Here is a 107,236-nt window from a genome sequence, read left to right as displayed (position 1 = left end):
CTTTCAGCATGGGGAGTTCCTGGTATGAGAACTCTATCCATCAACACAGTCTGTGCTTTAGTTGTGGGGAATTGCCTGAGACACAAAGAGGTAAAATTACTTGTTCAGGCTCACAGAGCTAGGAAATTTCAGGGCTGGGATCTGAACCTAGGACTTCCTGATTTCAAACCCAGTACTGTATTCACTATGCCAGGCTGACTGTATGAAGACCAATAAACAAATTATTGAGCACTGCTGTGTTGCAAGGCACTATGCAAGGCACTGGGGATACAAAGAAGAAAATGAATGAGCCCTGCTCAAGGATTTGGATCTATCAGGTGCAAAATAAGGCCCTCACTATTAAAAAAAAACTACTGTCACAACTCTTTATCTTTCTGGAACTACAAAGCCAAGAGAGAACGGGTGGGATTGTGGGGAGAGATAGGTTGTTAATATTTATAAAGCACTTTGTATTTTCTCAGAGTTTGTATTTTTATAGAAAATGTGACTATGAACTTTTATGTAAACATTAAGCTATAAGTATACATAATATTAAAGTATTTTGTCACTAAAGCTGCCTTTGTCATAAATAAGACTTTCTAAATACATGAGACTTGCTTCATGTTGAAGAATAAATATTCCTCATTGTAAAAAAGGTTTTTTTTTTTTTTAATCAGACAATTTTTACTTAAGAAAGAATGCTTAGAAATAGATTGCCTGGCAAGGAAAACACACTTATCTTTCAGCTAGGAAAAAGCAAATGTAGCACAAATTCCCAATGAGCCATTTGAGAACTTCTCTGAAACTAAAATTGCAGGCAAATTAGAGCCTCTGCATCTCACTAAGGTGAAGAGACGTGACTGAAGACACTTTTGACAGAAACAAAATGTGGAAAGTTTTATCTATTTCTTTTCAGTAGGCACTTAGTTGAAGTAACCTCTTTCTGTTTGTCCCAACAGAACACTTATTTTCAACATTGAATGAGGCAAGGTTCCTTTGTCATTAGCTGGAATTAAATACTTTGGGGCTTCATTGCCTTTGTCTAAAGAAGGTATGTCAAGGACTAGAAAGCTTCTGTAGGGACTGAAGATACCTGTTCTCTCCTGGATTCTGAGAAAGGTGTTTATTTTGGAGGGTGATGAGGAGGGGTAAAAGATGTTTTGTAATTTTTTTTTTTAATTCAATTTTCAGTTCTGAATTCTTTCCTTCCCTTCCCCCATCCATATCTATTGAGAAGGCAAGACAAATAAAACCCATTACAAATATATATTATAATGCAAAGCAAATTTCCTTATTTGCTATGTCTAAAAGAAAGAAAGAAAAGAAAAAGAAGAAAATTTGCTTCAATCTATATTCTTGAGTCCATGAGCTATCTGGAGATGGGTAGCATGTTTTATCATTAACCCTTTGCAATTGTAGTGGATCATTGTATTGATCAGTTATCATCTCCTTCACAGTTGATTATCTTTTTTTTTATCATAAAAGTATTTTATTATTTTCCAGTTACATGTAAAGATAGTTTTAAACATTTGTTTTTATAAGATTTTTAATTCCAAATTTTTCTCCCTCCCTCCCCTCCCCCCTCCCCAAGACAGAAAGCAATCTGATCTAGGTTATATATGTACAATCACATTAAACATATTTCTGTATTAATCATGTTGTGAAAGAAGAAACAGAACAAAAGGGAAAATCCTCAAAAAAGTAAAAACAAAAACAAAAGTAGAAACAGAATGGTTCAATCTTCATTCAGAATCCACAGTTCTTTTTTCTGGATGTGGAGAACATTTTCCATCATGAGTTCTTTGGAATTGTCTTGGATAATTACACTGCTGAGAAGAGCTAAGTCTATCACAGCTGATCATCACACAATGTTGCTGTTCCTATGTACAAATGTTCTCCTGGTTCTGCTCATTTCAGTCCATGTAAGTCTTTCCAGGTTTTTCTGAAATCTGCCTGCTCATTATTATTTTTTAAATTTTTTGTCGAGGCAATTGGGGTTAAGTGAGTTGCCCAGGGTCACACAGCTAGTAAGTGTTAAGTGTCTGAGGCCGGATTTGAACTCAGGTCCTCCTGACTCCAGGGCCAGTGCTCTATCCACTGTGCCACCCAGCTGTCCCCTGCTCATTATTTCTTACAGCACAATAGTATTTCATTACATTCATACACCACATTTATTTAAGATTTTTGTATCGATATTCATTAGGGAAATTGGTCTATGATTTTCTTTCTCTGTTTTGGCTCTGCCTGGTTTAGGTGTCAATACCATATTTGTGTCATAAATGGAATTTGATAGAACTCCACCTATTTTTCCAAATAATTTGTATAATAGTGGAATTAATTGTTCTTTAAATGTTTGGTAGAATTCACTTGTAAACCCATCTGGCCCTGGAGTTTTTTTTCTTGGGGAGTTCATTGATGGCTTGTTCAGTTTCTTTTCCTAAAATGGGCTTATTTAGGAATTTCATTTCCTCTTCTGTTAATCTGGGCAGTTTACATTTTTTAAATATTCATCCATTTCATTTAGATTTGTGTTAAGATAATGGCATTTGGTAGTCACCTAGGGATCAGACTTGATTGACTTAGTAGTGTTTGAATTGGGTGTGAAAGAGGAACTACTAAGTACCCACTTAAAGGTGATTAGATCTTGAATTTAAATTTAGCCAACCCGGAGAAGGAGTGTTCTCAGAGGCTATGGACTGCTACATCGACAGGAGACCACTCTCAGCCAATCAACTTGAAGAACCTCCCATTTCTGGGAGGAGGACAGAGGAAGTAGGAAGTGGACTCTGGCAGAGGGGATCTGCCTCTTTTGGTTTGAGACTTCTGCATGGTGGTAGAATTTTATGTGGGCTGTTAGGAAAGGAAAGGTTTCTGTCTCTGGCTATACCAAATAGATCCAAGCTTTAATAAATCCTTAGAAGCCTAAATTCTTGGTGAATTTATCAGTGATTTTAGCCCAGTTTTCCCCCAAAACTGAGGGAACAGATTAGAACCCACATTTAGATTTTTAAACAACACAGTTTGTCAAATTTATTGGGCATACAGTTGAGTAAAATAGCTCTTAATTATTGCTTTAATTTCCACTTCATTGGTGGTGAATTCACCCCTTTTATTTTTGATCCTGGTAATTTGGTTTTTTTTTTCCCCCAAATTAACCAAAGGTTTATCTATTTTATTGATTTTTTTTTTCATAAACCAGCTTAGTTTTTTATGATTCATTCTATAGTTTTCTTACTTTACAATTATTATAATCTCTCTGTTGCATTTCAGGATTTCTAATTTGTATTAAATTGGGGATTTTTAATTTGTTCTTTTTATAGCTTTTTTACTTGCATGCCCAATTCCATTGATCTCATCTTTCTCTATTTTATTCATGTAAGCATTTAGAGATATAAAATTTCCCCTAAGAACTGCTTTGGCCACATCCCATAAGTTTTGGTATGTTGTCTTATTATTGTCATTCTCTTGGATGAATTTATTGATTGTTTCTATGATTTGTTGTTTGACCCACTCATTCTTTAGGATGAGATTATTTAGTTTCCAATAAATTTCTAGTCTGTCTTTCCATGGTTCTTTATTACATGTAATTTTCATTGCATCATAATCTGAGAAGGATGCATTTACTTTTTCTGCCTTTCTACATTTGACTGTGAGGTTTTTGTGCTCTAATACATGGTCAGTTTTTGAACATGTGCCATGTACTGTTGAAAAAAGGTATATTTCCTTTCTATCTCCGTTCAATTTTCTCCAGAGGTCTATCATATCTAACTTTTCTAAAATTCTATTCACCTCTTTAACTTCTTTCTTATTTATTTTGTGATTAGATTTATCTAGTTCTGAGAGGAGAAGGTTAAGATCCCCCACTAGTATAGTTTTGCTGTCTATTTCCTCTTATAACTTCTCTAAGAATTTGGATGCTATACCACTTCATGAATATCTATTTAGTATTGATATTGCTTCATTATTTATGATAGCTTTTAGCAATATGTAGTTTCCTTACTTATTTCTTTTAATTAGATCTATTTTTGCTTTTGCTTTGTCTGGAATATGGATGGCTACCCCTGCTTTTTTGACTTCTGCTGAAGCATAATATATTATGCTCCAACCTTTTGCCTTTACTCTATGTGTATCTTTCTACTTCAAATGTGTTTCTTGTAAACAACATATTGTAGGATTCTTGTTTTTAATCCACTCTATTTGATTCTTTTTTCATAATTTTTTTTGTGTAACTTTCATTTCTCTCATTTCTTTCCCCATTTTTTCTTCTATGTCTCTCATTTGATTTTTAAAATCCTTTTTGAACTCTTCCAAGAAGGCTTTTTGGTCTTGAGACATTCATCTTCCACCTTGAGGCTTCACATGTAGGCATTTTGGCATTTTGAGAGTATTTTCCTCATCTGAATTTGTGTTTTGGTCTTTTCTGTTTCTTACTCATATTGTGGCTTTTTTTTTTTTTTTGCTTTTAAAGTTGAGGTCTGCTCCTGGGGCATAGAAGCCACTGTTGCAAGCTTCTTGTGCTGGGGGATAGGGGCTGGGTCTCTGGCTTTCTGCTTTAAGGCCTCTGTGGCTTGTAGATTCCTCACAGCTCTAAACCTGCTCCCTGTGCTGGGATGGCTTGGCCAAGGTGCACCTGCCCTGTGGGTGGTTTTCTAATTGGCAGTTTGCTCTCTCAGCCAGTGCTGGCATGTCTTACAACTGGCCTGCTGCACCACCAGCCTGCTGAGAGCCTCAGTTGCTGAGCTGTGGCCAGGAGCCTCCTGCTGACTTGCCCAGACCCCCTCCACACTGTGCTGTGATCCCCTTTTGCCCAAGTGAGACTGATCTTTCCTGAAGTCTTCTAAATTATCTCAAATTGGAAGATTGTGTCTTGCTGTTTTTTTTGTAGGTTCTGTTGTTTCAGAATCCATTCAGAGGCTTGATTTAATGTTGTTTTTGAGGGAAACTTGGGAGAGCTCAGGCAACTTCCTGGCTTCTCTCTGCCATCTTCTGCCCTTCCTTTTCTCCCCCCCCCCAGATGATAATCTTTTTTGGGGGTGGGGGCAGGGCAATGAGGGTTAAGTGACTTGCCCAGGGTCACACAGCTAGTAAGTGTCAAGTATCTGAGGCTGGATTTGAACCCAGGTCCTCCTGAATCCAGGACTGGTGCTTTATCTACTGTACCACCTAGCTGCCCCCCACAAATGATAATCTTTACAATATTGCTGTTACTGTAAAAATTGTTCTCCTGGTTCTGCTTACTTCACTTTGTATCAGTTCCTATAAGTTTTCCCAGTTTTCTGAAACTATATCATATATATATATGTGTGTGTGTGTGTATTTTTTTTTTAAACAGACAATCCTGGCTTCAGAGTCTGTAGACCTCTCTGTCTCCTTAAGCAGCCCTGGGCTGGAAAAATAACTCACTGGTATTTTTATTTTTTATTTTTATTTTTGGTGGGACAATGAGGGTTAAGTGACTTCCCAGGTTCACACAACTAGTAAGTGTCAAGTGTTTGAGGCTGGATTTGCACTCAGGTCCTCTTGAATCCAGGGCTAGTACTTTATCCAATGCACCACCTAGCTGCCCCTTGAAACTAGTGTTTTTTTTTGTTGTTGTTGTTTTGGAGTTTTTTTGTGGGGCAATGAGGGTTAAATGACTAGCCCAGGGTCACACAGCTAGTAAGTGTCAAGTGTCTGAGACCAGATCTGAACTCAGGTCCTCCTTAATCCAGGACCGGTGCTTTATCCACTGTGCCACCAAATGCCCCAATCACTGGTATTTTTAAAAATTTATTTTTAGCAGGCATAGGGGATGCAGTAGATAAAGCACCGGCCCTGGATTTAGGAGGACCTGAATTCAGATCAGGCCTCAGACACTTGACACTTACTAGTTGTGTGACTCTGGGCAAGTCACTTAACCCTCATTGCCCTGCCCCCCCCCCCTCCAAATTAAATAAAATTTATTTTTGGATCAGAATTCAGTCTGGTCCTTTTCTAGATTGTTGTGGAGGAGGTATGCTGGGTGAACTAATAAAAATACTTCCTTTTACTCTGCCATCTCGACTCCACCCTGTTTTGTAATCTTTTAATGACAAGTTTTTGTTTTTGTTCTATGGCCTTGCTATCTTTGGTGAAGAATCTATATTAGAGTATAAACTACAAACTGATGTTAGCTGCTTTGGGGGAAATTTCCACAGCAATCATTAATTCCTCATAAATGAGAGTAATCTTCCAAGGTAGCTTGATTTGAAATTATTCAGAACAGGGAGGTCATAACTGAAAAACAAGTTTCAAAGGCCAGTAGAGATCCTCAAAAGCATCTTAACGCCTGTGTATAAGATTGGTCAGATTACTCTCTCTGGGGTTACTATTTTTTAAATTATCCAAAGAGAGGATAGCATAGTCAATCAGTCAATAAATATTAAGAACTTACTATATGCTTGGCACTATTCTAGAGTGATGGGCATCCAGATAGGGTAAAAGATAGTTCCTTCCCTCAAGGAGCTTATGATAAAATGGGGGATGACAATGCTGACTGGGGCTTAAGATGCCAAATGGGGATGGTGGAGAAGCTAAATCCAAAATGAGTACAGTCAGAGAAGTTAAAGAAATCTAACCTGAGTACAGCTGGATGGGAAATGAGATGTCAGTTTTCTCTCCTGTCTCCCCTCAAACAGAGGGGCAGAAGGTGCTGATGAGGCATGGGTACCAAGGCTGATTTGTATCTGTCAAGATGATGAGGTTTCCCAGTGAGTTTACTGGGGGCATGGTAGAGAAGTCAAAGAAATCCAAAATAAGTGCAGCCAGGTATGAAATGAGGAGAGGTTTACACAGTCCAGATATGTTTCCATAATAATTATGAATTCTTATGGGAAAGGTATTGGTAAGTAAGAGCTCACATGAGACCTTTTCTCATTCACAAAACCCGGACTATAATATTAAATGAAATGACATGGATTTTCATTCTGGTAAAAAAACCCTCTCTTGACTTTTCTGAATGAAAATGAATATTCTCAGGAGCATTATCATTAGGTATCAGTCTCTTAAATTGAATAGATCTGCACAGGAGAAAAACAAAACCCCCACAGGGATTATATGAATAGTTGCTATCTGAAGGTGGCTAAAATTCTAGCTATACCTGTCTAAAAATCTAATGAGTGATACCATATAAATTGAAGCTTTAGCAAGAATTTAGACTTTTAAGGCATTTATTAAGGATTATAAGAATTTCATGGGGAGAGAGAAGAGGCCAAGGTGCCTACATCTATCTATCTCCTGGAGTCAGCATTTCTTGTTCCACCTCCTCAGAGGTCCTGGCGAAAAAGAAAGATCGGAGAGAAGAGCGAGCATTTGCTACATCCCAAACACACACACACACTCCACACACACACACACACACACACACACACACAAACACACACACCACACCCACCCGCCACATGGGCTTGCCCTCAGAAGCCTTTTCCTCATGGTGGAGCTTTCCTACAGTATCTCTTCCAGTAGGGGGCATCACTAATTCTCAAATATTTATCTCTTTACCGTCTGAGAGGAGATAAGAAACTTGGAATCAATACATTTAACCAGTTTCCCCTCAGAGATTGTCTGAAGTTTTCTGTTACTCATTCTTTGCTGGGATTAAATGGAGTAGCTAAATGTTCTTGAGTTTACCAGGTATAGCAAAGGGAAGCTGGATAGTCATATGCACTAAAATGAGTATCTGTGGAGCACATTTCATGAAAACTGAAGGTGTCGTGGCTAGACCTTTTACCATATGACTAGCCCTGTGTTACATACTGTGAAAAGAACAGATAAGCAGAAGATACAGAGGGGCTGATCTTGTTTGGGAAGTGATATTAAACAATTAGAGACAATTGTAGAATTAGAGAAACAATTAAAACAATTAGAGAATACCAGAGAGGGGAAGAGCATGGTTGGGTATTGGAATAGTCAGGGAAGTCTGTTTGAAGATGGGTTTTGAGTTGATCTCTAAAGGATCATGATAGTCTGTGATACCAGGTTCTTAAAGTCTGCACAAGTGCCAGCAGGTAACATGAAATTAGAAAAGTTTCCAGTATGGGCCCAATGATGGCATCTCTTTTGGACCAGGAGGAGGTACTGGGAAAGACTGTAGTGAATGATAGTCACTCTACACGTAATTAGTTATTGGCACATGGACACCTCTTTGTGCTGTTATCTCAGAATAAATCCCACGGACACTTAGGAACAAGTAATTTTCCACAGGGAGAATTTATGTCATGATTAAGACCCTTCCCCTCCCCTATCTCTCCTTTGAGTATTATACATCTTTCATAATTGGTGCTTAATTTGTCAGAGAAAGAATTAATTAACAAGAATCCAGTGTACTGAGTACTAAGTTAAAAAACCACTTCCTTGAATATTTTTGGGCTCACTTGGGAATCAAAAACCTCCCTTCTAATTGAAAGATGCTTAACTAAACCATAAGCCCTGGCTGTTGGCCAGGAAGGATGAATTAAATGTGTGGCAATACTTTCTCCTCCTCAGTGCTCTAAATTTGACCATCCCCAAATTACTGGAGGCTTCTGGGATAGAAGCCGAACTTCCCTTCAGCTCCTTTCAGAAGGGGAAACTGAGGCACAGAGCAGCGAGGAACTGGAAAACTCGGTAGTCCAGGGCTAAGGTCAGAGTGTTATTTCGGGACTCCGGGGTAAATCTCCAACCCAGGAGTCCTGATTCTCAGCTCAAGCTTGGGCGTGAGCTCTGGGTTCTCTCCCAAATCTTATCACCCAGGAACCATGGACCCTGCCCTTCCCATTTCAGTTCGTCGTTTTGACAGCTGAGGCCCAGAGGGATGGAACCAGTAGTGCTCCACCCCCTCACATCACATAGCCAATGATGGCTCGAGGCCTGCTGCTAGACAGCCAACCAGAGAGCGTTACGCCACTTTCCCCGTCCCCGCCCTCTCTTGCCTCTTCCTCTCTCAGCCCTCCCCAACCCCCACTTTGGCTCGACCGAGCTTGACGGAGCGGAAAGTCCCTTAGTACCGAGCTGGACCAGCAGCCATTGGCGGAGAGGATGTCACGAGGAGGACCAATCCTGGCGCGCGCTGGAACGTCGTTCGGGTCACGATTGGTTCTCATGCCACTTCCCCCCCACCCACTACCACTCCCTCCCTTCCTTCTCTCTGGCTTGGAGGCGGGGCAGGCGGGGGCGGGTCCAGGTATCAGGTTCGGTTGCGTGGGGCCGCGCGTCTCCCCGAGGTAAATAGTCGGTGGTGGCGGCGACGACTTTTGGCCTGGGGAGTCGGGGGCCGCCGGATTGTGAACCGGGGTTCAGCCTGGTCAGACCTGTCGCCTTCAGGTGAGCGAATGACAAGCGGCGCCGGCGCCTCCGGGTCGGGGTTGGGGAGGCAGGACTCCTCGGGCGCCTTCCCCATAACTCCTCCGACGCTCCCGGCACTGCCGCCTGCTTCGTCTGTGCTCCCCGTCCCGGCCCGTTATTTGGGCCTTGCTGGCCTCGCAGACGTCACTCGCCGGTACTTTCCAGGCCCCCGCCCCCAGCGAGGCCTGCCGGCCCCGACGTTCCCTGAGGAGGGACCCCAAACCCTGAATAACGGCCGCTGCTGGTCTTGTGCCCTGGGGCAGCCTCTTCCACCCCTGGAGCTTTGACTGGGAGTGGGATGAGGAGGGTGGGGAGACATGGGGGAAATGCCATAAATCTTAAACTCCTCCCCCTTAGGGGAGGGGGCGGTAAACTGAGGCTCCGGGCTGCTTGGTAGTCTTCCAGGGAACCAATGTCTACCTTTGGGACCCAGAGACATATAGATGGGCTCAAAGTAATGCTTAACGCTCTTCCTCTGGTGGCATAATGGGAGGTAGGGTTGGTAGGATTTAGAGCTGGAAGAGACAGCGGGTCATCTGACCAAGGATTCCAAAACTTGGGGTTCACGAGCCCTCAAGAGGTCTGAGGATAGATTTCAGGGCAGCTGTGAACTTGAATGGGGTTCACTAACTTCTAATTGAAATTTAGCATTTCCTTCAATTATGAAAGTAGACAACCAATATTTTGATAAGGGGTCTATAAGGTTCACCAGACTGCCAAAGAGGGGCCTTGACAAAAAAGGTTAAGGACTCTTTTTGGTCAGGATCACTTTACAAATGAGGTAGCTGAGGCCCAGGAAAGTAAAGGAATACCCACCCTACTGCTGTCTCTTGTTGATTTATTCTCCTTTCTGTTTCAGTTTCTCCATCCTCAGGGTGAGGATGCTGTTACACAACCACTTGGAGTTCTTTAGTTGAAAAATTCTCTGTGGACAGAAGGTATTTCTCTTTTCCTTTAATAGTAAATGTTCTGGTGGTTAATGTATATGGATCCAAGTCAATCAGTACAATTTGATATATACCTACTATATATTCTAGGCACTGGGGAATCAAACACTGCCTCACAAAGTGAGGCAGTCTCATCTCTCAAGGGGGACATTCTACTAGGGGGATTCAGCTTGTGTACAGATAAGTAGATATAGGATATATGTAAAATGCTGGGGTGGGGGGAGGGGAAATACATCTTGAAGGTGGTGACACTGAAAGGAGTCAGTCAATAAGCATTTATAAAATGCTTACTATGTGTCAGGCAATGTGTTAAGACAGTCCCTTCCCTCTAAGGGTAGACTTAAAAAAAAAATATATATATATATCCTAATGTGTAAAGACAGTACATAAAAGGAAGCTGAAAAAGAGCCAGTGGTTCAAAGGATGGTACCTGGCTTGGAAGCATGTTAGAGTCCAGATTGTAACCTGGGGAGAAATGAATGAAAGGAGCTAGCAGGCTCAGAGAGGCAGAGGAGAGAGAGCATTTCAGGTATGGGGGATAGCATATATTAAGGCACAGAGTCAGAAGATGGAGTCTAGGCCTGTTTTGCTAGAATGTAGAGTGAATAAAAGGGAATGATGCTATTACCTTGGGAAAACAGACCGGAGCCAGATTGTAAAGGGCTTTAAATGACAGAGGAGTTTGTATTTTATCCTAAAAGTAGTGGGGAGTCACAGAATCTTCTTGATTAGAAGAGTGACATGGCCAGACCTGACCTTTAGGAATATTAAAGTGGCAGTGATGTGGAGGATGTTCAATTTGCATTCCAGAGACTGCTGCTCATGAATGTTTGATATACAATGACATGTTCTGTGTACTTGTGTACAACTGTTGCTTTTGCATTTTTAAGACGGTTGTTCTTATCCTAGTTCCCTTTCCCCCAAGTTCAGCTAAAAATAACTCATTACCTTGCTTTTTGACTGAAAAGTCTATATATGACATAATAAGATTGTCAATTTTCTAGGCTGTGGTTTACAGGGGAAAAAATGAGAAGTCCTTAATGTGTTTCAGGGGCTGAGAGATGGAATTTGCTCAAGTGTTACTTTTCTGCACCCCCTCACACCCTAGGTAGAAGTAATGGCTCTGAGTATTAGCCTGCTGTTCTTCAGTGTATAGTGGGTGGATTTGCACTAGTACATTATCAGGAGAAAATGGTCTTAGAGAACTTATTGAAACCCCAAACACTTATGCTCTGTTGCAAAATCCTGGAAAATTCCTGCATATAACACATTCCCTTTTGTGATACTTCTTACAAAATTTGACAAGGTGGAAGACTCAGGCTTTCTTTCATCTTTTTTTAAAAAATTTTTTTAATTTTTTAGGCAATTGGGTTTAAGTGACTTGCCCAGGGTCACACAGCTAGTAAGTATTAAGTGTCTAAGGCCGGATTTGAACTCATGTCCTCCTGAATCCAGGGCCAGTGCTCTATCCACTGCGCCACCTAGCTGCCCTCATCTTTTTTTAAAAATAAGTTTTTATTGATATCTTCTGTTTACATTATCATAGTTGTCTCAGTTGCCACAAGGCCGTTTCATATAACAAAGAGTAGTATTTTTTTTAGAGGAAAAAAATCAGCACAGCTATTAAATACATTCAAAACATTTATGTCATGCTTTCTTTTAAAAAATTATGATGTCGGGGGCAGCTAGGTGGCGAAGTGGATAGAGCACCGGCCCTGGATTCAGGAGAACCTGAGTTCAAATCTGGCCTCAGACACTTCACACTTACTAGCTGTATGACCCTGGGCAAGTCACTTAACCCTCATTGCCCTGCCAAAAAAAAAAATTAAATAAAAAAAATTATGATGTCAGTGATTTTGTATGTCAAGACTGGACTTAAATTTGATGACAGGAAAGATGAGAGTGAAGAAGGGAGAATGAAGTTATTATCCTACTCATCACTTGATTAATGTTACTATTTTTTCCTACTTATACTATATTCTGAGTCAAGTTTGGGTTTTTGATATTGTTACACAATCTGCGCTGTAAAAGGATTAAATGAAATGATCCAGAAAAATCAGTTTGACATAAATGTCAAAATTATATTTATTCCCTGTAGTAGATGACAAAGCAACATTGCTTCTTCTTTACACAGTAATAAAATATGTAACATTAGTAGAACAATGATTAGTGATGATTTTACTCTTTTTTTTTCACATTTTATTCCTATCAAATATAACTGATTTTGATGTACAAAACCACTGAAATAATTAGGCAGTATACTTGAATGTGTGGTATTGATTCAGAAGTTCCCTTTAATGATGTAGCTCAAAATCAATTCCATGCCCTTCCATCCTTTGTGACTCTCATCCATGTTCTTTTAAAAGTTCACTACAGGGGAACTGCAAACATGCCTGCGCCTTTTCCCGACATTATAAGAATACCAGTGGATCATTTGTTCTAGAGACATGACCAGCCCGTCTTCTCTTTCTGTAATACAATTCCTTGATGATATCCTTTACTCATATTCATCTTCAGAGTTCCTCCTTGGTTATACATTACATCCTACTCATGTCCATCACAGGCTTTTTCATTGTTCTCTATGTAATCCTCATCTACAGTTCTTGGGAGGCAGTGGTGTTCCAAGTTTGCAAGCATAATTACATGCTTTTTAGGATACTATAGAAATATTGAGAAATAAAATTTCTCTGGTCTAAACCCTTTCCAAATTTCTCTGTTTGGAGGTGGGTCAGATGGATGGACAATAAACTTTCTTAGTGTGGCAGTCAAATAATTGAATACGGAATATCTTTTGTCAGATCATTGCTCCCACTCACCTGAAGTGTTTGACCCACCTAAGAACAGTATACTCTTTGTCCATCCCTGAAGGGATTGATTGATGCTTTGAACCCATGTTTCTCCTTTGAGAAAAGATTAATTCTAATAAACAAAGTATTTAATAACCACCTATGATTTTCCAGGCCACAGTGCTAAGCACCAGTGAAACAAAGAAAGGGAGAAACAGTTCCTGCTCTCAAGAGCTCATAGTCTAACATGAAAACAACTATGTACAAACAGATTAATATGAAGTAATAATTGGAAATAATCAACAGAGTAGGACAACCAGCATTAAGCAGGATTGAAAAAAGCTTCTTGCAGAAGGTGGGACTTTAGCTGAGACCGAAAGAAACCAGAAAAGCTAGGAGGCAGAAATGAGGAGGGAATGAGTTCCAAGCAGGGGGGGACAGCCACTGAAAATGCCAAGAGTTGGAGTGTTTAGTGTGAGAAATAGGAAGGAGATCAGTGTTGAAGAATCAGAGAGAGAAAGGGGGGAGGAAAGAGAAAGAAAGAAAAGGAGGGGGAGAGGGAGGGAGCAGGGGGTAGTGGTGGGGATTGGGGGTGGTGAGGAATAAAGGTCAAGAAGATTGGAAAGGTAAGAGAGAGCCAAATTATGAGGGCCTTTAAAAAACAAACAGAAAATTTTATATTTGATACTTAAGGTAATAAGGAACCACTGGAGTTGATTGAATAAGTGTTTTACATAGTCCATTTGTGCTTTAGGAAAATCTCTTTGATAGCTGAATGGAGGCTAGACAGGAGTGGGGAGAGACTTGAGGTAGAGAGACTAATCAACAGACTACTGAAAGTAGTCTAGGCTTGAAGTGATGAAGGTTTGCCACCAGGGTTGTGGTATTTTCAGAGGAGAGAATGGGACATACACAAGAGAGATGTTGCAAAGGTAGAATCAATAGTCTTTGACAAAAGATTGGATATGGGAGCTGAAAAAGAATGAGGAGTTGGGGATGACACCTAGGTTGTGAGTCTGAGTGACTTTGAGGATGATGGTACCTTCAATAGTAATAGGGAAGTTAGAAAGAGGGGGGAGGATTTTTTTTTTGTTTGTTTTTTTTTAGTGAGGCAATTGGGGTTAGGTGACTTGCCCAGGGTCACACAGCTAGTAAGTGTTAAGTGTCTGAGGCTGGATTTGAACTCAGGTACTCCTGACTCCAGGGCCAGTGCTCTATCCACTGCGCCACCTAGCTGCCCCAAGGGGGAAGTTTTAGGGGAAAGAGTTGGACATGTAAAATTTAAGATATCTATTGGATATCCCAGGAGGTGGGAGGATAGAAGTGAAGAGAGAGGGTAGGGATGAATAAATAGATCTAAGAATCATATATATATATATATATATATATATATGTGTGTGTGTGTGTGTATATATATATATATATATATAATATGTGTGTGTATGCATGTATATATGTATATCTATATATACATATGTGTGTATATATGCATAAATGTATATAAATATATGTTTCTATAGAGAGACAGAGAGAGAATATAATTGAATTCCTGGGAGCTGAAGTATGAAAGAAGAGGGCCCAAGACAGAGCCTTGGGGGACAGCCACAGTTAGGGGCATGACCTGGATGAAGATCCTGCAAAGGAGACTGAAGAGTGGGTAGTCAGATAGAAGAAGCACTGGGAGAGGGTAGTGTGAGAAAAATCCATAGAGAAGAGAGTGTCAAGAACAGGGTAATAAACAGTGTCAGAGGCTGCAGAGAAGTCAAGAAGGATGAGAATTGAGAAAAGGCAATTGAGATTTGGCCTTTAAGAGTTAGGTGGTGACTTTGAAGAGAGAAGTTTCAGTTGAATGATGAGGTCAACAACTGGACTGTAGAAAGTTTAAAAAAAGTGAGAAAAAAGGAAATGGAAGCACTGAAGGGAGAAGGTCCATTTGTTTACTCTAGGAGTGAGGGGAATGATCAACTAAGCAGCTGAATAGTAATTTTATTATCCATCTGATTTGAAATGCTAACACAAAACTATTTTTACATATGATCTTGTTCAAGATTGCTATAAATGTTGCCTTAAGTCATCTTGGGTGAGAGAGTCCTGTCAGAAGGCAGTGGGGAGCTCTGCCAATTTGTATCTCTCTCTCTCTTTCTCTTTGTCTCTGTCTGCCATAAATGACTTGGATATTAGATTAATGAAAAATTAAGATATTTCTGGTAGATTTGTCTAAAACACAACATAGAGTATTAATAATTTTTTTTTCAACACAAATCTTATTACACTGTAGAGACATACCTATTTAATGTTTGTATTGGAAAGTCAGGCTTTTGCTATTATACGAAGCTTGGGGTCAGTAAAAGTTTGCAATCTCCTTGAAAGCAATCCAGTCAATTCTGTGCTTTTCAACTCTGGCACAGCTCATTGGCTATCTGTACTTTTTTTTGTATTTATATATACTACTGGACAAGGTCTATAGGGTGCCCATTTAGTAGATGCATGTTGAAGTCAAGGCAATGGGCAGTCTTTATCCATTTGGCCTTTTCTGTAGATGGTCAGACCAAACTCCTTTGGGTGAGTACAGATTTCTTCTTGGAGACCTTTCCCTGTCTTGATAGTTGATGTAATTAACACAATCCCATCTTTATCTGAGGACCTCATCTTCCTCAGGGAATCTTTGACCTAGACTCTTGCACTTGATCTCCTCCGTCACAGTGAGGAATACTTTTGGTGAGCATTCATTTCCTTGTTTTATACCTCACCTGAAGTTTATTTTCAGAAGGTCATTGAACTGGGTTATTTCTGTCATTTTCCAGAGAATCTCTTGCATTCCAAGGAATGATTTTGTCATATAGATAGGAGGTACCTTTTAAAAAGCCCTGCAAGGCACTGTTTTGTTCTTCTGAATCAAATGTTTTTTCATAGTCAATAAATAAGTAAAATGGAATCTCTTTATCTTTCAGTCATTTGTGAGATAGCAAAGGTGTGACTTTTACTTGTAAGGTAAAAATTGGTCGTGAATAATATTCCAAGAATTTTTATGAATTTGGAAAAAATTAAGTCCCATTAACATAACTTATTTGAATACTATATAATAAAACATTTTTTTTATCATCCACCAAAGTATTTTAGAGAGGAACCAATATTTACTTTCAGTCATAGCATTAGAGATAAGATACCTTTTAGTGGTAGTGTCTAGTACTTAACCTTTCTCTGTCTGGAACCAAGTCTAATTTCTAATATTTTTTAAATTTTTGTTGGGGAAGAGTAGAGATCTGGGAATAGAAAGGGCTTGGCTGTATATTTGTCAGGGTATTTACATGTAGAGTTTAGATGGATAATGCTAGTCACACTGCTATTTTTTTTGGTGAGGCAATGGGCGTTAAGTGACTTGCCCAGGGTCACACAGCTAGTAAGTTGAGTGTCTGAGGCTGAATTTGAACTCAGGTATTCCTGACTCCAGGGCCGGTGCTCTATCCACTGTGCCTCCTAGCTTCCCCCACATTGCTATTCTTAAAGAATCATGAAATTGGCAATAGTTTATACCCTTTTTAGGAAGAAAAGTGGGAGAGAAAGTTTAAGGACAAAGGAAACCACTTAGGATATAGTAAAATAAAATTGATTTAAAGGATCATATTATAGGTACATTTTGCTTTTTGCAATGTAGATCTTCCTGTAAAATTACATGTAAACCACATTCCATTTCACTTGTGTTGAGAGAGCTTGCTATGTATACAAAACTTTTTTTTGTTTTATTTTGTAAAAAAACAAGAATTCCCTAATTTAATTTTTTTAGTAACTATAGATTTTTCACATATTAGGGTTACTTATAACATTTCCATTTTGATATTTCTGCATGTGCTTGTGTGAGTATATAAGTTGGGGTGAAATTTTAAACTGCATGAGGATTTTCTCCCTAATAATGAAATGTAAAAACCTTTCCCTTGATTAGTCAAATTTTATAGCCTGCTTAAGAATATAGAAGTTTCTCCCTTTAGAGAAAGTGGTTCTTTCTTAAAGTGGTGGTTGGTTGTTCTGTAGTATCGAGAAGAATTTGAAAGATTTCATTAGCCTCCTTTTCTTTTTGGTAATTATAATCAGGAATACTAATTTAGTAAGTATGTATTGATTCTGAAATCTGATAAGCAGTGGATAATATCTCCAGTGTTTTTAAGAACTAGTATACCTCAGCACAAAGTTCTTGAATTTCAAAACTGGCTTTGTTTCCTCAATGAGATTTTTATGAATAGTATGTGCTGCTATCCTGAAAATCTAAATGACATTTTATCTTTTAGATAAGGTAGATATTGACACTTTAATAATATGTACATATAGAGGTTCAGCTAATTGCTGCCTTTAATTTTGCTGTCTGATATAGTTTAGAACTTGCTGAAGTTTTCATTGGTATTTAGTATATAAAATATTTTTCGGCTCTATTGTATTCCTCAAGCCATTAGGAGGTAAGTTAAATATTTATGTCTTCTGAACTTACATATTATTATTCATCAACATATAGTAAATCCCTATTTAGTTAGGATCTACAGGCAAACTCAAATAACCAGTGTTTTCATAGGTCTTTTTCAGTGCTTCAGTTTAAGTTGGTAAATATTTATTAAGATCCTTGTTGCTGGGAATACAAAAGCAAAAATGTCTCTTGTTACAGGAAGCTTACGTTCTTTTGGGATGAATACATCATGTTCACAGATGAACAAATATAAGGTAATTTGAGGAGCTAAGAGACAAATAACTGGGGTGATCTTGGAAGGCTTTGTATAGGAGGTGGCACCTCAGTTCAGCTTTGAATGAAAGTAAAAATTCTGTTTTTGAGGCAGGTTGGAGTTGGGTAGGCACAGCCCATATGAAGCCATGGAATTTAGAGACAGAGTGCCAAGTACAAGGAAGAACTAATAGTGGTCCAGTTTGCCTGGCGCATTAACATACATACAGGGGAATAATAGCAAATGTTTGAAGAACTTGATTGGAACTAGGTTTTAGAGGGTGTCATTTGCGAAGTGGAAGATTTTTTTGTTTTTTTATCCTAGAGGAAATAAGGAGCCACTGAGGATTTTTTTTTTTAACAGAATAGTGACATGGTTAGACCTTGCCTTAGAGAGATTATTTTGGTTACTTTGTGAAGGATTGATTAGAAAGGAAGACTCTAGGAGCATGGAGATCACTTAAGAGACAAGAGGTGATGAGAACCTTGACTAGTGTGAATGGAGAAAAGGGAAGGATACAAAAGACAATGACATAACCTCTATAAGACTTGTTAATTGATTGGATAGGATAGGAAGAGCAAAGGGTGACTTGGAGTTTGTAAATCAGGGTGATGACTAGAAGAATGATGGTGCTCATTGAAAATAAATTGGAGGGCAGCCAGGTGGCGCAGTGGATAGAGCACTGGCCCTGGATTCAGGAGGATCTGAGTTCAAATTCTGCCTCAGACACTTAACACTTACTAGCTGTGTGACCTTGGGCAAGTCACTTAACCCCAATTGCCTCACCCAAAAAAAAAAATTGGAAGAAGAGAGTCTCTGGGGATAGGAAAGGTGTTGCATTTTAGATTCTGACAGTACATCTAGGTGTTTTGTCAACTGTCAGCTGTACATGTGGGTTTCTGGAATTTAGGAGAGAGATTAGGGCTAGATATATAGATTTATAAGTCATGTGCATCTTGATGATTATTGAACCCATGGAAATTGATAAGATTACCGAGAGAGAGAGAGAGAGAGAGAGAGAGAGAGAGAGAGAGAGAGAGAGAGAAGAAGAAGAAGAAGAAGAAGAAGAAGAAGAAGAAGAAAAGAGAAGAGAGAGAAGAGAGGAGAGAATTTTGTTTCTACATCAAAGCCTTGAGGGGATACCTACACTTGTCCCCAGGAAATGGATAAGGAATCAAAAAAAGAGGTGGAAAAATACCAGTCAGACAAGTAGTTGGAAAATCAAGAGAGAGAGTAGTGTCTTTGAAGTCATGGAAGAAAGAGAGTATTTAGGAAGGGAGTAGTTAACTATCAAAAGCTGTAGATTGTGGATTGCTAAGTAGGAGTGAGTATTTAGTTAAGATCATGGACTTTATGGGAGCGAACTGAGGCAGGATACTTGTGTGGCTTCCTCCTACAGAGCTCATCAGTGTTGGAGTAGGAGAGTAGAAGGCTGTGGGGGTGATCTATTTTTGAGGATTGGCAGGGCCTGAATGGTCCTAGAACAAGGGAACGAGTAATTCGAGTAGAAGATAGTCACTCTTATCAAGATAGTGAAGGGTGGAAAGTGAGAATTGAGAAGGGCTAATAGATTGGGAAAGCAGGAAGAGGGGATGGAGAAATTAGAGGTCATGTTGAGGATAGTCATTTAGGAGGAATAAGGCAGAGGAGGAGTTAGAAGAACAAGAAGTTATTATCAGAGAGGGATATTTCAGAGTTCAGGATCATGAAGGGAGTACAGTTATAGGTAATAGATTATTCCTATATGAGTGGACATCAGGAAGCATTGCTAAGGCTAGTGGAGATGATGGAATTCCCCCTAAGCTATTTAAAATCCTAAAGATGATGCCGTTAAAGTGCTGCACTCAATATGCCAGCAAATTTGGAAAACTCATCAGTGGCCACTGGATTGGAAAAGATCAGTTTACATTCCAGTCCTAAAGAAGAGCAATGCCAAAGAATGTTCAAATTATTGAATAATCATAGTGATTTCACATGCCAGTAAGACTATGTTTAAGATTCTGCAAGCTAGGCTTCAGCAATATATGAACAGAGAATTACAAGAGCAAGCTGGTTTTTGAAGAGGCAAAGGAACTGGAAACCAAATTGCCAACATTCATTGGATTATGGCAAAAGCAAGGGAGTTCCAGGAAAATATCTACTTAGCCTTCATTAACTCCACTAAAGTCTTTTGCTGTGTGGATCACAACAAAATGTGGCAAGTGCTCAAAGAGAAGGGAGTACCAGATCATCTTACTTGTCTCCTGAGGAAGCTGTATGTGAGCCAAGAAGCAACTAGAATTCAACATGGAACAACTGATTGGTTTAAGATTGAGAAAGGAATATGACAAGGCTGTGTGTTGTCACATTATTTATTTAACTTATATGCAGAGTACATCATGTGAAATGCCAGGCTGGATGAATCAAAAGCCAGAATTAAGGTTGCTGGGAGAATCTCAGTTATGCAGATGCTAACACTTCGATGGCAGAAAGTGAAAAGGAATTAAGCCTCTTGATGAGGGTGAAAGAGGAGACTATAAAAACTAGCTTAAAGCGTTCTCTCTCTCTCTCTCTCTCTCTCTCTCTCTCTCTCTCTCTCTCTCTCATATACCAAGATCTTGACAACTGGTCCCATCACTTCCTAGCAAATACAGGGAGAAGAAATGGAAGCACTGTCAGATTTTATATTTCTGACCTCAAAGATTGCTGCAGGTGGCAACGCAGCCATGAAATGAAAAGATGCTTGCTTCTTAGAAGGAAAGCTATGGCAAATCTGGACAGCATACTAAAGCCTTTCTGACAAAGTCTATCCAGTTAAAGCTATGGTTTTTCTAGTGGCAATGTATGGCTGTGAGAGTTCAACCATATAGAAAAGCTGAGTGCCACAGAATCAACAATTTCAAATTGTGGTGCTGGAGAAGACTTTTGAAAGTCCCTTGGACAGTAAGGAAATCAGATCAGTGAATACTTAAAGAAATTGATTCAGGCTATTTACTGGAAGGTCAAATACTGAAGGTGAAGCTTAAATATACTTTAACGACTAATGAGAAGACAGGACTTATTGGAAAAGATCCTGATGTTGGAACAGATTTAAGGCAAAAGGTTAGCAGAGGATGAAGTGGATAGATGATGTCATGGAAAAAATGAACATAAACTTGGATAGATTTCAAGAGATAGTGGAGGATATAAAGACCTGGCATACTATGGTTCATGGGGGTCACAAAGAGTTGGACATGATTGAACAACGATAATGAGTGCCTGAGGTAAAAGGAAGATATAGGTCTTAAGAGTTAATGAGGGGGGCAGCTAGATGGCGCAGTGGTTAAAGCACCGGCCCTGGATTCAGGAGTACCTGAGTTCAAATCCGGCCTCAGACACTTGACACTTACTAGCTGTGTGACTCTGGGCAAGTCACTTAACCCCCATTGCCTAAAAAAAAAAAAAAAGAAAAAAAGAAGAGTTAATGAGGTTGTTGAATTAGAAGGTCAGGGTGTTGAGGAAATACCCACATGTAAATCAAAGTCCACAAGTTTAAAGTTAGGAGTCAGGGTACTGAAGAAGAATGTGACCTGGTCGAGAAAGAAGGGAAAGTGACATGTAGATCAGTAGAGTATAGAAACAAAGATCTGTACTTGTTGAAAAATAGATGGATGGAATGAGCTGTGGAGGGGGAAAAGTTGAGAAGTAAATACAGCAGAAGGAGAGCCTGAAAATGGCAGTGAGGAGAAAGGAGTATGCTTTATCCAGAGGTATACTCTGAACCATCAAAGATTAGTTCTTTTCAGTGTAGTTAATATTTTAAGTATTAACTCCTTAGTTAATTTGAGTATGATATATGATTACTCTCAATTTGAGAGGCAGCTGTGATGTAGTGGGTAGACACCTGGCCTTGGATACAGGAAGATCACCTGGGTTTGAGCTCCATCTCTGTTACATATATATATATATATATATACACACACACATACATATATATGTAACATATGTAATAGAGATGGAATATATATATGCTATGTATTATATATACTATATCTGTACTATATAGATGGAGTATGACACACATGGAGTATATATACACACATAACACATAGCACATGCATGCATGCATACATACATGCATACATGTGTGCTATGTGACCCTGAAGTGTCACTTCACCTCTCATTGCTCTAGGAAACTTTAAAGACTATAAATTGCAGAGAAGGTACAGATCTGCATTGCTAGAGGGAGTTTCCCCATTTTGGAGTTCCACATACCTGTGAAATCACAAGTTCAGTCTCTATTCCTCATTCTCAGTATACATATTATAATACTCAGTAAGAGCTTTCCAATTTCTAGTGCTAGAGAAATAGAAATTTACTGTATTTCAGTAATGAGATTGTTAGGGTATATTTACAAATTCAGATAAAATAATGCATGATTAGTTTTGGGATGTCTTAAGGAAAAAATCACCTACAGTAGCCAGATAAATCAGGTCTTTGGGGATTAGATTAGTTTATTTTTTGTACAGACTTATGATTTCATTGGTGAGGAAACTCCTTCTACTAAAGCATATATCCAATTGATTTGAAACTTAGTTAAGGGCATATTATTATTATCAGTTGTCTCAGTATTAAATTTGGCTATCTGGTTAGCTTTAAACAAAGACAATTGTTATATGCATATGACAACTTGGACTGTGTATCTTCAGTATCAAGACCATGGTAGGCATTCAGTAAATAATTTCTTTCCAATTTAAACCTGACCTTTAATGCAATTTTTATTAGCTTTGCTTTGAATAATTCTGAAGTGTTAGTGGCAACTATCACTTCAACTCTTGAAATAGTTTACAAAGCTTTTTGGGTTGCTGATATTCTGTTTGTTTCCATGATATTTTGTGCAAGGAAGGCATGAAATTAATATGTTGTTTATAACATGTAATCAACATATTACTCTATCATACTGTAGTTACAAAATTATAAGTAGTGCTTTGCCAAAGTTAGTGGATTTTGGAATTCTTAGAGTTATCATTTCCCCCAACCCCCTTTTCCTATGTTCAGTAAAAGACAGGTCTTATAAGTTACCAAACCTAAATTTTACTTATGAATATTTGGAAGAGACCTTAGCCTTTCTTGATAATGCTTTAAATATGGATGTGTGTGTATATACAGATGTTATTAGAGCAGATGTTGGTAAAATATGTGTGTCACATTTTACCAACATCTGCTCTAATATGAACTCATTCCCACTAATATAATACTATCACATTGTGTTATATATTACTTATAATATAATATATTATATATTCCCACTTATATTATCCTAATTGGAAATACATTTTCTTACTCAGTACCTGGAGACTATTCATCTTGTGTAGATCAGTTCCATTTTCTCTAGATTAGAGATTTTTCAAATAATTTTTTCTCCCTCAACATACCAAAACTAAAGTTTATTTAAGAAATTCCAAGCAAAGAATATAGTTATACGGGGGCAACTAGGTGGTGCAGTGGATAGAGCACCGGCCCTGGGGTCAGGAGTACCTGAGTTCAAATCTCAGTGCCTCAGACACTTGATACTTAGTAGCTGTGTGACCCTGGGCAAGTCACTTAACCCCCATTGCCTCACTAAAAAAAAAGAAAAAGAAAAAAAAAGAATATAGTTATACAACTAATTTTTAATACAGTTTCCTAATGACACAGTGAGGCATTTAGATGGTTCAGTGGATATAGCGCTGGGCCAGAGAGGCAGGAAAACCTGAGTTCAAATGAATTTAGCCACTTACTACATGTGTGACCCAGGCAAGTCATTTAACCTCTCTGCCTTAATCTGCTGAGACAGGAAGTGACAAACCACTCTAGTATCATTGCCAAGAAAACCCCATGGACAACATTGGTGTGCTATGGTCCATAGGGTCACGAAGAGTCAGACATGACTGGATGACTGAATAACAACAATGACACAATAGTAAATTCAATAACTGAAGGTTTTAATTTGACTAAATGTCACTAATGTATTAATGGTCGCAAATGGTTTCAAATTGTGACTTGACATGTTTAAGATAACTGTGAATTATGAGAATTGTTAATGTATAAAGAATTGCTATTGCTAAGTAAGGTTCCTGGTATTTAAAAATAGTGAAAATAATGTTGTATTTTTTCCCAATTAAGTTTGAATTTGATTTGTATGATTTCTTTTAGAAATACTACCAGAAATGCTATAATACTGTATTTAAATCCATTTCAATATGTGTATGTGTATACATGCACACTTAAAAATGATTAACATCTCACTCATCAAGATGAAATCTTAGTTCTGTAGCATGGAGCTAGAACCATGGTGCTGGAGGTAAAAAGGGAGAGAAAAGATCCTCCAAGCATATTCCTTGAACTAAAAAATGCCCATACGTTTTTAATTCATGGAAATCCTCCTCAGGCCTTCTTTCAGAGCCTTTATATTTTTGTTTTTCATACAAGGCTTAAAAGCTTTGTTATACAGCTTCTTATCTCTGTACAGCTCAAAAGTTGCAAATTAAAGAGAGGGCTGCCTCCTAGAGGCAGGCAGGAAAAGGTAACAGTCACATGTCAAAAGGGAAGATAGAAAAACTATAAAAAGCAGAATCCCATGCTAAAATAAAATTAAGCTGCAGCTATTCGACCTATGGGCAACATATCCTCATGGACCCCGAGTTGGTTACTATATTATAGCACAGTATCACAGTTCATTAAAAAAGATGATCCTCCCCCCCAGTCATCATCAAAAAGTTTAAATTAACATACCTTCCACTCTATTGAATATGGATTGGACTATATAATACATTTGTGAGAGTTTCAGCTTCCTTGATCTGGAGGAATGAATTGTAGAAATACCTTATTACTGAACAGTCTTTTTTAAATGGAGTATTTTATGCATAGATTTGTTTGACCTTTTTAATTTGATTGACCTCAAAAAATTGATTATTGTTTTTCATAAGCAAGACCTATTCAAGAATTGAATAGATCTGCAAATATGAGTGTACTATAAATTATGCAGAAAAAAGAAATGGGTATTTGCATTGCAAGTAGAAGTAAAACAAATACAGCTAGGTGGTACAAAGAGTAGAAAACAGGGCTCAGAGTCAAGAAGACCTGAATTCAAATGTGGCCTCAGATATTTTCTAGCTATGTGACCTTAGGCATGGCACTTACTCATCTGTAAAATGAGGATAATAATAACACCTCCCTCTCAGGGTTGTCATAAGGATCAAATGAGATGATTTATTTGTAGAGTTTAGCACAATGCCTGGCACAGTATAGGTATTATGGATTTTTGGTTTGTTTGTTTGTTGTTGTTGTTGTTTTGGGAGGCGGGGCAATGAGGGTTAAGTGACTTGCCCAGGGTCACACAGCTAGTAAGTTTCAAGTGTCTGAGGTCATATTTGAAGTCAGGTACTCCTGAATCCAGGGCCACCTAGCTGCCCCCCGAGGTACTATATTAATACTATGTACCTAGTTAATAGTAGGTTAGCTATTACTACTACTACTACTACTACTACCACCATCATCAGCTGCTACTGAACAGCTACTTTATTAGAATATACATAGGCACCATTTTTCTCATCAGAGCATATGAATTTTGATCTATCAAAAATATTCTAGATATTAAGTCCCTAATAAAATAGTAATAAGGCTATATATTTTTATAATTCCTAGTAGGCATTTTAATATGAATTAGTTCCGTAGTTGTTAGAAGTTGGAAAAAAAGTTTATGTATAAAATGTTTTAAGATTAGAGAAACGATACCAATGATTCAGAGGTGAAATGTTCCATTGACCAAAATATGACCTACCAAGAAAATTAGTTGTGGTTAGTTTGCGATATGTAAAGTAATACCCATGTGATCTCTAGTAAATCATAATCACCTTTCAGTGTTTCAGTTTCTTCTAAGGTAAAAGTGGGGAGAAAGTGGGACAGGAATTAAGTTGAATGGGTTTACTATCCTTTTCAGATCAGATTCTATGATTTTTTGAAAATGAATTCCCTGGTGCAAGATGAATGTGTGTGCCCCTTCTCTCTCCCTCCACGTATACATGCATATATAAATTCCAAAAGTTTGAACCAGTGTATATAGTATTAGTAGCCATCACTTAATTACATATAGAAAGCTTCAAGAGCATGTTAGACTTTTTTTTGATGTATGAACCTTTTATAGGTTTCATGTTAAAATAAATCCATTAATTATTATTATTATTTATTTTTTTTTTAGTGAGGCACTTGGGGTTAAGTGACTTGCCAGGGTCACACAGCTAGTGTTAAGTGTTAAGTGTCTGAGGCCAAATTTGAACTCAGGTACTCCTGACTCCAGGGCTGGTGCCCTATCCACTGTGCCACCTAGCTGCCCCAAATCCATTTATTCTTAAGTCTTATCAAAGTCAAATGTTTTCTTGTTTTAAAATGTAGAGAATCTGATGATTGTTAATAAAAAAGTTTAAAAATTTCTGTGTAAATTTTAAGATTTCAGATTTTTTTTCCTCATCTTCTAATTCTACAAATTGAATTTGTTTGTAAATGCTATCATATTAGCTTTTAACCTACTTGATGTTGCAATAAGGTATACCACTTTATTTCCTGACTCAGTTATTTAAAATCACAAAATTATACTTGTGTATAAAATACATGTGAATAAGTGCCTTTGCATTGTGATATGTACATGTATTTATAATTCACATATGTATAAATCCTTTTGTTCCTGGATATATTTGAAATAGTCCTAGCATAGCATAAAGTGTACACATGTTCATAATCATAATAAAAGTGATATATCTTTTATCTTAGTTTATGTCAAAAAAAGTTTAAAATTTCTTTTTGCTTGTCCTCTAGGGTTTTTGATTTGAGATATTTTTTAGAAAATGGACATCAATTTGCTAAAACCCAACCTTGAGACTGCCAGTGAAGGTGTTTTTATTTTTGGTGGGAGGGAGGGGAACATTTAACTGCAAATATGCTAGTGATTCCTTTTTCTTGAATTAATCTTTCAAACTTAGAATCACAATGAATTCAGGCTTATGGAGCCAAGAAAAAGTTACTTCACCCTATTTGGAAGAACGGATTTTTTATTTGCTTCTTCAAGAATGCAGTGTTTCAGACAAACAAACACAAAAGATTCTTAAAGTGCCAAAGGGGAGTATAGGACAATATATTCAAGATCGTTCTTTGGGGCATGCGAGAATTCCTCTTTCTAAAGGCAAGAAAAATCATATTGGATTAAAAATTTTGGAGCAGCCACATGCAGTCCTATTTGTGGATGAGAAGGATGTAGTAGAAATAAATGAAAAATTCACAGAATTGCTTTTGGCAATTACCAATTGTGAGGAAAGATACAGTCTCTTTAAAAACAGAAGCCGGCTAAGTAAAGGCCTCCAAATAGATGTGGGATGCCCTGTCAAAGTACAACTGAGATCTGGGGAAGAAAAATTTCCTGGAGTTGTACGCTTCAGAGGACCCTTGTTAACGGAGAGGACAGTGTCGGGAATATTCTTTGGAGTAGAGTTGCTGGTAAGTGTGACAAGTAATTTTGAAATGGGTAGCATGTTTTTTGTTGTTGTTTGTTTGGGCTTTTTGGTGGGGGAAAGGTGTTGAAAGGGAAAAATGTATAGTTAAAAATAAAATAAGATTTTTCACAAGACTAATGTGTTTTAATCATCACTCTTTAGGTTTGTACGTTTTCCCTTCAGGGATATATTGGGCTCTTTTAGGGCCTGATTGTTAGGACCAAAAAAAAGTAATGCTATCTATATTGGACATTACAGAATGATTCAATTTTAAGCTACAATAGAAAATGCAGTTAAACATAAATACAGGGGGCAGCTAGGTGGCATAGTGGATAAAGCATGGGCCCTGGATTCAGAAGGACTTGAGTTCAAATTCGGCCCCAGACACTTGATACTTACTAGCTCTGTGACCCTGGGCAAGTCACTTAACCCTCATTGCCCCACAAAAAAACAAACAAAACAAACAAAAACAAAACAAAAACCCCAAAACATAAATATAATAGTTAAAATTTTGTCTCTGAAATTTCTAATACATGTGCCCATTTAAAAAATGAATCCTAATAAAACTATACCAGAATTGCAAACTAATTGCAAACTGTATAAATTCCTAAATGTATTAAGATGCATCACTGATGTGTTTCTCAGACACTATTCTCTCTTGTTATATATGAATCATATAGACATTATATAAATCAGGAAGACCAGCGTTCAAATGTGACCTCAAACACTTAATAGTTGTGTGACTGAGCCTGGGCTAATCACTTAACAAGTTTGCCCTGGTATCCTGACTTGTAAAATAGAGATAATAATAGTACCCACCTCTCAGGGTTACATCAAATGAATAATATTTGAAAAGAACCCAATGCTTTACATATAGTAAGTGCTATATAAATGCTAATTGTTATTGTTGTTGTTGTTGTTATTATTATTACACATGAGCTGGTGTACAGGCATAATCTGGATAAAATTCTTTTCTGTAAACTGTAGTAGCTTGGGGCAGCTAGGTGGCACAGTGGATAGAGCACCGGCCCTGGAGTCAGGAGTACCTGAGTTCAAATCTGGCCTCAGACACTTAACACTTACTAGCTGTGTGACCCTGGGCAAGTCACTTAATCCCAATTGCCTCACTAAAAAACTAAAACTAAAACTAAAACAAAACTGTAGTAATTTGACAGTTGTCCCATCTGTGACTATCAGGGAACATGATCTTTAAATCATTTCTTCTAGGAAGGCAGAGAAGTAGCATGATATAGTAGAAAGAGCATGGAATTGACTCAGAAAGGCTAGATTTAAATTCTAATTCCTCTTCTCATGACTTGAATGGGCCTGGGCAAACTACTTAATGTCCTTGATCCTTGGATTCTTCCTCTGTAAAATAAATTTAGTAATACCAACCCTTCTCATGTGTTAGTTATGAAGATTAAAGGAGATAATATGCATGAAAAAACCACCTTAAAAACTGTGATTATATTACATACATGTAAGTTGTTGATTATTTTGTTGTAGTAGATTAGTTGTTGGTAGTTAAAACATGCTAGATAATTATGCAAATATTTATTACATTTGTTTACAAGGATATTGTATCTTACAAAGTTAAATGTCAGCTATACTTTTCAATTGCATGAGCTTTGCATTTTTACGATTTTGTGAATGGAATCATTTATATTTACCTGTTAATTATTTTTAAATTATTAGGAAATTTTTTTTTCAGAGTTCTTTTGATACTATCAAAAATATGAAATAATTCATCCATTTGTACATAAATGCATTGAATTGTATAACCATTACTGTATTTTCTCTCTATCTACAGACAGGCTTTTTACTTTCAGTCAGGTAACTCTGTCTTAGCTTTAGACAACTGCTGCATATTTTTACTTCTTGCATTTGGACTTTTCTAAAATTATCTCTCATATTACCTGTAGTAATTTTTTCTCTCTTTAAATGTAGGAAGAAGGTCGTGGTCAAGGTTTCACTGATGGAATTTACCAAGGGAAACAGCTTTTCCGGTGTGATGAAGATTGTGGTGTCTTTGTGGCTTTGGACAAATTAGAGCTTATAGAAGATGATGACAATGCATTGGAAAGTGATTATGCAGGCCCACCTGACATGATGCAGGTTGACCTTCCTCCTTTGGAAATAAATTCCAGAGTTTCTTTGAAGGTTGGAGAAGGTATAGAATCTGGAACAGTTATATTCTGTGATGTCTTACCAGGAAAAGAGAATTTAGGATACTTTGTTGGAGTTGACATGGTAAGAAACTCTAAGGTTTAATTTTGGGAGAGGTTGATTGTATATTAGTTGAATGGCCCATCTGCTTATTAAATCGACAAGAAAACTACCTATTCAGTGTTTACGGTGGAACGTCTGTGGGGTGTTTTCTGAGTGCATCTGACTAAAGGTGTTTTCTAAGTGTACCTGACTTTGGGGGATTTGAATATTGAAAGAAGTCAGGAATGTAGATTACATAATGAGTCCATTCTACCTAGTTGTGACATTGATTAATACCTCTAATTTCATTTTTTCCAAATAGATTTGTGCCTATTTCATCAAACTATATTGTTTCACTTTTGGGCCAAGAATGTAAACCTCTGTTTGTTGTGTTATTGAGGCATTTCTCTACTTTTTTGGTTAAGATTTGGCTTTATTTACCGTTATCTGTAATATAATACACTCCCAGAGTCAATTGATCACAGAACCAGAAAGAACTATGCTGTAGGTATTATGGGATTATATATAAGATAAACATCCTCCCCAGGAGGAACTTATTCCCTGTTTGGGGAAGGAAAGCTGAAATATTTGAAATGATAGAATTGTTTCAAAGTATTATACCCCCATAATTCCAAATAAGACATATGATTACTTTGATAGGCTTGTGATCTCATCAGTCCTTCCAGTAGTGCAGATCTTAACACATTTGTGCTCTCTCATATTTTTAACTTATTTATGTTGTGCTATTATTTGTTATGTATTGAATATTAAAATTCAAATTTTATGTTTAAATTTACATTTTAAATATTTAAAAGTAATGAAAAGATGTTAAGAGTTCATTAGAATAGGAAGAATTATAATCAGAAAGTTATTTCTGGAGGAGGGAAAAAAATCTAATTTTGGAAACAAGTTTTATCCAGATTACTGCTAATGTTATATGTTAAAGGAGAACATGGTTATTCAGAAATATGCTATTATAATATGAAAAAAGTATTTAGTTACCTTGCCTATGGGTTTACAATAACAGTTCTTGTATTGTATTTTCCAAAGTGGGCTGATAGTCTTATAAACGCATTTTATATTTCAACAATTTTCCTCTTAAAGCGCAAAAGATGAAATTATTTAAAGAAAATTTTCTGTGATAACATAAAACTGAAAATTTGAAATTCTGTATTCAGCATTTTTTTAAAAATAGGAAGTTTGGGGGGCAGCTAGATGGTGCAGTGGATAGAGCACCGGCCCTGGATTCAGGAGTACCTGGGTTCAAATCCGGCCTCAGACACTTAACACTTACTAGCTGTGTGACCTTGGGCAAGTCACTTAACCCCAATTGCCTCAAAAAAAAAAAAGAAAAAAAATAGGAAGTTTTTAATATGTTTCTATTTTCTATTTCTAGGATAATCCTATTGGAAATTGGGATGGAAGATTCAATGGAATACAACTTTGTAGTTTTGCAAGTGTCGAAAGTACACTTCTGTTGCATATCAATGATATCATCCCAGGTATGCCTTATATATTTACAAGACAGCCTGTATATTGAAACCCATAACCTCATGTAGCTTTACAATAAGCACATACTTCAGCTTTTATTTTTTATTACAAGACTATAATTGCACAGAAAGTTTTTCTGTTAACATAAAAAATGGCAAATAATACTTTTACTTTTTAGAAGTACCAGGTGGAATGTATAGCTTTATCATTCATCTTTCCTTATGTTATAATTATATCATGTTTAATTATCCATATTTCTATAAGGATTTTAAGCTTATACTTTTTGTAAATCAGAAACAGCCCAACTTATGGCGCATGCTGTCTCTCTCTCTCTCTCTCTTCCACACACACATTCACTCATGGTTGGTGGGAGGAGAAGGGGTGGGGATAGTGGAATGAAGGAAGGAATTTCTATACCAAGTTCTTTTACCCTGGTTCAGATCCTCTTAGGGCCAGCTGTGAAGTATTCTGGGCATATCAAATGCCTAATTATAAAAATATTAACTAAGTCTAAATCTTGCTATTGGTATAGTCTAGAATGTTATCTTTAATGTTAACATAAAACCAGAGGTTGAGAGTATTTGTTGATGTATATCCTCTGGTTCATGAATAAAAATAGTTGAGGTCTAAAAGATGACAAACCCTGCAAACAGGGATTTGGAGTTTTAGCAAATGAGAGCCCTTGGATGTACTTGGCATGGAAAGATTTGAAGGTTACACAGATTACTTAGTTAGCTACACTTCTTCATCATTTTAATGCCCATTTTCTGACCATATTATGTGTGACCCTAGGCAGGTCAAAAGACAAGTCTCAGTGCCCCTGCTAACTCTTTTAAATTATAAGTTGCAGAGAATATGCTGATGTGCATTTGCAGAGAGTTTATCTGTGACTTCCCTATACCAGTGAAGTTTCAGGATCAGTCCCTATCCCTATTTCTAAGAAGCTGTTCCTATAGTGATATTTTGTTTCTAGTTCTCCTGTGATTAATAAATAGCACCATTTGGATAGACAAGCTGAAGCAATTTTTATTCCAGTGGCCCTAATGCTATTTTTGGCAAGGCTAAAACTTTTAAATTGCTTCTCCATTTCTTCTCTATGCCTCAGTTTTCTCATTCATGTGCTGGAGGAACTGAATTAGGTAATTATTAAGTTTTTTCGGCTGTAACTTTATGACACATTCTGTGATTAACCCTTAATGTTTGGTCATTCCTCTTCTGTTGGATTGACAAGTAATATTTAATGAGGCTAAATATGGGCAAGATCTTAAAAAAGACTGCAGTATTTTTCACTGTGTTTTTTTAAGTTACAAAGGGACATGTATTAAAATTAATAGGAGGTGAGACAAAAGGTTGCTGTATCCTATTTTTGCTTTATAGGCTGAGATACTTTTCTATACTTGAATTCTTCAGAATCATTTTTTACTCTAATAATTAGAATCTTGGGTATTTTCTTCCCTGTACTTTTGCAACAAGAATTTTGTATTAGACCAAAATGCTGTTATGCATTTTATGTTTTCACTAATGATTTTTGTGTTTAAAAGTTATGTAACTGGGGCAGCTAGGTGGCACAGTGGATAAAGTACTGGCCTTGGATTCAGGAGGACCTGAGTTCAAATCCAACCTCAGACACTTGACACTAGCTGTGTGACCCTGGGCAAGTCACTTAACTCTCATTGCCCTAAAAAAAAAAAAGTTATGTAACCTAGAAATGTCAAATGTAGATCTTCTATTTTGATATGGCATTTATTTAGTATTTTCTAATAGATAATCATTTGTTAAATCCCATTTAGAAATTCTAGTAGGATGCTTTATGGTTTCTTCAGAACAAGTGTGCAAAATATAAAAATGATAAGTAGTGTTTGTGGATATCTTTAATTTCACAATGATTATATTCATGCTGTTTTGGCCTACCATTATATCAATAGAAAGGTGAATAGAAAAATCCCCTTTGCAAAGTACAGACTTTGAGTTGCTTTTATGGTAGTGATGATGGACTGTTTCTGATCCATCCACTCTCATCTATCCTGTCTCTCTTGTGATCATTGGCATGCATTTCTGTGATACCTGGCTATAAGTCTGTAGCCATGGAATAGGGCAAAACCATATGAGTCAAATCCATGACCAACCATCATTAGTATAATGATTATTTTAGGTGGTATAAATGAGATCTGTTCATAAATAAACAGGGACATTTTCATTGGTTGTCCTATTATCACCTAATTAGAAAGATACAGTGATATTAATTATAAATAGCATTTATAGTGTTCTAAGTTTTGCAAAAACACTTTTCTATAGTCTCTCATTTGATTTTGATCCCCCAAGAATCTGGTATAGTAACTGCTATTGTTTTTCTGATTTTATATATGGGAAAACTGAGACTGACCTAAGGTCACACAGGTATTTTCTAATGGACTCCGGAAGATGGAGGACCTTCCTATTTTATCCTTTCTATGGCTAGTTACTTTTTTGTCTATCCACACATAGACATTAGAAACTTATAAGAAATAGGCCTTTAAAAAACAATAGGGTTTGCCAAAGACAAAAGAATAGCACACACAATTATGACCATATAAAGACAACATTGAGAAGTAAAATATTATGGGAAAAACAATGGCAGTGTTAATAATGTACTGTCATAGACATATTATATTCCTCCTTTCTGTTAATTGCTAAACGAATTTATTGATATTTCTTAATAGTTATTGATAAAACTCCTCTGTAAGGGGGCTCGTTGGAAACTGTCTTTTTTTCCGCAAGTCACTGAGCATGTTAAGCTCTGTGCCAGGTTTTGTGCTAAGCACTGGGGATTTACTGAAGCCAAAAGACAGTTCCTGTTCTCAAGGAGTTCATGCTCTAAGGAGGGGAGACAACATCTAAGCAATTATGAGAAAACAAGAAATATATAAGGACAAATTGTAAGTAATTAAGAGAAGGAAGGGACTAGCATTAAGGGGGGTTGGGAAAAGCTGCCTGTAGAAGCTTGGATTTTATACAAGACTTGAAGGAAGCCAGGGGAGGCCTCTAAGAGGAGCATGACAGTTGGCCATGCTGGTTCTGCTAGTAGCTTCAAGGAAGCACCTGGCTTCCCAAACAGATGCAGCCCAAGGAGCTGTCATGTTAAAACAAAACATAACTACATTAAGAAAAATAAAATGATGAAAGCTGAACAATAATTCATCATTAATGCAAAAGTTTTTTTTATGAGAGCCTGTAAGTACAAACTGTAAATACAAATTTTTCTTAAGTTCTAGTAGCTCTGCTATTTGATCTTATTAATAAACAGTCAATAAACACTTACTATGTGCCAGAGATACAAATAGAAAAAAAGAAGGGTAGTCCTTCCCCTAATCTAATGGTGGAGGGGCAGCTAGGTGGCATAGTGGATAAAGCACTGGCCCTGGATTCAGGAGGACCTGAGTTCAAATCCGGCCTCAGACACTTGACACTTACTAGCTGTGTGACCCTGGGCAAGTCACTTAACCCTCCTTGCCCCACCAAAAAAAAAAGAAAAAAAAGATAACCTAATGATGGAAGACAACACACAAAAGGAAGCTGAAAGGAGTTGGGTGATATACCAGGAGTAGGATACCAAGGCTTATGAGATCTTACGAGATGATGAAGTTATTCCAACAATGAACTTCATGGGGCTTGTTGGAGAAGTAAGTTAGAGAAGTCCCAAAGTAATATAACCAAGTGAGAAATGAGATACATGAATTGAACTCTTCTTCTTAACTGGAGGTTTGGAGTTCAAAACCCCAAGCACCAATTAGAGAGGCAGAGAATAGTGATGAGGTACGATGAGATCTTGCAGTTTGTTGAGGTTATTCCAGTAATGAGACATTAAGCCCATCTCAACCAGAATGTAGTATTTCTAGTTAAATATACACATATACTTTTATTAAAGTTTTTAATAGTAAGCGATAAATTGAATTAATAAGGCAGAATGAGTTAGGGAAAGTGTGTCAGCTTTGAAGTTAAAAGGACCTGGCTTCACATTCCAGTTCTGTTACTACCCATGTGACCTCAGTCAGATCACTCCCTCAGTTTCATTATCTCTAAAATGAAGGCTGGACTACATGAGCTTTCTAAAATTCTTTCCAGTTATAAATCTTTCATCCAATATTATTCTTTAAGAATACATGGTTAATTGTGAGCTTTCTGAACCAATTCAGAAAACATGTCCAAGGGCTTACAGCACACTTTTTTTTCCCACTTTATCTTATGGAAATAATTTTCTGACTGGATTTTTTTCTTTTATTGCTAAGAGAGGGAAAAGCTGATTTTATGAAATTTAACCCACCTTGTTTAAATTTCTTTGATTTTTTAAATTTAAAAATGAATACATATTGAGAGAATGAATACATATTGAGAGAATTAGGAACCTTAGGAATTTGCCCATTTTTAATATATTTTTTAAGGAAGAAAAAGACACCCAAAGTTTAGCTCATGTATAATTGATAGTGTTTTTCTCCAAGAATACTCCAAGTATAGAAGAAAAATTTGAATTCTTTTTTATTCTGCATCATCTGTGTTTCTCTCAGTATAGTTTTCCATATTCCAACTTGGTTTGAAATGTAAATCATCCAAGATTTCTCAGTAGCAATTAACTGTATTTCTTTGCTACCCTTTCCCCCAATTTAACATTTATATTCCTGTTTTGTACTTTTCAATACATCTTGCTCTATACAATATTTTTGTTTTTGTTGACCTTTAAATAAAGAATTGTCAAGTCTTTGTCTGGCGTTGCATTAATAAATGTTGAATACATGCTTTCTTTGGGAATCAAATGTCAGACATATGAGCTGCACCTATATTTGTCATCTTGTGAGACAGGGGCTATCACAGCTCTCATAGGAACAGCCAAGAGAAAGGAGAGGAAAAAAAATATAACAGTTACTGGGGTAATTACTATTATTACTTTTAATTGTGTATGTTTATATATAATGTGTATGCTTATGTGTAGTGTACTAGGGATTGACTAGCTTTTGGGGTCTTACATCAGTTTATTGTCTTTAATAGTATGAACTACTTATTCTCAGTCAATTTCCCTGGCATATTTTGAAGCTTGTGACTTTCTTATATTTTCTGCATTTGAACATCTATGATATGCCATGCTGTTTACTACATTGGGAAAGATCGATTGATATTGTACTTAACATTTTTTTCTCTTTAATTTGTAATAGGCTTGAAATAAGCTACCAGTTTAATTTGTGAATTAAAAGAAATACTCTGCTGCAATTTACTTAAAAGTTCAAGCATCTAGTTGAGGCTAATTACTGTAGTAAATGCAGTGTGGTACTTTAAAATGTGTATTTTTTTCTTCAGTGGAGAAATGACCAACCATTACTTAGAGTTAAGTAATACAATATGATTTCCTTTTATCCCATTTTAAAAAGTGGCTTCTCCTTGTGTTAAAGTATACATTGTTTCCCATTTTTTCCTATCTTCCAAAATCAACCTTGGGTGATACGGTTTGGGCTGACTTACAGCTTTATCAGGTATGATTTTTAAAGTGTTATAATACATCTTGGGGAATGTGATATAGATTTTTTCAGGGACTATATTTTCATATTGGCTTTTCAATACCTTTTCAATATATTGAATATTTGATTCAAAATAGAATGTATGATTTTGTATTGGTCTTGGTGCTAAATGTGACTTTGTAAAACATTAGGAAATCTGCTACACAAAAGTATTATTGTCTTTGGATGCTAACTTATGTGCATATGTCTCTGTGTTTTACATATTACATTTATATCTATATTCACCACACATAATTAAATTCTGAATAATTTTAAAATCCTAAACTATGCATGACTTTTTATTTGTAATTTTAAATACCAGACTGAGCAGGTTTACAAATGGCTAAACTTTGAGAAGGTGATGTTATTATTAAACTGGATGAGTTTTGGTTTTTTAAAAAATTTGAGTAGGATTTACTTTTTTCAAACAGTTATAAAGTTATGTGCCAACCACTTGCTAAGCTAAAAGAAAGACAGATCCTGCTTCAAGGAGCTTATCAGCTAAAGGGAGAAGGCATATATAAAAGGAAGCTAAAAGAGAGGAAACGAGAAGGTGGTGATGAGGTAGAATACCAGGGCTGACGAAATCTTGAAAGTCCCTAGTAATGAGCTTTCCAGGCCATGGACGGTGTGAGTCAAGTCCAAAAGTAGTTCAGCCAGGTGAGAAATGAGATATCTGAGCTGAGCACACTCCCTTAAATGGAGGGTTTGGAATTCATGGCCCCACCCTCCAATCAGAGAGGCAGTACAATTTAAGGATTAAAACATGGTTTAGTGGAGGGAACACTAGATTTAAAATCAGAAGACCTAGGTTCAGGTCCTTACTTTGTCCCTTTGTTAGTAAGTATAAACCTGAGCAAATGACTTCTCTTCTTTGTGGTATTAGTTTCTTCCTTTTCCATCTTTAAAATAAAGTTAGATTGAATGAACTAAAATTTCTTCTAACTCTAACTTCTTTTAATATACTTTGGAGGTAAGGTACTTTTTGTATCTTTAATGGCACCCATAAAATTAAATTTGTGACAAATTTACAATATATTGACTTTTGTCTAATCTCCTCTAAAAATAGCTTTACTTGATTTTTACTGTTTTTGCTTCTTAAAATTGAAGACTTGAAAAACATATCTAATGTTTCAGATAGTGTGACACAAGAAAGAAGGCCTCCCAAACTTGCATTTATGCCGAGAGGTGGTGGGGATAAAGGTTTATCCAGTCATAGTAAACCAAAGTCTACAGGTATGTTTTAATAGAATGAGAGTTTCTTTTCACATGTGATTCTGATGTTAGAGACTAACAGAGGTCAGGATTGAGTTACTTATTCTTAAGCAATACATCCACATTTCTGGTAATGCAAGAAAACTTTATGTGGAATTTTTGACTTGAGGCTAGGGTCTTTAGTTATTTTAGTAGATGAAAATGGTCACTGGGGCCTAGGTGGTAAGGGATACAGCTATTGCTATTGAACATAATCAACTAGGTCAGGTTTTAAGATCTATCAATCAAAATTGACTAATTTTGAGTACTTTTGACTTAAAAATTATGAATACAATTTGTAATGATAAATTTAGTGGTTTAAAAAATTATTAGTAACTTACATAGTGCTTTATATGTATGCAGTATTCACTATGTATTATTTTACATAAGATAAAGCATCTTAATGATAATCATATTAACTTTGCTTAACAGATAAATTCTGGGCATTTGGAATGTATATGCCTTTTCCTTTCCAAACATATCTAGCCACTTACCACAGAAACTTCTTCATACTGTATTCCTGTTGGGTGTGTATGTGTATTGTGTATTTGTGGAAGTGTCATTAAAAAAAAACAAACAAAAAACCTCTTAAGTATTATAGGTACTGCTTGGGTGGTAGTTACATATCAATTAGCTGAATCTTTTAAAATATTGAAAAGTTGCATGAGATTATTAATAATATGGGTTTGGGTGGGTATATCAGCTAAATAATGCTATTTTAAAACATTTTAGAGGAAAGTATATTGTAAAGGTACTTTGGGCTACAAAAATGCTTCAAAGTGTGTTAGAACTCGTATGATCTTGCATTCTATATGATATTGACTCATCTATAACTCAAATAGGATTATGAGACTTTTGTCTTGTGTGTTAGACATTTCATTACTCTTTAATAGCCTCTCTTCTCAAAAAAATAGCCTCTCTGTATATATGTACATGCATATATTAATTATATTTATATATATGCTTAATTGTGCTGATCAAATGACAGACTTCTAAAGTACCCAAACTGAAACGACTTTGTACAGTTATTGACTGGTTTATAAAAAAAAATCAGATTTTTAAATAGATCCTGGAAATTTTACTAATTTTGACTCCTTGAGGTATGTTCCTCTGCAGGATGGGAATCAGACAGAATTATGCTATGAAGTCTTTTCAGCATTGCTTGTATAATGTGCTGCTTTTCCTTTAGTGTATGAAGAAACTAAAAAAGGAACTTTATAACTTATAGTTTCAAAGGCTTTTAAAAAAATTAAATGAAATCAGTTACTGAATCTTTTCATTTCAGTGTACCCATAATGATGAAATAGGTTATAGAGAAATTGATGAGCATATAGTTTTATGTAAATAAGAAACTGTTTTAAAATAAAATTCTAATAAACCCAGTTTCTTCCCCTGATATTAGGAAAGATTGACTTTTCCAGTGAAAAATTATATGACGAAAACAATTTAAAAAACAATTTGATTACAAAATAACGCTGATCAGGTTTTTCTTAACTCCCTCCTCCCATGTTGACACTTGGACATATGCTTTACCAGTGAGTCATTGCATCTTTACCAATGAATAATTTACATATGAATCATTACCAAAATGGTAGTTTTAAAACTAAAAACAACAAAATAATGTTCTTTGTATATCCATTGATTGTGTAATTGGTTGTTGATTCTGTATGTATGTGGATCTTTTCTTTCTTTCCTTTAACCAAATCTTGGAGTTTTAAAAAGGAACTTCTCTTGTTCCATAGGATCTACCTCAGACCCTGGAAATAGAAGCAGATCTGAATTATTTTACACCTTAAATGGTGGTTCTGTTGATTCTCAACCACAAACCAAATCAAAAAATGCATGGTACATTGATGAAGGTAATTTGGAATTTTTTAAAGTTTTTTTTTTTCTTGTAGCAATCCTATCCATCCTTTAGCTCATTAGGGTGGAAAATAGAGTGACATTTTCCCTGCATTTTTTTTTCAGTTAATGTAGTTTTTCATAAACAATTTGACTAGGCCACAATGAAAATTGTATTAGTATTTATAAAATGAGAATACTGGCTTAGATTTGGATTACTTTTTTTTTTTTCAGGGCAATGAGGGGTAAGTGACTTGCCCAGGTCACACAGCTAATAAGTGTCAAGTGTCTGAGGCAGGATTTGAACTCAGGTCCTCCTCACTCCAGGGCCGGTGCTCTATCCACTGCACCACCTAGCTGCCCTGGATTACTTTTGAAATTAATTAAGGCAATATTTTAAGTATTCAGTAGTAATTTTGTTTTCCTTCTTTTTTGGCTTATTTATTCAGGGAGAGGAAAATCTAAATAAGTAAGAAATACACACACATACACACACACACACACACACATTTCAGCTGAAGACAAATTTTGAATATTGAAATAAGAATAAAAAAATACAGAATCTTGCAATATTGTCTAAGCCAAATCACATTTTCTCCAAATTGGCACTACATATAAGTCTTCTATTTCATGATTAGCCCATAAGGTGAGTGTGTTGGACCAGTTAGTATTAAATAATCACAAGCAGGGGCAGCTAGTTGGTGCAGTGGATAAAGCACCGGCCCTGAATTCAGGAAGACCTGAGTTCAAATCTGACCTCAGACACTTGACACTTACTAGCTGTGTGACCCTGGGAAAGTCACTTAACCCTCATTGCCCTGCCCTTCCCCCCAATAATCAGAAGCAACTGATCCTATAAACAAACTCAATTATTATTTTGATCTTATTACTGAAATAATTTTGTTTTCTAGTCACCATCATTCTGCAATATTAGAGGATTTATCTCAACACTTCAGAGAAGTCAACCCCACCCTTCTATTAGAGGCATTAAATTTCATGCCTACTGCCCACCTGCCACATTTGAATCAGTAAATCCAAAAGCACTGCTCTTCTCTTCTGTAGTATGTTTCATGGACAGAAAGTCTCTTTGTTGGGAAGTAATAGCTATTTTAGTTCCTGTGTAGGGCTTTTTTTTTTTTTTAACTTTGGTTGTACCTACCTTTCTACCATATAATGAGTTTATTCATAACTCATCTAGATGGCATTACTTCAGTTTTTAAGTGCAGTAATATTTCAGGAATATGGGAACCATGTGGTAAATAAGTCACGATTGTTTTTAGGAGTTTGTGAAGAAAGAAAACTTTGAAATATTTGTTCATGTGTAATTCTGTTGAAAGTTTAAATCAGCATAGATTTCTTTCTCTTTTGGAAGATCATTTTGCATGTTCAAGTATTAGGAACCAAAACTAATCTATAAGATGTTTTATAAATATACCTTAGCTATTCTAATTTTGCTACTTTTTAGCAGTACATTTTGAATACTTTTGTAACAAATAAATTACATTATTGTATATCAATAGTGTATGAAAATAAATTTGATTTTGATTTAATTTTCTCATCTCTTTTTCTTTTGTAAGATTTGTTAATGTTTTTTCTATGTAATGATCATTTCCAAGGGTAAGAAATTTTAATAAAGCTAAATGATTAGTCCAATAATTCAAGGAAGTTATATTCTTTTGTGATTTCTGTGATTTTTATCACAGATCCTGACCCCCCCCCCAAAAAGAATTCCTCATCTTAGTGCTCGTTTATCTGAGTTATACTAGAGTTAATAAGTCTCTATTTTCTGGTAGAGTAATGTAGCTTACCCCAAACCATTTCTTTCACTGTTTGGTCAAATATAATTAAATTCATAAAAGGTAATTTTATTTTTAAGAGGATGAAGTTGAAGATATGAAATTACATACCATACACACACACACACACACACACACACACACACACACACGCACACATATTAAACAAACCAAACAAAAAACCTTCTTAAATTTGTCTTTAAATAGAAAGGAATCCTTTGAGTTTTGGTTGTAATATAATAGAATTATAGTAAATTATTTTGGTTTCGTGTGTAACTGTGTGTAAGAAGTTTTTCTGTCCAGTGAATTCAATTATAGAGGGTATGAAATATTGTTTAAAGATGTAGAAAAATATATAATATTCTTGAGCTGGTTTTCTAATTTAGATAACTTATTTTTTATAGTTGCTGAAGACCCTGCAAAATCCCTGACAGAAATATCTCCAGATTTTGGACATTCTTCACCGCCTCTGCAACCTCCTTCTATGAACTCTTCTACCAACGAGAACAGATTTCACTCTTTGCCATTTAGCTTGACAAAGATGCCAAATACCAACGGAGGTATTGGGCACAGTCCTCTGTCTCTGTCTGTTCAGTCAGTGATGGGAGAACTAAACAACTCTCCTGTCCAGGAGAGTCCACCTTTGACTGTACCTTCAAGTAATTCACATGGTCTTGAAGTAGGCTCGTTGGCTGAAGTTAAAGATAATCCTCCTTTCTTTGGTGTAATCCGTTGGATTGGTCAGCCACCAGGACTAAATGAAGTATTAGCAGGACTGGAACTGGTAATATGATTTGACCCACAAAACCTATTTATTCTTGTCTACATTGGGCTTTATACAGAATTTCTTATTTGTTAAAATGGGCAAATATTACCTATAACCATGAAAATGATATGTATGTATGTATGTATGTATGTATGTATGTATGTATGTATGTATGTATGTATGTGTGAGTATGGTCATCTAAAGCATTTTTTTAAAAATCCAAATTTAATTCTTTTTTTTTTTGCTACATATGTGCTCAGGAATGTAAATTAATTTTAGTATAGGCCTAGGCAATTACAGTTAGAAAAGTAAATACATTATACCATTCCCTCCCTTGCCTTGGCAATCCTTTTTCCCCACCACATTCCCCAGAAAGCCACAGTCTAAACCATCCTAGTATGCATTCTAAAAACAAATATAAAAAACCCAACCAAACCCAACTAACAACTTTAGATTATTCACTTAAAAAAAAAAATTGGGTCAGGAGGATGAGATTAGTCAATAAAGCACAAGTCTCAATTTATAGGATTCTTGAATGAGGAAATATATCATAGAATAATAAAACAGTTATAGAACTCAGGGTAAGGTAAAAGTTCAGTTTAAAGAAAACTTGGTGAGACATTTATCTAAGCTAAAATCATCTTAAGGGCATTTAAGGATGAAACTAGGAGGACAACAAAGATTTCTATAGCAAACTTTTTTCCTTATTAGTGACCATAGAGCCACCATATTGTGACTTTAACACCAGTTCTCAGTGTGCTAAAGAGTAACCACTTCTTGTTGACAAATAAAACATTCAGTAGAAATGTTTTTTAAAGGGTCTTGTCTAACAAGGTTTCTCACATGCATATATCAAAATTATGTGAGATTCCTTGAATTGTGTATCAACAAAGATAACTTTATTCAATCCTCTAGTGATGCTTGCTAAAGGTGTTTGCCACAGTCATGGAGGATGTCCAATGCAGAGTGCAAATGGAAGAGAGATTTCCTATAGATGGTGAGATATTCCAAATGCTCCTGTTTGGGACAGTTTTATACTGATAGCATCAAGCACTGGAACCTTGCTGAACCTTCTAAATGAAAACAATAATCAACATAAAAGGATTCAGTCTGAGTATCTTCACAGGAATAACCAAGTGGATGAAAAATGTCTGTTGTCCAAATTGATATGCAGTTGGTTTGGCAACAATATCTACCTGGTATTCAGGTTGATATACTGTGGATAGATATTGTAGCTAGAGAGTAAGCTGGGCCCAGAATCGAACAAAAGGGTATTGTACTGGATTGCCTTTGCTTGTAATGACCTCAAGTTTCTTCTTGAAACAAAAGATGATCTTTTAATTTTAAAATCTTATTTTTATTGTCATTTTTTGTTTTTATATCACTTGTTTTTGAATTTTATATTCCTTTCTTTTTCACCAAGGCATTCCCTGTACCTCAGAATTTTGAAAAAAGAGGGGAAAAGGCAGTTTAGCAAAATCAACCAACATTTCAACCGTGGCTGATAGTATATGAAATTTGGTCATAATTACACAACATTAAATTCTTCCCATTTACGTTTTTTGTAATCATTGTGCATATTGTCTTCTTGGATGTTCTTACCTCACTCTGTATCACTTCATATAAGTCTCATTCTTTTTTGAATTCTCAACATTTGTTATGTCTTATAATACAGTAATATTCCAAATAACTCATTTACCAAAATTTGCTTAGTCATTCTTTAGTCACTGAGTCAACATATCAGTATTCTCTCAGTGACACTGAATAGCAGTGAGTCATCAAATATGAGTCTTCAAAGAATTTAAGTTATAGGAATCGTCAAATGGCAATGGAGAGGTGCAAGGTGGACATAAGTCCACCATCAACCTCTGACCAGTGAAGAATTATAAGAGAGTTCTCAGAAAGAATGTTATCAGAGAGATATATGGTCAGAAAAAGAGGTAAACAAATCATGGGTTAAGAGTAAGGGAAAAATCAATGAATAGCCCAAATGATTCTTTGGTATGTCACGAGATTTAGACAGAGGCTCCCAACATGTTATATACATTCTCCATGCAGTGTATATGCAAGATATATAAGAAGGCACAGATAAAAGTCACATAAAATGAGGTGTGGATGGGTTGCAATCTGATTTTTGCAGAGAATATACATATGGAAATCACAAACCATCAAAGTACAGCCTAGTGAGTTGAAGTGAACTATTTTAACCTTTTCGTCAAAGGCCATTTTAATTACTTTTAAACAGTAAGATCATGCTTGTTGCATGATCTAACTTTCTGATTTTGGTAATAATTTCCCGATTTGGAATTCTATTCTTCATCTTTCTTTTAAGTTTACTCTTTCTACTTTGATTGTCATGAGCAAAACAGTAAACATTGGGCCTAATTCTCCAACCTATGGATCAGAAAGAGACTCCTTGTCACCCTGTACAGGTATTCCCTCTAAATGGTTTCTTTAATAATCAGGAAAATTCAGTCTTTTCTCCATTTATTAATTTATTCATCCATTCAATAAATGTTATTCACCTACTCTCTGCAGAGCACTTCACTGAGAGTGAGGAAGTTTAAGTAAGACATGACTCTTGCACTCTAAGCTTATATTGTAACTGGATATATGATGAACATCTGTAATGTACACTATTATAATTATATTAGACAATTACAGTGCTATGTGAAATCCTAAGGGAAAGTCATTTTTCCATAGTGAGAATCAGAGACATGTAAGACAAGTCAGGGCTAAAGGTTGAGATTTAGGAGATCTTTTCATAAATAAGATTGACAAGGGACAAAGTGTAGAGAGTGAAAAAAGAGGAGGGCTCTAGAAGAATTGAAATTTAAGGGATCAGGAAGAAGGTGGTAAAATAGGAAGGGAATAAGAAGATTGTTGGGTAGGAGGAGAAGCAGTAGAATATAGTGTCTCTGGAGCCAAGAGAGGAGAGTAGCAAAGTTGGGAACTTGTCAACAGTGTCAGAGGTTGCAGAGAGTTCAAGGAACATGACTGAAACATTTGGACTTGGAGATTAGAAATTATCACTAATGACCTTTTCAGAGTTGCAATAAAGCAATGAGAGAGAGCCCAGTTATAATGATCAAACAGAGACTGGGAAATGAAGAAATGGAGACATTGGCAGTAGGCAACTTTTAAGAGATGTTTATTCATGACTGGTAGGAGAGAGATGGCATGGTAGCTAGATGAGGTAGAAATCAAGAGAAAGGTATGGGTTTGTTTTTTTTAGGATTGAGGAGACCTTGGCATATTTGTAGGCAGATATGAAAGAACCAGTGAAAGAGAGATTGAAGATGTATGATAGAGATAGTAACTGCCAAAACAAGGTCCTAAAAGAAGTGTGAGGGAGTTAAAAGGCCACAGGTAGAAAGACTTGACCTTAGGAATAGGAATACCTCTTCTTTTGTGACAGAGGGAAGCAAGAGAAAACAAGTGGTGGTGCTGACATGTTTTTAGTGATGAAAGAGAGGAATCTCCTGGAAAGGGCATTCTCTTGTGAATATAGTAAAGTTCCCATCCCAATAATGGTATAGTTTCTACTGTACCTGATAGTAATAATCCCAGAGAATAATTCTAGACATATGTAGAAGGATTTTTCCTTTTGTTACATGTCTTAGATGGGAGAATCTGAGAAATACGACTCATTTAAGGGCTCATCTTTCCTTTTTCCTTTTTAATTCATTTTATCATTGTGTCTTTGAAGAAAGTAATGGCTTCATTTTTTACCCCCTTTGGGTAGTGGGAGAAGACATTCAGTAGCCCAGAGAAGATTCAAGTCTTCCTTTTAAAAATAAAGGAAATGATGGGTTCATACTTGTCACTTTTAAAATAAAGACCTTAGCCTCAGTAATGTCTTAAACTCCCAGAAATAATCATCCTGATGGAAATCTCAGGATCATTCCCATTGAATCAAGAGCAAAATAAATCAAAAATACCAATCAACACTATCTAGTTCTTTAACCATTTAACCTTTGTACATGAAGAATAATTCACCTCTAAGCTTATTTTATTTCAGGAAGATGAATGTGCAGGCTGTACGGATGGAACTTTCAGGGGTACGCGCTATTTCACCTGTGCCCTGAAGAAGGCGCTGTTCGTTAAACTCAAGAGCTGCAGGCCTGATTCTAGGTTTGCCTCACTTCAGCCAGTTTCCAACCAGATTGAACGGTGCAATTCTTTAGGTATTTGCAACCTTTTAATTTATTTCCAGTTTGGAATTGATTCCATTTTCAGTCTCAGGATTTTGTACAGTAGTTAGAAATGAAAATATTGTAGCCAATTTCTGGTTAACATTAATGTACTTTTTAAATCAGTATTAACAACAACGAAATCCCTCTATTGGTTCATAGTGATTACACTTTTAGTTTTTCTAGATGAGAAATTAATTTTTCCAAGATTTTAACTCTACATAATGGTTGAGGACTTTTAAAAATCAAGAAGTGTTTTGTTTTATTTTTTACTTTTACTCTTGTTCTTAGTTGTTTAATTTTAAGTAATTTCAGAAGATTGTAATGAAAATTTAGTCTTTTTTACACCAACTTCTTTGTCTAAATGAATTGCTTATTACAGAGTAAGCACAAACTTTGAAATAAATTGGTCTTAAACTAGAAAGTTGTTTTTGATTTATTAACATATAAGGCATGTCTCTTTTGTTAAGTATTGCAGTTTTCTGAAATTATCCCTTGCCTAGCTAATAACTAGATAGCTTTAGTTATTGCATAGATACTGCAAAGTACTTCATTTTAAGAGTTGAGTGGGTGCAAGAAAAATGTTAGGTTTTTTTACCAATAAATGTTTATGAAAAGCACTTTTAAAAAAGCATATAATAAATTCAACATGTTACTTTCAGAGGTGTCTTGCTTGTTCTTTTCCTTCTCAGTTTCCTTCTGTTAGTTTCATTTCATTAAGAAAATGCTTTAGTGACAAAAAATACAACAGTTGTATTTTGCAACAGCTGAAACAATTCTTTTTGCTTTGGTCAACAAAATAAACATTTGTAAAAGAGTTTTACTTGGCCAACTTTTGCTGTTGCTATATGTATATAATCTTAAAAGGTTATACATTAATTACTAATTAAAATTGGGAACTGGTTGAATATAAAAAAGGGCAGGGGGGGGGCGGCTAGGTGGCACAGTGGATAAAGCACTGGCCTTGGATTCAGGAGGACCTGAGTTCAAATCCAGCCTCAGACACTTGACACTTACTAGCTCTGTGACCTTGGGCAAGTCACTTAACCCTCATTGCCCTACAAAAAAAAAAGGGCAGGAAACAATTACAGGTTTTGTAAACTGAGCTAAATAATGCCAGTAAAGCTCATTTTTAACTTTGGAAATCTGGTTTCCATAGTAGCTATGTAGCAGTGCATCAAAATGTAGTTAAGAAAAATGAAAGTGTGGGTAGAAACAAACAACTCAATTATTTTTTGAGAAATATTTTCATGTTGATTTTATCTTTTCAGCATTTGGAGGTTACTTAAGTGAAGTGGTAGAAGAGAATACTCCACCAAAAATGGAAAAAGAAGGTTTAGAGGTAATGATTGGAAAGAAGAAAGGTATCCAGGGCCATTACAATTCTTGTTACTTAGACTCTACCTTATTCTGGTAAGTTTGAAATATAGTTGAATAACAAAGGTGATAAGTTAACGATAATATTAGAAGCAGTACACACTACACTAAGGGCAATACACACCAAACATTTAATTCTCTAAAGAATAAACAAGTACTGTCATCTCTGTGTACATCAAACAGTGAGGCTTGCAGCAGTCCATTTGTTGGTATGTAGTAGGTTTTTTTTATGGGGTAGAACCAAATCTACAAATAAACCATTCAAAAGATTTTAGGGCTAGGGTCAAATTCAAAAATCTACCAAGAAATACAATAGAACTACTGTGATATTTGTACAGTGAATTGATTTACTTCTTTTTAGCATGTGATGATTATCTTTAATTAGTTCTCTGAGAGAACTATCATGGTATTTAGAATTGAAAGGAATGTTAGAGAACATATAATCTAACCTGATTATTTTACATATGAGGAAAAAGAAACCCACAGAAGTTAAGTGATTTGCTCAAAATATTAAACAACAAAGCCACAGTTTAAACCAATCTAGAGTGATTGTGGCTTTGTCAGTCTTTGGTCTAGATTAGTACTTTCGTCAAAGTTTTTCGGCCTATTTTGAAATGACTAGATCTTGTGGTTCTCCTTGTAATTGTTATACCTAATTATCTTCTTGCCTTGTGGGCAGTTTTAAAAAACCCCAACAACTTCAGTATTGGCAAGCGTTATCTTTCTCACTGGATCTAAAAAATAATTTCCATCCTATTTTAATTTCTTCTTCCTTCCTATTTTTTAGTTGTTTTGTCCTGGCAGGACCTCCTGGGGGATAAGAGGTCTATTCAAATCTTCACAATCTGGCTGCAGTTTACTTTGCCAGCCATATTTAGCTCTGTTCCCTTTTCACACTTTACATTCTAGGCAGTCTGGATTTCTTTCTAACTGTTCCTCAGGACTGTCCTGCAATTTTCTGCTTACATGCATTTGTATAGACAGTTTTACCTATACCTGGAATGTTTTCTCCACATCTCCATGTATTGAAATCCTCTTTTTTTTTCCCCAAGCCCCAGCACAGGTTCCATTTTTTCCATGAAGTCTTCCCTTAACCCCCTAGCTATGAAAGATCTTTTCTTTCTCAGATTTCTTACATCATTTTGTCTGACTCTTTTCATTTATCACATTCTACATTACATTGTATTTGGGTATATGTTTTTTTTTTTAATTTAATTTAATTTTTAATTTTATTTGCGGGGCAGTGAGGGTTAAGTGACTTGCCCAGGGTCACACATCTATTAAGTGTCAAGTGTCTGAGGTCATATTTGAACTCAGGTCCTCCTGAATCCAGGGCCAATGCTTTGTCCACTGTGCCACCTAGCTGCCCTTAGGTATATGTTTTAATTCCCTTCCCTCATTAGCCTGTAAACTCATTTTCCCCCTAATCTTGACCATCTTCCATACTTTCCTATTTCTGTTGATGGCTCCATCTTCCCAGTCACCAAGGTTTTAAACCCCCTAGTCTTCCTTGACTTTTTCTTCGTTCAAACTTTCCCTACAATCAGTTGTTGTCTTGTTTAGTTTTACTTCCACAACATATCTTGTACCTTTCTCTTCCTCATTTACATGATTACCCCCCTACTTCAGGCCCTTGTCAGCTCTTAGCTAGAGTACTACAAAAGCTCCTTATTGGTTTCTCTGCTTCTGGTCTTTCCCTTTTCTAATCCATTTTCCACACAGCTGCCAAAGTCATCCATTTGAGGTACAGGTCTGACCATGCCATTCAGCTGTGGGAGAACCTCAAGTTATCCCTGTTGTCTCTAGGATAAAATACAAACGATTCAGCTTGGCATTTATAAGACCCTATAATCTTCTTCTTCTTTTTTTAAAATAATCTGCTTTTTGCTTGCCTTTTTAGCCTTATTTCAGACTGCTGTCTTTTACCAAATATGTTTAGTCTAAACTAGGCTACCAGTTTTCCCCCATGTTTAACAGTTATCCTCTTCCATTCCCATAAGTTACCCCACAAGCTACCCCTCATGCCCAGAAGGTACCCCCATTACATCTCAGTTATATTGCCAACCTCCTTTATGAAATTTTTTCTCTGATCTAACTAGTTGTTAGTGCTTTTTCCTTCCTCAGTTTACCTTTATTATGCTTATTTGCTTCTGTGTGGTATTACCCTCAATAGAGTATAAGTCCTTCTTAGATAATTGGAACTATGTGGATTTTGTCTTTGTATCCCTAGTACCCAGATGGTATAGTGGGTTGTATGTAGTAGGTTTTTGTTGGATTGTTATTTGAATTGAGGGTATTAGGCAGTTTTATTTTTCAAAACTTCATATCTCCAGTTCCTAACACAGTGAATGTTCTGCATAAAGTGGGTACTCTATAAATTATTTAAATTAAATTGAATGATCTCCTGGGAGTTTCAGTTTTTCATGTTTGAAAACACTAGTGTTTAATAATGCTTTACTTTTTTCCTCTACTTTATATTCTGCTCTTTCACTTTTTATTTTTGCTTTTAGATTCGGTTTGTTAGTTCTTGTATTAATGTTTCTGCATGTTGAGAACCCACAAAAATGCATTTTTTTGTTTATTTTTCAGCTTATTTTCTTTTAGTTCTGTTCTGGACACTGTCTTACTTAGGCCAAAAGAAAAGAATGATGTAGAATATTATAGCGAAACTCAAGAATTACTGAGGACAGAGATTGTAAATCCTCTTAGAATGTAAGTACACACAGTATTATAGCTTAATATCTTGCCTTTGGGATAGGTTTTTGGTTGCTAACTTTTGTATGGTAATTAACTACTCCATGATATTATGTAATATGGAAGGGAAAAGAACCAAATTCTATCTTTTTTGCAGTATATTCTAAAATTAATATATACTTTTTTTGGGGGGGTAGGGATATACTGGATTTTTTTCCCTTTCTCACCAAGTCTGGAAGTGCAGCAGTCTGATCAGCTGCTGATCAGCACAGAAACTTTGACCTGCTCCATTTCTGATCTGGACCAGTTTGCCACCCCAGCTGAGGCAGCAGCTTGGTGGCCCTCTGTTCCCAGGGGCTCACCATATTGCTGTCAGACTTAGTGTAGATATCTGTTCAGCTTTAGCCCTACTGCAGCTCACAATTCCCAAGCTCAAGTGATCCATTAGCCTTAGCCTTCCTACTGTCAGTGATTACAGGAGTGTGCCACCATGCCAGCCCTAATATGTATCTTTTTAAAAAGTGTACTTTGGTCATCCCACTATAAATTATCTTGGTGTTCTGATTTCTTAATTCTAATAAAGTTAGTATGTAGTGTACCATTAAATGATTTAAATAATCTTAATGGAATATATTGAACTATAGTGATTATGGTGGGTTAAGGAAAACTAAGATGCTTAGGATTATCACTTTATCATCATACCTGTACATTTATTAGTAGGAATAGTGTCTAAATGAAGCAGATAAATCAAATTGCATTTAAATTTATTGTACTTAATTATATATGGTGTCCCAAAAAGTCTTAGTTCAGTTATGAAAGCTTAAAACTGCACTAAAACTTTGGGGACACCTTTTATGTAAACGATTAGGGCCACAGTGAGAAAAATATTATCTAATATAGTACCTAACTATTAACTCATATTAGAAACAGATGAGGTTTTTTTAATTATGACATTTTTGTAAGGAATAGATTTATTACAATGTAACATTTTTATAGTTATGAAATTTTTCAATTTCTTGGTACATGAAATATAAATATGCTTTTCCTTGGTTATAGGAATTGTTTGTATTGTTAGAAGTAAAAGGAGATACCCAATAAAAGTTTTCAATGACTGGGGAGATAAGTGGTATGTGAGAACATCTAAAGTAGGACTTTGAACTTATGTATAAAACATTTCTAAAAGTTTTAATTTTCTTAAATATTTTTTCAAAGATCTTTCTCCTTTCCTTCCCATTCTCTTTCCCCCCAATTGAGAAGGCAAGCAAAATAAAACCCTTGGTACAAGTGTTTATAATCAATCCTAAAACCTTTTTGCATTGGCTATACCCCCCAACATTATTTCTCTATACTCTGGGTCCATCACACCTCCTTGTATAGATAACCTATAAAACTCATCTGTGTGTTTGTGTGTGTGTGTATGTATATATATACACACACGTATATGTTTGTATATATGTATTAGTATATATATGAGTATACATGTGTATTCATAGAGATACTATTTATTTGTATGTGTCTATCTGTATCTTAGACAGACATGGCAAATGGGCAATTGCCTGAGCCCAGAACTGAAGAAGAAAAAGAGAACAGGTAGTTGCTTTGGGAAAATTGCAAAGCTTTTAATGACCCCAAGCTTCTTCCTGAACTTAAAGGTCCATTTTTTTTTTTTTAAACAGCAGTAGTCTTTCAATGATGTTATATGCCCATGTGTCATGTATCCAAAGAATTGAAATTGAGGATACACTCTAAGGGAAATAAACTTGCTGCAATACATTATAAACAAAGAATTATAAAGAAGGAATTATGGTAGGATAAATGACTTAGAGAAAGTCAACAGTGAAATATATGATTCAAAAGGTTGGGCTGATTATGTAGCAAGAGTGAAGAATTACTGATGAACAGGCAGAGTGTAATGCTGACATTTTCCCACAGTCTAAGCAATGTGAGAAAAAAACCTTCAGTACATTGGGCAAACTTATGTGAGGATATGGACCAAATGTTGCATGAATTAAGCAGGCATGGTCGAGTTGCAGTCTGGATTATTGGAGGGATTATCCACAATGGAGTTGGATACATTGAATTAGTATCAAAAAAAAAAAGAAAAAAAGAAAAGAAAAAAAAAAAGAGGGGGCAGCTAGGTGGCGCAGTGGATAGAGCACTGGCCCTGGATTCAGGAGTACCTGAGTTCAGATCACTTGATACTTACTAGCTGTGTGACCTTGGGCAAGTCACTTAACCCCCATTGGCTCACCAAAAGAAAGAAAGAAAGAAAGAATTAGTATCAGTTAAATTTTACTTTTGATTCCTATTGAATTTACTTCTTTCATTTCTGATATCATATTCTTTGCATTTTCTACTTGTGCACTTAATTGATTGAACCTAAATATGGATTCATTCAAGCCTGTTATGGTTTTAAAAAATATTTTGATTCTTTTATCTACCACATTAAAGATTTTCCCTATCCTTTTTTTTCCCCAAGAAAATAAGATATTTCTTTTATGTTTGTTTAAGACATTGACATAAATGTTCAATAGGGATAGTGCCAAGTACAGAATCCTTCAGCAAGCCACTAGAGACCTCCGTGATATTATGGATCCATTAATCAATACTTCTTGAGTACAGTTTGTTCTTCTGACTACATATCAACCTAACTATATATCCAGTTTTTCTTCCAACCACAAGGAATGATGTTGTGAGATACTTTATTAATTACCCAGCGGTATGAAGGTATATCTCTCTCACATGCTCTCCCTTATTTTCTTCTAGCATATGGACTACCATAGAGGTATATACCCTCTTAAAATGCCCTCAATCCTACCCTTTCCTTCAACCCTCATACCTAATATTGAATACATTTCTCTTTAACTTCTTCTTCTTCTTCTTTTTTTTTTTTTTGTGGGGCAATGAAGGTTAAGTGATTTTCCCAGGGTTACACAGCTAGTAAGTGTCAAGTGTCTGAGGCCGGATTTGAACTCAGATTCTCCTGAATCCAGGGCCAGTGCTTTATCCACTGCGCCACCTAGCCTCCCCCTCTCTTTAACTTCTATGTGAAACCTATCAATGATTTACTTCTCAGTGTTGGAATTTGAAGTTGTTTATTACTTTTATTCTGTTTGTTAGTGCAGTTATCCCTTGACATTTGTAGGTTTCACATTAAGGTTTTGGTTATTTGCTGGTTGGTCATCGATAATTAAATGGGAATTTTTGGAGATTTGTGGCGTACTGTGGAAAATTGCAGATGATGCATATATGTAAAGAAAATGAAAAAAAAATAATGTCATAAATGCATAAGTGGGAAGCTAGGTGGCATAGTGGATAGTGCAGTGGGCCTGGAGTTGGGAAGACCTGAGTTCAAATGTGACCGCAGATACTCTCTAGCTGTGTGACACTGGGGAAGTCACTTAACCCTGTTTGCCTCAGTTTCTTCATCTGTAAAAAGTGATCTAGAGAAGGAAATGACAAACCATGCCAGTGTCTTTACCAAGAAAACCCCAAGTGGGGTAATGGAGAAATAGAAACAACATAAATGATACAACAACAACAAATGTATAAATACTATGAATTATTAATCTATTTTATAATTCACTACCATAAATATACATACACAATTTATTATAAAAAGTTAAATTTTGTTAAAAGTTTTAATTCACTCTGGTCTCACTTTGGGAATGCCTCCTTTTTGGGTCTCTACCATCCAGATTCAGTGATGTGATTTTCTCCTGCCCTGATCTTTGTATCTTACACTTTTCAAAGAAGAAATTAGTGAAGTACTTACTACAGCTATACCAGCAGCTGTGAAAACTGTAGTGTGTGAGTGCTTGCACAGAAACAGCAACTTTTTGGGGGGTTCATTGTATTGCGTTACTTGTTTTGTGTGTTAAGTAATATGTTCAGATTTATTAAAAATAAAAGTTTGGGGTAGAGTTTGGGGTACAGTTATTGGTAGCTCTTCACACTCATGGGGCCCTGTGTCCCTAATCCCCATGAATGTTGAGGGATGACTATAAACAGACATTCAAGTTTTTTTCTTCTTTCCTTTCACCTAAGGATTACTTGGCATTTCTTCCACTATTCTTATTTTTATCACACCAGGTGTACTCCATAGTATCTTTTTACAGTTATGTTTTGTAGTACAATTGGGATATTTCTTTCTATTTCCACCTCTCACAGTTTAGTGTAAATCTTAATCCAGATAATTATAAAAATATCAAATCTGCTGGAAAATGCAAGCTTTGACTTAAAATTTGTATTTATATGCATATAGTAATAGAAATAGATATTATATCATTGTCACATATTAAAATAATTCTATATTATGAAAAATAGAAATTGAAGCCTGCTATGCCTTTACTATAGGTAACAATAACTATTATGCCAATATTTAAAACTCTATTTGTTCATTTTAAATAGAGGTATAAAGTAGACTTTTTTCCTTTCCATTTACCATATCCAACAATGCTTTTTCTCCACGTCAATCAAATTTGAACATGCATCTTTCTTCTGACAATAAGAGATCATATGTTTAAGGAAATTAAATCTTCTTGGATAGATATATCTAGAGAATCTGTTTAAGTGCTTAGTCTCAAAAGGAACTGTGCAAATGTACTTTTCCACAATAATTGGATACCATATTAATTATGAAATTCTGAAGTTAAAACTTGTAGAATTCTGAGTGTTCATTACTGTATAATTGAAATGCTATTATAAATTAATAAGCAACTATTTTCTCTTCCATTATAGATATGGATATGTTTGTGCCACAAAAATTATGAAACTGAGGAAAATACTTGAGAAAGTTGAGGCTGCATCAGGTTTTACCTCAGAGGAAAAAGGTGACGTTGATTTCATAGATAGTATATGTAGTAAAAGTAGATTGAAATGGAATTATATTAAGTACATTTTAATATAATCTAAGTTATTTAGAAAGCATGTGTGTGTACAACTGTAGATTCAGTTTATTATAGGGTAAAAAAACCCTTTAAATATTTACTTTATGGAATTTTTCTCTTTACCAAATTATATTTTCTGTCTTCTGAAAACAAAGTGGTGGTAAATGATAATTTCGTCTAAGAAATTGGCTAGTTTGAATAAATAATAAGTAGGCAGAAAGGATAATACATTTTATTTGTGTGGTAATGCTGCTCCATTCTTTTTTTTTAAAAGCTATTAACTTCTGTTCTTATATCACAATCATTTCTGGAAATACTCTCCTATTTCTTCTTCCCCTTTGTTACTAAGAAAAAAAAACAGTACAGACTTTCAGTCCTTTTCTACTACTGTGATACAGTATTCAAGTCTGAAAATTTATACCTTGGTAATTAATCAACTCTTAGTATAATGTCATTCCTAAGTTGAATTGTAAGTTCTTTTAAGACAAGGAATGTTTTGATTTTGTCTTTGTAGTTTCATCACATAGTATAATGTTGTCTAGGAGAAGATGCCTAACTGGTTTTTTAATTGATGTTTTTCTTTTTTTTTTCTTTTTTTTTTAATTGATGTTTTTTAAGTAATGGTGATGAATTGTATAGAGCCATCCATATTTTTTAGTCCCAATGCCTATTATGATAGAGTGATGGCTATCTGGGTTTAGGCCAAGAGTCATGGAATCATGTTTTTCTGTTAACCATAGAGATGGAAACTCATGAGCTTGGCCTTATCAGTATGCTTTAACTGAATTTTAGTAATACTGATCAAAAATTAAATTACAGTCATTTTTAAAGGTAGGGAAAATTGGCTTAATCCATTTATCCCAAATGCCCCATAAAGAAATGATAAGTATAACATAGCAATTAAAATAGTATTACTATTCAAATGTTGTATGATCACAGTGAAATGAGTACAGTGTTGCTTTACCCTTTGTATGAAGCCTTTTATATTTCTAGATAACAAGGGAAATTACAGAATTCTGTTACTAATTAGAACAATATTAATTTTGAAATTGAATTTGGAATTGAAATGACTTAGAAGTAAACAAAACTTATTTGATTAAATCTTTTCTTCTTAAGTTGCTTTCATTTTCACCTAGATCCTGAAGAGTTCTTGAACATCCTGTTTCATCATATTTTGAGGGTAGAACCATTATTAAAAATAAGGTAAATTTCTAATCCTTTCATGACAGGTTAAAAAAATTGATACTCCCTTTAAAACTGTCTTCACTTCAGTAAAAGTGACTTCAACACTAGTATTACATTTGTCGAGTGCTTGTATTGTATAAGCAGCAATGGCTTGAATTTATTTTACTCAGTAGTTTCTCCAGAAAATTAAACTTAGCTTGGAAAATGAGCCTAATTTAAATTTGTACTTTAATCTGAGAAACAAATGTTATTGCAAACCATTCTATTATGAAATTGTGTACAAATATTTTCATAAAATAAGTTAATGAACCTTTTAGGAGAATCTTATTATAAGATAATCACATTCTGTAAGAACATTATTTCCTTCTATCCATCACTGACTTAAAGAATTAAATTTTTAGTCTTAAATTGGGTATATTGTTTTCAATTCTATAACTCATTAGTCATTTTTTTCACCTTAAGTAAAATCGTTGAACTTGATACATTTGGTTCTTTGGCTACCTGGAACCTTTGGGGAATGAGTCTTTTGATGATTCAATTTTCCAGATATTTGAAGATTATCCCTCAAGTGCCAGAATTCTTAAAACTATTTTAATGGAAAATTTTCTAAAATTTATTATACATTTCTTTGACTTTCCAAAACAGAGCATACCAAGCATAAGTTTTTATTATTCAGTGTCATAATTTTTAGCACTGGCTATTGGGATATCACTATCAGTGAATATGTAGATGCCATGGACCATAGGGCTGTATAGCTCTGGAATTCAGCACTGACTTTGGAACTTGTTTTTTTTTTTTTTTTTAGTGAGGCAATTAGGGTTAAGTGACTTGCCCAGGGTCACACAGCTAGTAAGTGTTAAGTGTCTGAGGCTGGATTTGAACTCAGGTACTCTGGACTCCAGGGCCGGTGCTCTATCTACTGCGCCACCTAGCTGCCCCTGGAACTTGCTTTTTTGAAAAAGCCCCCTTTTTTGGTCATTGTTTTTGGGCAATTTTTCTGTTCCCATAAGGGTGGAATAAAGTATACATAGCTTATGACCCATCTATTGATCAGTATAAGATGGTTACCCTTTTTGGGGGGAGGTTCAAGGGCAGAAACAGCTTCTCCTCTGTTTTTCTCTTGCCAAATTATCATCTCTTTTACTGTTGCTATATGTTTTGACTTTTTAACATAGTTGAAAACATCATCTGTGATTTGTGCTTCAACAAAAGTCGCCTTATTTGCTGGCTTGTACCTCCTATTTTTTTTTTTTTTTGGCACTGTATCTTCATGTGGTGTGAAGAAGACATTCTCTTATCCTTTAAGAATTTATGCCAGGGGGGCGGCTAGGTGGCGCAGTGGATAAAGCACCGGCCCTGGAGTCAGGAGTACCTGAGTTCAAATCCGGCCTCAGACACTTAAAACTTACTAGCTGTGTGACCCTGGGCAGGTCACTTAACCCCAATTGCCTCACTAGGAAAAAAAAAAAAGTTTATGCCAGAATGTTTTTGGGAGACTTCATTCCAAATCCCATACATTCTTCATCATCAAAAGATGTTGGTTCTTATGCTAATTCTATACTAAGTTCTAATTTTCCCCCAGCTTGTCACTTTGGTTTTCAATAGAATTCTAGTCACAAGCAGCATTAGCATTTGTACCTTTAATGTTGTAATGAAATTTGAAGTCCTGTGTAAGGTCTGCTGAAATAAAATCAGATAAAGCACCTTACAAATTTTAAAACTATATAAATTTAGCTATTATTACTATTAAGTAATGATGTTCATAATAATGTAATATGATATATGGTAGACTAACTTTTTAATGAAATCATTTCTCTAATAAGAATTCATGGGGGCAGCTAGGTGGCACAGTGATTTATATTCTGAATAAATACTATAATCCACAGCTTAAATCAGTGATTTTACAGTTGGAGGGGAGGGCAGGAAAATGGTAAAAAAAAAATATTCTCAGATACTAAGCTTGTTTCCTCAGAGTGAAGACTAGAGTTATTTGGCAGTAGAGTAGCTTTTTCATACTCATTCCTTAGTTCTCACATGATCTTTCACTGAAAGTACAAAAAGATGATAGAAACTTATCAGAATTTATTTTATATATACTTAAACTAACTTGAATTTTATAAACAATAAATAAGTTAGTGATATCTTTGAAAATCTAAGATGATTAAAATTTTCAGTCTCCAAGTTTTTTCATCAGAGCCTTTATCATTAGCATATGCAAAAACTATCAACCTGCCCTTATTTTGCTTAAACCTCCATGGAAGGGGCATGTTTTTCTGAAGTCTGGGAGACAATGATTCCTTAGCATCTGTCTAGGTAGAAGTTGATAATCAGTGACAGAATAAACCAGATTGATCAGCATTTTAAATTTATTCAAGGGACAGCCCATGTTTAGCATTGACTTCACTTGTCAGCCTGTAAATTTCACTCATTGTTAACAGATCTACCAGGCAGAACAAGCATAACCTTGTTTTCCCATGACAGGCCTTCAGATACTTGAAGATTGCTTTCATTACTCCTTAAGTCTTCTCTAGGTTAAACTTCCCAAATCCCCTTCTTTATTCATACTGAATAGCATGAGCTGAAGGCATTTTACCAGCCTGTGGTTGGCCATCTCTCAGTGTCTTCTCTCTCAAATTATTTTTCACTTTCTTGTCTCTAAGTATTCTCTGTAAAACATAAGCTCCTTGAGGATGGGGGTATGTTCTTCATTTTGTCTTTTCATCCCTAGCAGTTCATTTAGGGCCTCCTTTCATATAGTATGTAATTTTATTTTATTTTTTTTGGTGAGGCAGTGAGGGTTAAGTGATTTGCTCAAGGTCACACAGCTAGTGTGAAAATATTTTATTAACTAGGGCTAATTTGTGGGGCTAAACTATGGATGACTAATCTGGGGACTTGTGACTAACTGGCTATCTGACTGAGTTTAATTTAATGTGGGCCATTTATAAAGTTCTACCACACTGCTCCACTCCCAAATTGATAAGCACAGGATTAAGAAGCCTCTTAACTAAATAATCCAAGACAAGGTTTTATTTTACATATGTTTTATTGTATGTATATAGACATGTCTATATTTACATATATCTGTATATATGTAAATATGGAACGCATATTACTAAACATTTTGTTCCTAAAATTCTTAGGAATGGTTATAGTAAATAATTTAGATATTTCAAGTCAGCACACACACAAATTAGAGATGCTGTTAAAATTTATTACCAAATTTTTAAGATTAATGTTTTTGAAGCATAATTCATAGTTCAAAAATTGAGTTCTTAAAAAACAGTCCATTTTGAAGTCTAGTTATGGGAATTATAATAATGGACAATTCTGGTTGAGATGAAGCAACATGCTGAAATAGAAAAAAGAAATAGACTGGGAATAAGGAGACCTGAGTTCTAGCTATTACTCTACTATTGATTCCTTGTGTGACCTTTTCAATAAGAACTTACACGAAACTGCATAAAATGAGGTTAAGCAGATTATTTCTAAGACTCTATTCAGCTCATAGATTCTATGAGTCTATGGAGTGGTAATTTTTTTTCCCCTTCCCAGTCATTATATGTCATTTACTTTTGTTGTTATTCAGTCATTCAGTAATGTCTAACTCTTCATGACCCAATGGACCATAGCATGCCAGGCCCTTCTGTCCTCTGGATACATTCTGACCTGAGGGACTTGCCTTTGAATTTCATATCTTTTAGTATCTTAATTCATGAGTTTTTCTTGACAAAGATACTAGAGTGACTTGCCATTTCCTTCTCCAGTGGATTACCTTTTGTCAGAACTCTCCACTATGAACTGTCCATCTTGGTTAATGTTGCATGGCATAGCTCATTGTTTTACTGAACTACACAAGTCCCTCCACCACAACAAGGCTTTGATCCAGGAGGGGGAGTAATTTACTACTTCCTGGTAAATATTTAACTAGTCAGTTTTCCTTTCTGTTTATGATCATTAGTGCCTTTTGCTTCTTACATGATTCCTTTGTTTTCCCTCCTAATCACACATACAAACCAACTTTTAACTTAAAATATTTTAACTTCTAATATTTGGTCCATATTTTTTGCCTTTTTCATTATAAAGTTGTTCTGGCTGTGTGGAGCACTTAAAATTAAGGAAGCATTAAGTGTTTTTGTTTCTCAATTACTTTTTTCTGAACGTCCTCACATTGTGACTTAATATTTCAGTATTACCTTAGATTTTATTTGTTTTAAGAACAGAGTGTTCTTTATCCTTTAGATCTGCAGGACAAAAGGTACAAGATTGTTACTTCTATCAAATTTTTATGGAAAAAAATGAAAAAGTTGGTGTTCCTACAATTCAACAGCTGCTAGAATGGTCTTTCATCAATAGTAACCTAAAATTTGCAGAGGTGAGTGACAAGTCTTTATTGAATTTTATGAATACTTGTAATTATATTAATGCTTATGGCTGCTTGGTCCTATAGTAAAGTCAGTATCTTCCTTTATATAATTAAACAGAGGAACATAGTCCAGGAATTTAAAAATCAAGAAGAATGGTTAATATGAAGTGTCATATCTGTTACTGCAAATGAAAACTATTAAGACTAAACATTATGGCTTTCTGGTGGCAAAGAGAAACATTAAACTAATTTATGTTAATAAACGAACATTTTAAATGTTAATAAAAGACATTTATATCCTGTAAAACAGCCATTATTATGTCTTTATGGCTAAAATATTTAGCATTTTTTTCTAAGCTGAAATTTTTTCCACTCAGATATGTGGAAGGAAGGTTTTTATTTTTTTCTCCTTTCTTCAGTGAAAGCAAAAAACTTTAATAAGTTTAAAATCTGTTGATGACTTTGTATTAGTAGGGTTTTTATGTATTAATTTTTGAAAGAATATTTAACATTGACAAGTGTTCTTCTTTGTTGATACAAAGAATTGAATGACTGTTTTATGCCATAATTGCAAAAGAGAGACCTCTATTTTATGAACCCAAGTACAGTGGGCCATCACCATTACTAGTTGCCCTTTTTATTTGGTACACAACATTGTGCAAAATGTAATATCAGCATGTCATTAAACTTGGGTCCATATTGAAACTGCTCACACAATTTAAAAAAGGATATCACCATAAAATGCATTGAAAATATTTTGGCTACATATGTATTATTACAATGTTACATTATAACAATTGTTACAATGTAGTCCATCTACATTATATCCTAAATCTCAGTAGGAATGTTTACAGTTTTATAGGGAAAATTCTTTTTGGGACTTTGACCTTAATATACGTGTATATATTTTTAAGGCACCATCATGTCTGATTATTCAGATGCCTCGATTTGGAAAAGATTTCAAACTCTTCAAAAAAATTTTTCCTTCCCTGGAATTAAATATAACAGATTTACTTGAAGATAGTAAGTATAAACGTCAGTTTTCTTTTGCCAATATTTTTTCTGTGATTGTGTGATTAACGATACCTTAAATTTAAGAAGATCTAAATTAAATTCATGGGGGTGGGAGAGTACGTTCTTAAGGATAATATAAACACTGTCTCTTTCAAAATGTGACATTTTTGCTTTCTAATGGAAGGATGCAATATTTGTTACCAAATGTAGCTCCCAGGCAGTGCCGGATATGTGGAGGACTTGCCATGTATGAATGCAGAGAGTGCTATGATGATTCTGATATTTCTGCTGGAAAGATCAAGCAATTTTGTAAAACCTGCAATACACAGGTAAGTTTGGCTTTAGTTGATGTATATTTTCTTCATATATTAAATAATATAATTTACTATTATGATGATGATGTTTTGTATTTTATTTCCCTGCTGACTAGGGAAGAATATTCTAACTGAAAGCAGAATTCAGGTTTTGACAACTGTTTTTCTAACTATAATTTTTTGAATTTATTTTTATTTCAAAATTTATTCTATTTTTATTATAAAAAGGACTATTGTCTTCAGTTACTCTGTTGTTAAGCTTTTATGAAATACTTAAGGCTACTAGTAAAAAGTAAGGATTAATGAAATACATTGGCCTAAAACTCTGAATTTAGCTTTATAGTAAATGGGCTTCTTAATGAACAATATTAGAGCATCTGTTAACTTACAGTAAAAAGAAAGGTTTTTCACTTATTTCTCTTAAATGATTCACTCTAGGTCCATCTTCATCCCAAGAGGTTGAATCATAAATACAACCCAGTGTCACTTCCCAAAGACTTACCTGACTGGGACTGGAGACATGGCTGTATACCTTGTCAGAAGATGGAATTGTTTGCTGTTCTCTGCATTGAAACAAGCCATTATGTTGCTTTTGTAAAGTATGGGCGAGATGACTCTGCCTGGCTCTTCTTTGACAGCATGGCAGACCGTGACGGTATTTAAAAACAACTTTCTTCTAAGTTTAGGGCAATAAAATAGTATTTCATTTTTCATTTTGCAAACCACATTAACATAATTCTGTGGCACAATATTACAATGCTTGAAAATCCTTTAATGAATTCAGTTTAATTTAACAAAAACTGATTAAGTTCCTCATATATACAGGTAGTATTGGGAAACAAAGGAAAAAGACAAAAACAATCTCTGCCCTCTAGGAATTTATGTTCTACTCTGGCATACAAGTACAAGCAAAGAAGATACAAGAGTGGCACTAATTACTCTGGGAATCAGGAAAGGCTTATTGTGGGACTAATGCAAAGAGGAATAGCCTATGCAAAGTCTTGGGCTGCCTTCTCTTTCTACACTGTTTCACTTGATGACTTCATTAGTTTTCTGTGAGTTTAGTTATCTTTATGCATATGACTCTTAGCTCTAGTCTCCCTCTTGAGCACCAGTATTGTATCACCAACTACTTTCTGCACATTTCTAATTGGATTTCCCATAGACATCTCAAATTTAACACGTCCAAAACAATTCATTATTTTGCCCTACAAACCCACTCCTTAACTTCTTTATTTATGATAAGAGCACCAATATCTTTGAGGTTACCCCATTTCACAACCTCAACATTATACTCTACTCTTCAGTTTTCCTTACTAATATATCTGTTCATTTACCAAATCTTAACATTTCTTCTTCCACAGCCTCTTTCATATCTGTCCCAACTTCTACTCACAAGGCAACCATTCTAGTTTAGATTAGGCTATTAAAATAGTCTTCTAATTGATGTCCCTACCTCAGATTTTTCTTCTCTCTAATTTATGTAGAGCTGCCAAAATGATTTCCCTAAAGTATATATCTTACCATATGCCTCCCTAACTCAATACATTTCACTGGTGGTTCTGTATCAGTTTTAGGATCACATATAAATATCTCTGTTTTATATTTAATGCCTATTACAACCTGGCGCAAGCATACCTTTCCAGCTTTATTATATATCATGTCATCCCCCAAATATCTTTGCATTTATTTATTTTTGAAATCATTATTTTTAACTTTTAAAAAAATCCAGTTCCAAATTCTTTTCCTTCCTATAGCCCCTCCCCCAATTCATTGAGAAGATAAGCAATATGATATAAATTATATATGTGAACTCATGAAAAACATTTTTCAATACTAACCATGTCAAAAAAAATGGAAAATAATATACTTTAATTTGTGCTCAGAATTCTCTCTCTGTCTATAGATAGCATTTTTCATTAGGAGTCCTTTGGAATTTTCTTGGATCATTGTATTGATCAAAGTAACTAAGTCTTTCACAGTTGATCATTGTTACAATATTGTTGTTACTCGTGTATAATGTTTCCTGGTTCTGCTCACTTCCTTCTTATAGGTCTTCCCAGGTTTTTCTGAAACCATCTCTTTCATCTTTTCTTATAGCACAATAATATTCCATCATAATTGTATACCACAATTTGTTCACCCCAAGAAGGGCATCTCCTTAATTTCCAATTCTTTGCCACCATGAAAAGAGTTGCTATAAGTATTTTTGTACATATAGGTCTTTCCCCTTTTTCTTTGATCTCTTTGGGATATAGACCTGGTAGTGTGTCAAAGAGTATGGACAGTTTTATGGCCCTCTGGACGTAGTTCCAAATTGTTCTCCAGAATGGTTGAACCAGTTCACACCTTAACCAACAGTGTATTAGTGTCCCAAATTTTCTACTTCTTTTACAGCATTTGTCATTTTCTTTTTCTGTCATGTTAGTCAGTCTGATAGGTGTGAGCTAGTATCTCAGAGTTGTTTTAATTTACATTTCTCTAATCAATAGTGATTTAGACCATTTTTATATGACTATAGATAGCTTTGATTTCTTTTTCTGGAAACTGTTCATATCCTTTGACTATCAGAGAATGGGTCTTATTTTTATAAATGTGATTCTTTTACATATATTTTTTTAGAAATGAGGCCTTTATCAGAGAAACTTGCTATAAATTTTTTTATATTACTTCATTGTCTATGATACTTTTTAGCAAAATATAGTTTCCTTGATTATTTCCTTTAACTAGGTCTATTTTTGCTTTTATTTTGTCTCAGATCATGAATGCTACCCGTGTCTATTTTACATCAGCTGAAGCATAATAGGTTCTGCTCTAGTCCCTTATTTTAACTCTTTGTGTGTCTTTGTGTTTCAAGTGTGTTTCACATATTGTTGGATTCTGGCTTCTAATCCATTTTGCTGTCTGCTTCCATTTTATGAGTGAGGCCATCCCATTTACATTCATAGTCATGATGACTAACTGTATATTTCTTTCCACCCTATTTTCTTCTCTTTTTCTTTCTCCCTCTTTTTTTTACCCAGACCCTCCTCAAATGTTTATTTTGCTTCTGGCCACTGCCTCCCTTAATTTACCTTCCTTTTTATCACTCCTATTTCATTAAATATGCATTTCCTCCCCCCTGATTTTCCACATCACTTAAAGCATTTGTCATTTTCTTCTTCTGTCATATTAGTCAATCTGGTAGGCTAGTACCTCAGAGTTGTTTTAATTTGTGCTTCTCTACTCAGTAGTGATTTAGACCATTTTCCTTTTTGTGAGATAACTTATTCTAGGTTGTACTCCTAGCTTCTTTGACTTCTGAGTTCATGTCTTGATTTTCCTTGTCATCATAGTAGCTTTTTATAGTCAGCTTCTTATTTGTTTGTTTGTCTGCTCACTTTTCCAGTCTATTTCTTGACTTTGAACTTTATGTTAAAGTTGGGAGGCATTGTTCCTTGCTTTAGGCTTTTCTGCGTTGTTGTTTTCAGAGCTAGTTCTGGAAGTCAGCAAGTTTTTGGTGCTTTAAAGGTGGTGTTCTAGCTGTGTGACCCTGGGCAAGTCACTTAACCCTCATTGCCCTGCCAAAAAAGAAAAAATGGTGGTGTTATCCTGGGAGGGGTGACTGCTCTTCTGGTCTGTGCTCTTGCTTTCCCCCTGGAAGGATCCTTGCTTCTCTGTAGCTACAAGTGCTAGTGTTCCTCTCTGCCCTGTACCATGACCAGTGCTCCTGCTCCCTTGTGACTGACCACATATGTTTATCTCTGGCATGGGACTGTGACCCAAAACTGCATGTAGGCAGTGGAGTTCCCAGATACCTCCCTGTCCTGCTCCCAGTAATCTCTTTCTAACCATTTTTCTAATTCCCTTGCCATTACTAGACTGACAGCTTCTGAAGCTGGTTATTGCCACAGTCATCTCCAAGGCCCACAACTGGTGCTGTCACTGTACTTTAGGCAGGCCCTTAGCCCAGTGTCAGACCTCTTTGCTGACATCCTAAGTTGTCTTGGTTTGGAAAAATTTCTCACTCCAACCTTTTGTTGGCTATGCCCCTCCTAAATTTGATTTGACACATTATTTGGAATGTTGGGAGAGTTTGGATGGGTTCCTACTTCTACTCCACTATCTTGTCTCTGCCTATATTTATTTTTAACAGACCCTTATATGTACATGTTGTCTTTCCCATTGAAATGGTAGCTCCTTGAAGGAAAGGATTAGTTCTTTTTGTCTTTATATGTCTCGGCCCTTGCACAGTTTCTAACACCTAGAATGCTTGTTGCTAGATTGATGAAGGTCAGGGATAGAATCCTGTGTTTGAATAATAGCAAATTGTTTAATTTAGTTGGAATATAGTGCAAGTGCAAGGGAATTATGTGAAATAAGTCTGGAAAACTCAGTTCTATTCAACAAGTATTTATTGGGCATTTGTTTTGTGGTGGGTATTAGAAAGGTAGAAAGGAGCCAAATGGAGGAGTGTGTATTTTGTCCTAGAGGCAATAGGAAGCTGCTGAAGATTCTTGAGTTAGGGAGCAACATAGTCAGATTTTGTGCACAAGTTAATTTTGACAGTTGTGTGGAAAATCGATCTGAGAGAGGAGAGACTGGAAATAAGGAGACTAAGTAGGAGATTATTTCAGGAGAATGGTGACCCTGTAAGTGGAGAGAACAGGATGGGTATGAGAGATGTTTGGAAGTGTGTGGGAGGGAAGGTGTCATCAAGGATGGCCCTTCAGAGGTTCTGAGATTGTATAATCTGAGTGACTGCAATAGAAGTCAATTTAGGAGGCCTCTTTGTAGGGATAATTGAAGTCAAATCAAGTCAGTAAGTATGTGTGAGACACTGTTCTAAGTGAAGCACTGGAAATACAAGGAGCTTATACTCTACTAGGGGATGACAACACATAAGGGAAGCTGAAAATGGAGGTTCAGAGGAGATGAAGGTATCAAGCATTGGGGGATAGTAGAGAAGGTCTAGAGAGTGCAGAGTACAATCTGGAGGGGAATGAAGATGTAGTTGGCCTGAGCATCCTACTTAAATTAGAGGTTCTGGGGGCCATGAGGGGAGACGGTGTTTCCAATGTGAGAAATAGCCTTCTGGGGTGGAGTGAGCTTCAAAGGTGAAGTATGATGGCATGGTAGAAAGAATTCTTGGGAGAGTCAAGAGTATGACCTGGAGAGGAATGAAGACATTAGCCTGGGTATTCTTAAATTGGAGACTCTGGGAGGAATCAACTAATCAAAGAGACTGCAAGGGCAAAGCCATAGGGAGATAAAGAGGTCATTGAGAGAGAATATAGAGGGTCTTAATCTTTTTTGTTTGTTTATATAGACCCCTTTGGCAATCTGGAGAGACCTGTGGACCTCTTCTCAGTATAAATGTTTTCAAATACATTAAGTTGGGGGCAGCTAGGTGGCACAATGAATAAAGCACCAGCCCTGGATTCAGGAGGACCTGAGTTCAAATATGGCCTCAGACATTTGACACTTACTAGCTGTGTGACCTTGGGCAAGTCACTCAACCCTCATCAACCCCCCCCCCCAATCAAATACATTAAGTAAAATATATAAGATTACAAAAGAAACCAATTATATTGAAATATAATAATTTTTTAAAAGTTTATAAATTCTCAAGTTATGAATTCCTGGAATAAAGGGATCCTTTTAGATTATGCTATATGTCATAGATGCATTACCATTTTAGTGACACATTACTGAATCTTGAAACTCATTAGTAATCTAATAACTAGATTAAAATAAGTAATTTTGAGTGTGAAATTTTATTATGTTTCTTTTTTGTTTTGGGTTTTTTTTTTTGTTTTTTTGTTTTGTTTTTTGGTGAGGCAGTTGGGGTTAAGTGACTTGCCCAGGGTCACACAGCTAGTAAGTATCAAGTGTCTGAGGCCAGATTTGAACTCAGGTACTGCTGAATCTAGGGCCGGTTCTCTATCCACTGCACCACCTAGCTGCCCTTGTTATGTTTCTTTGTTACAAAGTTGGGTCATTTCTAATCCATAGATTAGAAGTTTTTGCATGTCTGGAATGCTTTGGATTTATGATTCTACATTTGTTGTCTTGTGGTCTGTTAGTCTTGGGGAATTGGGGCAGTGATGTTTGACAAATGAAGCTGTTCATGTATTAGTAAGTAGATATAGTCCTAAACACTTGTGACTGTTGGGTTCTATTGCCATTTCTTCTGCTTACTAAATAAATACTCTTCAATATAGGGAGATAAGAATAGCATTAAAAAAATAAGCTATACAATTTCCTACCCCTCATACAAAATAAGCCTTTTCTATTTGTGCTTCATGTACCTTTCAGAATATAGCATATGTATTTAGATATATAAGATCAGGACCAGACCTAGGCAAAAGTGAAATGTTTTAGTTTTGTATTCATCAGACTTTTCTCTCTTTTTCTATATCTCACTCTTCTCTTTTGCTATTCCTTCCTTCTCTCTCCAGCCTATACTCCTGTCACCATCCTCTATTGCTCCCTTACCACACCCAACTTCACAAATACCTGAAGTAAAAGAGTGCTATTAAGTCGCAAAAAATGAGTCCTTATTAAATCCTAGGGATAGACTGGACCTGTGATTTCACTGGCTTAGGGTAATTTCTAGGGAAGAATAGTTCTACTTGTGCAGGTCAGCATCTTCTCTGTAACTGTAGTCTTAAAGGGTTGCATAGATTAGTGGTGTCAAACTAAAATAGAAACAGGAGCCACTAAACTATACATAAGGAACCCTGCAGGCCCCGTATTGACTTAGAAAAACACATTTGTATGTCTTTTTTATTTATTCATCTATGCATTAAAATCATATAGGAACTTTATTTTAATCTGGTTCAGGCTGTATTTGGGAGTGTTGTGGACCATATGTTTGACACCTCTGGTTTAGGGCACTAAAAACTTGAATGACTTGCTCAAGACTTGCTCATGGTCATGTAGCCAGTCTATATTAGAGGGGACTTGGAGTCAGCTCTTTCTGATTTTGAGGCCAGTTTTTTATGCATTATGCCCCCTCTGCCTCACTAAATTACAGGTCAACCAATGAGGAGAAGATTGGCAAAACTTTATATAGAGAGCACCTCAGTGTTCCTTATGCTGCCTCCTAGTTGCCCAGGACTTACCAAGTCTCAAAATTTCCAAGTCCCAGGTTCTATTTCATCAGCACATTGTTCTCCATAACTAATGAGGTAAACTAATAGGAACTAAAGAAAATGGTAATGGTAATAAAAAAATTCATGTATTATTCTCTCCCAGATTTAATTGCATTTTAAGCATCAACTTAACTCAGAGGCAAGAAATGTGAGAATTTTACACACAATGGCAAAACCAGGGAGGGAGAGAAGAGTATATATAGTATGTCCTAATATGGTAGTCCTTACAATGGTTTAAGAGTATTCTATGGAAATGTGGATTATACATAGAATCTTTCCATTTACCCATGTTGGAATCAGATGATCACTCAACAAGCAAATGTCAAACCCTTACTCTGTTTGGGGCACTATGCTATAAATACTAGGGATACAGAGAAAATCACTTTTGTAACTCCTAGAAAAGTTTTCATTCTAACAGGGGGAGACCACATATACATATCTAAGTATTTACATGATATATACCAAAGTGTTCCCAAGGTAGTTTGAGGAAAGATTGTACTAGCTAGCAGCTGGGGGGATAAGGAAAAGCTTCATAGAAATGTGGGTGCTTATGCTTAATCTTGAAGGAAATGAAGTATTTTCTATTTCTTTGTACTTATTTTTTCCATTTTGGTTTCACTGTTAGGCCAAAAGATCTTTTTGGAGACTTAAGAAATTGGTACATTTTAAGGTAGCAACAGGTTTCACTTTCTACATAGAGTTGTCAGAAGTTGTCAGATGCTTTCAAATCTCTGATAGTAAATCTTTTTAAATCGTAGGATTGTAAAATATCTCTTTTGAGAGTTGGAATGTAGTAGGGTGCAGGGGGAGGACAAACCATATCTGTAGGCTCATTTTCAGTCTGTTATTGGACTCTGACAATCAGCAGAGTTTATTTTTGTGAGTTTCCTATAATTAGAGCATCGAGAAGGCAAGAAGTATGGTAGCCATTAAACCTATGAGGTCATGCAATACATATTTCTTCATTAGCCATGTTCCCCCCAAAAGCAGGGGAAAATATACATATATACATACATACATACATACATACTTACAGTCTATGCTCTGAGTCCATCAGTTCTCTGTCTGGAGGTGGAGAGTATTTTTCATCATGAGTCCTTGGGAATTGTTGTGGGTCATTGTGTTGATCAGAATTACTAAGTCTTTCATAGATAATTATCAATGTTGCTGTTACTGTGTTAAGTTGTTCTTCTGATTCTGCTTACTTTACTTTGTATCAGTTCATATAAGTCTTCCTAGGTTTTTCTGATACTACCCAGGGGACCCATTATTTTTAAATCAGTTGCTTAACTTAGCTGATATGATTTGTTAATTGACCACATTAGAAATACAATAGTTATCTGCAGTTTCATCATTGTATTTTCTACATAGTAAATTTCATTTAAGTGTCAAAATGAGCTTCCTAAAACTAGAGTTGTTTTTTTTTTTTAAAGAATGGTTCCTTTAGTCTTACTCTCATGATGTGTTTGTTTGACATGGCAGCAGACAGAATTGAAGACATTTTTGTTGGATGAACTTTTGTTGGATGAGCTCTGAGAAGAAATATTTCTGTTTTTCATAGGTGGTCAGAATGGCTTTAACATTCCTCAAGTTACCCCATGCCCAGAAGTTGGGGAGTACTTGAAAATGTCTCTAGAAGAACTGCATTCCCTGGACTCCAGGAGAATCCAAGGCTGTGCACGAAGACTTCTTTGTGATGCATATATGTGCATGTATCAGAGTCCAACAATGAGTTTGTACAAGTAAATAATTATGGTCAACTGGAAAGGAGAAGACACTGTATGAAAATTTTTACTGTTGCATTTTACTTGAGTTGGCTGTCCTGTTTAGCATCCTTTGCCGGCATTGGATGCCTCCATGGTGATAATCCTTAAGAAAAGGATTAATGCATTGAAAAACAAATTGCATTTATGTTATTGAATATTTAAATAAGAAGCATTTTGCACTCTAGAAAGTATGTTTGTGTTGGTTTTTTAAGAAGTCTAATGAAGTTATTAAAACCTGAAGCTTTAAGTTAAGTGCATTGATCATATAATATTTTTGGAAGCATAGACATTGAATTGTAACAGTTTTAAAAACCTCCTTAGTCCATTGAGAATGTCAACATATACACTTATGATCCTATACTTGGTGTATTACAATGGACAAAGGATACCAAATAATTTTTTCTTTGTAGCTAATGGTTGCCTTGAGGAAGAAATAATTTGGTTTTATTAAGAGGTTTGATTTTAACACAGTTATTAGAGTTGTTTTGCTGAATTTGTTTTGTTAACTCTTTCCTACCTGGTTCAAGCTTTTGCATGTCAGGAATCTACTGAATTTGTATTTCTGCAGTTGTCAGAAAATACTTACCTTTCTCCACCAATATTGTTGATTTCTGTTTTGTTCTGCCTTTTTTTTTTTCCTGATAAGTGCGTGAAACTGTTTTCTTAAAAAAAAAAAAGTGTCTTTTGTGATGTAATGGTCTTGGGGGATTGGGGCAGTAATATTTGACAAATGAAGCTGTTTATGTATAGTAGTAGATATCAGCTGACCTATTTTTTCAGACTTCTTTATAAACTTTTTTGTGGAATGGGAAACAGTAAATTTATAAAAGTGTTCAGGTGTTAAGTTGAACCAAATACTAGCTTTTAGTAGCCAGTACTACATATATGTAGTCCAAAAAAATTAAATTTGGTGTACAAGGTTATATGGTAAACTTTTTCTAAAAAGATATTAGGTCCCACAACCTTTACTATATGTAAATCTAAATGCCTAGGACTAAAAAGTTTAACTTCCAGGACCATGGCTAAGAAAATAAGTTCAAATTAGTCTCATTTGAGATAATGCTTCCTATGAATCTTTTTGTATCCAGTGAAATCATACTGTCAACTGGCTTCATCCTGACTTTTGACTAAATTAAGAAAAATCCTGATGTTTTCTTAGTTAATATCCATTGTGTATATACACCACAATTGGATGTTGTAGATCTATCTATAGATATGAATATCATTATTGCGGAATGTATAGTCTCAAATTATTTTATACTCTTGATGTCTCTGGGCTAACTTCCTAACCATAAAGAAAGAAAGGTCGTGTGCTTATAACATATGACTGTATAAAAGTGTTTAATAGCCTAAAAATGTCCAAATGGCTAAAATATTTACAAATAATGAATTTTTTAAAAAAAAGTTTAACACTTTATTTTCTTTGGATCATTCCTTTAAAATATTTATTAACTTTAAAAACAACAGTACAAAAATTACTATCTCAAGTTGTTCGAAAGTGGAGCTAAGATTTGTTCAATAATATTTTGGGGAAGTGCCATATAGTTAAAAAATCTCTTTACTGGGACTCATCTGTGTTCTAGTCCTGGATTTCTTACTGTTTATTTGACCATAGGCAAGTCACTAACTTCTTGTGACCTCAGTTTCTTAATCTGCAAATTTAGGGAGTGGAATAAAGGGACCTGTAAGACCCCTTCCAAATTTGATATTTGTTAATTTATATAATACTTTTTCAACAAAGGTCATTAACATAATTATAAAAAATAACATACTACTTACTCTAGAGGACAGGTCAGGATTCAAATTGTAAAATCTTTTATCTCCATTATTTTTATTTAGCATCTATCTTTTGATATAACTATTGAACATTTGATGACAGGAAACTAGTAGATAATTTTTTCCTTAAAATTTTTTAACTGAAAACCTTGAGGAAAACCTGTCTCTGAGGGAAGATTTTTAGTTAGTTTTTTTTAAAGTGATGATTTAATGCTTGCATTGTTTCCCACTGAAGTTTGTGGTACATTTTTTCTAAATAAGGTTCCTTAGCCATAATTTATTTATTTTTGTTAATACTGGGTTTTTAATTTACTGTTTTCCCCTGTCAACAGCACTTAAAATAAAAGTAGTAGTAGTAGTAGTAGTAGTGGTAGAGGGAATGAAAGAGAACAGTACTCTGGTTCTTTTTTTGATGGCTTGAATTTTTTTAAAGTAGTAAAAAAACTAACCAGAAGTACCCATCTTGTACCATTTTTTTCTCTTTTGCTTTCCATTTTTCTCCTTCCCTTTCCCATTTTCCATCCATTGCGTCTGAACTGTCAAATGTGCAAGGTAGGAAGAGAGGGCAGTTGGTGATATAGTCCTAGATGTTTTTGCAGATTTCCCCTCCATAGTCCCTCTTGTTTTTTTTTAAATGTCAAATTCATTTCTTTAAAAAGTTTTTCAAATGCTGTCTTCCCCTACTGCTTTTTATGTAATCAAGAGAAAAGACAATGCAGGAGAATCCTATTTTGGCATAATCATTATTACACAGAGATATGGATAAAAAAATGTTTTATTTTATGTCCACCAAGAGACAGCTATTAAACAGTTAACACGGTGGGCATATAAGACCTTTTTTCCCAATAGTAGCAGAATAAAGAGCTTCCACCATATTAAAGTAACATTTTATACGATAAGTAGAAAGGAAAATAAATTTATTCTGTTCAAAAGAAAAACGTTAAAAAGGAATTTACTAATATTTATTAAGTTATTTTTAAGAATAACTTAATAAATATTTGTATTAGCCAATTATATAATTGTAGATTCTCTAGTTCCTTCCTATTCCAAATTAATTTGGCCTGCTTTTTCCCTCCGGATTGTGTTGATCACATAGTGATTGTTTGGAAATAAAACCTTTTGTATATTATCATATCTAATTAACTGATTATCTAAGTGCTTTATCTTGAACACTCACTGCTTAGCTATGTGATTCTGTGCTTTTAGTTGGTGGTGGGTAAAGTTATTCTAGGTATTCAATAATATGGAATATCAGGCTTTAGCAGAGTCTTAGTGGTGATCATCAAATTAAGTTTTAAATATCCATTATTATTTGCTTAACTCTGTGCTAAGCTCTGTGGGAAATTCAGACATATAAGATGTGGTCCCTATACTTAGTAAGTTTATACCATAATTGTGACATTGGGCTATCTTATATTATTTTGTTAATGGTCCCTGGTATTAATGTGAATAATTAGGAGTTAACAATAGTACAAGATATGCGATTTGTGTGCAAGGCTACATAAAGTATAAATTTCATCTGTTTTAACTGGCTTTCCCTCAGATATTTATGGTCATTGAGAAACAGTATACTATGGCTATGTCTTCTTAAATGTGAACAATTCTTCCCATATTTTAAAATGAGTTTTTGTGATGTTATCTGGACTTTTCCCTCACTATTTGAACTCTGGAAAAATATAGCTTCAGAAGACCAAAGAAATAAGGAGAGAAGTTACCATGTAGAGTTGTAGACAACATATTATCAGTAACTTGCTAGGTGAAAATGTTATGACCATGCATGGAAACTGTGAGGTAATAGTTTACTTTTTCTTGAATGGAATATGATATGTTTTTCTAGGGAATGGTAACATTGATAAAACATCTATACCTTTCTGTTGCTGAGAAAAAAACAAACAAAACAAAATCCTACATTTACTAATAAAATAGCGGACAAACTCTTGAAAACATGTGATGAGAGGTACCAAATGTAAACAAGGGCTCATATTAGTCACAGATATTGCTCTCATACTACTGAAAATCAACAATATTTTCCTTGATATTTAAAAATATATAAATATTATTCTGAGGAAGAAAGAGGGGGGGAAAAAACCTTTGGTTTTGTAGGAGCCAGCGAAGACTTTCTAAAATTGTGTCACCTGTCAGGTGAGCAAAGGGAAGGATTCAGTAGACTTGTTAAAGGCCTGTTTTTGTGGCTGTACACAAGATTAAAAAGAAAAAAGAAAATAAACAACTCAGAGTACAGATATTTTTAGATAAAAGTTGAGCAGAAACTCTATATATTACTTTGGGAGGAGAAGAAAGGATTTTATTTCTTATTTTCCTGTCTCTAGCAGGGAGGCACCTTTTCTTTTGCAGTATTGAGGGCATCAGTTCTTTGTTTTTGCCTGGATAAGGTAAGGAAAAGAAGTCCAGTGCTGAAGACCTAACCTTTAGCAACCAGAGTTTCAGAAAATAAACATCCACTGATCCAAATGGTTAATTTGAATTTAATATATATCTGTAAGTATCTATATGTGTGTGTATTTGTACACATCTACGTACATATACATATATACATATTCACATATACACATACACATATATTTAAAGCACTTTTTCCCCCTAAAGGAGTATAATGGAGACATAGGTGTCCCTGGTGACAGTTGGCTTTATTAAACAAAATGGCCTAATACAGTATAATTCCAACTCCTGAAAGCCTTTACATTGTGGTGTTGGGGTTTTTGGTTCCATTTGTAATTTTCAAATTGTTTGGGGGTTTGTTCACTGTTAGTTTGGTGTAAAGAAACATGCTTTATTTTGTGCTTTCCATTCTTGGTATCTTTGGTAAGCCTTTTTTTCCTTTTTTTTTTTTTTTGCTTGAAGAATATATTTATGAAAACATTCTTTTAAAAAACATCATTGGATATTCCATTATTATCAGGTTGCTCTGATTTAGCCTTAATTTTGTTAAATTTTTTAGAGATGAATGAAGTGCTGCTGTGGAAAGGAATGTACTATATACTATTTCTGTATCATTAAAATTAAATTTTTATGGTTCCCTTATATTTGATTTCTTTGGGCATGGGTCTTGGAGCATTATGGGAAAACTGGAATTTGTATTAACTGATAAAACTTCGTAACCTGTTGCTATGGTACTAGAAGAGAATTATGTTGAATGGTTGTTCTCAATTATGTTTGACTTCTACAAAATGTGAATATAAATATTTCAGTTTTAGCCAGACTATCATCTACATCCCTCTACTTTTTGAAATGAATTAATAATTTGGAAAATTTGAATATACCTGAGGAAAACAGGGCATTCTTGTTAAACTACAACCTTGGTGATTATAAGTGCTGTTTACATGTCCATACACTTAAAAGTCTTTTTATGTAGCTTGTATTGAAAATTCCGTTTCATTCTAGGTTCATGGAATAATGAAGTACAACATTCAAAGGGTCTCTTGTGATGCTTTCGAATCGTTGACTAGATGATGTTCGGATGGCAGGAGGTTGTCTTGCCTATCTGTCTTTAAGCTTATCCTGGATGGGTGAGGATGATATTTAAGTAAAATTAACCTGTGCAAGTATGAGTTGCACTGTTCAATATTAACTGTATCCCCTAAACTGTGATTTACCCGGGAAATAATTTTTTTTTTTTTTTTTTTTTTTAGTGAGGCAGTTGGGGTTAAGTGACTTGCCCAGAGTCACACAGCTAGTAAGTGTCTGAGGCCGAATTTGAACTCGGGTACTCCTGACTCCAGGGCCGGTGCTCTATCCACTGTGCCACCTAGCTGCCCCAATAATAATTATTGATATATTATGTACCACTTTAAGTTTTGCACAATGCTTTACATATATGATCTCATTTGATCCTTAGAACATCTTTATGAGGTAAAACACTATGGGTACCAATGCCATTTTAAAGATAAGAAAACTGAGGCTGAGTTGTTAAACAACTTGCCCAGGGTCACACATTAGGAATTTGAGCCAGGATTTGAACCTAGGTTTTTTGGATTTCAAGTCTTAACACTTTATCCACTAGATATAGGAAATTTTTTGTTCACTTACTGACATTAGTAGACACTAAGGACCAGTGAACATTAGTAGACACATAAACACTACTCAATGCTTATTCATGTATCTCTGTGGGTGTCCTTTATGAATTTTCTTTTCAAGCAACTTAGGGGAGGAGTAATGTCCATGCTTTGGAGTAATAGAGAGTATTAAGAGCTTTTCCTTTTTGTCCAAATATTTGAAAATGTCCCAAGTCTTAAATGTTACAGACCACACACAGGCCTGCCCTAAAAAATGAAGAGTTTGAGAAGTGCTTTCATACCTGTGCATGCTGTCTTCCTCTATATCTATATCCTGTGTTCAATCAGTGCCACAGTTAATGTTTTGTGGTTTTTAAGCAACAGGGCCTCCTCCTGTTAAAAATCACTTTGGGGCACCTAGGTGGAGCAGTGGATAGAGCACTGGCCCTGGAGTCAGGAGTACCTCAGTTCAAATCCGGCCTCAGACAACTTAACACTTACTAGCTGTGTGACCCTGGGCAAGTCACTTAACCCCAGTTGCCTCACTAAAAAAACAAAAACAAAAACAAAAAACACTTTAATACATTGTTATACCTAAATTTATATTTTCCCTTCAAAGAGCCCAACACCAAAGATATTCAGTAAAATATAAGTAATTGGGGTTGAGTCATGCTGTTACTTCCATCTCCAATATTCAGGATATATGAAGAGACACATAAGATACACAATTTTGAATATCGGCTTGGAGAAGAGGTAGATTGACTTAGAAACACTGAGAATCTTGTGTAAAAATAGGTTCTTATGAAGACCTTGCTGGTGTGTCCATATAGAAGAGGGAGTGCAAAGACCTTGCAAGCCAAGGCATTGCATAATAGTACTGCTCTGGATGATACTGAAATTCTGAAATCTTCTATCGATGCTGGAGAACCTATGGACTAGTGATGATCAACTGTCTACACTTCTACCTCTCCGCTATCCAGCAATTTACACATTGCATAGAATAAGATACTTTCCAGTTGTGTAGGAGGCAGCAGTTTAAGGAGAATACTTCTAAATGTAAAAGTATTTTTTTTTTTTGAAAAAAATTTTTTAATGTTAGCTGGTTATGTGGTCCTGGGTTAGCATTTATTCTTTCAGCACCCCAATCAACTCTAAGACTCTCGTTTTTTGCACTGGTATTTTTTTTTTCTGCTTAGAATTTTATTTTCCAAATTACATGTAAAAACAAATTTTGACATCCATTTTTTAAAACTTTGTGTTCCAATCTCCCCTCCTCCTTCCCTCCCCAACCCCAGCCCCAAGAACTCAAGCAATTCAATACATGAGTAGTCATGCAAAAGATCTCCACATTAGCCAGATTGTGAAAGAAAACAGACAAAAACAAAACTTCAGATTAAGGAACTATCAAAAAAATTATGCTTCAATCTGTTTTCAAACACCATCAGTTCTTTCTCTGTAAATGAATTGTAATTCAAGTTATATTGGATCATTGCATTGCTGAAAATAACCATGGCCTTCACAGCAGATCATCTTACACTATTGCTGTTATTTTGTATGTAGTACATTTCACTCTGCTTCAGTTCATGTAGGTCTTTACAGGTTTTTCTGATAGCATTCTGTTCATCATAACTTTTATATAGTACTTTAAACTTGACAAAGAATTTTCTTCACAATAGCCCAGCAAAGTAAATACCATACATTTTGCCATTATAATCAATCATCATAACTGTTTCCCTCCATCCTATTCCCTTCCCATGATATTTACTCTATTTTCTATCTTCTTTTACCCTATTCCTCCTCAAGTGCTTTGCTTTTGACTGCCCCTTCCCCTGCTCTGCCCTCCCTTCTTTAACCCTTACCTCCTTATCCCCTTCCCATCCTACTATCCTGCAGGGTTAGACAGAATACCCAATTGGGTGTGAATGTTATTCCCTCCTTGAGCCAACTCTGATGAGATTAAGGTCTTTGAGCTAATTCTGATGTGTATAAGGCTCCTTCACTTCCCCACACCTTCCCCATCTCTCCCCCCCACTCCATACACCCGTTCGTGGTTCTTTCATGGGAGATTGCACCCCATTCTGCCCTTCTCCTATCCCCTTCCCCAGTGTATTCCTCCCCCCTCCCCCCGCCATAATTTTACCCCAGAGATGTCATCATGATACAGCTAGGTGACACAATGGACAATGCACCCTCCCTGGACCCAGGAGGACCATAGCCCAAATCCGGCCTAAGACACAAGACACTCATTACCCCCCCCCTCCCAAAAAAAAAGAGAGAATTAAAAAATGCTTTACAGGTATCATTCCTTCATAATCAATTCCCACTTGTGCCCTCTGTCTAAATTTCTTCCTATCATGTGCCCTAATACTCAGAAGGGTCTTATGATTTACACATATCTTCCCATGTAGGAATATAAACAGTTTAACCTTTTAACACTTCTCATGATTTCTTTTTTCCTGGGTTTTTGTTTGTTTGTTTGTTTGTTTGTTTTTTAGTGAGGCAATTGGGGTTAAGTGACTTGTCCAGGGTCATACAGCTAATAAGTGTTAAGTGTCTGAGGCCGGATTTGAACTCAGGTACTCCTGACTCCAGGGCCGGTGCTCTATCCACTGCGCCAGCTAGCTGCCCCTCCTGTTTATTTTTTTATATTTCTAGGGTTTTGCATTTGAAAGTCAAATTTTCTGTTTAGTTCAGGTCTTTTCATCATAAATACCTGTAAGGCCTCTTTTTTGTTGAAGTCCCATTTTTCCCCTGAAAGATTATACTCCGTTTTGCTGGATATGTGATTTTTGGTTGTAAACCCAATTCCTTTGCCCTCCAGAATATCATATTCCACGCCCTCCGATCCGTTAATGTAGAAGCTTCTAGATCTTGTACTATCTTTACCATGGCTCCACAGTATTTGAATTGCTTCTTTCTGGTTGCTTGCAATATTTTCTTATTGACCTGGGAGCTCTGGAATTTGGCTATAATATTCCTGGGAGTTTTCCTTTTGGGATCTCTTTCAGGAGGTGATGGGTGGGTTCTTTCAATTTCTATTTTACCTTCTGCTTCTAGAATATCAGGGCAATTTTCCCTGACAATTTCTTGGAAGATGATGTCTAAGCTCTTTCTTTGATCATGGTTTTCAGGTAGACCAATAATTTTAAAATTATCTCTCCTGGATCTATTTTCCAGGTCAGCAGTTTTTTCAAGAAGATATTTCATATTGCCCTCTTTTTATTCATCTGGATTTGCTTTATTGTGGTTCGGTTTCTCATAAAGTCACTAGCTTCCATTTGTTCAATCCTAATTCTTAGGCAATTATTTTCATCAGAGAGCTTTTCCATTTGGCTTTTCAAGATGTTGACTTTTTTCTCATGTCTTTCCTGCATCACCCTCATTTCTCTTTCCATTTTTCCTTTACCTCTCTGACTTTATCTTCAAAGTCCTTTTTGAGTGCTTCTATGGCCTGAGACCAATTCATATTTATCTTGGAAGTTTTAGATATAGGGGCCCTGATGTTGCTATCCTCTTCTGAGGGTGCACCTCGATCTTCCTTGTCACTAAAGAAGCTTTCTATGGTTCACAATATTCTCTGCCTGTTCATCCTGCCTGTCTTTCACTTGACTTTTAACTCCTCCTTAGTGTGGGGTCCTGCTCCTGGGATATACTGTCCCAAGCTTCAGGGGGTCCCAGGTGTTATGATTTAATGAGGAGCAGTTTTTTCACTTGCCTGGCCCTTTCTCTGGTCTATAGATAACTCCAGGCTGACTTGCCAATCGACCAGGCAGCAAAACTTTATGTGCTGTGGTTGCTAGCTCTGATGAGCCTGCACCCCTCCCCCACCTAAGCTGCCACTGCTCAAGGTTTCTTCCTGGTTCCCTGCTGGGTAGGACATCCAAATCTCCCCTTAGCTCCTGTATACACCTCTGTAGACTCCCCCCCCGCCCCCCCACTGGCTAGCCATTCAGTCCTCTCACCAGATTGTTAGCTTAGTTCCAGAAGATGCCACCACTGCAGCTGATTTGGAGGCTCTGGGGTAAGTTTCTTTGGTGCAGCCTGTCTGGGGCTGTATCTGTGTTGGCAGGACCACAGGGCTGGACTTCACTCCCAGCCCGGTTCCCCTTTCTGCCAAACTTCCAAGGTGTCTTTAGCTGGAAAATAATCTCAGCCATCCTTTTGTGGGTTCTGCTGCTCCAGGAGTTGTTTTCTGGCTGTGTTTGGAGGGGTTTTTTTGGAGTAATTGTGTCAGGAAGTCTGAGTGGTTACTGCCTTTCCTCTGCCATCTTGGCTCTGCCCCATAAAAGTGTGTTTATGGTCTAAATGGCATTTATTATCTTCAAGGTTTATTATCTGGATCCATGGGGAGAAGGGTGCAACTCTATCTTCAGTTTGCTTGGTTGTTGTTTGTCCTTTGTTCTCAGAGAACTATGCCATCACGGTGATCTCATGACTTATAATAAATTAGATTTAAATGAGGGAAGGCTGTGCAAGGTCACCAACCTCACTCTCTCCTATAGAGCCGTCTGGGTCCAGTAGCAAGATATACATCAGGATTCCTGGAGATGGCTCTGGATGATTAAAACAGTTGGGGTTAAGTGATTGGCCCAGGGTCACACAACTAGTAAGTCTGAAGTGAGATTTGAACTAAGGTCCTCTTGACTCCAGGGCCAGTGCTCTGTCCACTGTGCCACCTAGGTGCCCCATCTTGCTTGGTAAATTCAGCTGACTGAATTCTGAGGTTTATGATGAAATGCAAAGAGACTGAGGGTTTGTTTAAAAGCCATTTTGGTTAGAGCTAATTACAATAGTTAGCTCTTCTGATTAGCATCTGCCCCTGGGGGAAAAACCCAACAACAACAACAAAAAAAACTAGATTAGCCCGGACTGCTAGGGGCAGAATATTCTGATGATTCATTCAATTCAAATTGTGTGTGTACACATTAAAATGGTGGAATGTATTAATTATCATTAACATCCAGCTCTAAGGCTTTTAAACAGATGTTTTAAACATTTGTCTAAGGCTTTTAAGTGAATGTTTTAAAGGTTTGTCCTATATTTGGACTGAACTACATTCTAAAAGTTCACGAATACTCCACTATTTTACATGGCCAATTCCTTATATAGTACCCTATATTATTAGTAAAACTTCTCTTTTCCAAAATGACTAATTTTCAAATTATACTGAGACTTTAAAAAAGGCAAAACTTTTGGGGAAAAAGTACCAAGCCTTGTATCAAATAACTTGGGTCTTTTTTATATTTTTCATTTTGCCTGTTTTCTGAAGCTCTGAATGAAAGATATGTTGCTGAAAACAACGAAGTTGAAAGTGTAATTGTCTTGTTTTGTATAATGAAAACACCTTTTTTATCATTTTTGAGCTTTGAGTTTATTTTGTTTTGCATCCACTTTATCCTGCATAGGATTCTCTTTACTGTCTTTGTGCAGTACTTTAGGTAATCATCTCAATAAACGTGAATAAGTGTTTTATTTAGAAATGGTCATAATTACACTTTAGTGGCTGCATATTTTGATCTAAGTTTGTTGGGGAAGCTACAGTATGGAGTGACTGGGTTCATGTTTGAACATTCCTTATGGTAGATCAGTAATGCAAAGTCCTGAAGGAGCAAAAAATTAACACTGCCCTCTTTTCCATCTATCTGCATTATTGCAACAGCCTCTTTAAAGCTTCTAGTCCCATTTTTTCACTACAGCCAGAATAATCTTCCTTAACCACAGTTTGCCAGAATTCTGTCACCTCCAGTGCCCTTATGATTAGCAATGCTTTCTAAGGCCACTTGACTTTATTTTTCAGTTTGAGCTATTTAAAAATCCTAAAAGATGATGCTGTGAAAGTGCCACACTCAATGTGCCAGCCAATTTGGAACAGCTAAAGATCATTTACATTCCAGTCCTAAAGAAGGGCAATGTTCAAATTATGGAACAATTGCATTCATTTCACACATTGTAAGGATAAAACTTAAGATTCTGCAAACTAAGGCTCCAGCAATATGTGAATAGGGAATTGCCGAGAACAACAGGCTAGTTTTTGAAGAGTTAGGAACTGGAGACACCAAATTTCCAACAAGGGATTTCCAGAAAAACCATCTACTTCTGTGCTCATTGGCTCAACTAAAGCCTTTGACTAGACTTTGACTATGACTTTGACAACAAAAATGTGGCAAGTCTCAAAGAGTGGGAGTAGTACCAGATCATTTTAATGTCTCTTGAGGAACCTGTATGGGGGTCAAGAAGCAACAGTTAGAATTGAACATTGGAATAACTGATAGGTTTAAGATTGGGAAAAGAGTACAAGGCTGTATATTCTCACATTTAAGTTATATGCAGAATACATCATGTGCATCTGAAATTCCAGGCAGGATGAATCAATCAGGCATTGAGGTTGCTGGAAGAAATAGCAACAATCTCAGATATGCAGATAATACCATTCTGATGGCAGAATGTGAATAAGTGAATAAGAATTAAGAAGCCTCTTGATGAGGATGAAAAAGGAGATTATAAAAGCTGGCTTGAATAAAACTTTAAAACTAAAATCAAGGCAATTGGTCACATCACTTTCTGGCAAATAAAGGGAGAAGAAATGGAAGCAGTATCAGATTTTATATTTCTGGGCTCAAAGATCACTGCAGACAGTGATTACAGCCATGAAATTAAAAGATGCTTGCTCCTTAGAAGGAAAGGTGTGGCAAATTTGGACAGCATACCAAAAAGCAGAGAAATTGATTCAAGCTATTCTTTAGAAAGGCAAATACTGAAGCTGAAGCTTAAATACTTTGGCTACGAAGTATTTAAGAACATAGAATTCACTGGAAAAGACTCTGGTATTGGGAAAGTTTGAACATAAAAAAAAGGACAGCAGAAGATGAGATTGATAGTGTCATGGAAGCAATGAACATGAGCTTGGAGAGAGTAGGACCTGGCGTGCTAATGATATATTGAGTCACAGAGAATCAGACATGACTGAAAGATCAAATAACAACAAAAGTATAGTTCTGGCCATTTCTGGTTCCTTAATGTCAGCTGAGTTTTTTGTTTTTTTTTCCAACTGAGTTTTAACTAAACATCTTTGCTGGCTATCAAGCCCTGTTTATTAGGATAGCTTGGTGACACCCTACCCTTTGAGGCTTCTCATATTAATCCCTTCTTCATACTCTAACTGGACTATTTTTCTCTCTGATCATACTCTTCACTACAGCTGCCACTCTTCCATATTCCTTGAATATACTTCCTCCCTTTTCAGCCTTTTGAATTTCTACTGTCATTTAAAGTCTAATTCACATTTCCACATTCATGAAGCCATACATGTCATGAAGTCATGAAGGTCATGGTTTTCCTCTCAGACTTGGACATAATACTTTTTTGGTACATGCTCTGAGCTTATGTTATGCATATCATTTGTACATATCACACAAACCTCTTTCTGGATCAGGATTCTTGATTTCACTAGTGACTGGCATTCCTGGAAGATAATGTCTAAGCTCTTTCCTTGATCATGGTTTTCAGTAAACAGAGGCCAAGGTAGGTTAAGGTTGGATTTTAACTCATAACCTCTGATTCTACCCAAACTGACTAGAGCTGGTGCTGTTTTCACTGTACCAAACTAACAAACTCCCTCATTTTACAATTGAGGAAACTGAGGCTCAGAGAAATCAAGTCACTTGCCCATAGTCACATAGCTAGTAAATATGAGAGGTAGGATTTGAACCCAGTCCTTCCTGACTCCAGGGCCAAAATAACCATTCCACTTTTGGATAGTTCTAATTCTTAAGAATTGTTTCCTTATGTTACGCCTAAATATGCTGCCCTGAAACTTTCGCCTGTTTCTCCTAGTTCTACTCTATTTCTTTCATGGTATAGCTATTTCGGGACTTTTGAAGCCTGTCCCTCTCAGTTCTTCTCTAGGATAAATATGTATGGTTTCTTCAACCAGTCCTAACTCTTGTCTTACAATGTCTCAAGTTCTTGACTCCTTACTTTCTCACACAACATATAAAATCAACTGCTGAATCCTGTCATTTTTATCTTTACAAAATTTCTCCAATTTAACACCTTTTCATTCATAGCAAGTTTTCATCACTTATCACCTAGAAAATTTCAATAGATCCCTAATTGGTTTCCCTGCCTCAAGTCTCTCACCACTCCAGCCCATCCTAAAAACTATTGCCAAATTAATTTTTCATAAGCATAGATTTCACCATGAGACTCCCCGCTTGGCCAACTCCAATGACTTCCTATTGCCTCTAGTATAAAATCAAATAGAGAAAATTTGAATGTTGTGGCAGCATACTTTCCAGGGATGTACATATAGATGATGTTGACACACAAATTGCCAGAACTCATGTTTGAGAGGCTCTGAAGAGAAGAGGTATTAGACTGCCTACCAAAAGGAAGATGTACAGAGCCATTGTGCTGAACTCATTGTTATATGCATGTGAAACCTGGACAATATATACCAGTGCTATGCCAGGAAACTGAATCACTTCCATTTGAATTGTCTTAGGAAGATTCTGAAGATCACCTGGCAAGATAAGCTTCCAAACAGGTTCTTTCACAAGCTAAACTGCTAAGCATTCAAAATCTTCAGAGAGCACAGCTCCAATGGTCTGACTATGTTGTTTGAATGACAACATACATTTGCCTAAGACTATTTTACAGAGAACTCACACAAAGCAAGCAAGCACATGGAAGACAGAAGAAATAATACAAGGATATTTCAAAGATCTCTTTGAAGAATTTTGGTATCAATTGTGAGATATGGGAGACACTGGCCTAGGACTGTCTAGATGGCATGCCCACATCGAAGAAGGTGATGTGCTCTATGAGAAAAACAGAATTATAGTAGCTCAAAAAATGTGAGATGTGCAAATTTAGAGATATGTCCACTCCAAATGTTCATATGGACTATTTGTGTTTGACCTGTGGTAGAGCCTTCTGAGCTCATATTGATATGACCAACCATAGCTGGACACACTATACTTTGACCCCAGCATAATGATATCATTTTGGTCTTCTTTGGAAATGAAGGGTAACAGCCAACCAAACAATAACCAGGTTAAAATATAAATCACTCAGTTCAGCTTTTAAAAGCCCTTCACTATCTGATCCCAACATTCCATCTTTCCAGCTTCATTTTTTTTTACAACAAACATTTATTTTATTTTTTCCAGTTACATGTAAGGGTAGTTTTCAACATTATTTTCATAAGATTTAGAGTTCCAAATTTTTCTCCCTCCCTCCCTTTCCTCCCCCCTCCACAAGACAATAACCAATCTGATATAGGTTATATATGTACAATCCATCCAGAGCCCTTTTTATCAGTTCTTTCTATGGGAGTGGATGGTATGCTTCATCATTAGTACCTTGGGATTGTCTTGGATCATTGTATTGCTGAGAGTAGTTAAGTCATTCACAAATGCTCATCAAACAATACTGCTGTCACTATGCACAATGTCCTCCTAGTTCTGCTCACTTCACTATACATCAATTCATATGAGTCTTTCCAGGTTTTTCTAAGATCAACCTGTTTGTCATTTCCTATAGCACAATGCCATTCCACTACAATCATATATCACAGCTTCTTCAGTCATTCCTCAATTGATGGACATTCCCTTGATTCCCAATTCTTAGCCACCACAAAGAGTTGCTATAAATATTTTTTGTACAATTCCCCCCCCCTTTTCTCTTTTTCATGATTACTATTGTTCACTGTTTCCCTCCATCCTATTTCCTTCCCCATGGTATTTATTATCTATCTTCTTTCATCCTATCCCTCTTCAAAAGGGATTTGCTTCTGTTTTTCCCCTCCCCCAATCTGCCCTCCCTCCTTTTGCTCCTTTCTTTTTATCCCCTTCCCCTCTTATTTTCCTATAGGGTTAGATAGATTACTCCACCCAATTGAGTGTGTATGTTATTGCCTCCTTGAGCCAATTCTGATGAGATTAAGGTCTTCGAGCCTATTCTGATGAGTGTAAAGTTCATTTACTACCCTGCTCCTCCCCCATCTCTTCCCCCACTCCATAAGCCCTTTCCTGTTTCTTTCATGTGGGATTTCACCTCATGCTACCTCTGCCCTTCCCCCTCCCCCAGTGCATTCCTTTACCCCTCAATTTTACCAGCTAGATGACACAGTGGACAAAGCATCCACACCAGATCCAGGGGGACCCCAGCCAAAACCCTGCCTCAGACACAAGACAGTCACCCACTGCATGACCCCAGCTATGTCCCCCAACTCTATTTTTTTATGGTTCTCTAGGGTCTTGTATTTAAAAGTCAAATTTGCCATTCAATTCAGGTCTTTTCATCATGAATACCTGAAAGTCCTCTTTTTCATTGCAGTCCCATTTTTTCCTCTGAAAGATTATAATCAGTTTTGCTGGATATGTGATTCTTGGTTGTAATTCCAATTCCTTTGCCCTCTGGAATATCATATTTCATGCCCTCCAATCCGTTAATGTAGAAGCTGCTAGATCTTGTGCTATCCTGACTGGGGCTCCACAGTACTTGAATTCTTTCTTCTTGGCAGCTTGCAATATTTTCTCCTTGACCTGAGAGCTCTGGAATTTGGCTATAATATTCCTGGGAGTTTTCCTTTTGGGATCTCTTTCAGGAGGTGATGGGTGGATTCTTTCAATTTCTATTTTACCTTCTGTTTCTAGAACATCAGGGCAATTTTCTCTGACAATTTCTTGGAAGATAATGTCTAAGCTCTGTCCTTGATCATGGTTTTCAGGTAGACCAGTAATTTTCAAATTATCTCTCCTGGATCTATTTTCCAGGTCAACAGTTTTTCCAAGAAGATATTTCACATTGCCCTCTAATTTTTTATTCATTTGGATTTGCTTTATTGTGTCTCAGTTTCTCATAAAGTAACTAGCTTCCATTTGTTCAATCCCAATTCTTAGGCAATTATTTTCATCAGAGAGCTTTTCCATTTGGCTTTTCAAGCTGTTGACTTTTTTCTCATGTCTTTCCTGCATTTCCCTCATTTCTCTTTCCATTTTTTCCTCTACCTCTCTAACTTTATCTTCAAAGTCCTTTTTGAGCACCTCTATGGCCTGAGACCAATTCATATTTTTCTTGGAAGCTTTAGATATAGGGGCTCTGATGTTGACATCTTCTTCTGAGGGTGAACCTCGGTCTTCCTTGTTACTGAAGAAACGTTCTATGGTCCTCACCTTTCTCTGTCTGCTCATCTTGCCTTTCTTTTACTAGACTTTTAGCTCCTTAAAGTGGGGCACTGTTTCCAGGCTGCAGTATCCCAAGCTTCAGAAGTCCCAGGTAGTATGATTTAAGGAGCATCAGGTTCTTCACTCAACTGGCCTGTTCCCTGGTCCATAGATGACCCCAGACCAACTAACTAATCAACCAGCTTTGTGTGCTGTGGTTGTCAGCTCCAACAAGCCTGTGCCCCTCCTCACCTGGGCCACTGCTACTCAAGCCTACCATCCTGGTTCCCAGCAGGGGTGAAAAACCCAAGTTCTGCCTTAGCACCAGCAGAGACCCCTGTAATCTGCCCCTGCCAAAGGCTCAGCCCTCTCACCAGACTGTGAGCTTAGTTCCAGATGACACTGGTCGACTGCAGCTGATTCAGAGGCTCTGGCGGGGGTGGGGGGGGTGGGGGGGTGTCTCTTGTCTTCTGGCAAGGCCTTCCTGGGACTGGATCTGTGTCAGTGTGTCTGTGGGGTGGGTCTCCACTTCCTGTTTCAGCACAACAGCTCCCTCCTTCTGACCTTCTAAGGGCATCCTTGGTTGGAAAATTATCTCAGCACATTCTTCTGTGGATTTTGCTGCTCCAGCAATTGTCCTATGGTATTATTTGGATGTTTTTTGGAGTGATCGTGTCATGAGTTCCCTTTCCAACTTCATTAACATTACTCTTCCTTTAGCATTTCTAATCATTCCAGACTTACCTTCTCTGTGTTCCTCATTCACAACCTTTTATCTCCTATCTCCTTGCCTTTATACTGCCTGTACCTCATGCCTAGATTCACGTCCTAGCTTATCTTTCTTATAGAGTCCCTTCTCCTCTTTTTAAAATGGAGCTCAGGGGCAGCTAGGGCAGCACAGTGTATAAAGCACCGCCCCTGGATTCAGGAGGACCTGAGTTCAAATCCAGCCTCAGGACACGTGACTCTTACTAGCTGTATGACCCTGGGCAAGTCACTTTACCTCATTACTCCCCCCCCCCTCCCCGCCAAATGGAGCTTGGTAATCTTCATGAAGCCTTTCCTAATCTCCAAATGCTAGTTTCCTCTCTCTCTCAAACTACTAATATTTAATTACTTTGTATATGTTTATATTTACTAACTTTATACGCTGAGTGGGTATAGGGGTATAATTAGCACCTCTGAGGTGAGGGTTTGCTTATCCATCTCAGGGCTTGGCTCATCTACCTCTGGTGTCCACCTGTCACCCAACTCTCACCTGTGGCTCCAAGAAGCTGTAGTATGCAAAGTGGCTGTACCCCATATAATAACCATCTCAGCATACAGGCTTTAAACCAGGTTGAGGGGTAATTGACAGGTGTCAAGCCTGTCAGTGAGTTAGGGGGGATGTCTACCTCAAACATATGAAGACTTCTGAATAATGTGAAGATGAGAACAATTCATTCAACAGCCATGAAGGTAGCTGAAGCACGAACTATGGGGCACTTAGGGCTTGGTCAGGCATCAAAGATGACAAAGAAATCCACTACGTCCCTGGGCCATCAACAGTCGTCCTGACTTTTATTCTGCCTCTGGACTTTCAGGACCCAGGAAGAGAGAGTGAGGGCGATGACCTGGTGCAACTCAACCTCACTATAAATACAATTCACACATAAGTCAATCCATCACCCATGATGGTCATTGGTCCTCTTCAAAAATGAAGGACAAACAACTATACATGTACACATGCATGTATATACACACATATGTGTATGTTGTTATTCAATTGTTTCAGTCCATGTATGACTCATGACCCCATTTGGGGGTTTTCTTGGCAAAGATACTAAAGTGGTTTTCCATTTCATTCTCCAGTTTATTTACAGAGGAGGAAACTGAGGCAAACAGGGTTAAATGACTTGTCCAGGGTCACACAGCCAGGAAGTTCTGAGACTGGATTTGAAATCAGGTCTTTTCTGACTCCAGACCTGATGCTCTATCCAATATACATATATTTATTTGTACTTGTTATGTCCCTCATTAGAATATTAGCTTATTGAGAGTGAGGATTGCTTCAGTCTCTGTACTTGTATCCCTAGAGTCTAGCATAATGCCTGGTACACAGTAGGCACTTATTTCTTGATATGTATGATCTTAAGGCCAAATCCAAGGACGTTTTCTCAATTTCATCCTTCTTGACCTCTCTGCAGTATTTGATACTGCTGAACATCCTTTCTCATGATCCTCTCTCTACTTGTCTGACTGCACCTTTTCAGTCATCCTTATTCCACAACCTAACTGTGGTTTACCCCCAAGGGTGTTATCTTGACTCTGTTCTCTTTCTAGCTATATTCTCTCTGTTAGTAATATCATCATCTCCCATGAGTCCTATTATTGTCTCCATGTAGATGACTCTCAGACCTATATATCCAACCTTGATAACTACAGTCTTGAATCTCTTGTACATTTTGAACTGGATGCCTTGTAGCCATATCAAACTCATTATCATATCAAAAGCAAAATCAATTATTTTCTCCCCTAACCAGTGTTAGGTTTTTTTTAATGTCATGAATATTAAAAAAAATTTTTTTTTGGTGAGGCAATTGGGGTTAAGTGACTTGCCCAGGGTCACACAGCTAGTAAGTGTTAAGTGTCTGAGGCCGGATTTGAACTCAGGTCCTCCTGACTCCAGGGCTGGTGCTCTATCACTACGCCAGCTAGCTGCCCCCTAAATAGCTATACTTTTTTTTTTTTAAAGTGAAGCAGTTGGGGTTAAGTGACTTACCTAGGGTCACACAGCTAGTAAGTGGGTAAGTGTCTGAGCTCAGATTTGAACTCAGGTCCTCCTGACTTAGGGCCTGTGCTTTATCCACTGTGCCACCTAGCTGCCCAGAATATTTTTTAAATGCTCCCCCAAATACATAGGGTTACAAAAGGAATCTATTATATCGAAATTGTCATAAAATATTTTTTAAAAACCAAGTTCACAGACTCCTTATTTCTCTCTAAGGTATCACCATTCTTCCAGGCAACCCATATTTTCAACCTCAGTCATCTCAACTCACTTTCCCTTACTCATGTAGCCAATCAGTTGTCATGTCTTATAAATTCCACTTTCCCATATTTTATATCTGTCCTCTTCTCCGTCTCATGTGACCAACCACTACATGAGTTCAGGCCTTCATCAATCTCTTTCCTGGACTCTTGCAATAGCCTAATTAGTCTTCTTGCTTGGAGTCCCTTCCCTCTCCAATCCATCCTCCACACAGCTGCCAAAGTGATATTTCTTAAAGCATAGGCCTCTGTCACTCCCCTACATGAGCTTCAGTTGTCTCCCCCATTGCCTCAACTATCTAATACAAACCACCGTTTGTCTTTCAAAGGTCTTTACCACAGTGCTCCAACCTACCTTTCTGGCCTTATTCTATATTACTCCTCTCATATACTCTATGGGTCCAGTAAAGCTTGCCAGCTTGCTCTTCCTCTCACAAGGCATTCCATCTCTCATCCCTGTGCCTTGGAGTTAACTCTTCTTTGTGACCAGAATGTACTCCCTTCTCACCTCCACCTCTTTGCAAGCTTTAGCTTCCTTCAAAGCTCAGCTCAGGCGCCACTTCCTCCATGAAGCCTTCCCTGTCCTCTCTGCTCCAGTTCTAGTGCCTCTTCCCTTCCTGCTCCAACATTGCTTTTATTTTACACACACACACACACACACACACACACACACACACACACACACACACACACACGTGTGTACTTATTTGAATTTATATTTTCTTCCCTAATAGAATGTAAATTCCTTGGGGGCAGGGGTTATTTCATTTTTGCCTTTGGATTCACAATGCTTGTCACATATTAGGTGCTTATAAATACTTGTTGATTGGTCCTTTGGTACTAGTGTCATTTCCATTTAATCTTTAAATAAATCCCTTTACCCTGTTTTGTGGGATGTTTTAAGTATGTCAAACTTAGAGCTGAGGATCTTAGCCTAGGGTCTATGGACTTAAAAAATATTTTGATAGCTATTCAGTATAAAAATGTGTCTATATACACATATATGTATAATGTACTATATACATGTATTATAACATGTGTATATAGAGATGTAATACCATGTATAATACATGTGCATATAGATATATATATATGTAGATATATAGATGTATGTATATATTTCATATGTGCATATAGACACATTTTATATTGAAATAGCTATCAAAATATTTTTTAAAAGTCCATGGATTATACATCTTTATGTATGTACATACATATGTATATGTACATATACATATCTATCTATCTACATATATATACACATACATACTAAGCATTTTATTTTATGCACTTAAAATCATTGTTCTAAGAAGGGATCCATAGAATTCACTAGACTGCCAAAGGACCCATGACATGAAACAGGTTAAAAGGCCCTTTCAGATTTTGTTTCTTTTTGTGTATGGTGCTCATAATAGATTTCTGTTTCCATTCTGGCCAAGAGGAAAAGCAATAAGATATAAGGAACAATTCAGTTCCATTCACCAGAAATTTTTTGAATCCTTATATATAGGGCTCTTTGCTAGTTATTGAGAGGTTACTTGACCAGGGGGATAAAACACTAGACTAAGTGACTGAAGATGTGAAATTGATGTGTGGTATGCTAGGGAAATTGTTCTGCTTGATGGGGAAAGAATTGTATATCTAATCATTTATAAATGTGACTTTGTAATATGTAAATGTAATACTTTTTTAAGGAATTTTTTTAAACCAACACCTGTAAGTCACTATCTTTGAGAGAACTTCAGAAAGAGAATAGACAGCCACCTGTCCTGGATGGCTCAGATATTCACAGCCCAAAGGTAGGGGGCTGGATCAGGTGACTGCTCAGATTTCTTTCAGGTCATAGATTTTCTGATCTAGAAAAAATGGGGAGAGAGAAGGAAACATTATCAAAGATCTTAAAATCCTAATCCTAATCTCTTTATGTTCCTTTAAACATCTCTTTCTCCAGTTCAAGCATCCTTCCTCTGCCTAGTATTTTAAACTTACATTCTTTTCTACAATTCACTGATGGAATTGACAAAAGCCAAGGTGAAATTGTCTTAGGGAAAACAAAAAAAAACCAAACCAAAACGATGCAGTCGATCTTCTGAGTGCAGCAAGCGCCATCTTGTGGCCTGAGTTGGTTATACTGTGCTTGAATTCAGAACTTCATTCTTAACTTTTGAGTATTGACAAGAATTGTTTCCAGGAACTGGCAAAGCATTCAAACTAGTCAATGCACTTGGAAAGATAATTTAGAATTTGCCTACTTAATTCTCTTTAGTTTTTTCCCCAAATAAGGAATTGAATTCAGTGGAATTTTAGGTTTACTTTGTACTCTTTCATTGAGAGTTGAACATATATTACTTCAAAATATTCTTGAGTATATTGGTGTGGATATTCCCTCTACTGATAATAGATCACAATCATCTCTCTAATTGAGAATTTCATGAGTTGATATGCCCCTCCAAATCAGGCTCTTAGTGGCCAACTTTCTGGTGATATACCTGTCTTTATAAGCTAGGTTGGATTTCATTCAATGGACATACTATAGACATACATGGTGTATTGTTAGGCCTGTAATCTAGATCTTGATAGTGTCTCTCAATAGCTAGAACTTGTATTTTTTTTTGTTTGTTTGGTTTTTTTTAGTGAGGCAATTGGGGTTAAGTGACTTGCCCAGGGTCACACAGCTAGTAAGTGTTAAGTGTCTGAGGCAGGATTTGAACTCAGGTACTCCTGACTCCAGGGCTGGTGCTCTATCCACTGCACCACCTAGCTGCCCCGCTTGTATTTTATTGATAGAACTTCTTGAGCAAAGTAGAGCACCTTACTATTTGACCTCAGGCATTCCATCTCCTGCTGCATGTACTTGTCCCTTGAGGGAAAAAAAGTCCTCGAGGAAAACATTGGTGGGAATGGACTTCTTTCTTCAGCTAAGCAGATTCAACTTCCATATTCTACTGTACCCTTTTGATACCTGATCTTTACTGAAGGAAGACGAGTAATGAAGAATAGCTTCCCAACTGACCACCTGACTGTGTGCCTTCTATCTCAAACTACACTTGCCTTCTACTTGATCTTCAATGTGTGTTGAGGAGTGGTACCTTTCAAAACTCAAAAATGAACATTCTCACATTCTCTCATGCCCTTCATATCCCAGTGATTCTGAGAGGTATTCAGAATCACTTGATGAGACATAAAAATAGAACTCTGGTAGAGAATATTCTTCTATAATTCCTTCCTTCCTTCCTTCCTTCCTTCCTTCCTTCCTTCCTTCCTTTTCCATCTATCTATCTATGTCTAGAGCCAGTATGGCATAGTGTGTGTGTATGTGCATGTGCACACATGCACTCATGTGAATCACAATTTTTACATCCTCTTTTCCAGTTGTGAAATAGGATACTGTTCTTTAAAAGAGTTAGTGCCATCTATTGGAAGAATATAGGATTAAGTAATTAGTTTTCCCCCCTTCTTATTTAGGAAGTCACTGAATTGAGGGGAGGTGGTGGTGGTATGTACATAATTAGTATAATGACAACTGCTTTTGTTGTAGATGAGTTATCTCAGAATTTAGGAATTTTTATGTTTTAATTTCTTACCTATCTCTCTCCCTCCAAGGGTTGCATGTCTTTAAATATTCACCAGCTGTGCTACAGCTGAAGTTGTATACATTCTAGCATGAATCTAAGGTAAACCAAAGGCAGTGATGAGAATTTTCCTAAATTCTGGAATAATGGAAAAAGACAGTCATCTTTTGGGTGAAATATAGAAAGAATTGATTTTAGAATTATGAATTGCATAAATTGAGTCCTTAATTAGGTCTGGACCTTTGAAACCACAGGAGTCTTTGATGTATTTGTAACGTTTGACCTGAGTTCTTAACCCTTCTCCCCTATCTCCCTGAGCTGGGTGAGGAGGTAGTCTTACTCTTGGGATGAGAATTCAGTGCATAAATACACATACTCACTGTTTCCATGTTAGTGGAGAGGGATAATGATATGGATAATCTAAAAAGTAATTGTGGTGGGCTATTTCTGATTTATAGTCAATTTGCCTTTCCAGCCAGGCTCAGCCTTGTATTCAGATGGCTTTAAATGTCCTGTCCATTCAGAAACTGACTCTGCTTGTGTGAGATTGGAAGGTGCTGATTGTGGAAGAAAATCAGCCAAGCATTAACAATTTTTTTTTTTTTAGTGAGGCAATTGGGGTTAAGTGACTTGCCCAGGGTCACACAGCTAGTGAGTGTTAAGTGTCTGAGGCTGGATTTGAATTCAGGTACTCCTGACTCCAGGGTCGGTGCTCAATCCACTGCACCACCTAGCTGCCCCCAAGCATTAACAATTTGCTGAGGGTAGATACTAGAGACAGAACCCATCTTTTGTATAGGACTTTTCAGGTCTTAAGGCACTGTATAAACATTTATTTTTATTATTATTAATCCAGATGTCTGCATCCATCAGTATAGTGGATTCTAGATGAGGGAAACTCCCTCTATGGAGGAAAAGCTACATTGTTCTAAAATTTATAATTTTTTTTCTTTTTTTGGTGGGGCAATGAGGGTTTAAGTGACTTGCCAAGTTCACACAGCTAGTAAGTGTCAAATGTATGAGGCAGGATTTGAACTCAGGGCCTCCTGAATCCAGGGCCAGTGCTTTATCCAGTGCGCCACCTAGCTGCCCCCTAAAATGTATAATTTTTTTTCCATATAAATATTTTATTATTTTCCAGTTACACGTAGAGATACTTTCAACATTTGTTTTTATAATATTTCTAGTTTCAAAATTTTCTCCCTTCCTCCCCCTCCCTCCTCCTCAAGATAGCAAATAATCTGATAAGAGGTTATATATGTACAATCACTTAAACATTTCTGCATTGAACATGTTATGAGAAAAGAATCAGAGCAAAAAGGAAAAACCTCAAAAAAAAAAACAACAACAAAAACAATAGAAATAGTATGGTTTGATCTGCATCCAGATTCAACAGTTCTTTTTTTTTCCTGGATTTGGAGAACATTTTCATCATGAGTCTTTGGAACTATCTTGGACCATTGTACTGCTGAGAAGAATCAAGTCTATCACAGTTGATCAACACACAATGTTGTTGATACTTCTTACAATGCTCTCCTGGACTCATCTCACTCATCATCACTTCGTGCAAGTCCCTCCAGGTTTCTCTGAAATCTGCCTGTTCATCATTTCCTTACAGCACAACAGTATTCCATTACATTCATATACCACGACTTGCTCAGCCATCCCCAATTAATGGGCAACCCCTCAATCTCCAATTCCTTGCCACTACAAAAAGAGCAGCCACAAACATTTTTGTACATGTGGGTCCTTTTCCCTTTTTTATGATCTCTTTGTGAAAAAGACCTAATAGTGGTGTTGCTAGGTCAAAGGGCATGCAAAGCCCCATAAGCCCCTTTGGGCATAGTTCCAAACTGCTTTCCAGAATGGTTGGATCAGTTCACAGCTCCACTAACAATGCATTAGTGTTCCAATTTTTCCACAGCTTCTCCAACATTTATTATTTTCCTTTTTTGTCATATTAGCCAATCTGATAGGTGTCAGGTGGTACCTCACAGTTATTTTAATTTGCATCTCTCTAATCAATAGTGATTTAGAGTATTTTTTCATATGGCAATAGATAGCTTTGATTTCTTCATCAGAAAACTGCCTGTTCATATCCTTTGACCATTTCTCAATTGGGGAATGACTTGGATTCTTATAAATTTGATTTAGTTCTCAATATATTTTACATTTTGCCATTATAATCAATCATCATAACTATTTCCCTCTATCCCACTCCCTTCCCATGACATTTACTCTATCTTCTTTTTACCTATTCCTCCTCAGAGGTGCCTTACTTCTGACTATCCTCTCCCTCGCTCTGCACTCCCTTTTTTCACCCTTCCTTCCGTGTCCTCTCCCTCCTATTTTCCTGCAGGATTAATAGATTGCTCCTCCCAACTGGGTATGAAAGCTATTCCCTCCATGAGCCCACTCCAATGAGGATCAGGGTTCCTGAGCTAATTCTGTGTTCTAAGTTTTTTCTTCCTCCCTCCCTCCTCAACCCTCCCTATGAGATCGAGCAATTCAATATGTCATATTGGTGCAGTCATGCAGAAGATCTTCATCTTACTTGAAAAGTGTTTTGCTTTTTACTGCTCTCTCCCCCAATCTGCCCTTTCCTCCTTCCCTTCTCCCCCCCCTTTTCTCCCTCCCTCCTCCCAGGGCAAAAGTATATTACTATACCTACTTGAGTATGTATGTAGTCCTTCTTTGAGCCAATTCTGATGAGATGGAAGGGTTCACTCACTCCCCAACTCCTTCCCCCTCTTCTACTCTCCTCCATAAGCTTTCTTCTTGTTTCCTTCATGTGAAATACTTCTCCCCAGACCATCTCTCCCCTTCTCCCTCCCCCAGTTTATTCCTCCTACACCTCAACCCTATTTTAATGATGTCATCATGGATTAGCTAGGTGGCACAGTGGACAAAGCACCAGCCCTGGACCCAGGAGGCCCCCCAAGCCCAAATCCAGCCCCAGACATAAGACACCCCTCCCCATCTGCCCTACAAAGAACAAAACATAAATGCTTTAAAGATATCATCCCTTCATATTCAGTTCAGCCCTATCTTCTGTGAATTTCTTGTGAAGAATTTTTGTTTTGTTTTGCTTTGTTTTTGGTGAGGCAACCGGGGCCAAGCAACATGCCCAGGGTCACACAGCCATCAATTGTCAAGTGTCCAGGGTCACACCTGAACCCAGGTTCTCCTGAGTCCAAGGCCGGCACTCCATCCACTGCACCACCCAGCTGCCCCTGAATTTCTTACTGAGATAGTTCTTATGATTTCAAAAGTATTATCTTCCTATGTAGGAATGTAAACAGTTTGAGCTTTAATATCCCTCATGCAGTCTTTTTTCTGTTTACCTTTTATGCTTCTCCAGGATCTTGTATTTGAAAGTCAAGTTTTCTATTCAGTTCAGGTCTTTCATCACAATTGCTTGAAACACCTCTTTCTCATTGAAATCCCATTTTTGCCTCTGAAAAATTATACTCAGTTTTGCTGGGTACGTGAGTTTTGGCTGAAGTCCCAGTTCCTTTGCCCTCTGGAATATCATATTCCATGCCCTTCGGTCCTTTAATGTAGAAGCTGCTAGATCTTGCTTTATCCTTATTGGAGTTCCACAGTATTTGAATTCCTTTTTTCTAGCTGCTTGCAGTATTTTCTCCTTGACCTGGGAGTTCTGGAATTTGGCTATAATATTCCTGGGGTTTTCCTTTGGGATCTCTTTCAGGAGGTGATCATAGTTTCTTTCAATTTCTATTTTAGCTTCTGCTTCTAGAATATCAGGCAATTTTCCCTCACCATCTCTTGGAGGATGGTGTCTAAGCTTTTGTTTTGGTCATGGTTTTCAGGTAGTCCAATGATTTCAAATTATCTCTCCTAGATTTATTTTCTAGTCAGCTGTTTTTTCCAAGGAGATATTTCACACTGCCCTCTATTTTTTCATTCAATTGGATTTGCTTTACTGTGTCTTGGTTTCTCATAAAGTCACTAGCTTCCATTTGTTCAATTCTAATTCTTAGGCAGTTATTTTCATCAGACAGTTTTTTATCTCCTTTTCCATTGGCTTTTCAAACTGTTGACTTTTTTCTCATGACCCTCCTTCATTGCTCTCATTTCCCTTTCCATTCTTTCCTCCTTTTCTCTACATCTTCTTTCTATTTCTCCTACTTTCTCTTCAAAGTCCCTTTTGAGAGCTTCAATGGCCTGAGACCAGTTCATATTTCTCTTGGAAGCTTTGGATGTTGGAGCTTTGAGCCTGTTATTATCATCTTCTTCTTCTGAGGTTGTATTGTGGTCTACCTTACCCCCAACGAAGTTTTCGATAGTCTTCTGCTTTCTCTGCCTGCTCATCCTGGCTTACTATTTCTTGGCTTTGAACTCCTTCTTTAAGTGTGGCTCTGCTTCCAGGACACACTGTTCAAGCTACAGCATGGCCTGGAGGATGATTGGGCTTCTTCTCAGCCTGCCTGGCCTCGCTTTCACTTGATTTTAAACTCTCCACTGGTGTGTGTGTGGGGGGGGGGGGCTGCTTCTCGGCTCCACTCCTGTTCTCAGCTTCCCAGGTGTTTTGGGTTGGGGGGGGGGGGGCCGGCTTTAATCTCACCTGGCCTGTTCTCAGGTCTGGAGATAACCTCAGGCCTATTTACTAAGAAACCAACCAGCCAAGCTTTCTGTGGTGTGGTTCTCAGCTTCTGATGAGACTGCTCCCCTGCTCCCCTCCCCCACCTGGGTCTTCCGCCGCTCAGGATTTCTTCCTGGTTGCCCGCTGGGGTGGGACAGTCGAATCCTTCCCTCAATCCACTGTAACCCCTGCACTTACCCGACCCCCCCCCCCCCCAGGCCAGCTGAGAACCTTGCCTCAAATTTTACAACTCTCTTGTCTCTAGGTTTTCAGTATATCACTCTCTCCTGGTATTCCTTCTACCTGTCTGACTGCTCTTTCTCAGCCCCCTTTGCTTGATCCTCCTCCAGGTCACACTCTCCAATTGTAGATGTCCCTTATCATTCAGGCCTGGGCCCTCTTCTCTTCTCCCTCTATAGTACTTGGTGATCTCATCAGCTCCCATGGATTTAATGCTGATGATTCTCAGATCTACCTATCCTGCCTCAACCTCTCTGCTGACCAACAATTTTAATTTTTCAATTGCCTTTCAGACATCTTTAACTAAACATATTCAAAACAGAACTCATTATCTTTCTTCCTAAACCCATCCCTGATCCCACCTTCCTTTTCCTGTAGAGGGCAACACCATCCAGTCTCTCAGGCTCACAACCTGGGAGTCCCCCACCCATGTCTCATTTGTTGTCAAAACCTGTTGGTTTCACCTTTGCAACATCTCTGGAATACATCTCTCTTCTCTGACACTTCTATCACTCTAGTGCAGGCCTTTTATCACTTCATGCCTGGATTATTGAAATAGTCTGCGTGGGGGAGGGGGTATGCCTGCCTCAAATCTCTCCCCACTGCAATCCATCCTTCTCTTTCCAATCCCCCCCCCCAATAAATTCCATCACATCTAGGATCAACTACAAAATGCTCTGTTTGGCATTCAAAGCCCTTCATAATGTGGCCTCTTCCTACACCTTACTCCCCAATTTGTATTCTTCAATCCAGTGGCAATGGCCTCCTGGCTGTTCCATGAACAAGACACCCCATCTCTCAGGTCTGGGCATTTTCTCCAACTGTCCACCATACCTGGAATGTTCTACTTCCTCAACACCACTTACTAACTTTCCTGACTTCCCTTAAATCCTTGCTAAAATCCTATATTTTATAGGAAGTTAATCCAACTTCTCTTAATTCTAGTGCCTTCCTTCTGTTATTATTTCCTATTTTATCTTGTATATAGCTCATTTGTATATATTTGTTTTCATGTTGTCTCCCCTTCATATTTAAATTCTTTTAGGGCAGGAACTAAGACCATCTTTTTGTATTCCCAGCACTTATCACAGTGCCTGACACATAGTAGAAAAGAAATGTCTATTAATTATTGATTGATTGACATTGCCAGTATGTGTCAAGAGATCGGTTAGTCAGCTTGCGTTTATTAAGCACTTACTATGAAGCAAGTAGGGCAGCTTACGTGGTGAAGTGGATTGAGCACTAGGCCAGCATCCAGGAAGACTTATCTTCCTGGGTTCAAATCCAGTCTCAGATACATACTATCTGTGTGCCCCTGTGCAAGTCACTTGACTCTGTTTGCCTCAGTTTCCTCACCTGTAAAAATGAGCTGGAGAAGGAAATGGCAAGCCATTCCATAATCTTTGCCAAGAAAAACTAAATGGGGTCATGAAGAGTCAGACACAACTGAAAGGACTGAATAACAACAAAAAAACAAGGCAAGCACTAAGTGCTGTAATACAAACACAAGTAGAGAGATTATCAGTCCCTCTCAAGGAACCTACATTCTAATGGAGAAGACAACACAAACAAGGATGCTGAAGAGTGGGGAGGGTGATGGTGCCCCAAAATACAGATGTGTGATAGAGGATGTTCTGAATGCAGCTTGGAAAGACAGGAGGTGAGACTGAACCCAGGTCTTCCTGATTCCAAGGTTGGCCTTTTATCTACACACTAAGTTGTTTCTCTGCTGAATCTTAAGATCACAGATACAGGTTAGAAGTTAGAAGTTAGAAGTTAATCCCCTCAAAGGCCCAATCCCCTCATTTTACAGACAAGAAAACCAAGGCCCAGAGACATTAAATGCCCTGTCCAAAGTCCTAAGGATTAAGGTGGAATTTTAAACCCAGACGTTCTGACTCCAGAGCTCTTTTCACTGAGTCCTCTTAGAGAGCAAAGCATTTCACCTCCTCTAAGAAACCCTTTTCCAAACTGGCCACAAGCCTACATTGACCCACAGTTGCTTTCAGAACTTTATGATGTATTTTCCTCACAACAACCCTTTATGCCCAGTAAAAAAATTATGCCATGCCATAAGATAAGGGCACTGAGGCTCAGGTTAAATTACTTGCAAGCTACATTTGTATAACTCTTACCACCTCCATTCAGAGATAGGGATTCTGAGGCCACAGGCAGTGATCCAGCAGACGCTGAGGGGAACCTTGGGGTTTAGAGAAGACACAAATGTGTCGAAGCACCTCCATCCTCACTATCCTTTCTGTGGAAAAAAGTCCTTGAATATACCAAAAATAATAATAATCCCCTACTGTGTACCCAGAACTATGCTAGGTGAAGGGAGGTCATTGTAGATAAGACACAGTCCCCTCATGAAGCTTAGCATCTAATAGTGGGACAAAACACCTGCTCATTTAAGTGAAGTAGAGTAGCAAAACAAAGGCCTGAGCAAGGTCCTGGGGAAGATCCTCATTGTTAGTTGTGAGGCAAGGGTGGGGGAAGGAGTATCAAGGAATTGTTTCTGGAGGAGATGTGTTTGAGTTTTGTCACTAAGGATGGGCAATAATTTAACATAAAAGAAGGGAAGGAGGACATTCTAGACATAGGGGACAGCATAAGCAAAGGCATGGGGGAGAAAAGGGGGGGTGTTCCAGGCATTACCTAAAAGGCAGAGAGGTTAGCTGGAGGGAAGCAATAGGTCATCTTTCTGAAAAGCTATCCAGTAAGAGGTCTAGTAGAGTCACTTCCTGGTCTTCCATCTTACATATATCCCAAATTTAGAAAAGGAAAAACTTAAAAGGAAAGAAAAAGTATCCCTTCCATTTCCTGAGCTGAAACTATGTATACATAACATCGATTTCAGGTAAAAAAAATCTCATGGGTTGCTTAAAAAATAATGTGATTTAATAGAGATAAACCTTAAGTTTCTTACTTGTATCTACAAAAGCAGCTATTTAAACCATAGGATGGGCTGGGGGAGAAGTGGCTTAACAGTAGTTAAGTTTTCTGAGGCATAAGCATATTTTCATTTCTATCTTTGCATTTTCAGTCTAAAAAAGTGTCATGTATATAGAAAGCATTTGATAACAATTTGTTACAGTAAAGTGCTTTAGAGATTTAAAATTGAAGCAACTCAACCCTGTACTATGAAAATGGGTACTGGGTACAGAAATAAGATTCACCTCTGTCATAATAACTGTATACAAAAATTTAACTGATGTAAACCAATTGCTACAACAAGAAGATGAACAGGACCCAGAAAGGGGCCTAGGTCAGTGAATACTTGCCAAGTAGAGAGTTGATAGTCAAAGGTAACACTAGTTTAGAATATAGACTTTAAAAAATCTTATGAAGAAGGATGATGGGTGATTATCAACAGTATCAGCTCATAAACAGAGAAAAGTAGTGGAAGGTAAAACCAGTTAAAAAGAATGCTTGGCAAGGGATCTGATGAAGCAGCTATACTAGGAAGATTTAAGGAGGACAATAAACAATAAAATGAAAAAAAAAAACCCAATTCTGCAAATATTTTAATGAGAAACTTTTGACTACCAAGGACAGTGAAGGAACTACATTTGGACTTTAATGTCACAGTCTTGGATTTACTTATCAGGGAGATAAAAATGGCACCAAAAAGAAAAAAAATATATGAGGAAAGCAGCCAAATTAGATCAAGAGTATTAAACTAAGAAGATCCATAGTAGATGTGACCCAATTGTGAGTATATTTCAGGATCAATGCAGAAGGTATCTGAGAGAGAAGAGATGAAAGGAATGGAAAAAAATTAGCAATTATTAATACCACCCCCCACCAAAGGCAACCATGAGAACACCAGCAACTACTGACTCATAAACTTACTTTCCTATATAGACAAAATCTTTATGAAATTCATCTATACATTCATCAAGGATATACTTGTTGAGGTCATTAGTAAGGAAGAGAAAGACTTTTGCCAGTAACAATTTTCTTGAAGTAGTATAGAAAAAACAAGATTCCACAGGGCTTATTGTTTGTTGATTATTTAAAAAGCATTAGATTTGATAGAAGAAAATGTCACTTTAAAGTCCCTCCTCATGAAGTGTCATCCATCTATAGAGTGAAATAATTGAAGATTCTTTGAGAGATATAACAAACAACAATATTGGTTTGATGACAAGAAACATATTAATAAATAACAATATGTATCATATAGAAATAAAATAAGACATATACTCACCAAAGGTGTCCATTGCTGTGATGGGAGGATGATATGGAGTTTAAGTTAAGGAAGGATTCTTTGGGGTAGTAAGGTCCTCCAGGTATTCCTGTTTATGGATGATCTCGTGCTACTTGCATTTGGTTTTTTGTTTGTTTTTGCAGGGCAATGGAGTTAAGTGACTTGCCCAGGGTCACACAGCTGGTAAGTGTCAAGTGTCTGAGGCCAGATTTGAACTCAGGTACTCCTGAATCCAGGGCCAGTGCTTTATCCACTGTGCCACCTAGCCGCCCCTATGCTACTTGCATTTAACACTAGAACATTACAGACTCCTAAAAGATATCCTTTTGTTGTTCATTCATTTTTCAGTCATGTCCAACTCTTTGTGACCACATTTGGGGTTTTATTGGCAAAGATACTGGAGTCCTTTGCTATTTCCTTCTCCAGCTCATCTGACATATGAAGAACTGAGGCAAACAGGGTTAAATGACTTGCCCAGGATCACACAGCTAGTAGGTGTCTAAGGCTAGATTTGAACTCATGAAGAGTCTTCTTGATTTCAAGTCTAGTGTCCTATACACTGTGTCACCTAGTTGCCATATATATATATATCTATAGCTACTCAAAATAATTTGGCCCGGCCATCCACACACAAAAACGAAGTGGATAAAAAATCTATTACCCAAATTATTACTCTGGTTTGGATGTATGGTAAAAAGTTTTTAACAGTTGGTTAGTGAATACAGAAAGATGCCAGTTTTTAAAGGACCGCCCTTTCGGGGAGGAGACTGACGGCTGTGCATGGGCTACACACGCCAGTCCGGCTGCTAAGCACTCCACTTCTGGGGTGCGAGCTTAAAAGGCAAGGAAAGAACGGAAGTGGGAGGTCTTTTCGGCTCTCCTGTTCACTGGCTGCGCTGCTCAGACAGACGCTGACTGGAGTTGGATTCGGCCCGGTTCGCCGTAGCAGCACGTACTTGACGTGGCTCTCTCCCCGCAAAGGTGGCCTTGGGCTTTTGGTGAGTTTTATACGGAATATAGACTAAGCTTAGACTTAAGACTATTTGTTTTGTATTTCTACTTTCTTATCCCTCTAATCAACATCACCTTGTAACTACCAAACAATAAAAGCTCTAACTAGAGACCAAAGGCATCTTCCATTTACTAGTCTGGGAGATAAAGAAGGAAAAGGTTAGGAAGGGGAGGTTAATGCTCTAGTATCCAATTTAAAATCTCACAGTTGGATAACCTATAAAGCTTGTCTGCCTGTATGTATATTTAGAATAGACAATACAAATGGACAAATGGACAATGAATTGGGTTCAGAATTCATTAGGAAGAGGAGAACTGGTTGGCTTTCCTTTAGGAAATTGCAAAGTCCCTTTATTGATCCCAAAATTCTCCCAGAAACCAAGGTTGAGCATTTTAATACCAATATTCTATCAAGGAGGTTATATGGCTTTGAGACATAGAACATTATGGTCTATGAAGAATTGAAAATGAAAATCAAACAGAGGGCAGTGGAGAAACACAAACCTTTCCCCCACTCCTCACAGTGAGAGTGAGCCACAGCAGAAGTGTCAAACATACCCACAACATTCCCCAGTGCAACTGAACCAGATTAAAATATAATTGGGAAATATTTAACAAAATAAATAAAATACACTACAACATAGATAATGTTAATAGATGTTTTTCTAAATCTATATGAGGCCCATAGGGATCTTTATGTAGGGGTTGTTTCTATTTGCATTTGATAACACTGGACTACATCATATAATAATATAACAAGGAACTTTGAGGGACAGCAGGAGTAAAAGATGTCATTGGGCAAATGTAGTTGGATCATTCTCATGCTGAGTGTAAGAGGTTACAAGTGGGCAGCCAGAGTGTTCCAGTGATACCTTTGAAATAACAGAAGAAATTTAGGAAGTCTGCCAACATATTGGGTGAAACCCTTGTGGTGAACTTATGGGAGTATGTGGATAGGCAGGCATAGATGGGCTGCAATCTGCAATGGCAGAGGGAACTTCCACCATGAAGCAATCACAGTGGTCTACAAGCTCAACATGAGATAAGAGTATAATACTGTACACATGGATGATTAAAAAAGAACCCCTAATCTTCTTTCACTCCCTCGTTGCTCATTGAATTGCTATCCATCCTTTGAGTCACAATTCAATGGCTATTTCCTCCATTAATTCTTTCCTGAATCCTGACCTCACAAAAGGTAAGCATATCCTCCCTGAGGCCTCACATAACATGTTATTTTGCAACTCAGCTATTATATAGCATTCTTTATTGGTTCCTTAACCTTTTATTTAACTCCCATTATTCAACTGAAGCTGTTGTTTTCAAAGTTACCAATGATTTCTTGATTGCCAAATCTAATCACCTTTTCCCATTCTGCATTCTCCTTGACTTTTCTGCAGTATTTGGCACTGTTGACCACCCTCAGTTTCCTTTGCTGATTCTGTGTACATTTGATGCCCACTAACTAGGTGTACCTTAAGCTTCTGGTCTAGGCCCTCCTCTCTCTTTTCATCTTGGTGACTCCTTGACACCATGATTTTCATTTGCTATCTCCATATTGATGACTCCCATATTTATACACTGAACCTTAGTCTCTCTCCTGAGCTCTACTAGCATATCACCCAACTATCTATTGACATGGTGAACTGAATGAGGCATCTCAAACTCAACATGTCCAAAACAAAACTTATTACTTATTATTTTCCCCTTTAAAGCCAACCCTTTTTATGAACTTCTCTATTACTGTTGAGGGCAATACCCTTGTAATTTTTATAATAACAACAACATTGTAACAAAAAATAACATTGGAAGACTTAAGAACTCTGATTAATTCAATCACCAAGCATGACTCTAGAGGGAAAATGATAAATTGTGGTAATCACCTCCTGACAGACAGGTGAACAACTCACTGGATCCTAGTAATCTAGGTTTTAGACCTTGGCATCATCCTCTCATTCACCCCACATCAGGTGGCCATTTCTTATTGTTTATAGTACCATATCATCTTTTACATGTGTTCCCTCCTGTTCACTGACAAAGTCACCACCCTAGTTCAGGTCTTTGTTCTTCCTTGAAATATTGCAACAGCCTCCTAGTAAGTGGTCTTATCTCCTTTTTATCTCTACTTCAATCCATCCTCTACATGGCCACCAAACATTTCCATACATAAAATAGAATACAGAGGATTATATACAAAGCCGTAAATCTCTATTACACATAGCTTGCTTTTAAAAAGTATATAATAAATACAAAATGTTATTTTAAAAATGTTTTACTTGTGTTTTCTTCTGAACAGTTCTGGCATTGAATGCCCCTCTGAATTATCATAGGGCAGCTAGGTGGTAGCAGAGTAGATGTAATTTTGGACTTGGAGTCAGGAAGACTCACCTTCCTTTTTTTTTTTTTGCAGGGCAATTGGGGTTAAGTGACTTGCCCAGGGTCACACAGCTAGTAAGTGTTAAGTGTCTGAGGCTGGATTTGAACTCAGGTCCTCCTGAATCCAGGGCCGGTGCTCTATCCACTGTGCCACCTAGCTGCCCCAAGACTCACCTTCCTGA

At 36.8% G+C, this 107,236-nt stretch overlaps 1 protein-coding gene across 3 annotated transcripts; it reads left to right on the top strand.

The window, feature by feature from the left end:
• Positions 1-9,117: 9,117 nt before the first annotated feature.
• CYLD (CYLD lysine 63 deubiquitinase) lies at positions 9,118-75,865 on the top strand. 3 transcript variants are annotated; one of them, XM_043982175.1, is made up of 19 exons: positions 9,118-9,297; positions 10,178-10,256; positions 26,733-27,243; positions 29,187-29,489; positions 30,844-30,949; positions 36,428-36,436; positions 37,598-37,696; positions 39,457-39,573; positions 41,757-42,136; positions 46,140-46,305; positions 47,583-47,724; positions 50,278-50,400; positions 55,123-55,214; positions 56,408-56,474; positions 60,699-60,831; positions 61,737-61,845; positions 62,047-62,165; positions 62,589-62,805; positions 70,848-75,865. In XM_043982175.1, the coding sequence occupies exons 3-19, from the start codon at positions 26,740-26,742 to the stop codon at positions 71,030-71,032; spliced, it is 2,871 nt and encodes a 956-aa protein (XP_043838110.1). In that variant the 5' UTR covers positions 9,118-9,297; positions 10,178-10,256; positions 26,733-26,739; the 3' UTR covers positions 71,033-75,865. The 3 variants fall into 3 exon arrangements, with proteins under 3 accessions (XP_043838110.1, XP_043838111.1, XP_043838112.1); XM_043982176.1 differs by lacking the exon at positions 36,428-36,436; XM_043982177.1 differs by lacking the exon at positions 26,733-27,243 and having other exon boundaries at positions 9,120-9,297.
• Positions 75,866-107,236: the final 31,371 nt, after the last annotated feature.

The sequence above is a fragment of the Dromiciops gliroides genome, chromosome 2 (genome assembly GCF_019393635.1).
Source record: "Dromiciops gliroides isolate mDroGli1 chromosome 2, mDroGli1.pri, whole genome shotgun sequence".
NCBI classification, from domain to species: domain Eukaryota; kingdom Metazoa; phylum Chordata; class Mammalia; order Microbiotheria; family Microbiotheriidae; genus Dromiciops; species Dromiciops gliroides.
This window is presented reverse-complemented; position numbering and strand designations above follow the sequence as displayed.

Coding starts and splice junctions, on each gene's coding strand:
- CYLD (XM_043982175.1), top strand. CDS start 26,740: ATGAATTCAGGCTTATGGAGCCAAGAAAAAGTTACTTCACCCTATTTG. Junction 42,137..46,139: donor TATTAGCAGGACTGGAACTG/GTAATATGATTT, acceptor ATTTTATTTCAG/GAAGATGAATGTGCAGGCTG. Junction 60,832..61,736: donor GTAACCTAAAATTTGCAGAG/GTGAGTGACAAG, acceptor TATATTTTTAAG/GCACCATCATGTCTGATTAT.